The sequence below is a fragment of the Podarcis raffonei genome, chromosome 10 (assembly GCF_027172205.1).
Source record: "Podarcis raffonei isolate rPodRaf1 chromosome 10, rPodRaf1.pri, whole genome shotgun sequence".
Classification (NCBI taxonomy): domain Eukaryota; kingdom Metazoa; phylum Chordata; class Lepidosauria; order Squamata; family Lacertidae; genus Podarcis; species Podarcis raffonei.
This window is the reverse complement of record NC_070611.1, coordinates 29,496,654-29,640,832: the sequence shown is the minus strand read 5'-3', so window position 1 is coordinate 29,640,832 and position 144,179 is coordinate 29,496,654. Positions and strand designations below refer to the sequence as shown.

The 144,179-nt window shown below is 42.5% G+C and overlaps 1 protein-coding gene across 4 annotated transcripts; it reads right to left on the bottom strand.

Moving 5' to 3' along the window:
* Nucleotides 1–44,124: 44,124 nt before the first annotated feature.
* On the bottom strand, nt 44,125–140,134 carry SLC16A7 (solute carrier family 16 member 7). 4 transcript variants are annotated; one of them, XM_053404559.1, is made up of 5 exons: nt 139,695–140,134; nt 76,095–76,326; nt 50,177–50,320; nt 46,637–47,449; nt 44,125–44,562 (listed from the first exon to the last, which is right to left on the bottom strand). In XM_053404559.1, exons 2-5 carry the CDS (start codon nt 76,303–76,305, stop codon nt 44,291–44,293), a joined length of 1,440 nt encoding a protein of 479 aa, XP_053260534.1. In that variant the 5' UTR covers nt 76,306–76,326; nt 139,695–140,134; the 3' UTR covers nt 44,125–44,290. The 4 variants fall into 4 exon arrangements, with proteins under 4 accessions (XP_053260534.1, XP_053260536.1, XP_053260535.1 ...); XM_053404561.1 differs by lacking the exon at nt 139,695–140,134 and adding an exon at nt 135,308–135,378; XM_053404560.1 differs by lacking the exon at nt 139,695–140,134 and adding an exon at nt 117,927–118,006.
* Nucleotides 140,135–144,179: the final 4,045 nt, after the last annotated feature.

Sequence of the window (144,179 nt, the reverse complement as noted above, 5' to 3'; positions counted from 1 at the left end):
GCAAAGTGAGCTACACACACACACACACACACACACACACACACACACCATTCATTTCTTGCCATTATTCAAGACCCAATACTATTTTCTACACGGCAGGCCAATTTCAAAACTTTGTTAAAATCTGCCCTTCTGTAGTAAGTGCTTTCCTTGTTTTTCCGACCCTCGGGCCTAATAGGCAATTGGGAAATGCATGAAATAAAATGCACTTTGCGTGGTTTGAGGGCTTTATTAGTAATGTGAAAGATCTGTCCTTTTATTTCCACTCGCACATACTTCCAATTTGAGATTTATTTATTTATTTTTACCAATTTCCACAATTTAAACTGGAATTCAAGAAAAATGAAATGACAGAGCAGAGCAAAGCCCTGGAATAATTATGAAATGGAACAACAGGCATAAGAAGTTCCTTATACTGAGTCAGACCATTGGTCCAGCTAGCTCTGTATGGTCTGTAGTTACTGCTAGCAGCTCTTCAAGGTAGTAATTTTATGCAGGGTGGCCACTAATATTGGCCAGTATCAGAACAATGTTTTGCGTCTCCACAAAGGCCTCAATTAGGGCTGTGCACAGGGATCAAGATCCAGTGCTTTGTAGCAGCCCTGCTCAAACTTGGGCCAATCTGGGGCTGAGTGGTCCCAACCTGGATCTGGGCCCTGAACCCATTTGGGGGGCCTTGCACAGTCATGTGACCAGGAGGGGGGGGAAGGGAGAAGGAGAAATGCCTTTCCTTCTTCCCACTTCCAGCTGTATGTTGAATCAGGGTTTTAAACCCAAATTAAACATGTGGGTGGAAGAAGGAAAAACCACATAACTGTGCAAGGCTCCCCATATTAGTTCAAGATTTGAGCTGGGTCAGCCCCACATCAATCTGGGTTGAATCAGTGCTTGTTCATGATAATGGACTAGATGAACGCCATTAAATTTAAACTTGTGATGCTGTTAGTGGGTAGGTAGCATGCAACCAGCTTTGGTGAGGTTACACTCCGTCTAAAAGAGTGTATTCATAGTTTGGGTGTTTTCTTAAATGCATTGCTGTCACTTGAGGTAAATGTAGTAAAGCTGGATAGCTCAGTTGGTTGGAGAGTGATGCTGATAACGCCAAGGTTGCAGGTTCAGTCCCCGTGTCACCCAATTCACTGGGGTCTAGGGCCTATGAATGCATGAGCTCTTATGCTGCCTGGAACCTTGACGCTGAAAGCTATGCATACCAGCTGGGGCTGCAAGATTTGGTAAAAGCATTAAAAAAGGGTTTTACAGGTATGTTCAAAGGGAGAGGAAGGACACGGTAGTTCTTCCGTTCAGTAACGATATTATTGGAATGGCATTATGTCATGGGTAGGCAAACTAAGGCCCAGGGGCCAGATCCGACCCAATCACCTTCTAAATCCAGCCCATGGACAGTCGGGAATCAGCGTGTTTTTACATGAGTAGAATGTGTCCTTTTATTTAAAATGCAACTCTGGGTTATTTGTGGGGGATAGTAATTTGTTCATTATTTTTTTAAAAAATATAGTCTGGCCCCCCACAAGGTCTGAGGGACAGTGGATCGACCCCCTGCTGAAAAAGTTTGCTGACCCCTGCATTACAGTGGTACCTCAGGTTACAGATGCTTCAGGTTACAGACTCCACTAACCCAGAAATAGTACCTCGGGTTAAGAACTTTACCTCAGGATGAGAACAGAAATCATGTGGCGGCAGCGGGAGGCCCCATTAGCTAAAGTGGTACCTCAGGTGACCTTGGCAGCACAGAGTGCCTTCCACCAGCTTAGGTTCATGGCCCAACTACTGCCCTATCTGGACAGATAAGGTGGCTGCAGTAATCTATACAGTGGTACCTCGGGTTACATACCCTTCAGGTTACATATGCTTCAGGTTACAGACTCCACTAATCCAGAAATATTACCTTGGGTGAAGAACTTTGCTTCAGGATGAGAACAGAAATCGTGCTCCGGCGGCATGGCGGCAGCAGAAGGCCCCATTAGCTAAAGTGGTGCTTCAGGTTAAGAACAGTTTCAGGTTAAGAATGGACCTCCGGAAGTAATTAAGTACTTAACCCGAGGTACCACTGTATTCTAGTGACATCTTGATTGCACTATTGCAATGTGCTTTAATTGGCACTGCCCTTGGGATTGGGGAAATACCCCAACTGGTATGTGTTTTATTTGCCAATTTTAGCAAAAAAAAATTAAACTCAGTTTGTTTTGAAATGCCTCTTTTTCGAAATCAAAGTTTCGTAGAATTTGATTGATCTTTCAGAATGGGAAGCCCAATACTATTCACCTCATGTAGCAGTTGCCACGAGGGAAGAGACATGTACTGCAACAGTTACCACAACATGCCAAATCTTATAGTCATTTCTCGCTTTTCAGCAAATTAGCAGTTATAGCACAGTGCCTGCAGCTATCACACTCTGAGCTGTGATCTCATTAGCTCTCACAAGCTAAGTGGCATCTAGTTTGCTCAGTATTTAAATGGATGAACTGCAAAGAAAATGCAGGGTTTGGCAAAAGCTATCACTGATTATGTAGCTGTCATTGTTGCCCATGAGTTAGAAGTGTAAGTCATAAGCTGTGGAGCAATGGCCATTTCCTCCTTCTATTAAAAATTCCTTCTGTTGTAATTTACAGTATGGAAGCCACGAAATGCAATGAGCTTCAAAGGAGAATTCAAGACTCATCTGTCCTGGTGTACTTCCCCTGACTCTTTAATATGTTTTTAAAGCTGCTATGTTTTTTGCCTTTCTGGGATTTTAGTGTATTATGTGCTATTGTAAGTATTGTTTCATTTTAGAGTCATAGTTTGAGGTATATTATATTATATTTTATTATATTATCTTAGTTTTCTTTTGTAACCCGCTTGGAGACTGTTTTTGTATTAAGTGGTGCATAAATATATGAATGGGACATGGGTGGCGCTGTGGTCTAAACCATTGAGCCTCTTGGGCTTGCTGATCAGAAGGTCGGCGGTTCAAATCCCCGTGACGGGGTGAGCTCCCGTTGCTTGGTCCCTGCTCCTGCCAACCTAGCAGTTCGAAAGCACATCAAAGTGCAAGTAGATAAATAGGTACCGCTTTGGTGGGAAGGTAAACGGCATTTCCGTGTGCTGCTCTGGTTCACTAGAAGGGGCTTAGTCATGCTGGCCACATGACCCAGAAGCTGTATGCTGGCTCCCTCAGCCAATAAAGCGAGATGAGCACCGCAACCCCAGAGTCGGTCATGACTGGACCTAATGGTCAGGGGCCCCTTTACCTTTAAATATATGAATGTAATCAATATAAATATATAAATATAATTTATAGACTACTGTAATTGTACAATGTGCCCCTGAAGAATAGAAGAAATAAAAGCAAATTGCTTTCCCAAAGGGTTTTGAACCTAAATTTCAAGTACTGGATACAACAAAAGTCTTGTCTTGGGAACCAGGCAAGAAGGCCAGCAAGGCAAGGCACGGCAAGAGTCATCAGCTTTGCAAGAGATGAATGTGTGGATTCAGGACCATGGATAGTGCTCCTGTAGCTGGGGCCAAATATTCAAGTTGTTATAGCAAGGTCCTGGAGCAACTATAGCAGAGCAAGATAGTCACTGACTGGTGACTCCATCCTATTGAGTGCTACATCTGGGCTAATTAGAGGCTTTCTGCTGCTGCAGCCATTGACCCCTTTGCAGCTGGAGTTTCCAGCTGTGGAGCTCTCTAAGTAGGGTTTTCTTGATCCTCCAAGGAATCTGTGGACCAGCCATCATAATCTGGTGGGAGATGTAATTCTTTGAGGCTTGGGGAATGGAAAGTGGGTTCTGCTGCCTATGGACCCACACAAGATGAACCAGAGAATTGATCTGTTGCCTCCTTCAAGCTTCTACTGCTGAAGGATTCTTGGTTGTTCTAAAAACATCTTCCAAAGAAATGCTACGTTGAAAAATTGAAAGTTATGTTGCATCTATGGCTGCTTCCGCTCTGTTCCACCTTGAGTCCATTCTCTCTCCCTCTCCTCTGCTTCCTCCTTCCTGACAAAACAAACAAGGACTTCACTAGCTTCTTCCAGTGTGACAGAGCTTGCTCTGACCCTTTCTAGGATCAGCCAATTCAAAGACTTCCTATGCATCTCATTGAAATCAGGACACTTGAGACAATCACTGAGTGCCACTGCCCTCAGGTCCTGCTTTGGGGCTTGGTTGGCCACTGTGAGAACATAATGCTGGAATAGATGGGCCATTGGCCTGATCTAGTAGGTTCTTCTTGCGTTCTTAAGGTCACTGCTAGAGCGTTTACCACTGCCACCACCATCGCCATTGCCAAATCCTGTAGCACAGTATAGCATGCAGTATATTGGGTGAGTTCACACATTCAGTTGCCAATCAGCAAATATTAAGTAGAGCAATCAATGTGTTCTCCTACATTTATGACACGGTGATGAGCCTTATGTCCTTGTACTTCGCATATATGACTTCTTAGCAGTTCCATGGTCAAGGAAAATGACTTCTCCCTTTGCCACCAGAAAATTATATTCAGAACTACAAGCCTTTCATGTCCTGAGTCTAATGAAAAGACATCAAACCACATTCAATCATCTGTGGAAAAGAAATGTAATGTGTCTGATTCATTGCCAAATATTAACTGTCCTAAGTAAAGGCCATTGGGAAAAGAAAGATACTTTTATCTTGTTATTGCAGCATATGGTTTTATTTTTTTATTACTTATTAGTTTCACAGTGAATTTAGCATTTATGGAAATGAAGAATGAAACAATCCTGAAAGGGGCAAAACATTGTGCAGAGCATTCCAAATAGTTTGCTTTGGATAAGTCAGCTGAAGAACCTCCTTGTTGGGTATATCAGACGTGTTCCTAGAGACTTAAACTCATAATGGAAGTCTTGATTCTACAATGAGTCACAGTACTACAGATGTCAATATGAAATTCAGAGATGGATAATTCCTCTTGCTACACACTGCAGCAGAGGAGGGCCTGAGGCTGCATTCACGTGGCAGTTTGTTCCATTTTCCCAACATCTCCCTAGGTGTTAAATTCTGCATTATGTCTGTGCTTTCCCACAAAGTAGAAGCCGCTTTCAGAAATCTAGCAAAATATAGTTAAAGTTCAGTGCTCATTTCTGTGTTAATTGCTTCCAGGGGAAAAACCATTTGCATCCCACTAAATCCAGAAAATCACAAGAGTAAAGTGGCAAACTCTAGGGCAGTATACCAGCACACAGTTCTTTCCTGGTTTTTTTTTTATGGGGGAATCATGGGGAAACAGAAGCACACTTGTGTGGAAAGAGTGGGGGAGCACTGATGCTGTCCAATGACATTTGTTATTGTGGGGTTGATGAAATTTAGCACGGCATGCCAATATTATCTGTCAAAAGGCCACAGGTCCATAATGCAACAGGTACTGCAGTGTGAAAGGAATGTAAGAAAACAGGACAGAAGCACTAGCATTATAAACAGGAAAACAAAAGCAATATTCACCACTTCTGAATGCACTCTGAGATTCTTTGTTTGCAAACACACACACACACACACACACACACACACACACACAGAGAGAGAGAGAGAGAGAGTATATATACATAGACAGAGAGAGAGAGAGAGTAAATAGTATAATAGTATAATAGTGTATATATATGTCTCTCTCTCTCTCTCTCTGTGTGTGTATATATATATATATACACACACACACACACACACTATTAACATTTTCTACCTAATATTTTATATATTTTGTCGTAAATGAAACAATTCATCTTGAAATAACATTGAAGTTGCTCTTATTTCTGAATGCCAATGGGTTATGAACATACCCTGTATCAGTTTGGCTGTTGTATCTGTCCATTGCTTCTTCTAAGCGGGACTAGGGAGAGAATAAGCTCTTAGTGCTCATATTTGTAGTCTCAATAGCTCAGGCAAGGAGAGATTAGTCTAAGAATCTGAGATGGAGAGAAAGAGGGAGGAGGGATTTCTCCCCATGGTGTATCATCTGTCAAAAAGTACATGTCAATACTGTCTTGATTGTTGTATTGATCTGCTAATAATGTGGGTGTAGATTGAAATTAACGACACAGAGAATTCTTCAATATGCAATTACAATAATTTCCCCTGAGCTGTTTTCATTTCCCTATATCTATCGTTTTCTTTTAATAAATCCTCCCCTGATGTCTCTCCAACAACATCTCAATTTGTATGACTGAACACTTCACATGGAGCGTTCGGCTAGCACAGATGTCCCGCAACCTCTGGAAAAAAAATCTTGAAAAGGTAGGGAGATTTTCAAAATGAGGACGGCTGTTGTCTGGTCTTTTGTGAGATTGTCCCTAGTAAGGGTGGATGAAGCCTATGTGCAACTGAGTCTCTACTTGTATGTGGTTGAGTCTGCCTATAATTTCCTATTGACAGAATGGGGTAAAATTTGTAGCCATGCCACACACCCCAGACGATACAAAGCCACACACCCCAGACGATACAAAATTAATTACCCCAAGCTTTTTGGGGCACTTGGTCTGAGAATTCCATACATGTGAAAGGATTCCTTGAGTAAGAAAACTGGAGACAAATGTGTACACAGGCATTCATGCTAGGCTATTTGAGGGTAGGAAGAACTAACTGGGATTTGTTTTCCACATCATTCCCTCTGAATACAATGATTGTCTGTCACAAGAGAGCTCTCCCTCCAACCTCTCCCCACTCTGGTATTTGTTCTCCCTTCTCCCATCATGCCACACTGGTGTTGTGGTGGCATTAATTTGTCTGCAGCATTTTTTTTCATTATTATTATTTTTTTGGTAGCTAGATCACTGAGGCACCATTTAGCACTTCAGTTGCCCACACTTCTATTCATGCTTCTTTGTATTTATCAACTTCACCTCTTACAAGCTGAAAATCACTCTGAGGCACCCTACCTCATATTGGGAATTTGGATTCCTCTGAATTTGACCAACACCTTTACTTCCTTCCCCCTCTGTCTCCACTGTCTTGATGCAATTCCAGTGGACTCCACCCAGCAATGGCTTGAAATCACCAATCAAGTCTTCCCTTTTTGCATTCTTTTTCAATTTGACCTGACACTAAGGATCCCCACTCTCCTTCCTTGTGTTTCATACAGAGCATAAGGAATGAAAGATATAACTCACCCTCCCTCCCTCCCTCCCTCCAATTTTCCCTGCATCACTTTTCACCTTTTCTACTCACTATGAGAGTGCATATATTTAATGATTAAATTGCTATTTTGTTTACCTTCTGAATAAAGCTCCATTTCTGGAAAAGCTAGTATCTCATCTCTGTTGTTTTCACAAGTGTCTTGCAAAGGTAGCAGACATGAACCCAAAATTATTCACTCTATACTCCTGTGTAGGTTGGTAAATGCAATAATTACTGAACTTAATTATTTTGATAGACAGCAGCACACCCTCTTTTATTCAATTTTGTGTTTCATTTTATCTGTTGGTAGCACTCAATGGTTTCAGCTTGTGCTGTTTGTTTTGTTCTGGTGTATTTGTTCTTCTGTTGTGTCATTTGATTACTTTTGCAAGAAAGTCAGGTGAAAGAAATAAGCTTATCTCATGCCAAGATGAGAAATCACAGTCCTTCCGGCATTTGAAAGATGAAGAAGTAAAGTCGGTTATGATACACTGGGCCAAGGATTTTGGGTATAACATACAGTTAAAAGATTGGGGGGAAATGTGGAAAGAAGGAATAAAATTTACAGCATGCAATGCTTTGAAAGAAAATGTGATGAAAATGATGTACAGATCGTATATTACACCAGTGAAATTAGCTAAAATGTCTAAAACAAGTAATAAACGTTGGAAATGTAAAGAAAAAGAAGGATCTTCTTATCACATGTGGTGGGAATGTATGAAAGTGAAAAGCTTCTGGGAAATGATATATAATGAGATGAAAAAGATGTTGAGATATATATATTTATATATAAAAAAACCAGAAGCATTTCTACATGGCATTGTAGGGGAGGATATTAAGAGACAGGATAGTAAACTGTTTTTATATGCAACAACAGTAGCAAGAGTACTAATGGCACAGAAATGGGAACAAGAAGAATTACTGATGAAAGAAGAATGGCAGACGAAATTAATGGACTATGCAGAATTAGATAAGAAGACAGGAAGGATTCAAAACCTGTGGGATCAGAGATTCTCAGAGGACTGGAATAAATATGTGAATTATTTGAAAAGCAATTGTAATTAACAGATTACGCTAGTAGGAATGCAAGAAGTTTTTGTAAGGAGGACTGTGCGAAATATTGCAGAGAAAAGTATGAAGAGAATTATTAGTGAAGGACTATTAGAAGTAATAGGGACACGGGTGGCGCTGTGGGTTAAACCACAGAGCCTAGGACTTGCCAATCAGAAAGTCGGTGCTTTGAATCCCCGCGACGGGGTGAGCTCCCGTTGCTCGGTCCCTGCTCCTGCTAACCTAGCAGTTCGAAAGCACACCAAAAAGTGCAAGTAGATAAATAGGTACCACTCCAGTGGGAAGGTAAACGGCATTTCCGTGCGCTGCTCTGGTTTGCCAGAAGCGGCTCAGTCATGCTGGCCACATGACCCGGAAGCTGTATACTGGCTCCCTCGGCCAATAAAACGAGATGAGCGCCGCAACCCCAGAGTTGGTCATGACTGGACCTAATGGTCAGGGGTCCCTTTACCTTTTATTAAAAGTAATAGTGAAACTAATGAAATGCAGATTAAGTGATAAAGACTGAAAAATCTTCAGATGTGGTTGATGGAAGTCCAAAACATTGTATAAGATGAGAAAATAGGTTGTATGTTTTTTGGAAACTTTATGTAAAAATCAACAAAAATATATATATTTTTTTAAAAAAATAGAAATCACAGTCCTTCATAAAATCCACCAAGCAATGATCAGTAGAGCTCGTGCAGGAATCCCAAACCACTAAGCCCCACTTCAGTGAAAGGAGTTTGCTGAGCTTGGTAGATTGCCCTCTTTATTTGCTGTTAGTTAAAAACGGTGATGAAATTGTTGACCATGTCGGCTTTGTTTCTCCCACAGAGTAAAAGCTTTCTGAAACACGGTCAGGAACAGTCACAGCGAAGGCTTGACAGTTCACAGACAAAGGGCACGCTGATTACAATGCCTTCAAAAACAACCCTTGAGTAGTGAGCTGAAAGGCCACACAGTATGTCTTTAAAAAAAAACATGAAACAGAGGCGATGAGGCAAATGAGTACACAGCTATCAAAATAATTCTTTTGAGAATATGCCTCATTCACCTGGCTCACCTTCACGCTGCTAGCATTACGAATGTCGCATTCCTATGTTTCAAGTACCCTCCTATGTAAGGTTCTTGTTTCAATAGAAGTGATTTAAATGGATAGGGATACATCAAGGCTTATTCTCAGTGGAAATGCTCTGGGAACGAGGTTCCATTCATTTTAACTCGGGGAGCTTATATGTGGCAAATTCTCCACTCATAGCAAGAGTGAGAGATAAGGCCCAGGAGAACAATTGTTACAATTCTCTTCATAAAAAAGGAAAGCTTATTATCTCCCAGCTTCTCTTCTTTTGATCCTCTTATGCTTCGTCAGATCAGGTATGGCATACCGCTATGTCTGTCTGCAGATCCTCATCCTCAGTTGCCTCTGAAATCCTTCTGACATGCCCAAAGACTCAGCTGCCCCTGATAACCCCAGCTGACCTGCAGTGAACCAGTAGCAGGAAGGAAATTCAGAAGAAACCCAAGTGTGTAAGAGTCATGGCAGTTCACAGCTATCACTATGAAAGGGTAGGAGTGCATTTTGAGATAACCCCTTAGGCAACAGGTGATGGTCTTGAAAAGGACTCCTTTTAGCCTGCATTAGGTCAATACTGGAATCTATATTGAGGTCATAGAGATCATAGATTTGTAGAGCTGGAAGGGACCATAAGGGTCATCTAGTCCAACCCCCTGCAATGCAGAAATCCATCGGCCAACGTGGGGCTCGAACCCATGACCGTGAAGAGTCTCATGCTGTACAGACTGACCTATCTCCATGCAGCTACTATGGCGTCACATGCTTTATGGCCTGAACCTTCATTCTGCCTCTTCCTGATCCACACGGAAATTTGAATGTATATCCATTTATTCTAATGTATATTTTTGTGTGCACAATTTTGCCTACCATATGCATTTTTGCAAGAATTCCCCCCAGCAGAATGCATTTTTTTTACATTATGTTCACATAATGTGAACATTATGTTCACATTTATTCACAATATACAATTTTTCCTGTGTCCTCATATGCACATTGTTCTTCACAGTATTTCGTTGACGAATTGCACCAAAAAATTCACAGATGTGTAAATTTCAAATGACAGCTGTTTCAGTTCGCAAAGTACAGGAATTATGAATTTGGTTTAAGGAGTGTGAGTTTGGTAGGATAACATTAAAACTGCACCTTTTTTTGTAGTTTAACCCTAAATCTCTCTAAGGTGGAGGATTTCGGATCTCTTAGGGCATCACTAAGACCGGTTTGTCCACAACTCTCCATTGGAAATTCTACTGGAAATCCTTAAGCAGCGAGAGAGATAATTGGTTAAATCAAATTAGAATGTAATATACTCATTCTCCCTGTCACATGAATATAGCTGTACTAGTTCATAATTCTTAGATTAAGAATTTTCATCACAACACAAGCAAGAAGGCTCAGTATAAATAGATTGTGTGGCATGTGCAGCCATGTACTCATGCTAGATTTGTCAAGTGTACACAGAAGGTGGAAGTAAATATCTTTGGTATTAATAGCCCTGTTGCTAGGCTGGTGAGTCCAAACATGTCAGGCCTATGTTATTTATACTGTTCAAATGCTTGCCACAATATGCGCCTGAAAGCCTCTGAATAAATTTCAAACACAATCGTTCCAAGAACAGAACCTTTTGTAAAAGAAATGTGGTTTGTGGAAACCAATTTATTGCCCTTTCAGCAGTAAAGGCATTCCAATAGAGTGTTTTCAAGCAGCTTCTGAATGCGAGAACAGTGATACTCCGGAAATGGGACCAAACCATCACTTCGTCTGAGAAACGGTATTGTATGATTAAATTTATGTAATGTGTGGCATTGAGCTCAGGAACGTGCAACACTGACCACAATTCTGGGATTAATATGCTGACTCCAGTTCTTTCATTATTAGGGCTGAAAAACGTATCATGTTAAGCATGCGGTTTCAAAACATAATGAGGGCACCTCGCTTTACAAAAAGCAGGCACATGAGGTCTCAATCCAGATTGGCACTGCATCACAGAGAGAGAGGTGTTTAACCTTTGTCCTTGCACATTTCCCCCTGGACAATTTCCCCTGAAGTTTCAATTTGCACTCAAAGATGCTATTTGCTACAAATGCCACCTTCAGAAGGATGGCAGAATGAACACAGTGGGTGGGGAATTAAACTTCCCTCCCTCTCAGAGGTCTGGATTTTACTAACAGCAGTCAGATTTCCGGTACAATTTCCTTCATGGGGTTGTCTTAGGGCCTGGATGTATATTCAGTTATTAAAAAAATCTGCCAGTTTAAGATCAGAGTTAAAGCCATCTCATAGCGACTCAAGCTCCACAAAGATGAGAAAGTGGAAGTGAAAGCTGTGATCAGCAATGATGTTGTCCAGTGTCACAAATTGTGCTTGCTTACAGCTTTGCCTCAGTGCCGGATTTACTCCCAAGCTATGTAAATGCAAGTTTACAACTTCAGATTACAAGAGGCCTCTAAATACAAAGGCATTACTTTATTTATTTATTTACATAAATGGGTCTACATAAATGTTACATAAAGAGTCGCATAAATGGTTAAAAAAAATAAAGGAAACAGGGTAAACAGACATCACTGTTATGATATAATAATAATAATAATAATAATAATAATAATAATAATAATAATAATAATAATTTATACCCCACCCATCTGGCTGGGTTTCCCCAGCCACTTTGGGCAACTTCCAACAAAAGATGAAAAATACATTAAAATATCAGTCATTAAAAAGTTCCCTGAACTTCAGATATCTTCTAAATGGGAGGGCGTTCCAAAGGGTAGGCGCCACGGCCGAGAAGGCCCTCTGCCTGGTTCCCTGTAAATTCGCTTCTCGCAGGGAGGGAACTGCCAGAAGGCCCTCAGTGCTAGACCTCAGTGTCCGGGCTGAACGATGGGAGTGGATATGCTCCTTCAGGTATACTGGGCTGAGGCCATTTGGGGGCTTTTAAGGTCAGTACCAACACTTTGAATTGTGCTCGGAAATGTACTGGGAGCCAATGGCAAAATATATTGATTGTTTACACAATTATTTGTCATGTTTGTGAATCTGCGCAGAAATAACTAGAATTTATAATGCAGTTATATAATGTATGAGAGACAGCAGCCCTTCCTGCTCTGCTTACCAAACTCTTGTCATGCTCTCCACATTAACCAACTAGAACTTTCCATTCCCACCCCAGGCAGCTAACAAGCTCATTTTCATCATCACAACCCCATTATGAAGCCTGTTCTCTCTAGTCTATTCTGCAGCCCCACTTTGACCTCTGTTTCCACCTTCACTCCCATGTTTATGTCTCATCCCTCTCCTTTTGGGCAGCCTCTCTGTGAGACTTGTGCACCTCCAAACTACAATTTCAGCCTTGAAGTGCACAAAGGGACTGTTCATTTTCCCCCTATTCAGAGATACAAAAAAATAAATAAGCAAACAGTATTAAAATTGGACCCACATTTGCACCCGAAAGTAATGGATGGCTAATTTAAGGAGGTGATTTTGCTGAATATTCACCAGGGGATAACTGGCATTGTCCAATAATTCAGAAGAAGCTGAAAGTTGAAAGACCACCCCCATCCCCACAAAAAAGTTGACAGAAATCTATTTCCTGAGATGTTTTTGCACGGTCCTGGTCTGTAGTTGTTTGCTAACTCACAATTATTTATTCAGCAACAATAATTCAGAGGAGCAAATAATCTTTTTTTAGAAGACCGTAGTTGTGCGCTACATGAATACAAACCTGTAAAAGAATATTTATGTCCATCAACCAAGGCGACAGGGCAATCATCAGAGGTACCATGCCCCCTGACTGATGGGCATAAATATTTTTTTATAGAGCTGGGGTGCACAGCATGGTTTCATTTTCCAATCATGCTGCCTTTTCTCAGAGTTCTGTCCTTTCCCTGACTCACATACAGCTCTGCCACTGACAAAAAATGACACATTTGCTCTGAAGCATAGGCTTGTCATATTTCGGACTGAGACAAGGTTGCTGTGATTTTGTTAACAGGGAAAGCAAATATGTATTTGTGTGTAGGGATCCCAGATCCTGAAATGAATTGGGTTGATTTGAGATTCAGGTAGGTAGCCATGTTGGTCTGATGCAGTCAAAATAAAGAAATAACATTGTCCAGTAGCACCTTAGAAACCAACTAAGTTTGTTCTGGGTATAAGCTTCCATGTGCATGCACACTTCTTCAGGTACACGAAAGCTTATACCCAGAACAAACTTAGTTGGTCTCTAAGGTAAAGGTAAAGGTAAAGGTAAAGGACCCCTGACAGTTAAGTCCAGTCGCAGGCGACTCTGGGGTTGCAGCACTCATCTTGCTTTATAGGCCTAGGGAGCTGGCATTTGTCTGCAGACAGTTTTTCTGGGTCATGTGGCCAGCATGACTAAGCCGTTTCTGGCGAAACCAGAGCAGTGCACAGAAACACTGTTTATCTTCCCGCCAAAGCGGTACCTATTTATCTACTTGCACTTTGATGTGCTTTCAAACTGCTAGGTTGGCAGGAGCCAGGACCGAGTAACGGGAGCTCACCTCGTCACAGGGATTCGAACCGCTGACCTTCTGATTGGCAAGCCCAAGAGGCTCAGTGGTTTAGACCACAGCGCCACCCATGTCCCTCTTGTAGCACCTTAGAGACCAACTAAGTTTGTTCTAGGTATAAGCTTTTGTGTGCAGATATCTGAAGAAGTGTGCATGCAGACGAAAGCTTATACCCAGAACAAACTTAGGTCTTTAAGGTGGTACTGGACAATTTTTGGTTGATTTGAATTGATCCAGCATATGGCTGGAACAGGTTGTGACAGCCCTGAATTCCCTTGGCTTGGGTCCATCTGAAGTGATGAGGAGCAAACAGACAAGAGGTGTACAAGTTGGTGTACACAGGTAGCCTGTGCGTTGCTTCTCCTTCTCCTCCCAACCATTAGGGTTTTAATTAGGGTTTCATTAGTATATAAGGGGATGGAGCACAGTTTGGGTGAGCTGTAAGGTGAAGGGGTTTGGTTTGGTCACATTTCAAGGGGAGCTGGGACAGTTGAGGGGAATGAGGGATTGGGGTTGGTGACATGTTAAGGAAGAGGAAGACAGGGTTTGGTGAGGGGGTGTGGGGCTTGAGTGAAGCAACCAGGAAGAGTAGCTCCTAGTAAGGAAATAAGTGTCTAAGACTACAAACTTAGACCTCAGTGTCAAATCAGCACCAGTCAACCCAGTCCCAATACACAATAATGATGGGAGTTGTTGACTAGAAAGTGGATAGCTTAGCTATTCCTGCTACACATCATTTCCTCAGAGAAAACCCTAAGGAACCCAGTGGGACCTATTTCTGACTATACACAGATGGGATTGCACATATTTAAATAACTCATATTAAAAATCTCTTTTAAAATTCAGCCAGCAAAAGAAAGAAGGGGAAATATAGCTAAAATATAAGAATGCATCAAAAGCTTTCAGGTCAGGGGAAGAAAAGTTTCTTTCAAGCAATTATTCATTTTGTATAAACAAGTTCATTAAAATAAAATAAGCAAACTTATCTCCTCTGAGTCCAAGATTCGCAAGTGATGGCTGATCCCTTATTCATCAGTTGACTAATAATAAAAGCATTTTAAAAAATATTAAAACAGAGGGGGGAAACATCTGAATTTGTAAGTGCTAGAGGAACAGCTTCCACAATTTGTTAACAACCCAAGTGAAAACAATGTTAAATTATTCATTTAAAGTTAAAACCCAAATCATGTAGAGCTAGTTGGGCGGAGGACGGTTTCAAGGCATCATCTTCATGAGTGTCTGAAGATCACAGCTACAATTCTGATTATAGTTTTAGCCAGGGGATTATATCAGCTTTTATATTACAGAGGGAAACATTACATTTTATCTGTGGTACTGCTTTTACTGTTAGATGTAAAAAAAAGAATGGGAAAGGGGGCATTTTGTCACACAGGCACCATTCAGGCAGATTTTAGTATAGTTAAAAACAATTTAATTAAGCAGGAATGATGCTTTACATTTTCAAGTTCACAAAAACAGAAAGCATTGCCATATTAGCATCCATCCAACCAAGTTTTATTCATGGTAAATCCATTGAAATTAATGTAGCTAAATTAGGCACATCCATTAATTTCTATGGGTCTAATCTGAGTATAACTATCTTCAATGCAACCTATTGCTATCCGTCATACACCTTCCCGGATTACATGCCTGTGCAAACTGAGGCTATCCACTGTTCAATAGATTTCTTTTTGTTTAACTTGAGACATAACCTCATCCTCAAGGCTTCAGGAGGAGGAGAATAGATTAAATAGCAAATATATAGGATCCCAACAGCATTACATTTAAAAGGATAATAAATCCCTCAGCTGGTAGGTTGACTCTGCAGTTCTAACAGGGCAAATATAGCATATATATGAAACTGTATAAGAAACATGGGCACAGTGTTTCTTTTGATGTTCCTTTAGGCCACTGAAGAAGGCTTTTGTGTTATCTGGATTATGTTGAAATATACTGCATAGGGTTTGGCCTATTAAAGATTTATAACTGGCATTTTTGAATCTATGATCATTATTTTATTTTAATAAAGAATTCTGTATCTTAAAAAAAACAAACCTCCTCTTAACTCTGGTTTTGGTTTTAAATTTAGCCTCACAATTCAAGTTTCCACCCATTTATAGATAACTTCCTGGACTAGTTTTAGGCAGTTTCATTCCATGAGTTCTGATTAATTCCAGGTATCCTTTTTCTGTCAATTTTAAAGAAGGATCAATGATTGCCTCTTTTCAACATAACTGAGAGTTTTATGGTTTCTCATATATCTTACTGTTGTGCCAAAACGAAGGGTGAAAAATGGAATTCTGGAGAATTGTTTGGAAAATGGAGAAGAAAATATTTGCAGCTTGAGACAGCATTCAGCCTAATAAAGTAGCAAAAGTAAACAGGCCTTATTTTGTTCACTAAGCCCGACCTTGGTGCTATGCCTCCTAATGATATATTCTTTATATCAGAAAGTAGTTTTTTGAACTACGCCTCTGTGAGCCAATTAGAAAAACTACTTTAAAACACATATGATGCTGCGTTCCTCATTTACCTGACCTTTTGGACAGCTTAGCTAATAGGCTTGTCTCTAGACTATCAATGGATTAGCTCCATCACAACAAGTTTATGAACTTTTTGAAAATGCTAATTTAAATTCAGCATTGAGGCAGAGTAGGTAGGCGGGTATGCCAACATTAGCTCATGACACTGAGCATAAATGATACCATTCAAAGCCAAATGAGGCAAAGTGGGAGAATCGCCATTGACTGCTGGCTCATGCTTTGAAATGCCTTACCTATGGGTGCAGAGAAAACTTTCAAGGGATAGATTCAGACAATGAGGACATGAGATAGCTCAGATGGTTAGAGCATTGTGCTGATACTGCCAAGATTGCAGGTTTGATCCCTGTATGAGACAGGGATTCCTGCATTACAGGGGGCTGGATTAGATGACTGGATGATCTTCAAGTTCCCTTCCAACTCTACAATTCTATGATCCATCAATGTGATGCTCTTCTTCTTTGGCAATCACTCGTAGCCAAGTAAGATTGTCTTCCATAAACACGGTTTTAACAATGAGTCCGTAAGTGACTGTGGAGGCCAATTCTGGATACACGCATCCTTCCACAGTGGGGACATTGGTTTCTGGGCGGAAGTTGATCACAGTATGGATTTGCCAAGCGTGCCTTCCTCTTAGCACGTTTCTCCCTTGCGTCCTGAGTTCGAGTGTCTTCAAAGCCCATGACACCTTTGGTAAAGTCCGTTCTCCAGTTGGAGCGCTAGCAGACAAGTGTTTCCCAGTTGTCGGTGCTTATACTACATTTTTAAAGATTTGCCTTGTCTTTAAACATCTTTTGCTGACCACCACCATTACACTTTCCATTTTTAAGCTCAGAATAGAGTAGTTGCTTTGCATGACGATAATAAGGCATCCAAACACCATGACCAGTCCAATGAAGTTGATGTTGAAAAATCATCGCTTCAACACTGGTGATCTTTGCTTCTTCTAGTACACTGGTATTAGTTCTATAGAACCTAGCCAAGTGATATTAATATTTTCAGGAAGAAGATCAGCTCAGGGCACCTCTCAACTTGATACTGTCCTAACACAATGGGAATGTGTTCTTTTCAGAGGCGTAGCGGGGGGGGGAGAGACTGGGCTGCGGGGGGCAGCATTTACCACAAGGTCTGCAGCACGCCCGAGCCATGCTGGGAGTGATGCGGTGGCTCGGGTGGCTACAGGCTCTGCACTGCCCGAAACGGCAGCATGGGACTTGAATCTGCCCACCGCCTCCCCCCAGCTGCCCTACAGCTGAGGGGGAGGCAGAATCGAGGCTCTGTGCAGTACGCCTTGCCCCAGCTGCTCCTGCCCAGTGGGCGGCTTGTCCTGCCTCCATGGGCCGTTTGCCGATGGGCTGGCTACGCTGCTGGTTCCTCTGTATGGCAGCCTGCCCATAGGTGCATTTTTTAAAATAATATTTTTATTGACTTTTTACAAAAAACAAAAATGTTTCACTGAAAGAGAAAGAAAACCCAGAAAAACTAAATAATAATAATAATAATAATAATAATAATAATAATAATAATAATAGCACACATACACTACTAGGTATTTTTTAAAAAACCAATTCATAATAAATCCTTAGTTTGGGATTACTTGAATCCCTTGACTTCCCTCCATCCCCTCCCCTTGTTCCATTTTATTATTTTAATTTATGCACATCCAAAAAAATCTTAACTTCTATTTTCTTCCATTTTTAATACATTGTCTAACGCGTTACAAGTGTTTTTCGAAATCCTCCTAATGTATTTACTTATGTGCATTGCTTTTGTGTATATACAATAAACATGTCCCATTCTTCTTTATATTGTCATCTTAATTTCTAGATTTCCCAATTATTTTAACCACTTCAGCATATTCCATTAACTTAATTTACCAGTCTTCTTTAGCTGGGACTGGGCTGAGCTAGGATTATCCAAACGGCCTTTTCCTTTTCTTTTCTTTTAACATTTCCAACATTTAAATGAAGTACAAGCCATGACTTTTAAGTCATTGTTCCAGAATTTTTCCCAATCTGTCCATAGGTGCATCTTAAGTGTCACTTGAAGATGGGGGGCTATTTTTCAGTTGTATTTACAAAATAAAAAGCTTTCCTCCTGAAGAGTTGTTGTTATTTTTTTAAAAAAAGTGTTGCTAGTTCTTTTCTCAGCAGTGGAGCCTTGAATCAAGAGAGGGTCAGGAGCACCTGATTCCTTTTGTGAAACTAAGTCTCCAGGAAGAGAAATCCAAGCGTATCTTGAGCATGCATTGACTTTGATCAAGTCACATTTCGGGGCCATTTTTTAAATCTGTGGAACAGAAGCTGTTGATGGCTAAGAAGATAAAGTTTCCATTTCCAGATATTTGCAGCCAGACTGTACCCCTGACACATTCATTTGTGGCCATATTGTCTCTCTCTTTCTCTCTTTCTCTCCCTCCCTCCCTCCCTCCCTCTCTATCTCTGTCTCCCTACAAGAAAGGCTTCAGGAGATGAAACATAAAATACACAGTTAATTATGTATATCAAGAAATAGCTTGAATTAAATGAGAATTGTTCCCAGTGTGCAGAGGATGAAAATAAGATGGAAATATGAAAGTGTTTCAATAAAGATTTTTAATGGAAATAAGCGAGATGAGAATTTAACTGACAGTTACCTGGGGAGACCCATAGGAAATGAACGCCCTAGCAAGCGATGCCTCTGGAACCCTTTTTATTACCGAGCTGTGGGACATAAAAGCTCAGGTAAAGAATATCTTTAGAAAAAGCTAAATGAATAGGTTTTCAGAACTATTGTTTGATCTAAATGCAAACCATTTGTTGGACACAGATATGAAACCTGCTTGACTCTTTAAAGACATCCTTGTTCTCCCTAAATGTCAGAGGCCTTGAGTAAATAGCCATTACAAGGAGCCGCTTTCTACTTCAAATTACCTTTTCCCGGCGATACTTTAGAGAAGACGTGGAAGGGGAAAATGAAAGAATATATAAATCAGATAATATGACCTGCGCGTGCACACACGTTGTATAATGCTAGGTCTCTTTCTTCTCTCAGATTTAAGCAGTTCACCAAGGTCCACTTCTCAGTGGAGTCTTCTGAAGGCCTCACACCATCACAAACACTGGCACTGCTCATTTAATAGACCCTAATAGAGTTCAATACACTGGATGGAATTTGATTGTGTGAATCAAACTTCTCCAAAGTTTCTTCTTTATAGATACCCATTGGCTTGGGATTTCTGTGGGAAACTGAGAGCTGCACCTGAGCCAAAATGGCTCCTCACTTCCTCCCCAGAAGCAAATTTAGTCCACATTGATTAAGTATTATTATTTTTATCTAGCAGACCCAATTTGAGTCCCACGACTCAAATGGAATATTTTGTTGTTGTATGCATTTCAACCATCCCAAAGTTTAAGAGTCAGTAGCACAGATGTTGTAAAGCTGTTCGTGGAACAACCCTATTGAAGAAGACAACAGTGGTTACCGAGCTTTCGTTGCTGGTTGCAAAGGGGGGAACAATACAAGTTAAAGCTTCAGGGCCTCGACAATGTAGGTCTGCCACTGGACTGTGCACCCAGTATACAGCATGTTGACAAGTGGCTCATTGTCCCTTGTATAGATCACCTCTTATACTGACACTATTCCAAAGCTAGCACTCAAATTCACTCAATAGTTAGTGAGCTTCTCCTTAGGCTGTTATTCTGGCTTGTTACCTCCTCTGCTCCTGTGGCCCTGGAGGAACGGAGGGATCTGAGAGCCAGATAGGAATCCAGGCAGCTGAAGAATGTATTTAATATTTAACTTAATTTCTTCTTATAATAGTGTTCCGTCACTGATCAGAAGGAATGTAATTCGATACCTGTGTATAATCAAACTAATTTTGGAGGAAGGGGGCCAAATGTATTTCACGCAAGGGCCCACTACAAAATTTGGCTGCCACAGTAATGATAGGATTGCAGGCACATGCCTGCTTGGTCATACAATATAAACGAGTAAATTGAAAAACCCACACAAAGTCCTCGAATACTCTTGCTCTGGTAGCTTGCCAGCCCCCTAAACAAAACAAAGTGACAGTGAACCATATTAATGACTTGAACATGCTTAGCTCCTGTCGTCGGTTGCTGATGTATGCTAACCTACCTATCACCAATTATTATTTACATCCCATTTCCATCTCATAAAATTCCTAGCACATACTCTATTAGCACCATTGCAAGAGTGCATATTTATTATCGCCGACTGCTTATACATCTCCATTGGAAATCAGCGACTGTAATAGACCTTTTTGCTTTTAATTTAGCATCTGACTGACTTCCATTGGTATATTGACTGAAGTCTGCAGCTCCAAAGTGCGAGAGCAGGTGTAGAACTGCTTTGCAACAATCACATTTGGGGGCGGAGGACCTAGCACCTTGGCTTTGAAAATTTATTTTGCACACATTTTTCTGGGCTGGAAGTGGTTCTTCAAAAGTGCTGAGAAAAATGGGAGAACAAAGTCATTTTAATAATTACCGAGAGAGCCCATTTCAACCATAGATTCTATCAAGAGATAGCAAGGTTTCTGAGCATACATCAGGAGAGATTTAAGTCAGGGGAGTTAAGGATATTTTGGGATGCAAATACTCTGACTGCCATTGCCCAATTAGCCGATAGAGCATTCAGTGCCCAGTATCCTGTTTCAAATATTATTCTCTTCTTCTTCACAGTGAACTGTCTATCAAAAAAGAAAATTATTCAAAATAAGCTGTATTTTTTCAAACACAAAAGTCTCTCTAGGAGATTTGTGTTGCATGTGAAGAGCCTGTCAGATGGACTTGAGCAACCAAAGATCAAATCGTTAATAGGCCTGGTTTGCATATCATGCTAAGCCAAATCACGGTTTAGTGTGAATGCTTGGGAGTCTGGGCTTCCAGCCAGGAGCATGCAGCCACTTTGCTTCTCTCCCAGTTGCTTTGTTGCCACAGTGCACTGAGCTAAGCCAGGCTTATTATTTAGCTCTCTCCAGCTAATCAGAAGCTGTACCCAAGGTTCGTCCTTTGGTTTACAACCTGTGGTTAGTCTGGAGAGAGCTGAACCACAACCTCAGGTTCCAATGACATGCTAAGTGTGGTGCAACAGCAGGGGAAAGGCAGAGAGGAGAAAACTGGCTGTGGTCTCCTCTCCCAGAGACTATACATTTGCATGTTCATGCTAAACCATTGTTTGGCTTTGGGTAAGTTTAGGACCATGGGACCCTGGTGGCACTGTGGTCTAAACCAATGAGCCTCTTGGGCTTGCTGATCAGAAGGTCAGCGGTTCAAATCCCTATGATGGGGTGAGCTTCCGTTGCTCTGTCCCAGCTTCTGCCACCCCAGCAGTTTGAAAGCATGCCAGTGCAAGTAGATAAATAGGTACCACTGCAGCAGGAAGGTAAACGGCGTTCCCGTGTGCTCTGGTTTCCATCACGGTGTCCCATTGTGCCAGAAGCAGTTTAGTCATGCTGGCCACATGACTGGAAAAGCTGTCTGCAGACAAATGGCGGCTCCCTTGGCCTAAAAGCAAGATGAGCGCCACACCCCATAGTCATCTTTGACTGGACTTAACTGTCCATGGGTCCTTTACCTTTACCTTTTAAGGGGAGGACCAAGCCATAGTATTGCCTCAGGCAAATCACTCCTACATTTGAGCACCAGTCAAGTACTTCTAAACAGAGAATAATGCTGACTCAAGATGGGCTCGGACAGGACTGCTGTTAGCACCCTTTCCATTTAAGTGCTATTTAAACAATAGAGCCAAAAAAGTTCACAATTGATTCCATGTGCCAGATGGGACTTGGTTATATAGAACATAGGACTCTACCTCATCCTGAGTCAGACCATTGGTCTAGCTGGCTCTGGTTTCTGCTGGCATGTACTGATAGTGGCTCTCCAGAATTTCAGGCAGAGGACATTTCTAGCCATGCCTGGAGATACCAGGGATTGAAACTGCATGTCTGTAAATCACCTTGAAACATACGTGAAGGTGATTCTTGTCTTCATGCAAAGCAGGAAGCTAATTCTTCTAGCAGGAAGGGAAGGTGGACACAGTCCCAAGTTTACACCTCTCATCGTGCAATCATATGCATGTCTACTCAAATGTAAGTTTCACTGAGATCATAAGCATGTAAAGGATTGCAAGCCTGCAAATTACTTCCATGAGTGAAAACAAGTTGCAAGACAGTCATTTATGGGACTTGATCCTAACTGGTTGGATACTTCTCTCCCTGCCCACAGCCCCGCCAAACATGACCTATCTGGAAGAGCATAAAATGCAGTGATTTAGTATTGTTTCATGAAGATCCCTCTGTGTCAGTTTCACCCTACAGAAGAGTCTCAGGTAACCCTAACAACATACAAAATAGATGCAGTTCTTTATTTGCTTGTGCTGAACTGGCTTAGGAAGAAAATTACTGTTTGTTTTTTATTATAAAAACAACTTTCTATTTCTCTTACTTGATTTATCTTGCCTTAAAGAACATGACCACAATCTGCACACTTATTTTTACTGCTTAACATTTTTCCTTATTAAGGAAAGCCTATAGACCTCTGTGTCAACAGCCGATGTGGGTAACAGATATTCAAACACACAAGGAAATCATCACGCTTGGCAGAGAATTGTTGAGGACACTGTTCACTTTATGCTAAATTTCCCACTGGATGAATCTCAGGGGGGGGGGAATTACCATAGATTTGTTTAATGGGTTTATAAGGCATGTCTGATACAGTAAGATTTGCTATTTCCTTTCTGATCAGAGTAAGTCCATCACTCTCACCCTGCACCCAGTAGCCCAGACAATGATGAGAAAAGTTATACAATCAATTTCTGTTGCTTGCTGGGGTGGGGTTCATATGTTACAGAGACAGCTTGGGGAATGAGCCATTTTGTATATGGAATTATAGCTTGTTTATTCCATGCCGATTCTGTATCTCTCAAAGCATGTTTTTGTGCCCCCTGAATTGCCCTGTAGGTGCTCTGTTGAGATTCCATCACAGCAATGTTGTAAATTTAGGGACTTTCTTTGTGATGACCTATGGTTTCAACAAAGAACACTGACCTGAGCTATCACACAGAGTTATGGCAGGGCAGAGCTGTGAAATTACTGTGAAATCTTTGTCATGTAAACACCTGGATACCTTTGCTGGAGCAGAGCAAATAGTGTCTGATGTCTCTGAAACTGAAACACCTAAAATGGAGAAAAACTTTCCTTTCCTGTAACAATAATATGGTTAACAGCAGTGTTAGGGAGATGATTTAAGTTGGAGAGATGGTAGGGGCAAAGGGTAACTTTAAACCTCAGTTACAGTAGGGAAAACTATGTATCAGCCTCCACTGCTCCTGTGTTTTCAAGGAGGTTATAGAAAGAGAAAGAAAGTTCTATGTAAAAAAGACTGTGAGCTCAGCTTAGTTCATTCTGGTGCTGAAATAAATTTCCTGGGCTCAGAGTACACTGAGAGTAGGAATGGGCTAATCTGCCCATTTTGATTTTGCTTGGTTTCTCTTTTTTTCCAATTTTTTGTTCAGCTTTCTGCATTTTCATGTCAGCTTGTGATTTTTTTTTTTTTTTAGATCCCCATGAAAACTCAGCCGCATTTTAGAGTGAATTTTTCCAGACTGACACAATTTTTTCGCCTCAGAGACACATTTGGCAAAGCATATTTTCCCATATAATAATGATCTTTTGGTATGTTATTTTCACTAATATGTGAATTATTGTGCATACTTTAGCGCTGGCTGGAGAACCGTACTGTGGAAGATGGAGAAGTGCAAATTGTGAAGGGTGGCTGTGTCTCTGTTCTCATGTTGTTTTCAGAAAGGTGAACTGGGTAGAATTGAATTAATGGATGGGTCACTGGCCTGATCCTGCAGGGCTAGTCTTACGGAATAAGTAAACCACAGCTGTGGGCAGTGATACCAAAAGTTTTAGGGTTATTCCTTATTTCCCCATCTTCCCCAGCCTGGGAAAAAAAAAAGAATCTATTCAACATATATGTGCTTCTGTCAAGGCCTCAGGATTTGGGTCAATAATTTTCCAAACAAAAGTAAAACCCAAGCTGAAAACAAATCTTTGGCCTCTGCCTTTAGACCCTCCACTTAGTTTATAAGATAATGTGTTTTGTCAGGTGGAAAAGTGATATATTTGGGGCAATTCTTTCATCATCCATATAACCACCTTTTTTCCTGTTTCTGTTGTTTTTTCCACTCATGAGTCAATACTATATCTGCCTGTTGCCCTTTCTCTGGAGGTGGACTTTTGAGAGGAAATCTATTGCCACAGTAGGCAATAACGCAGGAGGGACTCACGGGGCATTGCTAATCCAACAAATTCCATGTACATGTAAATAAGCAAGAGCAAACAGCCTGGGGCTTTTATTAATATCTAGCGAAAGACCTGGGATCTGTTTTGTTTGCTATAAACACGAGCTTGTTCAAAGGAAACTGAAAAGGAGGGTTATTAGTGTCAATCTCATTGCTCTTTAAGTAGTTCTTTCCCCCCCCTTTTAAACAAAAAAGGTATGGATAAAATAGCACAGTGTTTTGAAATAACTGAAATTACTAATCAGAAAAGGGGGAAACGGGAAAAAAATCAGGGCAGGGTCGGAATGTGCAGGAGCAATTAATGGGCTGGGATTTTTTTTTTTGGAAGTGTATTTAATTTCAGATTAGCTACAGGGGTCATTTGAAAGTTCTCTGAGGACTTTTGAAAGAATGGCAAGATAAAAGGCAGAGCTATCAGTATAATTTGGGGTACAATTCTGGTCCATTGGAAACAAATGTGTGTGTGTGTGTGTGTGTGTGTGTGTGTGTGTGTGTAGGGAACATGTCAAACATGTACTGTGATGGAATGTGGATTGCATCCTGTTTTGTTTCTGAAAAGAAACGAGTTTGATTTGTGCCATACCTTGAGATGAGAAAGTTGCTGCGTGTTCTCCACTTCCCTAAGCTATGTCGGCAGTGCCACAGTTTCCTTTAGAGGAGGGTGAACTGGAGACCTATCTTTTTGTGATATTTACAATTATACAGGTGGTGCATAGGTGGAGACAAGCAGCATGAGCACTCTGCTCCTAGACTAAATGAACTAGACTAGATGGACATTTGGTCTGATTCAGCTTCTTATGTCTTTATTGACAGAGAGAGACACCAGTACTTCCCAGTGCCTTTAACTCTCTCTCTCTCTCTCTCTCTCTCTCTCTCTCTCTCTCTCTCCCTGTCAGTTTCCTCCTGATTCTGTTTCAAAAATCTACTTCACACACAAACGCAACTACCTTGTTTTAGCTGGATAGGGCAGGATATTTCATAGAATCATAGAATCATAGAATCATAGAGTTGGAAGAGACCACAAGGGCCATCGAGTCCAACCCCCTGCCAAGCAGGAAACACCATCAGAGCACTCCTGACATATGGTTGTCAAGCCTCTGCTTAAAGACCTCCAAAGAAGGAGACTCCACCACACTCCTTGGCAGCAAATTCCACTGTCGAACAGCTCTTACTGTCAGGAAGTTCTTCCTAATGTTTAGGTGGAATCTTCTTTCTTGTAGTTTGGATCCATTGCTCCGTGTCCGCTTCTCTGGAGCAGCAGAAAACAACCTTTCTCCCTCCTCTATGTGACATCCTTTTATATATTTGAACATGGCTATTATATCACCCCTTAACCTCCTCTTCTCCAGGCTAAACATGCCCAGCTCCCTTAGCCGTTCCTCATAAGGCATCGTTTCCAGGCCTTTGACCATTTTGGTTGCCCTCCTCTGGACACGTTCCAGTTTGTCAGTGTCCTTCTTGAACTGTGGTGCCCAGAACTGGACACAGTACTCCAGGTGAGGTCTGACCAGAGCAGAATACAGTGGCACTATTACTTCCCTTGATCTAGATGCTATACTCCTATCGATGCAGCCCAGAATTGCATTGGCTTTTTTAGCTGCCGCGTCACACTGTTGGCTCATGTCTAGTTTGTGGTCAACCAAGACTCCTAGATCCTTTTCACATGTAGTGCTCTCAAGCCAGGTGTCACCCATCTTGTATTTGTGCCTCTCATTTTTTTTGCCCAAGTGCAATACTTTACATTTCTCCCTGTTAAAATTCATCTTGTTTGTTTTGGCCCAGTTCTCTAATCTGTCAAGGTCATTTTGAAGTGTGATCCTGTCCTCTGGGGTGTTAGCCACCCCTCCCAGTTTGGTGTCATCTGCAAATTTGATCAGGATGCCCTTGAGTCCTTCATCCAAGTCGTTGATAAAGATGTTGAATAAGACCGGGCCCAAGACAGAACCCTGTGGCACCCCACTAGTCACTCTTCTCCAGGATGAAGAGGAACCATTGATGAGCACCCTTTGGGTTCGGTCAGTCAGCCAGTTACAAATCCACTGAGTGGTAGCATAGTCAAGACCGCATTTTACCAGCTTCTTTACAAGAATATCATGGGGCACCTTGTCAAATGCCTTGCTGAAATCAAGGTAGGCTACATCCACTGCGTTCCCTTCATCTACCAGGCTTGTAATTCTGTCAAAAAACGAGATCAGGTTAGTCTGACATGACTTATTTTTCAGAAATCCATGCTGACTATTGGTGATCACAGCATTCCTTTCTAGGTGCTCACAGACTATTTGCTTAATGATCTGCTCCAGAATCTTCCCTGGTATTGATGTCAGACTGACTGGGCGGTAATTATTTGGGTCCTCTCTTTCCCCCTTTTTGAAAATAGGGACAACATTTGCCCTCCTCCAGTCTGCCGGGACTTCGCCTGTTCTCCAGGAATTCTCAAAGATGACTGCCAGTGGTTCTGAGATCACATCTGCCAGTTCTTTTAATACTCTTGGATGCAGTTCATCTGGCCCTGGAGACTTGAATACATCTAGACTAGCCAAGTATTCTTGTACTATCTCCTTAGTTATTCTGGGCTGTGTTTCCTCTGCTGAATCCTTTGCTCCAAATTCTTCAGGTCGGGCATTGTTTTCTTTATTGGAGAAGACTGAGGCATGTGAGGCATTGAGGAGTTCAGCCCTTTCTGTGTCCCCTGTTTGCATTTCACCATCTTCTCCTCTGAGTGACCCCACTGTTTCTTTGTTCTTCCTTTTGCTACGAACAAACCCATAAAAGCCTTTTTTGTTGCTTTTAACCTCTCTAGCAAGCCTGAGTTCATTCTGTGCTTTAGCTTTTCTGACTTTGTGTCTACACGTGCTGGCTATTTGTTTGAATTCCTCTTTGGTGGTTTCCCCCCCTTTTCCATTTTTTGTACACATCCTTTTTTAATCTTAACTCAGTTAAAAGTTCTTTAGATAGCCACCCTGGCTTCTTTAGGCACCTTCCATGTTTCCGTCTCATTGGTATTGCCTGAAGTTGTGCTTTTACTATCTCCCTCTTAACAAACTCCCAGCCATCATGAACTCCCTTTCCTTTTAGTATTACTGTCCATGGGATCTCACCCAGCACTTCCCTAAGTTTTATGAAGTCGGCTTTCTTAAAGTCGAGAAATTGAGTCCTAGTATGCTTGGCTGCTCCTTTCTGCTGTATAGTAAACTTCAGAAGAGCATGATCACTCGCGCCTAATGATCCTTCCACTTCTACCCCACTAACCAGGTCATCAACATTGGTTAGGACCAGATCTAAAATGGCTGTTCCTCTTGTTGCTTCTCCCACTTTCTGGACAATGAAATTGTCTGCAAGGCCAGTGAGGAATCTGTTTGACCTTATGCTCTTGGCTGAGTTTGACATCCAACAAATATCCGGGTAATTGAAGTCCCCCATTACTACTATCTCCCTTCCTTTTGCATGCTTGGCCATCTGTTCCAGGAAGGCATCATCTATGTCCTCCGTTTGGCTTGGGGATCTATAGTAAACTCCCACAATAAGGTCACTGTTATTCTTCTCTCCCTTAATTTTGACCCAAATGCTCTCACTTTGGCTTTGAGGTTCTAAATCTTGGATCTCTTCACAGGTATACACATCCCTGACATATAACGCCACTCCTCCTCCTTTCTTGTCTGGTCTGTTTCTCTGAAATAGATTGTATCCCTCCATTATTACATTCCAATCGTGGGACTTATCCCACCAGGTTTCAGTGATGCCTATTATGTCATATTTAGTTTGCTGTACCAAGAGCTCAAGTTCATCTTGTTTATTTCCCATGCTTTGTGCATTAGTGTACAGACATTGAAGTCCATTAATCATTCCCCCGTGTCTCTTATTTAAGGATTTTTTCCTCCCACCACTAGGTCTGCGTGCTGTTTGCTCCATTCGGTCTATGACATTTGGATGATCATCTTCATCAATTGATAGACTCCTACCTTCAGGAGCACTGTCTCCCTCCCCCACATTAGTCAGTTTAAAGCCCTCCTGATGAGGTTTCTGAGATTTTTTGCAAAAACATTCCTCCCAACCGTTGTGAGGTGCAGCCCATCGCTTGCCAGAAGTCCATCTTCAAGAAACTGCATTCCGTGATCTAAGAATCCAAACCGTTCCTGTTTACACCATTTGCGAAGCCAGTTGTTCACTTCCACTATTTTCCCCTCTCTCCCTGGGCCACGTCGTTCAACTGGGAGGACAGATGAGATGACAATTTGTGCATTTAATTGCTTCAATTTCCTGCCCAGAGCCTCGTAATCTCTTTTGATCTTCTGGAGGCTATTGTTTGCAGTGTCATTGGTTCCCACATGAACCAAGAGGAAGGGGTATTTGTCAGTGGGTTTTATGATTCCTTGCAGTCGTTCAGTTACATCTTGGCACTTAGCCCCGGGGAGGCAGCACACTTCCCGAGACATCTTGTCAGGCCCACAGATCACTGCTTCTGTTCCCCTCAGTAGGGAATCCCCTATCACCACTACACGCCTCCTCTTAGGTCTGGTCGGGGTTCTTCCGTGAGCTGTCCATTCCAAGGTCGCCTGGACATTCCCTGAGGACTGCCTTTGCTGCTCGTCTTCATATACCTGATCGACTGTAATGAGGGAGAGATCCTCAAATGGAGTCTGCTCTTCGTCTTCCATGCTAGGGGAAAGGACCTCAAAGCGATTGCGTATTTCTAAACAATCAGAGCGAACCCTGGGCCTCCTACTTCTTTGAGTCACGTTTCTCCATATATCTGGCTCCTGTGTTGGTGAACTAGCCTCCTTCTCAGGGGAGTACCCTGTCTCCTCCTTGGTGGAGACGGTGTGCTCTGTTGCTTCCAAGAAGAGCTCCAGTTCTCTAATTCTTTGGAGCGTAGCTACACGTTCCTCCAGTTGCTGGACTTTGTCTTTTAAGAGGGCAATCAACATACAATTGCTTCACCTTTCCCAAATTGGTTTCCACATGTCAAACATTCCAGAGAGATTTCTGTATCAAGAAACTGCATTCTCACCATCAAGGGTCATCAAGACAACAAAACATTAGCAATTTGGTCAAATCTCAGGCCCTGATCAGCCATCCTTGCAAGGCAAAATCCTAATGCAAGACAACTATCACACACCAAGCCCACAATGATCTTATGTATAAGTTAGCATTATCAGAAGTGGCATGGTTGTCTTTTCATGCTTTCTCTTTCAACGATGAAGCCTGTGTACCTCAGCTTTCCAGTCCCATGAAAAGTAGCCCAACTCCTTAACTCTGCTGCAGAAGACTGAAGGCACCTTCAGCCCAAGTGGCAAGCCATGTGTGAATGAGCAACTGCAAGCTTCACAATCACAACACTTCATTTCAAAGAAACGTTTTTTGATGGTATCTATTCAAACGTTCACCTGTACATAATCAAGGATTAGTTTGATTAGTGATCTGATGACAATGCAAGTGATGTTCATGCATATGAGTACAGTATTCTGTGAACCAATGTCTTCCACCTCTGTAATTAATATGATATCCTACATTTGTTAGTAAGAGTGTGTCAATACCATGCAAACTCACATAGCCGTTAATTTACCACACTGTATAAGATGTGTGAGATGTGTGTGTCACTTTGATCCCCTCTAGTGGTGGATTTATAACCGAGCACATGGGGAAATGATGAGAATTGGATAGATGCCTTATAAATCAGCATGAGCTTCCAGTAACTGAGGCAAATGACCACAGCTCTCAGCAGGAGCACAACACACCAAGCTGTGCTTGATTTAGCCACTACAATAAAGGAGCACAAAACACTGCATATTCTGCACTCAACTGTCTTGAAGCAACACCACTTTGTGGGATTCTTAGGGACATGCTTTGAAGGTCCCCTGCCCTCAGAAGAACATTGACTTCTCATTTCAGACCCCAATCCAGAGCTTTGTTTGAACTCCCATAAGCACACACACACACACAATTTTACACAAGTAAAATTTTACACAGTTTTACACAAGTACAATTTTACACAGGCAGAGGGCCTTCTCGGTGGTGGCACCCACCCTGTGGAACACCCTCCCACCAGATGTCAAGGAAATAAACAACTACCTGACTTTTAGAAGACATCTGGAGGCAGCCCTGTTTAGGGAAGTTTTTAATGCTTGAAGTTTTATTCTGTTTAATATTCTGTTGGGAGCTGCCCAGAGTGGCTGGGGAAACCCAGCCAGATGGATGGGCTATAAATAAATTATTATTATTATTATTATTATTATTATTATTATTATTATTATTATTTGCTTTCTTCAGCAGAGGAGTAACTTTTGCACGCACATTCATTGTGTTGCAACAACATCATGTGCATCAGGGAAGTTTCCATATACACAATAAACAATTTGACCTGTTTCTCAGAGCATGCATATCTTTCTAAAACCAGGGAATGTTATGCAAACTCCCCCCCCCCCAAGCAGGTATTGCAATTACTTGATCATATGACCTTGATTGTGTGATGATTGTACTTGAGATTTAATTTTCCTTTGCTTGTTGTTCTGATTGCATTTTTAAATTCTTATGTACAACATGGCCTTAAGGGGATTGTCCTATCCTAATTTAAAAGCGATGTTTCTTAAACAGCCTACATGGGGGAGGGGGAATATGGATGGCAATGTGCTATTTCCCCCCCCCCCCATTTAAATTGCTGGAAAAAGCCTAGATCTCCATGGATCTGTGAGGAGCACAATTAATGGTCAATACTAAATGAGCATGTGGATCCAAATTGAGCATCTGGCCTGGCTCATTGGGTAACAGGAAAATAATTTCCATGATCAAGCGAGCATACACTGTTGCGAGTAGCTAGGGAACCAGTCTGCTGCAGATGTTATGAAGTAAGCCAGAGGAGATGAGAGGCAAATGGCAAGAAAGGATAGAGCCAAGGTGGATGTAGCTTAAAGGGGCTTGACTGCCCCATCTTTCTTGCAATTCATCACTGGGAGGAGATCCCATGGAAGTGTCCAGGGCTGGATTTAGGTTTGATGGGGCCCTAAGCTACTGAAGGTAATGGGGCCCTGTATATGTCCAGCTGTCCTTTGTCAACAACAAATTGTCACTTTTTTGTGTTGAATATATGCTATATGATGATTTATGGATTTAATAGATATCTAAAACCATTTGCACATAGCAAAATATGTATTTTATCCATGCAGAATGTAGGCACCCTATATATAGAAATGAGCAAACCAGTGATATTTCAGAGAGCAGGCAAGCAGGCAGGGCCCATTACTTACATCATAGGAGCCTACACAACACAAAACACTGTTGCTGTATGTAGGTTTTATTTTAAAATACAGCTGTATTTTAAGCTGTACTTTAAATAACTGTTTTTTCCTATTACATTTTATTGTAATGTATATTTGGTGTTGTAATTTATATTTGGTGTTAGCCACCCTGAGCCTGGCCCTGGCCGGGGAGGGCGGGGTATTATTATTATTATTATTATTATTATTATTATTTAGTTTTTTATCTTATATTTTGGATAAATGTACATCCAGTTGTTGTTTTCCTTTAAATTTTTTTGGGGGCCCCAAGAGAGTGGGGCCCTAAGCTATAGCTTGTTTAGCTTATACGTAAATCTGGCACTAGAAATGTCTGATTGACTCATAAGAGGGCTGGTTGACAACAAACCATAGCCGTTTTATAAGGAACAGTGATGCAACATTGCATTGCTTCACAAGCCTTCTAAGCTGGATGTAAATAACAAAACATGTGAAATCATTTAGGTTCCTTTTATTAGGCACTAATACCTAATATATAAATCCATACTGAAAATGTTGCAGGCAGGGCTTCACTATGAATGACTCTTCCTCGGCCTGGACATTCAAGATGGGAAGCTGTAAAGAGGGGGTAAATGTTGCTGAGTGCCATCATGTTCAGTTCAGCATAGGCTTGTCTGTGGCTTCTTTTTCAGCCTTACAGCACAATCTTATGCATAGCCTCTCTAAAATAGATTCCCCTTGGTTCAACAGGTCTTACTCCCAAGTAAGTGTGTACAGAATAGTAGACTTAATTAGGTAGGCACGTTGCTAAGTATTGCAGCTTATGCAAAGGCAGCTTCATGTCCATTTCAATAACTTTCGACCAATTGGTTGACTAGAGTTTTGTCTCCAAATCCCAAAGATCACAGCTGTTTTGTAAAGCTGTGGATGGCACATAAATAAATGTGTGTGTTTGGAGAGCGGGGATGGTCTCTCTGAACTTTCCCCAGAAGCGGAAGAAACCAAGTGCTGCAGCAAATTGCATATTGTTATATTCTAAAATTCAGGCGAAGCAAAACACAGGGTAGAATGAATGCATAGAATTCTGAAGGAATGGCAGAGGGAACTGACTTACACCAAATCGAAAGCATTGGCTTATCTAACTCAGTGTTTTCATTTAAATATATTTTATTAAATCTCCACCATTTCCACATAAAATTGCAACACATTATAATGTTTTTCTTTTTCTGACTTCCCATCCCATTTTCTGCAGGTTTTTTTTTTTACTACCCCTTTGCTGTACCCCTATCTTCCCTCTTCTATATCATAACCATAGTACAAGAATCTCCAGGGCTTTTTTCAGCCGGAACTTGCCGGAACTCAGTTCCGGCACCTCTCAAGTGGCTTCTGGCATCTCTGAATTGCCGTTCTAAGAGAACAAGGGAGGGGCTTGTGGTGAGTTCTGACACCTCTTTTTCTAGTAAAATAACACTGATAATCTCTAATTCTATCTGTTGCTCATAGTTGTAATCCTGCTGGCAAATTCATTGTATTATAATATTTATTTAAATAGTCTGAAAAAAAGCTTCCATTCTTCCATAAAGCAGTCATTGTTAAGTTCTCTTATTTTAGCTGTTAACTTTGCTAATTAACTCCATAGTATGTATACCAGGGGAACCAATGTGATTCCTTCTGATTGCTGCTAGACTCTAAATCCCATCAGCCCCAGCCTCTAGCCAGCAGGGATAAAAGGAGTTATAATCCCACAACATCTGGGTGGCAACTCATTGGCTCCCTCCGGTTCATATTGCCTAGAGATGGCTCTCCGAGATTTCATGCAGGAGTCTTAAACAGCCCTACCTGGCAAAGATGGAAATGGGGACTTTTTGCATGCAGAATGTAACTTGGTGGGCACCCTCGACCACTGAGTTACACAGTCTTTGCACCCATGACAATCTGCTCATCTGCTGTGTGTAAGTAATGCATGAAACAAAGGCACCCTCTCCAGTGAACCACAGCCCAGGTAACAGAAATATGCACAAAGAACAGTCAGAGCTGACAAATCCATTCAGAAACTTTACACGGGAAATTTATTTTCACTTGCTTAATCTGTTTCTTGTGGGTATTCGTCTCAAAATTCTATAGAGAGATTCTAGACATATTAGATGCTAATACAGGCCTGGAATTAACAGGAAAGAAAGAATAAATATGCATTTAAATAGAACATAATACAGTGTGTATGCTTTTATACAACATTAATAAACAGTATAAACAGCAAAAGTTTGTCATGTCGAAACAGCGTACTGAGGCAAGAAAGAGAGAAGTTTGTTGTTGGTCTGAACATCTTTGGAATGTGAATAGCACCTCTAGTGAAAGAAAAAAAACCCCATGGTTGTCAAAAGGTATCTAGCCAATATGTTGAAATAAACAACTTCATCAACAACAGAACAACAATGTGCTGGCATTCAAATTAAAAATAAAACAGTAAATATAGCTACCATGTGTCTTCATATTGCTTTGAAAATATCAAATAGGAATGAGACTATGTTTACCAAGTGGAGTGTGAAAGGAGAGGTGATAAAGATGATTAATTCAGATGAATATCAGGGGCCATAATCCAGAGAATTGCACAACTTAATCTGTGCAAATAGATTTTCATTTTCTTTCTTGAAGAAAAAAAACATGTTCTCAAGTAACAGCACCCTGCCACTCCCGCACGCACCACATACCCAAAGGTTTTGGGGATCCAGGGTGTTTTCAAGGGGAAGTATTTCTATAAAATAAAAATAAAAATGGCAGAAGTTCTGGTCTGCACGTGAAAGCCCTAGACAATCTTAAAGCACCTGTCTCTGGATTGTGATAATGGACTTTCTTTGCATCCAAGAAGCAAGCAGTCATTCATCCATGCCAAATACCTGCATACAGATTTGGAAATGTATGGCAGTAACATGAAATATATGGGGGTGGGACAAACTGCAATCCTGCCATTTTAGCTTGGGCATTCATGAATATTAAACACTGGAAGCCACATAACTAACCCAGACCAGAGCCAGCCAAGCCATGATAACTCAGACAAATCCAGTTGCACTATATTGAACAAGATTAAATTGAATCCAATAGTAACTTCTCTCTCATTTCCTTCCTTCCTTCTCAAAGGGGTTACTAAAAGACACTTATTTATTAAAGCCCTGCATGAAAAGGGGCATTTCTCTGCACCCAGCCTGGGTCATCAAGTTATCTAGAGCAGGTGTTGATTCACAGAACCATATCTGAGGGTCTATCCCCTTTACTCCTTGCTTTCCAGGACAGTGAAACATGTGTGACATTTATCTAAATGCTCTCTACCTTATGCCCAGATTCCTAAATTAGCACATCATCACAAAGATCTTTGCGAAGTTAGGTATGGAAGCCTATGAAAGTGGCAGGATTCAAGCCCACTGGATGAAAGTTTGGATTGTAGCTTCATCATCTCCACAGTAAGTCTTCACTGCCAAGAATCCAGCCCCGAAACTCTAACGTAGTTCATTTCATCTTTTCAGGAAAGTTAAAGTTAGTTCTTCAGTGTATTCCATGCCCAGCGGCTGCTAATTTCCTATCTCTGAGTCTTTGATTAGAACAGAGGCAGGACAACTTTCTGGCTACAGAACATCACATATCCTTGCCTTTTCTGTCCTCATTCTTTTTAGAGGTTGCTTTGTTCAGTGAAGGTAGAATGGAATTGCTATGAAGGAAGTCCTGAAGCGCTGGATTGTGTTTACTGCAAGTCAGTTTGTCTGTGGACAGCTCCTCTGTGATATGCTGAGATTATTGACATAATGTAGTATTAAAGGAACTCTTTTCGAAAGTTTTTCATCATTACTCTATATGCAATCTTATAGTGCTTGTTGAGCTGAGTGGTATGACGACACAGAATGCTCACAAGCACTCCAAGTGCTCAGAGGACAGGCAGAATATCTGCAGTCTTAGCATTTTTAAGAAAAAACATTGGCTTGACTGGGGTTAATATTTCTCATAGGACCTAGGGACAGGGCTAGCTTTGTGGGGTAGGATGAAGACTGGGAACCCCAAGTATCTAAAGAAAAGCTTCAGAATAGGCAACAAACTGAGAAACAGTTAAGAGAAGGATAAAAGGGCTTGAAGGAAAAAGCAGAAGAGACAGCCAACATGGTGCTCTGCAGTTAAGTGTTGCACCCCCAACTTCCATCAGTCCCAGCTGGCAATGCCAATAATGAGGGATGATGGGGGTTGTTGTCCAACCACTTCACTCATCCCTGTATTTTGGAGAACCACAGGTGTCTCCTCACCATCCCAGTCACCAGGCCTTATTGCTCCTTCTCCTTGCTGTTACTACCTGTTCACATCCCTTCATTTAGCAAGCAAACAATATGAATGAAATGAAGGAGCAGCAACCGGAGTACACTTTGTCCTTTCTTCTGAGAGGTGGTGTGGATTGGACCCAGAGGGACAGGGAAGTGAATGGGCACCAGTGATGATGTTAAAATGTATGAGATGGGCCCGCTTCAGGGGTCAAACTGTGAGTATATTTTCATATCCCCCCAAAAAACAAAGTTGAGTACATGACTGCAAACTTCTAGTCTAAATGCTTTACAGTGCGCCGTTCATTTTTTATTTGCCTGCACATTAGATGCAGAACCACATACAAAATCAGGCTTGTTATTTTGTGTTCAACGAAAACTGCCTTCTCCTAGCGAGACTTCCTGGTGTGCTACCAAACTGGAAGGGCCTGCAAAAAATAACAGAATCACCTAGGTGCTTTTGAAGCCAAGCAACTACTGAGTAAACACCTGAGTAAGATGCAGGGCTGTTGCAAGGGGACAGACTCCAGACAAATGTGAGCATTTTAAAATCAATTTCAGTGGAATCAACAAGACCTGAAAATGCTTCATGTAGGTTTGTCTTGACAATGATATTACTCATTCATCACTGTCATATCGCAACCATAAAGAAGGCTATGGGTGAGATCTAATTAGTATCATTACACTCATGGAATGATTTTGATCTAGTGTGTGCCTTCATTAATGGAAGGAAAGAGGACATTTTTTTTTCCTGGCTTGCCCTAATTTCCTACAGCAACTTCCACATCTCCAGCCTTTAGTGGAAGCATTGACTGGATCCCAAGTTCTTCTGTGATTCCATCCTGTGACATCAGGCTTAAATGGTTTGTGGATTTGGTTTTCATGCTTTCAAAATCCTAATATGAGTATTTTTTTATTTTTTTAAAAAGCAATGCTCATGCATATGTTTTCATGGCTAAGGCATCCTTCCTTACCCTGAACTTCCAAGAAGCAAGATGGAAAACTCTTTGCCCCAGCACAGGCTTATGGTTTGTGGCTGTATAATGCCCTAGATCAGGGGTCACCAAGCTTTTTGAGCCAGTGGGCACATTTGGAACATACTGTTGGTGGCAGTCACAAAATGGCTGCCGCAGGAGCATCACGCAAAATGCCTACCACATTCAAAAGAACAAACCAGAGAGAGGAGACCACAAAATGGTATGGCCTGCCACCTCATCCACTGGGGAAAAGGCACCTTTGTCAGTCACCATCACACACATACACACAGAGGTCTTTATACTCCTCCTCTGTTCAGAACAGAAAGGAGAGTGAGTGTCCACTCCTGGCATCCAATGAAATGTGGGCAAGTTTAAGGATGTATGCTCAATGTGAGGCTGAAACAGCGAAACAGGAAATGAGCAGACAAAACAAGCAGTCTCATGTGAGTTGTGTTTTTTGGAGGAGATATTTAATGTTTTTTAAAGGAAATATTTTGTGGGTGCCGTAGGAGGTGCTGGAGAGCACACTAGCGCCCATGGGTGCCATATTGGCAAACCGATGCAAAACCTCAGGGGTTTGTTTGTTTTTAAAGACAACCCAGAGTACAATTTGTTCAGAGATCATCTATACAACATATACACACGCATTTTAAAAAAGGCAATTCCTTACACTGTGACAGCAGTGAAAATATGCAGCAGTATTTCAGGCCACATTAAATTGTTGAGGCTGGGTAGTACAGCGATGTTATAAAATATTGCAATTCTCTCTTTTAATAAATACTTGAAGTTAAGACTGAAGATGAGAATAATCAAGTACTGCGTTGCAGAAAAATAATAATTTGTTGAAGTATTTTTCATCTGTTACAAATAAATTTTATTTACCAAACACAATTAAAAAAAGAAAAACATTCCCAGCAGATATGAATGATGAAGATTACATTCTGATAAAGGAAGGCTTGCAAAGAACCAGGCAACTTTGATTCTTTTGGACTAAGGATTTGTTCTGGTATATATATATATATATATATATATATATATATATATATATATATACCTTTTCAATACGTTCATGTACATTCATGTTAATGTCATTATTTACACATTCCAGAAAAATTAGACATATTGGCTGGGATCCATAGCAGGAAGATATGTGCATGGAAGAGAACTGTGCGCAGTGAGGATTTTGCTTACTGTTTTGGCCATAACATATTCCACTGCAGAAGAGGTAAGCTATTTTTTATATGGACCAATGGATTGTCTCTTTAGCAGTGGGAAATGCAGTGGTTAATTTTTTAAAAAGCAAGCACCACCAGGGCTGCACATGGAGTTTACTTTTGGATCCCAGCCACTGTGTGTAAATTTAGGGGTTGATTCATTCAGAAAATTATGCAGGCATTGTGCTGGTTGCCACAAGGTATTCAGACTTGGTCTGTATATGTAGAACCCTGCTTCCATTCCAACTATCTCCTAACAAGGCTGATGTTAGGACAACAGAGAAACATCTCTTTCTCTGACGATGTAAAGTTGGATATGTGGTATCACTTACAGCTAAAAAAATCAGGCTGGGTGGGCTACTGTTCGTATTTACACAGTTACAGTACACAAAATGGCTGCATATTGTGGACGGAGGTTCGTTGATGACTTCATTGGAAATATATGTTATAGGTGCTCTTTTGAGGTTTTGTACTCATCTTCAGACTTAGAAATAGCAAGAAAGGAGACTCTAGCAGGAAAGAACAGTCACTAAGACATAAAAAGAAGGGGATTATGGAAGAAAACGCTTCCAATAGTTCATGACAAAGACAATCCAAGCACCAGAGAGTATGCCATTATTATCCTACAATGGAGCTCAAGAGAAATACTCAGCTGAGCTCTTTGGGTATTACTTGCATGAAACTCTCAAAGTTGTGTGGCTCCTTCTGCCCTCAGCATCAGTACTGAGACTGAAGCAGATGAGGCTCCCAGGCTCCGTGCGTGATTTAGATCTGTGGTTACCCAGGGTTACAAGTCATATGGGTTCACCTCCACCTATAGAGAAGGCCCTTTGCTTCAGAGGTTTTCTGTCTCAGCTCTGTGATAGAAAGAAGAATGGCACAAGGATGGGAATTGGTCCAAATATGTGGTCCTTTCACCAAGATTGATCAACTAGCATAAGATTTAGGAACCACAAAAAGTTCAGAGCACCCTGCAAGAAGGAAATGTCCATAAAATAATTTGACAGGAACCAAATATGGAATTTCCCAGCGCTCAAGAATATTCAGAACTTGAATTTGGCTCAGGCATGTCTCTAGTTTACAGGAAAAGAAGAGGAGGAGGAGATGTATTGCATTCTAAGAGAACCAGGGAGGTGTTCATGGCTATTTTTTCTAGAAAAATAGCACTGATAGGGACCGCTTAATCTTAAGATGCTACTTTAATAGGATTGAATTGCACAATGGTCAACTTCAGGGCTAGCCCAAATATTAGGAAAAGTGAGGCAAGTGCCTCAGGCAGCAAATACTGGGGGCAGTTGCCGCTCATGGCTGTTCCTGCTGAGCTCTCCCAGCTTCTCTGATGTCACGTGACCTTTCCTGAGCCCCCTAACCTGGCCTGCTTTCTCAGGTGTGGTTGAGGATGCTATCCCATCGCCAGTGTTGCAATACAATTGCCAGCCAGTACATGGTATGGAGTGGAGGCACAATCTTTCCTTAACCTCAGGTGGAAAAAACTATTGGGCCAGCCCTGGCTAACTTTCATAAATTAATTTCTTTTTAAAGGACTTTTAAGGATCTAGGAGAGCCACATGGTTATCCAGATCCTGGACTACGAGTTCAGCTCTGAGCAGACTGAGTTACATGTGCTTTAAGTGCCTTAGGTCTCAAAAAAGGCAGTGATGCTTTGGATCAGCTTTGCATTCTCTCTTTACATTACGTAGAATACCCATCTAAATAAAGACAAGCAAAACAAACATAATGAAATTATCCCAAAACAACAAATAAGATATGCAAAGAAGAGAGCGGGGGCAAATGTGTCACCTTCTTCTCCCCTCTTTTTTAAAACAAAAAAACAACCCTTGAGGTGTTAGCATATTTAATATGCTTGAGAATCTGCCAAATAGTCAAATTTTTAGAGGTTAAAAAAATAAGAGCTTCAATGAATTTGAAAACGTTCCTACTTTTCTGAAAGGAGTGCTGCATAAACAGTGCATACATATTTTATGAATCAAACCCTGAATTTTCACTTCTAAAACATTTGTTCTAAAATATCCACCCGAGAGCTTTGCACCTTCTCTTCCTCATATATTAAACAAACATTGTCTTGAACTACATTCATTGTGAGATTTGTGTGTGGTTTGCTTTTTTTAAAAAAACAAATTACCATTTTCCTTGCAGGCAGGTAATGTTAAACAGCAATGCACTTAATTTATACCATGTGTGCTTAACTATGAATAACGGCTTAATATGGAGAAAAAAAGTGGCAACCATCTGTATATATTTATGTGTCACTTCAAGCAAAGGAACCCAAGGTATATATGTAAATAGGTGAAGGATTGGGCTATGCAGATAAAGTTTGGCTTGGTTTTTACAGGCTGCTAATTGAGTTCTATGGGATAAAAAAAATGGCCTACATCACAGCAGAGTGGAGAGGTGAAACCGGTCCCTCATCCCAGAATCTGGGGTCAACAAGGATCATATTGAACCCTTATCCCAATTATGTCCTTGAAGACACCACTCACTACAATTTTTCTTATGTAAGTGAGTGACTCCTATTCACTCATCCAGGGGGAAAATAAAGCTTTGCATTTTGGGGAAAATATTCCGGTCAAACAAAAACACGACCACCAGCTCTGAGAGTGGTTGGTCTTTTCATGACTGATAGGGAGTCCATGGATGGTGGTACAAGATTCATTGTAATCCCAAATAGGACCCCTGCAATATACAACCGTTCACCCCGGTTCCACCTGTAATAATGAAGAACATTTTCCTGGTATGGGACTGAAATCATCCTTGCTTTAAAAAGAAGTCTCATTGGATGTGTAGGATAGTCTGCTGTTAGCAGATTACAGGTGGAGAGGGGCTATACCATAGGACAACCCAGCACCACCACCTTTGCTCCATCCTGCCTATTCATTCAAAGCCCCCCCCCCCCCCGATTTGTGAACTGATGTTTGGGTGTGATCAGCCCTTTTTTTCTAGAAAAAGAGGCGCCAAAACTCACCATCAACACCTCCCTTGTTCTCTTAGGATGGCAATGGCAACTACCTGAGAGGTGCCATAACTGAGTTCTGGAAAGTTCCGGCTGAAACACACAGGCCCTGAGTGTGATCCATATTAAAAACAGGGTTGGGTGCTGTTGCTTCCACGAAGCTAAAGCGAGTTTCTCTTTGTTCCACCCCTCTCCTGGACAGAAAGATTAAACTCAATGCTAAAGGGGCACAGAATGGAGAGGGCACCCTACTTTTTTGGTTCTTGGTTTAAGCAGCATGTATTGTGTATCTCAAGCACAAGGATTACAGTTCATCTTATCCATCTGTGGAAGAATGGCTGTCTTTTGCAGGCATAATGGGGGGGGGAGCACACTGTAAATTGGTGGCTCGTTTTGGAAAATATAACAGCATATCTATATGCAGATCAAATACTGGGTTTTATAGGACCTTATAGATCAGGCATGCCCAACCAGTTGACTGCTGTCTACCAGTTGATCGTGCGGGCAATACAGGTCGATCGTGATCTCCCCCCAAAAGGTAAACAACTCTGTAGAATCCTCCATCCTCCCCTTAAAAAAAGGTCAGCAACTGTTGGCAACGACAGTGGGTAGATCACTGCCAGTTTTGTTATACTGGGAGTAGACTGCAGTCTCCTGGGGGTTGGTCATGCCTGTTAAAGATGAAAGACTGAAATACAGTTAAAGTGGTGTTCTGCAGGACATAACGCCTGACCCCACTATAGTGCATAACACACGTTTCACCTCATACTCTGCATGAATGCAACATTGACAGTCTTGCTTTGCATTGCCATCATGGTCTTAGAAATGGCCGTAGGATCTGGCCACATGCACTGTTGACCTGAAAGGGGCTTATGGAAGGGGATGCATTGGCCAGAAATGCATCTGGGATGAGGCTGAGGACTTCCTTTGCAAAGACTGACAAACACACCAGCTGCAATACATACTACTTTGACCTGATCTGGTGCTACTTCAATTTCATCAGTGTTGGGAAATGTTCTGCATGACCAACAGGTAAATTTCTGTGGACACTGGGCTGAAACAACTGACTTGCTTTGAATCTCCAGATTATTATTATTATGATAACCGCCAGAATATTTCTTTTGCCTTCAAATAATTTGATCTACCTACAGAGACGAAAAAGCTTACTGTCTCTGCTATTGACAGCGGGGAGAAATCCAGGATGGCCAACTAGGCTGTATGCAGCTCCCACATTTATTTTATCTGGTCCCTGTTAGCCCTATGAATGCCTGAGCACACATGGTCTACAGTAGTAAAGGACTAAGGCTGGAGTCTACACTGATCTGGAAAAACGCTATTAAACGCTATAAAAAAGTTACATAGCTCTCAATGCAATTTCCCATTGCCAATGGATCGCTGCTCTGCAGCACCCTCTGGTGTCACATTTTTATAACGTATTTTTAACATTATAACCAACTAGTGTAGATTCGCCCTAACTCCTACTTGGCAGGAATTTTGTTAGCGGGGGTCAGTTTTGTGTATCTAAATACACTTTTGAGTCCAAGGTCTCAAGAACAGAGGTAACTGGGTAAAGTGGCAGTGACAACTACAAATGTAAAACAGATTTCAAATGTGTCTGGAATACAGTGATGAGCACAAGGCAACGTGTTGTTCAGAAGTTATACCCTGATCCTAAACGTCTGTGCCAGCATATCTACATATTTGTGATATTGCAACAATGCAGCAGTTGGACACAACCCATCCTAAGTATTATTTTGCAAGTCTTAGGATCAGGCTGTAAATATTTCATTGTCAAATCTATTACAGCATAGGGAAATGACCCTTTATTTGCCACAATTAAAACACCTATTGCGCTTAGCAATAAAACCCACCAGTTCTTGTATCTGATTTCGTTTGCCCTTGAAAATCCACATAGTAAAATTTGATCAGAAGGAAAACGGCTTTTGATCCACTGAAAGTTCCCTATGAAAGAGTAATTTGCTTTGTGCGCTTTTTGCTCAGGTAGCTGTTAACAGTAACCTTTCATTTTTAAAATCATGTTTTCACACTCTTTCCACCTTCTGGCCCAAAACATACCATGTGAAGAGGTCAATAGGCATTGATCAATATCTGAAGGTTTAAGACCTTTGTTTTCCATTCCTAGACAACCTCCTATTTTTGCATTAGACACATGTTTGTAGCAGGAATCGTTTGGTTTTTTTTGGAAGACCTTGCAGTCCAAGTTCTACCTGATTCGAGTCAGCATTTGAACGGACTCACTCACACCAAGTTAAAAACAGGAGACCTAATACTTTTGACACCAAAACAAAACACAATATAATGCCTCAATCCTATTCCGTCCCTGCACGGAGAACAGAATGGGGTCTGGATCCACAGAGGACTACAGCATAACCTATGCCTTTGCTGCACCGTGCTACTTCTGCACTGCTGGTGGATACAGATTTTGCATCTGAGGAGCTTCAAGGTGCTAGATGCTTGAGGCAAGGTGCAGAAAGGCTTCATTTAGCTGTGAGTGGTTGGCCATGTTACAGCCATGGAAACTGTGAGGGCCAGGCTTGAATACCAATGAGCAGGAGGGGTCCCAAATGCAGCAGATCTAGCTTACCACTTTTTGAAGCATTCCCTTCTAAAGAGCCCCCCCAACCCCCCTAAATACAAGAGTTTCAGATAATCTAAATGCACCATGGTTACCTTTTTCTGGGGCAGCACAGTGGGAGAGAGAGAAATTATGACGTTCTACGGCGAATCCTTTTGCACCTTCTCTCTCTCTCTCTCTCTCCATGGAAGGGGCAGGATTGGGATCTAAGCGACGGGTTTTATTTTATGTTCTGCAAACTCCTCCCCCCCTTCAGAATTGCAACTGATTATTATTTCTATAAAACCTGGCCTGTACTTTGAAGAAATACTTCTAATGGAAGTTATAAATATGAGTATTTGAACCACATCTCTTTTGTGTGTGTGTGTGCATTAAATATTAGTTTCTCTTTCCGACGGGTTTTCTGGCAGTTTGCTCGATCTGCTGACCGTCTCTTCGCTCTCTTTGTGGGTCAAGGGCTCCACTTCCTTGGAATCTGCATGCTTGAGGGCTCTCTGCCTCTCCTCTTCCGCTCTCTTCTCCTTTGCCAAAAGTCTGTAGTTGATTGCGTTCCCAATAAATAGCCAGATGCTTGCAACGATGACAATGACACCGCAGACAAAATACATGTATTTGTAATCTTTCGTTATGTCCACGAGCAAACCTGGAAGATAAAAAGAGAATCCCTGCAAATAATACTGAAGATGAAACAAATCATTCTCTCGTGGCAGGCAGAAAGGAAGGTCCGAATGCAACTTCTGCAAGTAGAAATAGTGTTACAGTGGTACCTCGGGTTAAATACACTTCGGGTTACATACGCTTCAGGTTACAGACTCCACTAACCCAGAAATAGTACCTCGGGTTAAGAACTCTGCTTCAGGATGAGAACAGAAATTGTGCTCTGGCGGCGCGGCAGCAGCGGGATGCCCCATTAGCTAAAGTGGTGCTTCAGGTTAAGAACAGTTTCAGGTTAAGAACGGACCTCCGGAACAAATTAAGTATTTAACCTGTGGTACCACTGTACTTAGCTCAACAGTGCCAGGATTTCTGTGCTATTGTTGACTGTTTCTTGCAAATGGTTCAAGAGTTAAGGCAATCATCATCGATCTGCTGCTCTTATATGTTAAATTTAACATATATTTAAACTCTGATCATCACTGACTGTAATTTTGCATTGCATTGCCATTTGACTCTTACCTCAACTGTTCTCCTTTGCATACTTGTTAACTAGGATTTCACTTTAGGCATTTAATGAAGTGAGCCTGAGTACACAATAGCTTATACTAGAATAAATTTTGACAGGTTTTTAGGTGTCCCAAGACTCTTTTGTTCCAAGAGGCTAACATAACTACCTCTCTGGAAATGCTTCACTGGTGTAAGGCCCCTTACTTCAAGAACTGCAAGGTTGGAGGTGTGTGTGTGCATGTGGTGAAAGAGGAAGAGAACTCACATTAGGAAAGGTGCTGTCTGTTTGCTGAAAAATGACCAATCCAGAACAACACAGATGCAGCTGATCGATTATGAGCTGCTATGAATTGTTCTTTTGACTGTGCATTGGTGTAAAAAGTTCAGAATAAGTAAAGTATATAATGGGAGATGGGATCCTTCCCATCTATGGACTGTCAAGTGATTCAACAGAAAGTAATGCTATGTTTGCCACCATTAAATAAAAGTAAATGGCAAGACGGGTGTAAGAGAAGAAGGGCAGAAACTCTGAAAGCGTATATGCCAAAATAAGTTCGGGAATCTTCCATGAGAAACTAGCAGTCTAAGCAGGACTGATCATTACTAACCCAGGAGGTAAATACACCACTAGGTGGCATACTGAGAGCTAGAGTAGCCAGTTTCTAATTGAAGAAAGCTCTTTTCGCATGGCAATTAAAGGTCATGATTCAGTTCAGTCGCGATAATTCAGTGTTCTGTTCAATGGTTTTTTATATTTAGACCAGGGCAAATTAAAATAATATCAATGTCTACACACCTAACTTTGAATGAAAATAAAAGCCATAAGAATATCTGGTGATCCATTGCTCTTCCCTCCTTATACCCATTGAAGGCAATTCAGACAGGACTATCATTGCATTAAAGGACAACAGCATCTTGTGGGATTGCCCACAACAGCATCCCCCGCACTTGTGATTCTCAGGAACCAGGCATGTACACTGCCTTGGTCTTCATGGTGGAAATGCAGGATAGACCTGTAATACCAACAATAATATTGTAGGGTACAATAGGAAATGGTAGACGGAAGGATCTTTGCATATGCTGTGTGGAAGAGAAAGGTGGAGAAAGGGGAGCCTGTGGAAAAAGCTCACCATGTCCGATAAAACTGTGTGCTGTCTGAAGAAAGCCAGTGGAGAATAGAGGGAGGGGAGAAATCTGATTGGGATGACAGGTGACCAGAAGATATGGATTGCTTGATTGAGAGGTGGGAACTTATGGAAACATGGAAGGAAGCGGGAGGGTGGGTGCAGGGAACCAAAGGGCAAAGGAGAAAGGAAATTAAAAAAAAACGTTTTCACACAGGATTCAAGGACAGAAGGAAATCTGTGGACAAGGAAACATTAGATTCCAGAAGGGTGGGGCCAGGAAAGCAAATAAATCTGAATGAGGTGGGCATGGAGTTAAATTTCATATATTGACTTGCACCAACCAGCCAAGCTGTTGGTGGCAGGTCTCTTAACAGCTCAAATGCATACTTGCCATTTTCTTAACATGACCATCATCAATATACTCACCTCCCAACGGAGGGCCTAAAAGAACAGGGCAGCACTCCACAATGGTGACGAGTCCTACAGCGCTGGAAAACCTGCTAGCACCAACCAAATCCATGAGGGTCTCAAAAAGGACACTGCTCACCATGCCAAAGGCAAGTCCAAAAAGTACTGCGTACACAACCAAGCCTGTGTAGTCTTCGGCCAGCGGGCACATGATGTGGCAGATGCCATTGTACAAAACGGCAAAGCTAAAGAAGTATTGGATTTTGGGCCGTATGTATTTGGAGTTTGCGAGCAAGCCCATGGACGGCCTGGCAAACATATCAACAAAAGCCAGGATGGAGAGGAGGAATGCAGCGGAATATTCATCGATCCCCTTGTGCTTGGCATAAGGAGCTAAGAATACAATGGGGGCAAAAAAGCCAAGGAACATGATGACGTTTCCAGATAGATAGATCAGAAACCCTCTGTGTTTGAAGAGGGAGAGATCTAAGTATGTGTTGATGGTTTGCCAAACGGACTTCTTGTCATTCTTGTGCAAGGCAGAATCTCCTTTCCCCTTTTCTACGTCTTTTTTGACCGCAGGGGCTGGTGTGGGTCCGACGGGCCTCATGAGAGACCCGGCCACGCAACAGTTCAAAAGAAGCCCTCCCAAAATGAGGAAGCTTCCCTTCCAGCCAAAAGCATTGAAGAGGAACTGATTGAGAGGTGCCAGAGTACTTAGAAAGACTGGACTCCCAGCCATGGCCAGTCCGTTAGCAATGGGGCGTTTTTTGTAAAAATACTTGCCAATCATTGTCAAAGCTGGCTGCAAGTTGAATGCCAAGCCCAAACCTAAAAGAAAGGAAGAAAGAAAACACACACACACACAAACACACATGAAAAATAGAGCATTCCCCTAGAATAGTACCAAATTGTCACCTTCCAAGCACCCCATATAAACAACAAACAGCCAAAATGCCAGCTAGTAATTCTCCAGAAATATTAAAAAGCTGTTGGCGCTGGCAAATAAACGTGAGCGTTCATTGCTTCCCATGTGCTTTAATGTCACTGATATGCCACACAAAATTTCTCTCGTTTCCCTCAAATTGCAGTGCAATAAAAGCGAGAGCTCTGCAACGCACGATTCATGTTGCAGACAACGGAGTGACAGAGGAACAATGATATCAAGACCTTGAGCACACTGTTTCTGTATTTTACTAAGCTATAATCCAATTTGCTCCTGGTTCATTTCACAGAAGTTATTAAATGTCACCTTCTCGACGAAAACGGCAAGAGTTTAGAAGGATAAATCCTCTGCCTTTAGCTTTATCCTTTACTTAGGTTTGAATAGGTACACATAAAAATAAGGCTTAAAATGCTTAATGGACATGGGCCGTTACACAGAAAATGACGCCCTCCCACATCATTGCGGGGTCCCGAGGTTTCCCATGGAGGAGAGACTCGCAAAACATTTCAGATTCCTTCTTTGGTGCTGTGACTGGGAACCTTATAGGAAGAATATAGTGGAATAGGCCTGGCATCGCCGGCAGCCAGTCTGCCTCTAGCAATCTTACAGCTGGGTTACATTAGTTACCAGAAGGAAGAGTATCCCTGAATGCATTCATGTCATATTCTGTGAGCAAAGATGTCTTTCCTCTATGGATGTTACTCATCCTATGTGGATAACACTCTTTCTCAGTCTACAGCCTAATTCTAAGTCCTCACATACAAGCAGCACAGTGGCAAGCAGGTTTGATTTGAGCCAGAGAGACCTGGCTTCAAATCTCTATATAGTCATGAAACTTGCTGGAGTGGCTTGGAGTGACCTGCTTTCTCTTTGGCTGACCTACCTCACAAAGCTATTGGGAGAATAAGGTGAATGAATTTACCATATTTTTACGTGTATTAGACGAGGTTTTTTGACTCAAAAATCATGTCAAAAAGCTGGATAGTGGCATGAAGGGGAAGCTGTGCGCACCAGCCAGCTGGCTGGTGGGCGCGCAACTCCCCCACATGCCACTGTGGGAGGCGCGTGCTCTAGGGATGAGTAGTTTTGGATTTGATATCCCGCTTTATCACTACCCGAAGGAGTCTCAAAGCGGCTAACATTCTCCTTTCCCTTCCTCCCCCACAACAAACACTCTGTGAAGTGAGTGGGGCTGAGAGACTTCAGAGAAGTGTGACTAACCCAAGGTCACCCAGCAGCTGCATGTGGAGGAGTGGGGAAGCAAACCTGGTTCACCAGATTACGAGACTACCGCTCTTAACCACTACACCACACTGGCTTCCAGTGTCTCCCGCAGCAGCATGGAGGGAAAGCTGTGCACACCAGCCAGCTGGTTGGCGGGAGTGCAATTCCCTCCCATGCCACTGCGGGAGGTGCACGCTCTTGGGAGTGTTTCCTGCAGTGGTGTGGAGGGGAAGCCGTGCGTGCCAGCCAGCTGGTTGGTGGCCCATGCTCTAGGAAGCTTCCCACCAGGGCGTGGGGGGAGCGGCTGCCCACTTTGGCAACCCCCAGCAATGCCCCCCCCCAAAGCTCAACAACTTTGGGCCATCTCCCCTCATTTTCTTTAAATTTAGTCCCACAAAATAGGGTGCGTCTTATACATGGGTGCGTCTTACACACGAAAAAATACGGTAAGTCTGGTGGCTGGAATGGTGAAGCTACTCCAAGATGCTCAAGCACAGGTCAGTATCATCATGGCCTGCCAGCTCCTGAATCAGTCTCTGTCTTCAGAAGTCCACTTGTCATGTCTACTCAGTGCATGGCTACTGCTACAGATTTTTTTGATTTTTTTTAAAGTATACAGGATTGCCTGTCATAACTTGATCCATGCATCTTTCAGTTAACTTTGCACAGCCAGGTCAGCATGCTGCATCTTTGCGACTCAAGGCTGAAAGAATTGACAGGACATGACAAACTGGAGCCTCAACTTCAGCCTGTAGGTTGGTAACAGCATCGTGTTGTGAAAAGCATCGTGTTTGAGAGACAACAATCCTGTGTGCCGTTTTTGATCTGTGTGTGGTTTCTCATTCACAAATGCAGACCATCGCTTGAGCGTGCAGTCACCGTGTGTGCACCAGCCTTAGGCAGTATAACTAAGCCTAGAAAACAAGTCATCTAGAGACTCTGTTAGGGTGGATAGAATGGGCATTCTATCAATAGGGCCTTCGCTGATGTTACATCATACAAACCCCATCCTCAGGCTCTTGTAACTGAAGCCCATTTTTTGGAAACATTGCATTTAGAGCTTGCTCCTACATTACAGAATTTCCACATAAAACTCTACTACACTGTAAATAAACTCATAACATGACAAACAGCAACTGGGGCATTTTGGGTACACTTGGATTTGTATTCCTTGCTGTGTATGGCGACATGATTAAAGGCTAAAAGAATCTGTAGAAAAATGGAGTACTGATGACTATAATAAGTGCTGCCACAAGCTAATCAATGCCTGGGCTGTAATTGCGCGTGACCCAGTAAGAATGGTGCAAAGAACATGCACCACAAGTTGAGTTATCATTTAAAAAATTGAAACCCAAGGGCTTTGTCTGGGATAGCGGGTTAATACTTACCTCCAATGACACCTATGCAGATATAAAGCTCTAGCACACTGTTGCAGAATGAAGAGCTAACCATTCCAAATGAAGCCAGGACACCGCCCGCAATCATGACTGGCCGGCTGCCATATTTGTTCACCAAGACGCTGCTTATGGGGCCTAAATACAGGGGGAGGGGGGAGAGAGAAATTACTTTCTGAAAGCATAAATGCAATGGAAATAAGGAGCACTTTCCGCGAGGGACAGAAGACTTCACACTCAGCTCGGAAAATATGAAGAAACTTGGTTATTCACATCAGTGCATTTGCAGCAGCCTTCCACTGAATCAGACCAGTTTTAATCCTTACAGAGGTGAACATGAGAGGTCCAACTGCCCATGTATAACCTATTCAGGGCTGGGCCTGCTGTGCAGTGGAGTGAAGCCACCTACTTCAGCTGCTGTCATAACATGGGCTGGCGGGGAGTGGATAGATGAAGGCAGCAACTGGTATCCGAAGAGCAGGGATTGGGGCAGGTGGATTTTGGAATCAGTTCCCTGTTTAAGGGTGGACCTGTCTGATCGGCATTTCCAAAACAGTATGTTAAAAACTTTTCTGTCCTGTCTTTCCATAATAGTTAGCAGATTATGGATTTTTAATTTTTATTGTATGGTTTTTTGGTTTTTTAAAAAGTGTGGTTTCAAATACAAAATTGTTGTAAACCACTCTGGTATTTTTGTATGACTAGAACAGCGGTGTATGAATATTTTAATAAACAAACAAATTTTCAAACCAGAACACAGCCACTTTGAAATCCGCACTTCTCTGAATTTTGCTGAGTGACATGCGTAAAAATGCATAGGCTAGGGTAAAGTGTGTGCCCAAACACCTCTGTTAGTGAAAATAATAGAGCAAATGCATGGTATTGGTGAATATCACCAATATCATGGGGGCCAGAGACAAAAGGCGGCAAGGCAAGAAAAAGGGTTTTTACTTTTGTGTAGTATGCAGGTTTCTACACCCATCCAAGGACACATTCCAGCCAGGCAAAATTACCCAAGGAAGGTGCAAAGCATGTGCTGTAGGCCTTGGGTGAGTCTTGGCCCCTGAGGCTGAAGTTTCCCACTTGAAATATAGGCTGGCAAATGACTCAGCCAATAATACTGCATTCCACCCACATTTTAAACAGATGAAACCCCTTTTTTTAGGCTGGATGTGATATTCCCATGCACTGGCAATCACACATGGACACTGGAGTCTTTTTAGATCAGTGTCCCCACTGGCAGTTCTGCCTAACAATTGTTTTTGTTTTAATTTGAAATGCGGGTTCCACAGAGAAAGTGGCTTTGCAGAAAAAGTGACAGATAACAGGAATTATGTACAGCTGGTACATGCACATATTATATATCATGGATATGACTACATTTAGAAATCAACCAGATTTTTAATTTGCATAGACATTGACTATTTCTCTTTCTAGGAGAGATGGAATAAAATTTTGTTTTTTCAACATTTGCCACCAAACTGACCTCTTTTGCACCTCCCTAATTAATTCAAAGACAAAAATGTCATTATTCTTTGCATTTCATACTTCTCTGAATTGCAGAAGTTCATTTCTCCCAAATATACCAATGTGCAAAAAAATGCATATTTTAGGATAAAATGTGTTTATAACTGTAACATTCAGATAACGTACATGTTGCGATAAAATGGTGAGAACCAACCAAGTCCAATTACTCATTGATTTCAGTGGGTCAACTCTGAGTATGGCTAGTATGCATTTTAATATGCTTGGGGTGGAAATGCACAGATTAAACTGGAAACCAGATGGAAGGGATTTATGAATGAACACGTGTGAAAATGACACAGACTGGAAATAGACTGCTCTGTCCAGCATCTCTTTATATGCTGCTTCAATAAGGTATAAATCATAAATGAAATAATTCTATTTTCATTTATGAACTCTGAAGCTACATAGGCCAGTGTAGTACTATTCTGTTGAGATAAGGCTTTTTATGCAGTGGTGTAGACCCACAAATTGTGAAAATCTATAGTCATAAATCATATTTCTAAGGAAGTTAAGTTGCTAGACTTATTTCAGTCTGTTATGCATTGTGATTTTGCTATGTTAAACCATTGTTTCTCACATGGGCAATATACTGTATAGTTTTGAAGGGTTTAAAAATGGAATGTATGTATTAAAGATCAAGACTGAAGGGATGTCAGACACATTTGGGGAATTTTCCCCACCCCCAAATATGTTCCTTCAGGATCTCACCTGTCTTAGTTTTGTAAGTACTAAATTACCATCCTTAAAGGAAAAAGAAATAAAAAGGAAGCCAAAGCAGACTAACATTTAAAGCCAGTGCTAAAAACGACTCTGCAATAAAGTGAAATGTCAAGCACTGCATTTGGTTTTTACTGAAAATCTATCTGTATGTTGTCCAAGGTATAAGCTTTCCATTAAAAAAACCCCAATAAAAGAACAAACTTTGCATTTGCAGTGTGAGAAGTTAAGTAAAATATGCTGTAACCTAGTGTTTGTGGAGGTCTCAGTTTGACAATCTTTAACTTGCAAGCCTATCCTGTATGGCAATAAAGATATGTTTTAGTCAAATATTCTCTCCTTGTTACTGGAATACTGTGCTAATAAGGAATCAGTGGCATCTCAAACCCCAGGACTTCTTTTTCAGAGTATATGTCAAAAGATTTCAAGCACGAGAATATTGGCTGCTTGAAATGAATGGTGCAGCTGCAACCTGACTAAGGAAGATGTTCTGACTAGATCTTGTCAGGTTCTGTAACAGGGGTGGGCGGCCTGTCAAATTTCATGGAGGGATGGTGGAGAAATTGGGGACAGGGGAGGTCAAGAGTGAAAAAAGTACCAAAAGGTTATTTCCACCCTTGAATAATATTGGGTTGTGTCCAATGTTAGTTATACTCAAAGGAGACCCATTGAAATTAATGGACATGTCTAACTTGGGTCCATTGACTTCGGTGGGTCTATTAACATGGCTGGATCCAGCTCATTTCTTGCTCAACGAGAGGCCAACATCTCAAAAGCTAGGTTGCCTTCCAATATTCTCGTGCTTGAAATCTTTTGACATATACTCTGAAAAAGAAGTCCTGGGGTTTGAGATGCCACTGATTCCTTATTAGCACAGTCATGGCTTCCAGCAAAGAATCCTGGGAACTGTAGTTTGTGAAAGCTGCTGGGAGCTGTTAAGAGAACCCTATTCCCTCACAGAAATATAATTCCCAGAGCTCCCTAGGAAGAGGGAACGATTGTTAAGCTACTCTGGGAATTGTAACTCCCTGAGGGGAAACGGGGTTCCAACTCTCCACACCCTTAACAAACTATGATGCCTAGGATTCTTTGAGGGAAACCATGACTATTAAAGTGCTATAATTGAGCTTGAAGTGTATAATGTAGATATGGTCTTGGTCAACATATTAATCTTCCATTGGGAAAACCATCACACGGGCCTCCGAGACAGCACCTTCAAAAGGCTAAAAGAGTCTCCCCACACTTTTAAACACTATAATAAAATATAGTTTTGGTGGTAGGATACACAAAGGGTTACAGACGCAGTAATATTTCACTAAATAAGAAATATGGAAAATGTTACCTGCCATATCAAGCCTAATGCTAAAGTTAGCCAGTGAATAAATTACTTAAATGCACTCAGTTTCCATATGTCCTGCTAAGTGGACTCCCTACCCACCCACCCCGAAGGAATCTGTCCCTACTTTTTACTTTAAGAGTCTAATATAATGCTACAGCCTCTTGCCTAGATGCCAAGGATATAAATCCAAATACATTGTAGCTACGAGCATGTAATCAAGCCTTTAATGGCCATGCACAAATGCAATTGCACATTTAACAATTTTTATTATTTGTTAAGTGGTGTCTGCTACATAGCAGCCTGTCTCTTTAATCAACCCCGTTTTTCTTTTTTTGCAGACACTGGCAAGATGTTCATGCTATTCTCCAAGATATGTCTTTGAGGGACCAAGTGAAAAAAGCAACACTGAAACAAGGTGAAGGCTTCAGCTAGGGAAATCTGTTTTAACAGAAGCTAAAGAGAAAATCCTATACATATGTCTTTATATATATATATATATATATATATATATATATATATATATATATAGCCTGACTGAACTGCATGGGGTTTATTCCCTGACAGGTAGGTGTAAGACTGCAGGCTAAATCAATTTCATGCATATCCTTCATTAGAGTCCTCTTCAGGCACTGGAAGTGAATGTGTGACAAGGGCAGTAGGATCATGTGCACAAGACCCACTCCCACCGCTCTCATTCCCACATGGTGCACACTGAACACAAAGGTCTGAAGCGGGCTTCTAACCACATTCCTCTCAACATGGTTATATGCCTCCACATGATTGGAATGCTGCACTACAGGGTTATTGGTCATGCAGAGGCATCTAACTTCATTCATCCAAACATGCTTGGAAGCCTCCTTCCCACTCAATGCATGGTTGAGGCTGGCATGCATGGCTCATACCTCTTATGCCAGATACGGGGAACTTGTGGCCCTCCAGATATCATTGGACTTCAGCTCCCATCAAGCCCAGCCAGCATGGCTAATGATCAAGCATGACAGGAGTTGTAAGCCATCATCTGAGGCCCTTTTTTGTGCCTCCTCCATGAGAAGTCCAGAGAACACGAGAACAGGCCCTTCCTGTGGTGGCTCCCCACTTGTAGAATGCTCTCCTCTGGTAGGCTCACCTGGTGCCTTCATTATATACGTTTAGGTGCCAGACGAAAACATTCCCCTTCTCCCAGCCTTTGCCTAACTAAACAATCTATGGTCTTTCAATCTGTGGGAGGGGGCTATTGTTTGTTACTATGGTATGCATTTTTGTGTTGTTATATTGTAAACTGCTCTGTGGTCCTCAAATGAAAGGCCCTATAAAAATTTGATTCTTATTAACAATAATTGTAGTTCAACAAGATATGGTGGCCACAAGTTCCCCATTCTTGTCCTATTCCCTCTCTCTTCTGTTTCATTATTCACCCAAGGAGGACTTAGATTTTCATGTTTTGTATTTGCAGAGGAAAGACTTTAGGCTCTCAAATTTCAGTGGCGACCTGTGTGATACTAAAATTTGGTGCCCTCCACCTCTTTCACTCTGTTCTACAGCACTGTTGTGGTGTCCCCTGCAGCATGGCACCCACTGCAGCTGAACCAGTCGCACAACCCTAAAACCATCTTTTTGGGTTGATAGAGATCATCACCTTTGATGTAGAAAAGAGGGTAGTTAATGGTCCATGTGTAGGAAAGCATTTGGAAGAAGAAAAAAGAGAGAGGGGGAAAGCTGCAACATTTCAATATGATGAGTAGTGCTCACATCTGTTGTGTGTATCTAGTGAATTGAAGGTTTGGGCATGATATGATGCATTTTAAGTCAAGCACAGACAGATTTAGGATCAGCAATACAGATTTCTTAAACAATATAAATAAGAATACAGGAAAAAGCAGTACAATTTTTATGTTTTCAGAAACACAGATGATATAGAGCATTTCCTTTTCTCCTTGTTCCCCCAAACTACGTAAGATTATGGTAGTGGCAGATAAGTTTAAAGAACCCAGAAAGGAATGAAGATTTGTTTGGCATAAAATCCATATCCTGCTGTGCTCTCAGGCAGAAGAACATTTATCAGTACAAAGGTATTAGGTAATAGGTATACTCCATTCATTTGTGAGTCAAAGGGAAGCCAGGATACAAGAACAATTACATACCTACATTTGTCCCATGCCTCTCAAAGGCTAAAATCAAAGATGTTCAAAGTAAGTAAAATGTATCTGTACTTCTCCCAAATAAGCAACACTTTTGAGGGCTGACAGAAAAACTGACACATGCTGAGATGCAGGGCTAGCAATGTAACAGGCAATATAGGAACAAGTTAGATAATTTGGTCCACATTGGCCAAGGTGGTCTATATGGAATGGCAGCAACGCTGCAAGTACTCAAGTAACACCTGGTGGAGATCCCAGGGATGGAACCTGAGACCTGTCACTGAGTGTCAACAACAGCAGCTTGATGGTAGATGATCCCACCTGCAAAATCCTCTGCCATGTCAAAGCAGCACAACATCAATAAAGCCGTAAAATGGAACATAATGTTAAAATAACAGTTACAATAAAAAATATAAAAAGCCAGCAGGCACGAATATCCGCAGAACCACATGCAGGAAATCAATGTGCTTTGTGATCTGAAAGCCTGCCTAAATAAAAATGTAATCAGTTGTTGCCTGGAAGTTTTGACTGTGCGGGCCAATCAGATGTTCCATAACTGGGGGCAGGGGGTGGCACTGAGATTGCCCTGTCTTTTGTCATTACTTTCCTAGTCTCTTCCACAGATGTGGCAAGGATCAGGGCATTGCCTGCAGGTTGTAACTCAAGTACTAGGATCCCAAGTCACTGATGGCTTTTTATGTTATTCGTAAGACCTAGAGTTAGACTTGGCAGCTCTCTGGCAGCCAGGGCAGTACTTTCAGGATTGGAGCGATATGATCCTTGCTTGCTACTCCCGGACTAAAGCATTCTACACCACCAGCAGCTTCCAAACTATCTTCAGGGGTAGCTCAACACAGAGTGAATTGCACCACTCTATCTGGGATGCTATGGGACGCGGGTGGCACTGTGGGGTGAACCACAGAGCCTAGGACTTGCCGATCAGAAGGTCAGAGGTTTGAATCCCCGCCATGGGGTGAGCTCCTGTTGCTCGGTCCCTGCTCCTGCCAACCTAGCAGTTCGAAAGCACATCAAAGTGCAAGTAGATAAATAGGTACCGCTCCGGCAGGAAGGTAAACAGCGTTTCCGTGCGCTGCTCTGGTTCGCCAGAAGCAGCTTCATCATGCTGGCCACATGACCCAGAAGCTGTACGCCAGCTCCCTCGGCCAATAAAGCGAGATGAGCACCGCAACCCCAGAGTCACGACTGGACCTAATGGTCAGGGGTCCCTTTACCTTTTTATCTGGGATGCTGCAAGAGCACTGGTTACTGAAGCTGAGCTAAATTGAGGCAAGCAGTAGAAGTTAGCTCCTTTCTGGCACCATCTTCTTTGCCTTGGTGTTGATTTAATTCTGAGGTGTGCTATAAAGGTGCCACGCGACACACTTACAATTCCAAACAGACTGATAAGTCCTTTTGATGCAGGTATAGCTGTATCTCTGCTTAATTCAGACAACTGCTTTATCTCTCCAATAGCTTCAGTTATAAATGTTCTGATTAAGATTATTGAGTGCTTCTGTGTATTCTGGATCACTTCCAGCACCACTGCCTGCTCAGAGAGGCCCTGATCACCTCTGCTCATTGTTTCCACTGTTTATACAATGGCACTGGAAACACCGAGTGACTACGGATGTTGAAAACACTCACCTGTGCAGTGCCTCCCAGGGGTGGCAACAGGCACCTTTTGTGACATCAAATAGGGGTGGTGTAAATCAGAAACTTAGATGCAAAGAAGGCTGTTCAACTTTTTGATGCAAGCTCCACTTTGGACAGATAAGGACCAGTGGCTGACTACAGGAATGTCAATGCAATCAAGGTGTTGCCCTGGTTTGCAATGTTCAAATTGTTCACAGGGTACAGGATGGGAGGCTGCATAGATTTTGGATACACCGTGGAAAAAATAATTCCTCTTGCCAATGCACACAGCACTCTCACTTCTCATTTCTCCAGGAAGAACTGGAAGAGACCCCTGCCAGAAACCCCAAAAAGCCAGTGCTAGTCAGTGCAGTCAGTAATTACTAGATAGACCAGTGGTCTAACTCAGTATTCAGAACCTTCCTGTGTTCCTAAGAGTTAGGTTTGAGGCTTCCACTACCAACCCTCCATTCAAACTGGCTCCATCAACATTCTTGAAATCCCAAGGGGAGAACTTCTAATTCCACATTATGTGACTCTTTCCTCCATATTCTTTTTAATCCAAAACCCAAAGCAGGCTGCAAATATGAGTTAAGGCAGGGAGTGGAGAAAAGCGACTGTAGCTTTTTCCATGTCACCATCACCCTCCCCAAATCACTTTCTCCCACACTCAAGGATGGATGTGGAGTCTGAATGGAAAACACATGGCAATCCAGATTTTGTGAATTCTAACTTCCAACCCAGTAGAGGGCTATCTCACTAGTGGTGCCCTCCCTGTGGAACACCCTCCCTTCAGATGTCAAGGAGAAAGAAAGAAAGAAATACATAACTTGTTGAAGACATTTGAAGACAGCCCTGTATCAGGAGGTTTTTAATGCTTTAATGTTTTATGTTTTTAGATATGCTGTAAGCCGCCCGGAGTGGCTAGGGAAATCCAGCTAGATGGGCGGGATAATAATAATAATAATAATAATAATAATAATAATAATAATAATATTACTATTCCCAGCCAGCATGGCCAGTGCTCAGGGATTATGGAAGATGTCAGTCCAACATCTGAAGGCACCAGGTGTTGGACTGACACCTGTAGCTTGTCTTTCATAGATGGGCAGACAGCTTAGAGAAAGATTTATCCAAAAGTCTTCTCTGCCAGTCTCCCTTAACCCTCATCAGCTTCTTTGCTGATTACAGATATAAACTCAGGTTGTCTGTGCTCCACTCCAACTCTGTCTACCCATGGACCTCTTTTTCTAACTGAAATATTCTTCCTGAGAAGCAGAAATAGAATCTTCATGCAATATGCAACTTTCAAATGGCCTCCTCTACGATGTTTTGGGAAGTGCTGGTTTGTTATTTAAGTGTTAAAATGTGTTGGGGTGAGCATTAAGAAACTCAGTGGCAAATGTAAGGTGCCTGGTGGAATTAATAAATGTTTCCTGTTCAGGAATAGACAGGCTGATTCCCGCCCTCGCCGTGCTTAGCATTTAACAGTGATTAATTCAATCCCCCAAGGGCTTCTGTGCTTCTGTGAATCTAAGCGCCATGCAGTCATTCCTGCACTCAAAACGTTCCAGAGGTTTCACCTAAACATTATTGCAGGTGACCCACACAGTGCAATGCTGCCACAAAAGATTACTCCTTCTGCAAATGAGATGCCAAACCAAGAACGGCTAAGCCCAATCCTTCTTCCCAGTGAAGTGAGAAATGATATAAATTTTTTAACAATGGAGCCGATAAAAATTTATGCACTTTTCCCGCACTTAATGAGAGATTCGAGGGGGGCCTTGTCGCTTGCTATACAAATGCCCTTAGTGAAACATTTAAAACTTCCTGCTGAGACCAAGCTTTTGGAAATATTACCCATTAATCTCAGTGGGTGCTCCTTTCCTCTCTGCCATGGATGGTTACTCGTGAAAACCTGAGCTACAATCTGGAAGCATCTTTGGCCGGGTAGTTATGCTGAAGGAAGCAATTTTTTACATTTTTTTTAAAAAAATAGATTAACATAGAATTTGTAGGCTTCTAGAGTATGAAGGGGGGGAAGAGACCCTAACAGTCTTCTCATTCTAAAGAAAGCCTATACCTAATCCCAAGGGAGGATGGTCCATCATTGCGAATGGGACACTGCCCCACCTACCTCAGTCTGCCCTTAGCCAGTTCCCCACGGCTTGCCACTTTGCTTCCACCTGTCATTCGCTCAGCCTCCTCTTCCTCCTGACCTTCCCGCCATATGCTCCACTAACCCCAACTGGTACCAACCACCACTGTGGTTTTTAATGCACCCCGATTAAAAATGTATACACTGCTTGATTGTAGAAAAACACACACCCTCGGAGTGGTTTACAAAAAGAATATGGGACATGCATGAATCCTTAAATGCAAAGGGACCCCTGACCATTAAGTCCAGTCGCAGACGACTCTGGGATTGCGGGACTCATCTCGCTTTATTGGCCAAGGGAGCCGGCGTACAGCTTCCAGGTCATGCGGCCAACATGACTAAGCCACTTCTGGAGAACCAGAGCAGCGCATGCAAATGCCATTTACCTTCCCGCCGGAGCGGTACCTATTTATCTACTTGCACTTTGACGTGCTTTCGAACTGCTAGGTTGGCAGGGACCGAGCAATGGGAGCTCACCCCGTCGCGGGGATTCGAACCGCCGACCATCTGATCGGCAAGTCCTAGGCTCTGTGGTTTAACCCACAGCGCCACCTGTGTCCCAATGCCTGAATCCTTAACTAAATATTAAAATGCAGTTGGCCCACACACCCATGCATGCATACACTTGCACCCCCCCCCCCGTGTGTCAATGCAGAGAACTGAGCTTAATACTGGGAAAATGAGAAACTGACGGAAACATATATTGACAAGATTCATCCATGCTTACTGGTCCTGAAAGACCTACATTGGTTCCCAGTACGTTTCTGGGCACAATTCAAAGTGTTGGTGCTGACCTTTAAAGCCCGAAATGGCCTCGGCCCAGTATACCTGAAGGAGCGTCTCCATCCCCCATCGTTCTGCCTGGACACTGAGGTCCAGCTCTGAGGGCCTTCTGGCGGTTCCCTCATTGCGAAAAGCAAAGTTACAGGGAACCAGGCAGAGGGCCTTCTTGGTAGTGGTGCCCGCCCTGTGGAACGCCCTCCCAAAGAAATAAACAACTACCTGACTTTTAGAAGACATCTGATGGCAGCCCTAATATTTGATGAATTATTGTATTTTAATATTTTGCTGGAAGCCGCCCAGAGTGGCTGGGGAAACCCAGCCAGATGCGTGGGGTATAAATAATATTATTTTAAAATAAATAAGATAAATGAGTACTTCATGGTATGCCTTGAGGGTGAGGCTATTGCTAAAATGCTACTAAAGCTGGAGCGAAGCTTTCCTGGCTTGGCTATTCCACAGTAGGCCTCCTCAGACATTGGTATTCATATCAGGCCCAGAGGCTAGATGAGGACCTCCAAGTTTCTCTCTCAGGTCCTCAGGATACTGTCTCCCAAGACACAAGTCTTGCTTTACACTCTTCCTGTGCCCCAGCTGGAATGTGAGTCTCCAAGTGAATATTTTTCAGAAATGTGCAAACATTATATAGCAATATAGGTGATCCAAGGAGAAGAAAAGAAGCACAGAACAATGTTGTTCTCGTGCCAGCCTAACAATCTTTGTTTTCGAATAGGTTAGAAACGAGACAACAGGGACTGCTGCAGTTCCTTTCATAACTCTATGACATCTAAAGGTTAGCCTTTATTTTTCCCCCTATTGATAAAAATGACTGGAGGCAAAGCAATAGATAAATGCTTAGGAACACTTGAGAGCTAAAATGGGGGGGGGATTAAGTCCACATGGGCCCAGCCTTCCTGTTTAGAAAGCGGTAACAATAATACGGTGACAGCATTCTTTGCATCCACTCGAAAAACAGAACAAAACAATATTCTGGCATAAAGCAGTTTGAAATTAACGTGCATTTACCAGTTCCTATTTTCATTTTGAAAACCTACAGAAATGGCAGATATGCTTAAGGTATTTGGTGGTGGTGCATTGTTGCAGCACAACAAGCTTTTATAAGGCCACATCTGTACAGCAGCCTCAGATGCTATCGGTTGCACACATGAACGCAGTACCCCAGCGTTTCACAGTTCTGGACAACTGGAATCTGCCCTAAAAATGTTACAATCTGGAGTGCTCCTTTTCATTGTTCCAGTCAGTCATCCCCTCCATTCCATTCCCAACTCTGACATCTAAAAGAATATAAGAAACAAGATGCACTTCAGTGATGTGGGACCAGGGGCAGGGGAAGGGGGGTGGCAGTAGGTGCGGGCCGCCCCAGGTGTCACCACTGAGGGGGGTGACAAAATGTCGGGCACCACTTATCACGGGGCCTGCAGCGCGCCCAAGCCACACATCTCTCCTGGGAGAGACACAGTGGCTTGGGTGTGCGCAGGCTCTGTGCTGCCCAAATGGTCCGCCCGCTGCCTCCCCCCCCCCAGCTGTAGGGCGGCTAAGTGCGAGGAGGCAGGAGGACTCTGGTGGCCCTGTGGTGTGCCCTGCCCTTATGGGCGGCTTGCCCCGCTCCTATGGGCAGCGTGCCCTGCCCCAGGCACTCAAGTGGCTTCCTCTGCCGCTGTGTGGAACCACCAAAGTTGTGGAGCCAGCACTGAAAAGGCACTTCCACTACCCTCCACACTTCATTTCTGCATACCCTTTTTGGTGGGCGGTGTTGTGGCCGGACATTGGGTCCTGCAGTGATCTGGCTGGGGGCGGAGACTGACACCCTTCTAGTAGCTAGCCAGCTGGTTCGCCAGCACTAGGGGCTCCGCCCATGGGCGGCCCCGCTGTCCAATCAGCGCCAGTAGGAGGCACGGCTGCGGCAACCTTAAACTGTGGCACAGCCTGGGGACCATCCTCTCATGTCCTTCTGCTGCCCTCCATACTTCATTTAACAAGTGAAACACCAGGAAAACATCCTCTGCTGATCTTAATGCAGAGACACCCAGAAGAAGGTGTTTTTCCAGATATTTGGGCCCCAGATAACTCATGGTTCATGTCAACATAAACATCTCGAATTGCTGCGCAGAAGTAAGTGGAAACCAGAGCATCTCTTTGAGAATAGAAGTTATATGCAACCGACCCACTACTCCTGCCAACACCTTGGCTATTTTTCTGCTTACAAATAGGATGGATAATTTTTGAGAGTTGATAGGCACACAGCTCTAGTTTATACAATGTACAAGATTATCAAACGAGGACAATGGTTTGGCAACCAGATCAGTCGTTGTTCCTTTGTTTCTAATATATTCTTTGCTACTACTACATTCAGGAGTGGGAGAACTATAACTATGGGCAAGGACCTTTTGTATTTTTTATTATTAAGGTCAAGTAATTTATTAGTTTCCCATTATCACCAGGCCGTAGCTCCCCATACTATGCGGTTGCTTCAGTGCCTGAATTCAGTTCAGCTAAGGGAAGACATGAGATTGCTGGCACCTGTACCCTTGTTTTGCAGCTGCATAATTCTCTCAACTACAGAGGAGTTGCTTTCAGGTGACACCTGCAAAACAGAGAAAGCTCTCAAGTTTTAGTCCCAATCAGCCCAGTGTCCTGAGGTTGCTGTTTTAAATCTCCAGGATGCTTTATTACATGACCCCTGACTCCAAGGTTAGGGATAATACGGATTCCCTGCAACTGTTAATCAGGTGAGCAGCATTTCTTTATTTAACTATCACCATAAGAAGGAAGCCTGCACTGCATCCTGCAAATGTAAAGATGGTTTTGCTTTTGACAAAAGGTTCTTGCAAGCTGTGCTTTCATTTTCCATCCCAGATTTTATGAGATGATAATATTCTGCCTGGGTCCCCCCCTCCCTTTTTTCAATGGGATAATCTATGTTGCAATAGAACCACAGGAAGGTGAAAGGAAAAAGCAATGTGGAACACTCCCAGGAGATAATGAGAAGATTTTGGTTTTCTGAAAATACATTTTACATGCAAAAGATAACAGCCATTCCTAGCTTAAGTCTCTCATAAGTGAGCAGGAACTAAGAAGCAGAGATAAGTTTAGCAGCAAATAAGTATTAAAGTGGAGAGCTTAAGCAAGTAGTTATCTAAATAAAGCATTCAGCTCTATCATTGTTCCCTTATTTCTGGTTCCTCGCGCTTCCTATTTGGTTTATTTATATTTTCACCAAGAAGGACAAGATAAAACAATTCAATGTTGCTTCATTCCATTTTTTTGTTTGTTTGTTTGTTTGTTTAAAAAGAGGGATAAATAAAGATTGAGAAGGGGTCCATCAACATTGTTTGAAAGGATTTTAAGCATATGGCTGACAGTGGTATTACTAACTCAGCCAATCAGGTTCTGACAGCCTGAGGTACTCAGGCTGTGCAATTGCCGATAATGACAGTAGGCCCAGGAGTCCTGTTAACTTACAATATTTCCTTACTAGAAAAACCTGGCATTGTAGCCTAGGCTTTTCTAGTAAGGAAATACATTTTTGGGAAAAGCTTCACCATGCCTGTAACTCTCTCTAATTATGCTCTATGCCATGCCACCCATTTTGTAACTGGCACCCACAGCGCACTCTCAAAACCCAAAATGTGCCCACTCATCTGGAAAGGTGGGCAACTCCAGCCTTGAAATTTAACAGCAAACAAGTGGCAGCAGAAGTACTCTTTGGAGCTACCTCCCCAAGGATGCCTCAAAGCAAGGGAACTCCAAGGCAGGGGTGTCCCTGAACTTCTGGTCTCTGAAGAGCAGAGAGGGCGATTTTGCTTGCCATCTTATGCAATGAGGAGGAAGAGCCCCTTTGCTGTTCTGCTGATTGGTGCAAATTGGCAGAGGAGCTGATGGGGCTGTGTGTATTCCTCCTCTTCTTCTCTCTCTGTGTGGTGCATTACTGTGTGTGTGTGTTTTTGTATGAAGAGAGGTATGTGAGGTATTCTGTATATGAGTGTATGGTCTCTATCAGCATTGTGGCTTCAGTTGTATACATTGTCTGCCAGTGATTTACATTTGTAGGAAAAATGTAAGCTAGGATCCAGAAAGCCATGTGATTCACCTGCCCTACAGTGCCACTCCCCAAAACAAGCAAGACATTCAGCGGATGGTGCTCATGATTGCTGGCACTCCTATTACATCCAGCGCGTCTTCATTGCAATCAATCCATTCCATTAGAAATGTAAATTCCCATCTGCTTTTAATCAGTGGGCCCCTATAAATGGGTTCTTGTTTATGGCTTGCCTACCAAAATAGCACAATCTGCACATATATTTGTGGAGGATGATTCTCCCCCCCCAAAAAAACAATAAATGTCACTTAGCTGACAGATGAAATGTCCTCAACGACAACCAAAGAAACCCACCCTTATTATGGTACTGTAGTTTCCATTTAATTTACAATTTAATTAATCAATGTGCTGCTTGAAAACAAGGCAATTAGTTAACCTACAAACAAACCTTTAATTAACTGACAGCTTTAGAAGCAGCAATATATATGGCAGTGCAAATACCTTTAACTGCAATTCTGTGCAACCAAAGCAAATGCAAGTCATGCTCTTTGCTGTGTCTGGTTCCAGTGATTATTGGCGCAAGTACTAAACACATGCATGTGGAATTGGCCCTATCACAACCACCTCCCTCTCCCAAGGCCATGCCTCTAAATAATCATGCTTCAGATCCTCCCGGAGTCTTTATACCTCCCTGGGATGTGTGAATGCATGTATGATGATGCCTCTCGCTCACCTGGAAGATGGTGTGGGTGTATAGAAGCTAACCTAGGGCACAGAAGTAAACTTTACATTTGTCCCACCCACTTCTGCTTCTGGACTGAATTGCCTGCTATGGGGCCACTGGAAAGCTGCCCAGAAGGGAATTGACCCATCAACATTTTGCCACCCTTGGCTCCTTTGGGAGGAGAAGCAGGATATGAATCTAATCAAATAAAAAAGATACATTTTTTAAAATGTTCCCAATTCAATGTCTCTCTGGAATGTACATGGGGTATGATTTTCTTGGCTTTTCCCAAACCATGTAATGTCAGAAGTGTGACCTAGAATGAGTAATAGCCAGCCTTCAACATCATGTTACTTTAATTATTTTATGAAGTTTGTTTCAGTATAAAGTATCGAAGAAGAAGAAGAGGAGTAGTTTGGATTTGATATTCCGCTTTATCACTACCCGAAAGGAGTCTCAAAGCAGCTAACATTCTCTTTCCCTTCCTCCCCCACAACAAACACTCTGTGAGGTGAGTGAGGCTGAGAGACTTCAGAGAAGTGTGACTAGCACAAGATCACCCAGCAGCTGCATGTGGAGGAGCAGAGACGCGAACCCGGTTCACCAGATTACGAGGCTACTGCTCTTAACCACTACACCACACTGGCCACAGACAGAATGCAGCCACATGCCTACGCCCTTCTTCAGACACTTGCTTTCGGTGACAGTGGTGGGAGTCAAGTGTTTTGCACCAAGCAAACTTCTCATGGCCAGTTGCTTCTTTCAGCCCTTTCATGTTTGTCATGATTACCTGGTAGTTTTATTTTATTTTTTAACAACTTCTGAATATTTGTGGTAAAGCATCTTTGGGTTCCAATTAAAAGTCCCAATCAGATTCCTGGGTAAATGTGGGATGATTTCAAGGCACATAAAAAGCAAAGGTAGCAGTGTTGGTCTGTAGAAAAACTCCAAAAGGCACAGTGGAACAATGCCTTTATTAGGCTTAAGCAAAATGTCACAAAAGCATGGCAGGTTTTTGAGTTCTCCAGAAGTCTTCATTAGGCAAGCTGTTATGCACCAGCACAGAGATCTCTGTTTTGCATGTGTCTTGATGAATACCAAACCTAGCAGTTCAAGGCATAGTCAGCTGAAGATCGACTTCAGATTTTGCGGGCTGTATCCCCTCCAGCCATTAGATAACACTACACAATTTGGTTTCAATTGATTCTTTCTACCTGGTACACTATTCAAAATTAATTCCTGGTTTCACTAAATTAAAGACTGCCATGTTTACTTCTCTTAACTCTTGTTCTCTGTGTACCATGGGATGAAATGGAGAAGAGGGGAACCATGTACACCACCTTAAGCTCCCTGGAAGATAAAGGTGGTCTATGGATGTGATAGATAGATGATAGATAGATAGAGTAGATACATTCATACACACATACATACATTCATACATAAAGGTAAAGGACCCCTGGATGGTTAAGTCCAGTCAAAGGTGACTTTGGGGTTGCAGCGCTCTTCTCATTTTCAGGCCGAAGGAGCCAGCATTTGTCCACAGACAGCTTTCCAGGTCATGTGGCCAGCATGACTAAACCGCTTCTGGCACAATGGAACACCATGACAGAAGCCAGAGCGTACAGAAACGCGGTTTACCTTCTGACCACAGCAGTCCCTAGTGTGTTTTCGAACTGCTAGGTTGGCAGGAGCTGGGACAGAGCCAACCTTCTGATCAGCAAGCCCAAGAGGCTCCATGGTTTAGACTACAGCACCACATACATACATAAATACATTATACATAAATTTTAATAATAAATTATAAATTAATATTACATGGTGTGGAGAAGGCGAATAGAGATAAACATTTCTCTCCTTTAATTATATGGGAATCTGGGGCCCTCCAATTAAGCTGAATGGTAGGATATTCAGAACAGACAAACGTACAGCACATAGGAGTATGGGATTAACTCACACAAAATGTAGTGATGGTCATCAAATTTGATGGTTTTAAAAGAATATTAGACAAGTACATAGGAAATTATGCTCTCACTGGCTTCAAGTCATGGTCACTGTGCTATCTTCAGAATTTGAGGCAGCATGCCTTGAAAGGCCAGTTGCTTTGAAACAGGAGGAGGAGAGGAGAGAGCTAGTGTGCTTATGTCCTGCTTGTCCCTACTGGAGAGGGATGTGGAAGCTGTGACTCTCCAGATGTTGCTGGACTCCACTCCCATCATCCATAACTACTGGCCATGCTGGATGAGACTGATGGCAGTTGGAGTCCAACAACATCTGGAGGATGACAGGTTCTTCATCCCTGCTATAGTCATCTCATTGGCCATTGTGGAAAAATAGTCCGTTGGTTTGATCCAGCAGAAATCCTCTTATGCTCTTTGGCAGCTACATGAGTGCCTTGTGCATCCCAAACTACAGAAGAAGTCTGTGAATCAGGGTTTAAATTTTTTATTATATAAGGAAACGGGATCAGAGTTAATAACACTTGCGGTTGTTTTTATACTTGGAAGCTAACAGATGCAAGGACAGCTGAAATTAGATGAATAAAACATGTTTTCTCACCATAAAAATAATTCCAAGCTTATTACATCTTGTGAGTGCAAGATCTGGCTGCCAACGGTAGGCTAGCTTAGAGCACTATTCCCTTATCTAAATTAACAATCCAATCACTTAGAACAAATGCTTTAGTAATTTGGATGCACACACACAAAAGTCAGAAAAGAAGACATGACAGGGAGCAGGCAGCACAGCTTGCCAAGCTGTGCTAGAGAGAGAAAAACTGAGAGGCAGATTTCCTTCTAAAAATATGTGCATGAAAAATGAACATTGGGTCCAACAACTTGTGAACTGCTAATGCCCTGCAAATGACAAAGGATTATGCTTTCCCCCATAAATATATTTATTGCACATGTTGATCACCAAAGGGAACTTGGAAAAGATTAAAAGCCCGATTCTAGCTTCTGTTGAACATTGAGAAGATAAGGAGAGCCTGCTGGATCCAGCATCTAGCCCACATTCTCTCCTCACAGTACCAAATAGATGCCTATCGGAAGATCACAAGGAGCAGCTGAATGCCACTGTACTGTCACCAGCTGTGGTTACCAGAAACTGGTATTCAGAGACATACTGACAGTGGCGGTAGAACACAGCTGTTATGTACTGAGTTTAATAGGATCCAAAATGCAGCAGTCTGATTGGTCCTAGAACAATAGGATTCAGAATGCAGCAGTCTGATTGGTCCACAGGAGCCACCCAATCCAGCTCTGAGTGGAAGTGAATCTGCAACCTGATTGGCCTATAGGAGAATCCCGGAATTAGCCAATCACGTGGGGCCCATTGTGTAAATAATGTATATAAAGCAGACATTCTGGGGGAACTTCCATTCCTCCTCACCACTATGAGCTGAATAAAGAGCATGAAATCGACTCTTGACTCCGAGTATATTTCAACAGCCATCATGGCTAGTAGCCATTGATCACCTTATCCTCCATGAATTGGTCTACCCCCCCTTTAAAGATATTCTGCTGAAAACCTATGCTAAGCACCAGGGCTTCTGCACAAAGACGCCACAAGAAGGCCTTTGTATCAAAATAGGATCAGTGCCACCAGTGGAAGAACATTTCAAAAAGGGCATATTTGGCCCACACAGGGTGAAAAGAAGCCAGGGCTAATACAACAGAGGTATAACACTCTAGATTGACAGCTCCCAGAAGCAAATAGTGCAGCCTTGTAATTGTTGAGGGATACATCAAGGAGGTTTTGAAGGGAGAGTGGAAAGAGCTACCAATACTTCACTGTTGTACAAAACGCAACACTAGCAGTTGCCATAAGAACATAAGTAAAGGCCAGCCAAAGGCCTATCTAGTCTGGCATCCACCAGTTTCTCCTAAATGTTCCACCAGATGCCTACGGAGACATGAGGGCAATATCTCTTTCGCCCTATGCTCTGGTGTTCAGGATCATGCTGTCTCTGATCCTGGAGGTAGCATGCAGTCGTTCTGGCTAAGAGCCACTGGCAGTCTTGTCTTCCATGGATTTCTCTATAAATGAAGTTTCTGCTTGCATCACCACAGCCACATCCCACAAAAGGATCAGGCTGTTAAGAGAGCAACTTTTCCTTCAGTATTATGTCTGAAGGTTCACTGAAGATCTACTGTTTGCTCATAAGACCAGGATTCTAGCTACACCAACAGTTCTGCCCTGCTTATCTATGCTCAGTGCTGGCAAAACATTGGTGCAATGGTAATACAGTTTCATTCTCTGGACATCATTTGGTACAACTGTCAAAGCGCTCTGTTCTTATGAGCCAAACAGTAGCTCATACTGTGACTCAGCAGTATCATGTTTCCCCAATAGAAGCCATTGAACCTTGGCCTGAAAACAGCTAGCCTATGATTGCCTCAATACACTATTAAAAACAAACAAGTGGATATTTCATAACTGAGAAACAGTGGCAGATTTCAGCTTCCCAGCACAGCATTTTTGGCACACACTACACAGGCTGTTTCAGTTGAAGATACGTACAACAACATATTTTACAGAGAGTATTGTCAATTTGGAGGAGGGTAACCAGAATGGTGTGGGGTTCTGGAAACCAAGTCCTAAGAGGAATGGCTGGAGAAGCTTGATCTGGAGAAGAGAGCCTAGAGAGGGGAAATTTAAGGCGAGACATGGCAGCTGCCTTCAAGTAGCTGATGAGCTGCTACATAAATGATGTTGTACCTAAATTCCTGCACTGAGCAGGGGGGTTGGACCAAATGACATTGAAGATGCCTTCAAAACCCTAAAATGCTATGATTTTATAATGTGTGTATCTCCCAAGATGGTTGCATATATACCTTATGCTGACAAATGATGTCTCACACTCCCTAGCAGTAATTCAACCCTTTCATAAGTACTGTAGGCTCCATTTTTTGTGTGTCACATTTTATGGGAACACATCCCAAGTTAGTTTGCACACTCTCAAAATGCCCTTAAAACTAATGCAAATGTCAAAGAACAGAGCTTAAACAAATTAAAGGTATTAATACTTTATACGGTGTTTAAAGAAGCTCCTACTTATTTACGACTGCCTTTCACAACCTGGTTTACTCAGCAATTCTTGGAGGAGGAATAAAGACTCCTCAACACTTGTACACTGAAGTGTCATTTGTTCAATAAACCCTAGTGCTAGGCAACTGTGCTTAGAATTAACTATCTGGCTATGGGACTCTTGGAACTAAAGTAGACTGTTAGGCTTGGTGTGATGTGAGATGATAGAATATTCAGACCACTGAAGTCACCAGGAATGAAAAAGCAGAGAAAGACAGTACATGCCTGGAGAGGTAATTTATTAGATCCTCTCTAGGAGAAGTCATGTCTCCTGGAGTAGAAGGGAAACTTGTCCATGCAAATGAATGGAGAAATCCAAGATGCTAATGCAGCACTGACTGGGTACCAGGGCATCCCACCTGAAACAGGGAGTTTCTGCTCTTTCTAGCAAATATTATATATCCCATTGTTTTAACTGGATTTACAGCACAAGCTTATGCATACTTAGAGACAAGTCCCACTGATTTTGGTGGTACTTACTCCTGGAGAAGAGTGTATGCAATGACTGCAGCTGGCTGAGGGCTGCTTATTACACTGCAAAACAACAGCAAAAAGAAAAAGTAGAAGGTCTGTCACAGCCAACACCTTAACCTATAGGTACATAAAGATATGCCTTTTGACATTTATAATAAACTCTCCTTTTCCTGCTTATCATCTTTTTTTCTTTGAAAACGATATTTATTTATTGAGAAAGTTTTTGATACAATATTGACAATTGAACTTATCTACATTTGTCCAGCAACCTCAGTATATTAGATTCTTAAAAATGCAGAAGCATCACTTTAATAATATTGGAAGGATGATTTAGCTGTCAGCTTCAATTCTTCCATTCTTCTTCTTTTCCTGAACAATTCTGATCACACACACACACACACACACACTGCATTAAACTAGTTCTGGTGCTTTTGTCTAGGTTTGCTAGCAAAAGTCGCAATTCCAACTTCTTTGTCACCTCTACCAGCAAATATCAAATTAATTCAGCATGATGTAAAAATGTCTGTCTCTCTGTGTGTAAAAAAACACACCCAAATGTGAAGTATTCCCTCACGCCCAGGAGGCATTTGGAAATTGGGAAGTTGTGTTTTCAAGGGCACACTAAATGAGGTTCTTAAAATTCAAGGCTGTACCTATCCTAATAGAGGGTAAAAGTTTGTCCCACACAGCAAAGGACACAAAGGTCACATCAAGCAATTTCCCAGTCATTGCCCGTTCTGTTTTCTCAAAACCAATGTCTTAACTGAGAAGATACTATTGATGGTTTAGGGAAATAATTTCTGGAGTCTTAGTTAGCCATATGAAAAACTTTTTGTTTTGTTTGTCTTTGTCTTTTCTTTTTTTAAAGGCAGCCATCTGGTGTTTGTGTTACATGAATTTTGCAACTGTCATTTTTGCAGTGCATACCATTTTATCTTCACAGTAATGTTGCTAAAAATGTCTGAATTGCCTTGTTGGATTTGGACCACATAGTTCAGCACTCGGTGTCCAACAATGGCTGCCCCTTGCAGCTTACAATAAAGGCAGAACAGAGGATGGAAATAATTCTCTTCTGCTGTTTGTTCCCAGCATACGTTAACAAAACGTGCACTGACCTTGAATATGGAAGTTCTGCCACTTCAGTTTGATAAGCCTAGCCTTCTAGAATTGTCTAAAAACATTTTAAAGAACCACTCACGCTAGTGATATCACAATATCCTTTGACAATATGTTCCATAAACTGATAATGTGTTGCTTGTTCTGAACTTGCTGCCAATCACTAGTCTGAGTGCTCGTGTTTTGAAGGGCAGGCAATTCCCCTTTATTCATTTTCGCTGCACCATTACTTGCTTTATTATATGTTATTTCCCCTCTCTCTTCTTTTGCTAACTAAACTTTCAACACAGCCTCCCCGCATTATGTACAGAGAGCCTACTGAGTAACATTAGCAAAAACACACCAAATGAAATGTTCTTTTTCCAATTAACCTTCAAAATAAAGCCCAAGAGCTTATCACTGAACTATTTTTTAGTTGTCCTATGAACAAAAACAACAGGAGCTTGCTGCAGTTAAAGGTAACCTTAAAAGGCAGATATTTGTGACAAAGCTGTAACGGTTTCCACTGTAAAATGCAATATGGTATCCAAAGAACATATCAAAGAAGGAAAACTGAATTCTGCAGAAAAGCAGATCACGTAAATCTGCAGATACTTCCTCTTTGTTTGCAATGTATCCTGCTTCAAAAAAAGATACCATTTGGAATTTTTGGGCTGTGAGATGGCTAATAGAAAGAGAGACGGAAGGGCATGAATTGAAAGGAAGTCCAGAGGTTGGGGGAGAATGAAGATGAAATTCTATCTCTGTCTTCCTTTGGTTCTTGGAACTATCACACACAATCCAGGTGTTCTGGTCATGAGAACCAGAGGCATGTTACTTTCTTTCAAAGTGTAGATAAGCTGCAATTGCACAATGGCAATTTGTACTCACATTACAGATAGTACATCTGTGCAACGAATGTATGAATATGGGCAAACAGCTGTGGGATTTATTTATTTCCCAGTGTTCATAACAAATTGAAAAGCAATTCATTCCTGTGAAATAATGGGAGATTTAAGTATAAAATTAAAAGCAATATATATATAAGTGTGTACTGATTGTCCTGTGCTATCCCACTGTATGTCCAAATCCTGATGATAGTATGCTATTTATTTATTTTTTTGCAGGGGAAAGGCACTATTTAGCCCACCATATGAATGAAGGTTTGGAAAGTGTCTTAACTTAATGAGGGAGAAAAAGGCAGCAAAATAGCCTTACTTCCTACTTGTCGTTAAACAAACATAGCAGTCAGGCATGCCTGAGATGACCGAGCTGCCATACTATACCTTTAGTTTAGGGCAACACCCAACAGATAGTAATTGAGGATCTTTGTACTGACTTTACTGAGAAAGTCTTGGGGCTGAAAAAAAGAAGCAGCAGCCCTGGAAACACATATAAAAATAAAGAAGCCTCCTACTGACAAATGTGCTCCACAGAGGAGCAGATCCACAGCGTGCCTAAGGGGCAAAGTGAAATTTTTATACAGAACTTGATTCATTCAACTTTGCACATCTTTCCTCTGCATTCTTGAAGGAGGTGGGGTGGAGATGAACACTGTGCTTGACCTATCTGTTGGAATTAACCACGAATCCAGGAGACCATATGGATTTGCCAGATGGCCTGCTATAATTTCATGACATTTATTCGAAGTATGAAGTTAAGTGATAAACATAATTAACATTCCTTTAGCTCCTTCCTGGATGTCTTTTATTAGTTTCATTTTTTCCCAGATATTGAAAGGTAAGTTAATACCTTGTTACCGAAACACAGATGCCTGCTAATTACCTCAGGAGGCTGAAGGCTCCGAAGCAGAGATCCTCAGTCTTAGACTCTCACTTACCCAACGACCCCGCTGTGAAGATTAATAGGCAGAGCGCTAAATCATAATGAGTGTGTCAGATCTCAAATGTTTTTCAGGTTCTTCCTAATTAGCATTAAGAGATACACAGTGTGCCCACAACATTTTCAAGATATCTGCCAGGCTTCGCCATAAACAAGGTACCTGACACGCTATGTTTTTCCTGCTTTCATTCAAGCAATTGTACAACAAATGTTAAAAATCAAACAATCAAATTAGATAGGAAAAGCAACAACCCAAAGGAATAACTCCCTCCCAAACATTATTATAATTGTTTGCTTTTTTTCATCCTCTGCCAGTGATTGTTTGATGCTTTATTTATTGGGAAGCTATTTTGTGGTGGCTGTGGCTTCAAAGAATGTTTAGCTTTGGCAAAGCTACCTGCTGCTTTCACATTAAAGCCATACAGCAAGATAAGAAAATAACCGCTTCACTGTTTAACTTGTTACTTTTGCTATAGAATGTGGAGCTTGCTCAAAATCCTTTATTTTTTATTTTTATGCTTGATATTTATTCTGGACAAGCAGATAACATTTCTGGGTTTCTATGTATAAGGTGGAACGAAGTGCTACAAAAAAGATGAATTGTTCTGAAGTTCTCAAGATGTTCTCCTATCCTCAATATGTTCTCCTATCCTACCCAGTGACACCAATGGCAAACTGGTCGACACCAGTGTTAAACCGAGAGGCAGCACAAAATTTATCCATTAGCATCGGGGTGGTTGCAAGCAAAGTGATCAAGAAGACAGACAGGAAATCAAGAGGGTGAAGAGTCAGGGTTCTAACATTCTCCGTCAACCAGAAAAGATGATGCTGATGAAAAATGGAATCAAATTACAGTATTACTTGAGTTGTTTGATAATGCTATATTTTCCAATAAGGGGTAAGTTAAGGTACCCCATGAACCTTAGCAAAGTAGCAAATTGCTAAGTAGCAAATTAATTGGTCATATTTTAAACCAGCCTTCCACAACCTGGTGCACCTCATAAGTTTTGAACTACAACTCCCATCATCCCCAACCAGCATGCCAAAACATCTTGAGGACTTCAGGCAGAGTAAGGCTGTTTCAAATCCTAATCATATTTCATTTTGTTCATTAAAAAAGCAAAACAAACAGTTACTTCTATTTTTTGCTACTATTTTAACAGCTGAGGGTCAAAGTCAGTTGCCGGCTCTGTTACTTTATTAAATGACTTCTACTATCCATTACTTTCTGTTTCAGTGTGACGTGTCTATCAGCAGTAAACTTTCCAGGAACACTATTCCTATCGTTTTTATCAATCCATAAAACTTGATACCCTGTTCCATCTATTGGTTCATGATTGTGCTTTGCTTGATTTATTGATCTCAGCATCTGCTTACAGAAAGCTCTTTGGTAGTCCACCTAGCTCCCCTTTCTTAACTTCTCGATCTCTCATATCAGGGATGGACGGACTTAAGACTTGAATCTATTTTGGGGTTGTTGTTTCCCTAAAACCCTAGGATCTGCCAGGCAGAGTACAAAAGACACTTAGAATTTTAAAAAAAACCTATGACACCAGAAATTATATTAAAGTACTAGAGCTAAACTGAATTCCACAGCCGCTCCAAACAAAAATCCATACCTTATCCTGGCCATTTCCCCTTATTTCCTTGATGTCATTTTGTTCTTACCTCTGTTACACACTAGGGAATCAGAAATCCTTGCTGATCTACTTTAAATCACACAGCCAACCACTAGTGGGCCTTCTGCCCTCACTTCTGCACTATAGGTAAAGTAAGGTAAAGGGACCTCTGGCCATTAGGTCTAGTCGTGACCAATGCTGGGGTTGCAGCGCTCATCTCGCTTTATTGGCCAAGGGAGCCAGCGTACAGCTTCCGGGTCATGTGGCCAGCATGACTAAACCGCTTCTGGTGAACCAGAGCAGCGCATGGAAATGCCATTTACCTTCCCGCCGGAGCGGTACCTATTTATCTACTTGCACTTTTTGGTGTGCTTTCGAACTGCTAGGTTGCAGGAGCTGGGACCGAGCAACGGGAGCTCACCCCATCACGGGGATTCGAACTGCTGACCTTCTGTTTGACAAGCCCTAGGCTCTGTGGTTTAACCCACAGCGCCACCCACCAAACAGCAAAACCAATTGCATCATTGTTTGAAATGAACGCTCATGCATTCAGAGAGTTATTGGAAGGGTTTAGGAGAGGAAGCAGAAGAAAACAATATGTGGTTCTTTATGAAAACACATCTAGAGAAGCCATGAACTGCAAAATCATGGAGCAGAACTTTGCTTAATATTGTAAGACCATCTGACAGGCAAAAAAGAAGAAAAGTTAGGTTCTCATATACCTCCTGCATACATGACAGCCAACATGATTGATGATATCCAAGCTATCTGGCTATATGATGTGCCGAAGATCTCCTGTATCTCCTTGAAGAAGACTGTGATGGCTTTAGGGAATGCATAAGAAAATCCAATGGAGATGAAACTGCCAAAGACCACGACCCAACCCCATCCACCGTCCGGGGGAGCGTACTGCGTCGTCGTTGCGGGCGGCATTTTTTAATCTTTACAAGTAGGCTGCAGCGGGGAATAAAAAAAAAGAAAGTTGGAAAGGTTATTGAAATAGCTTCCTCTTTCTTCAGCATACTGTCCATATATAGTAGCCAATTCAATACAATAATACAAAACTATTATCCAATGCTTTAGCCAGCAGCAGATTCTCAAGTAAGACTGTCAGTGGATGATGTAGTGCAATTACTCATCTATAAAAGCCAAGGTAGCCTTCAGGGAGGGTGAAAACCTTGGCAAGGGTTACTGGAAGAACCTTATTAGGTATACTGTAGTTTTTCCAGGTCACTGATCCAAGCCACTGCGGTTGTATTTAGCAATTAATCACAGATGGTAAAGTGACATTTTGGGTCTTCTAGTATCAATCTACCCAGCTTCACCATCTCCAGTGAAGTGTGGTTGATTTGCACCATATGTGGGCCTGGCCAATATCTAGTACTTCTATTAAAATGTAAAATAATGCTTGATCTCAGCCTTAAGGGAGCATCACATTTTAATAGTTATTTTTAGGTAACATTTTCATGAAGAATAATCCTCAAAGTGACTTGCAAAGGTAGTAAAACCCCAAGATTAAAACCATTTAAAAGACATACTGTATATACATACATGCATGCAAAATTGTAAAAGCATTTCCAATATAAACCAAAGTCCAAACTTCATTCAGAACATGGCTTGAATTAGACTATATGAAACAACATTTTTGGAAACCTGAAGGGCTTGATGGAAACATTGTTATTTCATTATGTGAATGTGAAAAGTGACCTTTAGTGCTATTAAATCTGAAAATAAAGATTGGTTATATAATGAGTAACAAAACTGGGATAAAATAAAGAACTGAATTACACAGCGCCCAATTCCCTGTTTGAGTTGCCCACCTCCCTCCCAGCTGCCCTTCCCCCAGAAAACAGTCACCCTTCCCACTTTCCTCCCTCCACATTCCGGCTGCAGCTGATACCTGTCCCCTAAAGAAGCGATAATCCCAACAAGGGAAGAATGGCAAGCCAAGATGTTGGACTACGCTGAAATGGCAAAACTAACGGGAAGACTCAGGAATCAAGAAGACAAGGGGGAATTTTATCACTTAGGAGAATACTGTAAGCAAATTAAAACCATAGCTGGACTACAAGAAACACTTGTAAAGTAATGAAGATTATAGATAATTTGGAAAAATGAAAATTGTGGAGAATGTACTGATATGCAGCTTTAAATTTTGTTTCAAGGACCCATGCAGGGGAAGGGGGGAAGTCATGAGATTCAGAGAATCTCATAAAATTATTGTATAAATTGTTTGAATGTAAACTTCTAATGATATTATATATATGTATATGTATATGTATATGTATACACACACACACAAAGAGAGATATCTGTCCCCTGCCCTTCCTGCGTGCCCATGTCCTTAGGCCTCTTCCTGAGTCTTCCTTAGTGTGGCGGCTCCTCCACCATCCCTCTCACAGCTGCTATCACCGTCCAGCTAACTCGCATGCCTGCCTATCTGCCACCATCACTGCACACTTTAACTCCCCACCCACAGACCTCCACAGGAAACATAGAGAAGGAAAATGGAAGGTAGAGTGGTGAGCCAGCTTCAGTGTCTGGACACTGCCATGTTGACCAGAGGTAAGGAGGGGAAGGCTTTGTTGCTACTGGCAATGTCTGGGGTATTCCGGGAGTGGCTTGTGTAAATCCGGAATGTACCGGTCAAAAAGGGGCAGTTGTGGGATATGTATTTGTACAGTGAATGCTTCCTGTTTTAGATATAAGAGATCAAGGAGGTTAGGACTGGCTCACCGACGTGAGGTGACCGCATTGGCTGGCAGGATCCACAGAGGCAGCAGATCTGGCCTCCAAGGAATGTATTTCATGCTGTTGTTTCTGAGGTGGCAATGATGGCTGCAATGCACTCCTTGGAGGCTGAACCTGCCTCCTCCTCACAGCCCCACCCCCATTGTTTCTTAGAGATTAGGGGACACTGTTGGTCTCCTCCCACCACTGAGGAGGAATATTTTTAAAATATAGTTTTATTGATTTCTAATATATAACAATTACAAAAAGAGAGAGAAAGGGACACAAAAACAAAATCCCAACTTGCCCCCTTCCAGGGCGGATCAATCTAGTCAAGTTTGCTAAAGTCCAATCTGTGATTTTGGTAGTTGCCATTCTTCAGATTAGCCAGTAAAGTGTTTTATAAAAGGATGCCATATTACAACAAAATTGAAATTGTGGTGGCTGCCCTCTAGGGTCTTCTAGGGTCTGCATCCACCTGGAGTGATTCAGAGCTGGCCCCTTCCTCCCCACCCCCCAGCATGGCCTTTGATTCCCCCACTTTGACTGTCGGGTAAGAGTGATTTGATTCCCTCCCCCCCCCCCCCACATTCCCAATGTTGATTTTCAGTCCTCACTTGTCCTAGAGGAGGTAATGTAAGTGTAGGTCCTTATTTCAGAATGTGCCCCACTTGAATGCTCCTCAAAAAGAAAACTAAATGTCAGAAATGGGGGCTCAGTCCTAACCTTCTCCCCACTAAGTTAGTTTTCTATGTTCAGGAGTAGCTCACATGAGCACCTGTCTGTAGTCTAAAATGGGACCAATTGGGAAAACTAGTCCTTACACACAGGAGAGCTATGACAGAGATTCCTAAAAGCATCGGGCTATTTCTCTCCCCATTGTTAGTGTCCAGATGACTATTAATTTAATCTTGATTAATCTGTGCTGACAGATACTGTCCATACCTGTCCACACACACACACACAAAAGTGTAATGTGGAGTATCATCATGGGTTGAACATGTCCGAAGACGATTGACACGATAATTGCAATTGTTGCAAAAATAACACCATGTAAATCAGTGCACTGGAGCATTCATAGGAACAGAGCCTTCCATCACTGGAGCCTTCTGCAGACTAATGAAGAGATTCTTTTCCCAGTGTTTCTACTAGAAAACATGATGAGTCCTGTTTAATGATATATCAGAGACACCTTGCCTAATGAGAAAATCACTACCCCACTAACAAACAACAAACAAAAAAGTAAAGCTGCTAAATTTCAATATGCCTCAAATGAATTATTCTATTTGCAATGGGACTGGAAAGCTCTGATACAACAGAACTCATACAGACAAATCAAGGCTGGATGTAATAATAATAATATAATAATTTATTATTTATACCCTGCCCATTTCGCCAGCCACTCTGGGCGGCTTCCAATCAAGTGTTAAAAACAATACAGCATTAAATATTAAAAACTTCCCTGAACAGGGCTGCCTTCAGATGTCTTTTAAAGAGAATATAGCTGCTTATTTCCTTCACATCTAATGGGAGGGCATTCCACAGGGCAGGTGCCACTACTGAGAAGGCCCTCTGTCTGGTTCCCTGTAACCTCACTTCTCGCAATGAGGTAACTGCCAGAAGGCCTTCGGTGCTGGATCTCAGTGTCCGGGTAGAACGATGGGGGTGGAGATGCTCCTTCAGGTATACAGGACCGAAGCCATTTAGGGCTTTAAAGGTCAGCAGCAACACAGTACAATTCCCTTTATTTATTTTTTATTTTTAAGTTGAAAGTCCCTACAGAACCTGTTTGATTGACAGGGAAAAGACAATGGTTGGGACTGATTCCATCTCCTACTTCCTCTCCTGAACAGCCAGGTAGTATCATTTTGCTTTTGGAAGGCGTTGCATGCATAGATCAGGAAGAGGAAGGGTGCACACAGCACCCTTGGGTATGCGTTGTACCTGGTAGCTGCCAGTGAGGTGATGCTCTGTTACTCTTCTGGCTTCCCAACACAGCAGGTTGCTGTTTGATGCTCCTGATGCTTCATCTATGCTGTGCCTGCACCACACCAAGTTCCACCGACTTGACCCTCTCCCTTGCACACTTGGGAAGCACCAGTGACCTGCTGTGTCAACAGAGCTCCTTCCACATCAACTCACTGGCCACTACAGGTGGTACCCCATCCAGCTGTAAATAGTCATTCTGATTTCTGCATACATCATATTGCCCCCTAGCTTGGATTGGCATGAATGGGTAGATGCAATGGAGACCAGCTGGATCGGGGCCGATAGGTATAATTGAGATCCATATTGAAAATGAGCAAATATGTCTGAACCGCAGCAATAGGTTGACAAAGACAGGCAGCAATGAATACCATACCAAACATTTTAAAAGGATGAAAACTGAAATAACAAGGTCAGAGAAACAGCCATGACAAATAATTCATCTTGATATCATGCACTGTAGATTCTAGTCAATCATGATCAACCTGTTTAGACTGCTTGTCTGCAAATGCTTCATTAATATTCCTCTGCTTGCCAGCTGACAAAATCAACTCTCAATACAATAAATAGCTTGTCAGGAGAAGCTCTGAAAATGCTCGACTCTCTCCCATTTTTTTTTATTTTTTTTTACAAATTCTCCGTATTTCTTGTAGGATAGGCTACAATTCTGATAATATCAAGGGCCCTTTATGTTTAGCAGTGTGCAACTTCTGCAGTTCCTCACTGGCTGATAGAGCTGCAAGGATCACAGTGACTTAAGAATCTATGGAATAAACTTGTTCAACGTTTCCAAAGACACGGCAACAATGTACAGTGGAGAAAACTGCTCACCAAATTGACTTGAACCCCACTTATACAAAGTACAGGCTTTGTCTTGGTTTGTATTTCAAACTGCACACATTCCTAGAACCAGGAACCTTTGGTTTTGCATGCAGCTGTCCTATGGGGTGAGCTAAACAAACTGCATCTAGGAACATTTTCCTGGCAAGGAAGTAATCTCGGGCTCTGAACTGGCTCTGTACTCAGGTGTATTCCTCAGCTCCCTTTCCCAGACTCGGATCACCTCCAACAGCTGCCCATGGCTCAGTCTTGACAACCTCAAGCAAGGGAAACAACCACAAGGGGGTGCACTGAAATGAATGGGACTTGAAAGAGCAGATCTCCCATTCATTTAGCTGGCTGAAGGATCAGTGATTAAGGAAGCTAAAATAAGCTGAGAAGATGATATGGACACCAATAGCATGGGGACTACTCCTTAAGTTGGCAGAAATGGTTAATATAGGAATAAAGCTGATCAAATGCCATTTTGCTGTTTGACAATTCCCTCGTCCTGCCTACCCGCAAATAAAATAATATAAACCCAAACCTGTTCAGAGTCTTTCCGCCACACTTGCTTTAATAGGGTCAGCTAACCTTTCTCTTCACAGTTCAAACTGCTGGCTTGTCACTGCAGCAGAAATCCTGATCCACTTATCAGTCTATTTTAATCATTCTTACTATTCCTTAAATCCCTGTACCTCACAAGCATTAAGTACACCAAGTTGTATTACAGCAGCTAAGGGCAGTTTAAAAGGACTGCCATCAACATTTAAAGAAAGAAGGGTGTTTAACAAATATTAGCTTGGAATCCCCTTGGGATTTAACAACACTTTTAAGGCACCAGGAAGTCCTCCTTAAGTCCTCCAACAGAACTGAATGGGATTTGTGCGATAGACCAAACCATGTAGTTAGCCTGGAAAGGCACAAGAAATCACTAAGCATGTACTGAGTGGTGGGATGTTTTACCTCAGCATGGCAAACTAAACAAAGTGGCACTTACGTAGTCAAAAATGTGTGTTTATCCACCTGAAAGTCGGACAATATAAAGAATTCATTTGAAGTATGCAGGGGGGGGGGAAACACCCCTAAAATTACTGGGGCAAAGGAAAATATAAATGCACGGAAGGAAAAACGTCAGTCTGTACTTTATTTCTGGGGAGGGTGGGGGAAAGGATGTTGAATTGCAAACTTACTATGTGTTTGGTCTGAGAACTAAAGAACTACCTACTAATATATACACACAAATTGCTTTCAACTCCCAAGATGCCTTAATCTTTCACTATAAAGCCATTGTATAAAACTTTTTTAAAAGGCCCCCTTCCTTCTCTTTAACCAAAGAGATTTTTGCTTACGTAGGCCATATGCAGTCAGACCAACCACAATGGGAGAAGGCGGAAGATAAACATTAATCTGGTATTGGGGCACGTGGGAATGTGAGAAGGGCTCTTCTTATGTTCTTATCCATGGGTAGGCAACCCAAGTCCCGGGGGCCGGGTGCGGCCCAATCACCTTCTCAATCCGGCCTGCAGACGGTCCGGGAATCAGCGTGTTTTTACATAAGTAGAATGTGTGCTTTTACTTAAAATGCATCTCTAGGTTATTTGTGGGGTCTGCCTGGTGTTTTTACATGAGTAGAATGTGTGTTTTTATTTAAAATGCATCTCTGGGTTATTTGTGGGGCATAGGAATTCATTTCCCCCCTCCCAAAATATAGTCTGGCCCACCACAAGGTCTGAGGGACAGTGGACCGGCCCCCTGCTGAAAAAGTTTGCTGACCCCTGTATTCTCTAACCCATAGGGTTGCCCTTCCAGTCTAGCATCCCTAGAAATTATTAGCATCTTTCTGTGTATGCAGAACATACTTAGCCCATTTTTATTTCAACAAGTATGTCTCCCTCTCTGCTTCCTATGCCTTAATACACACACCAGTGGGTCTCTCAGGCCAACTTCACACAAAGAATGGGAGGTATGGCTGATGTTTCATACATGGTCACCTTGTGAATGCCCCCACATGGCCTAATAATAATAACAATTTGGCTTCTTGGGACAGCACTGGGAGGAAAATGTAGGAGAGGCTGCTCACTGGTCCATCTAGTCCTATATTCTGTTCTCACAATGTCCAACCAGATACCTGTAGGAAGGAGACATGAGGGCAATAGTCCTCTCCCTCCAAACACTGAAAATTCAAAAGCCTTTGCCCACAACTCATTGTTTGCATGCAATAGGGCTCACACACTTCTCAAAGAACTCTGACAATAAGCGTGGGAAATAAACTGTTTCTCAGAAGGCACGAGATGCCGGGGCTTAGCTTACTAAATCTAGACCTATTGAAATCTATGGGAGATTTGTCATTGGCAAAAATGGGGCCACCATACACTGGCATCGTCTGAGTTGTAGAGAGGAAGAGGAGTGTAGTGCTTAGCTTTCAGACTAGGGCAGTGGGTCCACTGCCATTTTATTCTGCATCCAATGCGCTGCCGCTGCTGGAGAACTGTGTAAACACAAGGTTATCATAATCTGTAACTGTATCTACTATGTCATTCCTTAGGAAATACTGCATTTTGATACATTTCCCCCCAAACCGCCTTTGATTCAAATTAATGTGAGCACAGTCTGGACCAGGAAGATCCAATTTCAAATCCCCACTCGAGTAAAACTGTGGGCGACGGCAGATCCGTCACTGTGAGGATAATATTGGGTGCGTGCGTGCTGCTTTGAGCTCCTTAAAGTAAAAACTGTAATAAAAAAATAATATTTAATAAAATACCTATTGTCACCAAATCACATATGAAATGGTAAGAACAGCTCGATGTACATGTCTTTAAGAAATTTTCTTCTGTGATTTTTTTGAATTTTGTATCATGTCATTAATTGATGCAGTGTTGGTACGAAAAAAAATTGCCCTAGATACATTTTCTGAGACCATACAGAAAGAATATGTTACCAGTATCAAAACAGGCTCCTTTCTAAGGATATACCCAGTGAGAAAATCACATTCCAGAAAACTGCTGGATGGATGTTGCTAATCTACTTCTGGCAGTAACAGTGTTATTGCCTAAATTGTTGAATTTCAAATTAACACTGTGCAGAGCTGGTAACTTTGTCAATCCCACTCATCACTTGCCGTGTTTCTGTTTCGGAAGGTGTAAGTTATTTGGCACATAATAGCATAAACGAGAGCAAATGCTTTTAGATAGTATCACTGCAAGTAATACATTCTGCGCATCCCTTACTGAAGATCCATTCTCCCCCCCCCCCCCCCCGAAGAGGTAACTTTCATTTTATTAGCTCAAACCACAGCCAACTTGTGCCTGGATTTAATGGGATTTAGTCCCATCAAATGGGAATATACTCTGACGTTTTCTTTAAAAACCAATCCGTTAGCAGTTTCACATTCCCCCACCATCATAAACATGTTGTTGTATAAACCAGCATTTGTGGCCAGGTAAAACAAATGGAGATTGAAAGACTGAAATATCTTAGCATCAATACAGGCTGTTCTACAACACATCTATAAATAAAAACTCCCCAGCATTAAGGGCACAACCCAGCCAAAGTTAAGCACCACTGGTTTCGGAGTGAGTGCCAAGGATAAATACTTAACTGAATTATGGCCAACTTTTTTAACTTCAACATTATCAAAGGAGCAGGGGCTAGTTGTAAACAGAAGTAAGTGAAGTCTCCCAAACTCCTCCTCACAGCAAGGGGATGACAAATCTGTCAATGTTGGTTTCCTTCTGTTTCCCAGCCTTCAGTTCTCTACATTTCCACATCAGCTTGCAGTTGTTTTTAAAAAGACCTCCTAAAAATTCAACAGCATTTTGCGCAAGCTCCTCCTAACATGCATGCGTTTGTATGCAATTTTGCATAATATGTGTGCAATTTCCCTTAAACCTGCCCATTTTTGCAAAGCCAATTATCTTAATATAATGCATGCTTGCATGTTATTTACACAAACAGATGCATTTTATGCACAGTTCGTCCCAGTGCATGTGTTTATGTTCAGGTTGCGCACCTGGAGGGAGAACTGCATTGCAAAATTTGGAGAAGTGTGAATTTGGAAGGAAGGTGTGTTTCAATTCATGTATTGTTTTGCAGAATAAAATCAGAGAATTGTAAGGGACCCAGCAGGTCACCACGTCCAACCCCCTGCAATGTTAATTGCCATGCTAATTTAATAGATTCTGCTTTAAATGCACACTGAACCGAATTTCAGCCCCAACCTTACTCGCAGCCACACTGAAGGATGAGACAGAAGGGGTCCAAGTCATGAGTCCAAGTCACACGGTTTGTGTCATGTGTGAATGTAAGTTTGGTCATGCTCTGGACACTGATGTCAGAAAAAATGAATGTGAAAAGTGAAACTCTGGCCTTAACCAGTTAGCTTTCAAATTAGCAGAGGAGCAGCAAGGAAAGCAGTTGCAGGACAAACCAGGTGAGTTGTATGTTGCAGAAGCATAATAAATTGAAAAGCAAATTCTTTTGGAAAGCGGGACACAGTGAACATCAATCTGTGGAATGACTTTGGTGTCAGTTTCAGGAGAGAAATTTAATCAGATCTGTAAGGGAAAGGCATGAGTCATGTTTTTCTCTAGTGACACTCAGATACCTGTTTATCTAACCAGACTACAGCTATCATAGATTTCTTTTAAAATTTCCACTAGAGGTCAATCTATACAGAATATAAAAAATGCCTGCATGTTCTTTCCACCTTATCCCTGGGATTCATGGCATGCTGTAGCTTCCCAACAACTCTGTGAAGCTGAATGGAGGGTTAATGATGATTTACACAAGGCTTTCCAGTGAATTTCATGGCTGAGCAAATATTTGATTGAGGTCCTTTCATACCCAAATCTAGCACTGTAACAGTGTCCTACATTGACTCTCTTAGGCTGAATTCATTTCAGATGTGCATGTACATCATCTGATTTTGCTACACTTGATTATTGTACTCCATTATAGCCTTATGCAGATTACTGCAATAGGAATAATCAGTGCACATAAAATATTGCAAGATCGTGTCTGCTGACCCTACTCCTGATGCGCACAAACTGATTGGGTCTTCTGGACAGAGCTTAAAGATGGATAAAACATAGGCTATCCCCACAGAAACTCCCCTGCATCCATGCACAAAAATTCATTGGTATGTCTTCCATATGGGTAGGTTCTATGCAAAGGACCTGACCAATCTTTGGAGGTCAGGCAGAGCCACCAAGAATTATTATCCCACTCTCCACAGTGATAATCCCCAGACTGTCTGCACTGGAGTGTGCTTGCACTGGGATGAGAACTGAAAGATGGGTTCACAAACTGCTCCTACTGAAAAAATGTGTTCGTTATGATGTAAGGCAGAAGGAAAGTTCTGCAAGGGATGGTTTTGTTATTCCTAGAATCTTCAAAGGTGATGAACATGATTTTTTACAAGGATGCTTACTCACACTTTTTCTGTGTGCACAGGGGGGGGGGCACAAATATCATGGATGTTTTTGTCTCCATTCCCCCCCCCATAATGATTCAAAAGCAATAAATAATTTGTCCAGATTTTTAAAATCCAGGTATTTATGTGCACCACACACAATAGCATGTGCATTATTGGATAATGGCAGGGGTTAACAAAAGGGTCTTTTAATACATAATCCTCTACCCCCTTACTTACTTGGGAGCAAGCTCCTTTGAAATCAATTGAATTTTTTCTGAGTAGACCTATATAGGATTGAACTGTTAATTCTGCAGTTGTTTTTTTCGACAGTGGGGATTATAGCTATGAACAGATGGAAGATATGTGGTTTTTACTTTCACATATAGTTGTACCCTTCAAAACTGCAGTTTTTAATCAAAAGTCTAATGCCTTGAAAATTCAGGGCTAGGCTATGCATAATTGTATAAGCATGAACTGTGTAAACACTGTAGTCTGCAACTCCTGCAGCCAACGTGGTGCCAAACATATTCTCTGTTTTCCTTTGGACCACATCAGCGAGGCCAGGGAGGGGTCTGGTTGCCTGGGCAGCCCACGACTTCCATATTCACTGTCCAGGCTTGCACCCTGGGAAGGTCACTACAAACACAGCAGTTTGACTTCACCCCTGGAGGTGCACTCCATTGTCTTTCAAGACAGATGGATGCCAACAACAATTGTACTGTATAGGATGTGTAAGGGCAAAAACAACAAAAGACATTTCTAACAAAAAGCTATTCTCTTAGGAAAGGTGTATCAGTGTACCATGTATGCAAAGATATTTGTAGTTAGTTGTATATATACTTGTGTGCATGTGCATTCATTTTCTTGGTTTAATTGCTCTGTGGGATTAAACCATAAACTTAGATATAGGAAACCTACATCATCAACAAAAAAACTTATTTTCCCCCACAATTAGCTAAAGGTTTATGCTGACCCATTTATTTTATGCAACTGTCAGTAGGAGGCTGAAAAGGAAAGAGGATGCAGAAAGTACTTCCATTACAATCCAATTCCAGGGAGGAAAGATGGGCTACGTGAATAAACACATTCATTTCATTTCTTTGCTGATGATCACAAAAATGTCTTTAAATAATCCAGGATCGAACCATGGTTTATGATCCTGTCTTATTAATAAGCCATAGATAATAGTAACTATGGTTTCTCTGAGTTTGGACTTAACTAAAAAAAACCCAGCAGTTCGTTGAACACCAATGGAAAAGCTTCCAATCTCCTCTATGCCTTTACACCTGGAAAGGGGATAGGAGGAACACACGGCACTGAATTTACACAGGGCACGACATCGAATGAATGATTTCCTCAGGTGTTCTTAAAGTGCAAAACAACTGCCAGAGAATGCAATTTAAATAAACTTGGAAATGTTTTTATGTTTATTTTTTGAGAGTCACCTTTCTTTTCAAAACCACTCCCCCAAGCTGCATTTTTGCTGCATGCAGGAAATGTGATGGGTGCCTGCAATGCCACGATTGTCCTACAAAAATTCATTTAGTCTGTGCTTTGTCCATAATACTTTCCTATTGTTGCACAAATTACCTAGAGTGCCACCTGAAAAGCCTGACATTGTTTTGAAAATGCACGTGGCAATTATGCTCCCTATAATTAACCAGAGAACTAATAACTAGAGACAATCATCATCATTTGCTATAAATAACTCCTCTGTTAAGCAAAGATAGACACTGACTCCCGCAGTGGTATCAATATCTAACTGCCTCTGCCACTGAGGAAGATGCCAGGCTGGACAGATGGTTTCACTGATTATTTTTCAGATTGGCCAGAATATCTGACGACTTGCATAAATGTTTGATCACATGACCCCAGTCAAACGTTGCGTGTCCATCTGTGTTAATTTCCCCAATACAAACATTAGCATTTTCTTAATGATAAGCATTTGGATGTGGTTGAATTTAGATTTCCAAAGCAATTGATTTTAAATTGTTCGCTGGGCCCAAGACCATTCCTTGAAATTGGAAATGCACTGGCAGGGTACTTTAGGGTTTTGAATATTAGTACACGTAAGAGCAGAAGAAGGTGTAACAACATCAGAAGTGGCTCAACAAGGGTGAGCCATGATGCTCACTTCTCATTAGGTATGCTACTATTGCTTATCAGGAAGGAGCAAGGCAGGGTGGTGAGGATGCCAGTGTGGTGCAAACACAGCAGCAGAGCCAATCCAGCACTTCTTGCAGTGCATTCACCCAGCACCCTGCTGCCTCTCCCCTTCACCTCTTGGTCAACAATGACCCATCTTCCAAGAGCACAGTATAGCAGCTCCTCCTTGATAAATAGCATAGGGTTGTGTCCCATGATGAGTCCCATGGATGAAACAGACTGCCACTTGAACATCAAAATTTCCTCTCCTCTTCCTTGCAGCAGCACCCCTCCACACACACACACACACACACCATACACCCTCATAATCTGCTCCAGAGTTGGTGGTGGCTTCCCTCAGGCTTATGGTCTAAAATAGGACTGGCCAATGTGTTGTTGGACACCCAATTTCCATCAGCTCCAGCCAGCACAGACAATGAGTTATGGGAATTGTAATCTAGCATCATCTAGAGGGCTACCCCAATTCCAAAAGACATGGGGGGAGAAACTGATTGGGAGGGAGGAGTAAGTAAGCAAAGTAAGGTTCTATGGTTATGTACCATTCTGAGCAACTTGGATGAAGGATCAGTAAAAGTGAAATATGTGGTTTAACTGGTTAATAAAACCGCCTCATAGTGCTTCGTTATGTAATAAGAAACCATCTGCGGCTCATGAAGTGGTTATGACAACAACTAGTCATATAACTCATTGCTTTGACCTGCTTTGTGGACGAGGGCCAAGATGAAAAACCTCAGAGTCATCCAAAGGCTGTCCAGTCCCTAAAAGCCTTTTGGCAAGTGTGAAGCATTCATTCACACTGAACTGTATTATAGCAAGCAATATAAAACCCCTGACCCATCAAAATTCCCCACTAGTCTGTGGATACTTTCTAAGAGCTCTTGAATTTCACTCTTGGCACTCAAATGAACCTCCAAGTGTCAGAGTCAAGGGCACAAAAGGAATTTACTTGAATGCCCTCCATGTGTTTCACAGAAGGGGCAGCAAGCCCTCGCCACCTATCCTGTCCTCCTAACTTTTCCCCTTCCCCTGATGTGTGCACTGACCATGTTCTTTCTGGCTAAGTATTCTGTGTCAGGGTGAAGGGGCCTACCATGAGTACAATGATGTTTGTAGGGGCTGTTTCTGGCTGGTAGGAGCCCTGATCTGCTAGCATGCAGGAACTCCTAGGCACATGCTTCCACATACATACCATATTTTTCTATTTACAACATGCCCCCATGTATAAGATGACCACTATTTTTTGGGACCACAAAAAAATAATAATTGGGGTGAGATTGCCCAGAGTTATTAAGATTTTTTGGGGGGTCACCACTGCCAATAGCTCTACAGTCTGCCCGTCACTGCAAATTGCACGCATCGCCGCAGCCACCAAACATCTGCACGCTGGCCACCAAAAGCCCACCTGCCCACTCAACGCAACCACAGCTGATTGCACGCATGCCTCACCACTGCTGTAAATCAACGTCCAATTGCCACAGTAGCAGCCAATCATCAGCAGGCGTCTGATCACATGCCCAATCGCCGCTGCCAATCTCCTGCTGGCTGCCACCACCAATCACCTGTCCCCCCTCTGCTATCCGTGTATAAGATGACCCACAATTTTTGCCTATTATTTCTAAGGAAAAAGTATTGTCTTGTACACGAAAAAATACGGAAATCTGTGAAGATCTCTTCACTTAATTGCTGGATTGGTGGTGATTCCTGCATTGCAGGGGGCTAGAATGGATGACCTGTTAGGTCCTTTCCAACTCCGCAATCCCATGATTCCATGACTGTGCAGCCACTGGAGATGTGTGTGTGTCATGTCTGGTTCCCATGTTGGAGTGCAGAGACTATCAAGTGTCATCCCAGTCACTCTCAATGGCATTCAGTGAAAGTGTATGAGTGTGGGCCTTGTGGACATCCCTGCAGGGTTGCAAAAAGATGTGTTCAGATATGTTCAGGGGTATATGGGTAGGAAAGACAGGACCAGTTTCAGGGCACATGTGAAGAAAGGGAAAAATGAAGGCTGAATATCCACTCATATACTTACTCTACTTCAATTTCTATTCCACCCACCCCTAGGGCTCTTCAAGCTCATAACGGCAGTTTAAAGACACCACACAATCAAGACAACACAATGAAATACCAAATAAAAAGAGATGCAACGCTATATTAAAATGGATTGCCCTTACTCCACACCTGCTTAAGCCTGGCTGTGAAAAAATAAAATAAAACTTGCCTAAGCAAGAAAAGCCTTTTTGACATTGGCTTTGGTGTGTGGCAATGGATGAAGACGAGGCAAGGCTTTACAGCTTGCTCAAACACGACAGTTTTGAACAATCCCAAATTGCACATCTCTGCTTGTATGCCTTTGTCCAAACATTCACTTCTTTGAAGGAAGAGAATGGATATACAGGGTTTCTGGCATTAGAAAGGAAGATCTGTTTATATGTTGCACCCACTTCAGGCAGGGTGATCTAAAATTCTGCTACTGGTGTTAGCAAAGCTGCTTCAATAAAGGAGACCAGAGAGTCCAGAGGGAAGAGAAATTCTGGGAGCACTTCACTAAGGAAACTGAACAAAGCACAGTGTATAGCTTGAGGAGAAAGGCACAGAGGGGTTTTGTATTTCTTAACTCTGGCCTTGTACATACACAGCAGGAAGACATTCAACTAAACATACAAAGGAAAACACCCTCTGGATGACCCAGCTAATCAGGGCACATGCTCCCTCATCAAATATTAGGCCTCACTGCCTGGTTGCTAAGCAACACCTCCAACACCCCTCTTGTCCAGCTAAATTACTGATAACAGACTTAACCTTTAGGTTACAAACTGAATGATCTCTGCTGTTGCACTTCCAACCATTTCTTCCCGTCCTGAGTTTCATAGTAAGCATCTCTGGGGTTTCTTTTAATTGCCCTCTCTGCAGCAAAGTTTTAAGACCTACATATTTTAAAGGCTTTTCTTCTTCTTCTTCATGCAGCTAAACACAGATCTATCAACTTTTCCTTGCCTCAGTACCTAAATGGAATTTCCGTGTTTAGAGAGAGAGATTGAGCTGGCTACCAGTTGCTGGGGGGCAAAAACAGCAGGGAAGGGTGCTTGCAGGCTTCCCGGAAGCATCTGGCTGGTCGCTGTGAGAAACAGGATATTGGACTAGATGGACCTTTGGTCTGACTCAGCAGGGCTCTTTTTATGTACTTCATAGACGTGCTTTAATGTGAACAAATTTATTAAGTCTCCCCAGGCCAAGAGAAACATTGGCTTGAGGTGAAAACGGAGCAGCATGCAGCCATTTGCTCATTTGCTAAGCTAATGTGTACTAAAACATTTCTGAGAATGTCAGCCACTTACGGATACGTAAGGATAATTCTAGCCCTTTAAAATTCTAACACTCATAACGGGGATGTATTTATCTGAATTCTGCCCAGCTATATAGCGAAGGACACCTCTATAATTCCCGTTCTAATGATAACGACATAAATATGAGTGGCTTATCAAAAGCCAGTGGGTTGCTTGACGAAGCTGGCATTTGAATCCAGCCAAAGCAAAGTGCTTCTAAGTCACTTTTATGTCATCGACACATTTTAAAACATGTCTTTAACTCTTCCATTTACTTTACTTTCGACAGACCTGCACTCATGGTTCATGAATTCAATTCCCCCCAAAATGTACTGGAATATAGAAATGCCCATTAGACAAGGATTTAGCTAGGAAGGGGTTCCCACATGCCACCACAGTATGAAAACAGAAGCAATGTCTATTATAGTATTTCAAAGCAATGCTAATTCAATAAGGAGAAGGAGCAAAAGAGTGGCACCCTGGCCTCAAAGGAAGTCCTGCAGCTGGTCAGTCCCAAATGGCTCAACAAAGCAGTGGTGTGCAGTGATTTTTTTTGTAGGGGAACAGTCAGGGCCAGAGGCTGCAGCTTGCAAGGGTGATTTGGGGCTATATAGATGTGACGTTGCAATGTTGTGCATGTGAGCATCGTGCCTCCCTTCCTAAGCCAGGCAGAAGCTTCCCAAGCTTTGGGAATGAGGCTCCAGGGGAACATTTAAGGGACTAGTCTAGTCCCCCTAGTCCATTGACCGCACGCCACTGCCAGCAAACTACCAGCGTTGAAAGGCTACAAAACAGTAGCTGATCTATTTCCAAACTAATTGAAGGTTCAGTGTTCTCAGCTGTGTGGCTCCTTCCGAGGTGGCCCAAATATACCTGAGGATGGCATCTTTGCCTCTGTCTCATGCTGCATCCTAAGTGAATGCCCAGTCTTCTGATTACTAAAGCTTCTCCTGGTGACTATCCCTGAGCCAGACCTTTTGCCAGGGAAACTGAGCTTAATTTGGGACATCAATAGCATCCCTAGGCCATTGTGGAGTTACATGGAGCCCAGAGGATGGTGTAAGGCAGAACTTTCCAAACTGTGTGTCGCGACACATTAGTGTGTCGGCTGCAGTGTGTAGGGATGCTGTGTGAATGTTCCCCACACTCCTACCAAAGATGGAAAGGGGTTAGTTTAACCTCCAGTTTGCTAGTAAAACTGAATTATGATGCATGTCTAAAAGTGTCTCACCGACATGAAAAGTTTGGAATGCTCTGGATTTTATATTTCCTAAAGGCCTGAAGTTTTAGCCTGCTAATTGAAGCATTTTTTTATAAAGTACTTCATAATGGAAAGATGCATCTGTATTAAATGTAGGAAAGGAAATGAGAATAGAGTCTGTTTTGAATGACAGAATTAATTGTCGCTATTTTTTAAGAAGGAAGAAAACGGCATCACCTATACCGCCAAAAGTGACATATAAGAATGCTTCCTGCATAAATATTTCTCAGGGCCTTTAATTGCATCTCCCATCCACAGAACCCAGTGTTCTCGACATGCTTTCCTTATTTATAAGAGGTTCTTTATATTTAATATCTGTGCTACCAACTCAGGTATACAGCTAGGGAACTCATCGGAAGATACAGATAAAATATCTGACGCCACAGCTGAAAAAGGTCACCTTCATATCCTTGTGACTAAGCGTCGCTCGGCCTCATCGACCCTGCAGCCACTTGAGTTCAGTGTGTTAAGTCAGGCAAGGTTCAGGGTTGTATTTAAACAAGATTGGCTAAGCTATGCTATGATAAGAAATAGTAATTGTTGCTTACCAGGGGGCAAGGGGGGAATAATACTTTAACCAAAAAATCTGTGGTCTGGATATGCAGTTGTTCTGTTCTGCTCTGCTCTGCTCTGCTCTGTTTTAACTCACAGAAAGATTGCTTTTTTAATGTAACCAAGAAGATGCATGAACATTTCAAAACCTCTGCTGCAAAACTATATACTGTACATTAACAAAAGAAGCTATGTGATTTGGGTGAACTTTCAAGGAAATGAGCAATCTTTATGGCAGACAGTCCTCAAGTCTCAGTGTTGAAAAGGAAGAATGATATCAGATGCTCAAGGAATAATAGGGTTTTCCCTTTATAAAGAAGGAGAAAGAAAACATCAAATAGAAGAGTTAAGAGAGAGAGAGAGAAAATATTTTGTTTATGTCAAAGAATAGCAAGTCCTGAGTTGAACATGTCCAGTTCTGTTAAATCCATGGAAATATTAAAATCAAATCCATCCTTATTGCATAGTAACCAACTGTATCATTTAATATATTTGATGAACCAGATTCACAAGGATATAATGTGATATGATACGTGGATGTCACATTTGAATCTGTCATAGGGAAATATTCCATTTAAGATTATCAGATGATGCATTTATATGACATTAATTCTGTCTGATTCAAGCTGTTTGAAATTCTGGAATTGGATAGCAGTCTACAAGGACCTACAGAAATCAAACAATTACCTCAACTTCAGAACTCTGGTGAAAGAGTTTGCTCCTGCTTCAGAGCTAACATGCCTAGAGCCATGTCATGGTGGAAGGGCTTTACTACAGCCTGTGTTACAGATGTTGTGTATGCAGTATTTGTGCATATAGAGTTCTCCCATCACACCCCATCTTCCTATATGAACCTACCCGGTCCCTGAGATCATTTTCTGAGGTCCTCCTTCATGTGCCTCCTCCTCGAGAGGTCTGGAGGGTGGCAACATGAGAACTGGCCTTCTCTGCAGTGGCTCCCTGTCTATGGAATGTTCTCCCCAGGGAAGTTCACCTGGTGCCTTCATTATACACCTTTAGGCGCCAGGCAAAAACATTCCTTTTAACCAGGCCTTTGGTTGATCTGATTGATATCCAGCACCCTTTTAGAATGTGGCCTATTTTGGGGGGGGGAGGGGGGTTATTGGGTTACTGTTTTTGGTTTGATTTTATATGTTGTGGTCTTGTTGTGAACCGCCCTGAGACCTCCTTGCACAGGGTGGTGTATAAGCTGAATAAAGAATAATAAATAATACTTCCACAAGAGTGGGCATGATGTCGAAATGGAATCCCCTAGTCCTGAAGCTGCAGTTGCCTACAAGGCATGGAGATGGGACAGGGTGTTGGAGGTTATAAGACAAGAAGGAACATTACATCTGCAATTGATGGATCTGATGCTGTTGTTCTGTTCTGTTGCAGTCTACTATTCTGACCCTCTCACGTAGTCAGCTGTGAAGCAGAACTGGCCCTCAATCCCCAAAAGGCTCAAAAGCTCATCACTACTAGTTACTTTCCAGGTGCTTTTCAAAATCTTTTGGCTTTAAGCCATTCCATTGTTTACTGCAACTCTAAAACCTTGAACATCCATCAATAATCTCTGTCTGTGAAGGCTTGTTAAACTTGATGCTGTTGTTAAAGCTGACAGCATTTTTAAAAAATGAGGTTAAGGCCTGATATCGTAAACCAGTATCCAAGGCGTCTAATGACTAGCACCAAAGTCCCGCTACTTGCCCAAAGAAAGAACCCGCCCCTTTGTGCAAGTGTCACGGCACAACACTGGTCCGACCCCCATGCATGATGCTTCCCCTGCCTGGCAAAATTAAATGCACAACAGCCTGCTGCACACAAGCAGTTGTGTTAGTTGTTTGTGTGTATAATCAAGAATCTTATCTGTTTCACTGCTATGATGACAGACTTCTTAAGTATCCCAAAATGCAGACAAAATAAACTCAGTAGGCAGAGTATGAAACTCTTAATCACAAGGTCACGGTCACCACATTGAGTGAAATATTCCTGCATTGCAGGGGTTGGACTAGATGGTCCTCATGGTCCCTTCCAATTCTACAATTCTATGCTTCTATAATTCTGTCAAAAAATAAACAACAGTGTGTTGCTCCATCAGGCAACTGGGCTGTGATGGAATTGCAGCAGCAGGTAAACTAGCTTCTTTCATATTTAAACCTGAAGCTGATAAACAGCTACAAGATAAAAATTACTCATAAGAAAATGGTCTACAGTGTGTGTGTGTACACACACACACACACACACACACACACACTATTCAAATTACATGAGGACTATATTACACTCATTTCCCCGCTTTCCATCTTTCCCTTTCCTCTACTAATCAGTGTGAAAGTGGAACAGATAACTTCAGCTGATTTTGCAAAGGGCTGGGGCTGAATCTGTGCCAAACAGATGCCCTTTATTTCACAGAAATTCCAACAAAAAATTATAAACAACAACAACATGTGTGTTCTAGATGGGCTGTTATTCTTAAGGGACTGTACTGTTTTTAAACCTCACTATTTCTTTCATGCATGAGATGCAATTTCACAGGCTTTTCCATAAAAAAGATGTTTTCTTGTTCGTTTATTCCTACATAACCCTCCTTTAAACAAAATGTGTGCCTTCAACACTCTTATCAGTACCGAAGAAGAAGAGAAAGAAGCAGCAGCAATGGAGATAGGTTCAATTTATCTACTTGGAGGGAACATCATAAAGGGCAAATAGCACAAAACTACTTCTCAGAAGGTTGCAAGATGTCTCCCAAACTTGTCACGACACATCAGCACATCACTCAGCGTGTGCACATGATGTCAGCATGCCCCGTGGCCTGCACACATGGCACCCACACATTGCGTGGCCCAGACCCCCTCAATCAGTGGGGCAAGACAGTGTGTGCTTGGGGTTGAGTATCCTTCTATATGCGTCCTCAACAATGTAAGAGAAAGAGAAGGTGATTGCCAGGAAATCTGTGCCCTGGAACTGCTGGCATGAGGGCCAAACTACCCTATGAGAAACAGAATTGTTTATTTAAAATAGACTATTTAGGCATGCTTTTTATGTGGGGAAAAAGGAAGTCACACAACTCAGATCTAGATTGGGACTCAGCCCTTGTCTCCTACCTAAAATTTCACCCTTCTTCTACTTGGTCAGGATAGGCCCCTGGTCTGGATAAGAGAGAGCACATTCCAGATCAGGGCCCCACAAGTCCCCCCCCCCCCGTTTAGAATAAAAGTGGCTAGTTTCAGTATACTTTTTTAAAAGCATCCTAATTATAAAATTTAGTTTTGTATTGAGACTAGATGATCTGTGAAATTGAGCAGAAAGCAGAAGTATAGCTTTTGAAACATTATTAATGTTGTGTGCTTTTTTTTAAAAAAAAATATTGTTGGAAAATTCACTTTTGCATGGGAAGATTACAAAGAGGTTGTTTTTGATTCCAAAGCTCACCAACGCACACTAGACACATGGGAATGAGACCAAGGAGGCAAGAGAGAAAAGATTCAGAACTTGAGAAAGTACAGTTTCTCTTGTGCCTCGGCACATATATTTGATGCAACTCAGTAAAAAGAACCGAGACCACCAAAATTCCGCGTTAACAAACCGAAACAACTTAAGGGAGGGAATTCTTCCAAGTATGACGTGGGAATGGCATTTCACTTTGAAATTAATGTCATAGGGCAATATTAAGAGGAAAAATGCCTGCAAGGCCAAGGCACAATTGGATTTAAATGGCAAAACTGCAGGAGCAGCTCAAACTTATTATTGCAAGATACCTGCAGTATAACTGGATTCTTCTTTCTTTATTTCTTTTTTTCTTCCTTGGAAACTATCACATGCCTCTCTGTTAGTTCCTGTTATCAAATCCAAAACACTTGGGTAACTGCTTGTAATAAGTAAGCTAATGGCCCCATTTAAATAATAATTAAAAAACAAAACAAGGAAGAAAAGTATGTTAGTTGAATACCTGGCTGAACCACTCTCAGCCAGTTACGTCCAGATAAAGGATGGGTGTCATGTGATACTATGCGAAAGCAGAGGAACATTTTCTTTCCTACTTGAAAGCATGTGACAAACACAGCTTCGGGTTTCCAGCACACACACACGTTTTTATAGCAACTGTAAAGGACACTGAAAGATTCCCTGTGAAAGTCACAGATGACAAAAGGTGCATACATTTAAGGGCTTGGCTTGCCCTTCTCTTTTTTGGGTGAGGGAGGTCACATGAATCAGAAAATGCGTCAGACAAGCAGAGGCATGTGATATGGGACAAAATTCACCTGCCTCTCAAATCCTTTGAATGTAACAGTCCAGTGTAAATGAGCACCCATGCTGTAAACGAAGCTGATTTCACAGCCCTTCCTACAGCCTCTCCACACATCCAGAGTCTCTTTTCACCAGTCTGGGCTCAGCAAACCCAGTAAAGGCTACTTCCATGGAACACAGGAATCTACCTTATATAGAGTCAGACCCATGTCAACCAGTACCATCTGCACCAGGAGTGGGGGAACCTATGAACCTCCAGGAGTTGTTGATTATAACTTCCAGCAACCCTGCTCACTGGGCCAAGATAGGCGGGGCTGATGGAAGTTGGAGTCAAATCAAATCAAATACCTTTATTGGCATCGCGATATAAAATGCTTCAAATCACTGGGATGATTAAAAGGACAAGGGTGAACCTGTCTAGGGTTATAGGGTCACACTGTAGTCATGTGCACTTAGATATTCTGCTACGCCCAGTCTATTTCCTGAAGGGATGGTTCGTTGGGAACCCTTTCGGGCAAAATTGTGGCTAAAAAGGAAGCTACTAAAGCAGTGGTATCTTTGTCCCGATCTGCCAGGAGAAACCTCATTTGATTTCTTCTCGGAGTTGTGGGCCTGAGATCCAACATTTTACTCAGCATCAGTTGGCGAGGTTTGCTATGTAAAGGGCAATCTAAGAGAATGTGGTCCATTGAATCTGGTACGTCTTGGTTGCAGCCACGCAAACGGGCTCGATATGGAGTGTGTGAGAATCTGCCTTTAGTCACTGCAGAAGGGAAAGCATTTAATCTTGTGAGCATAAAGGCTCTTCGATGGGAAGGGAGTAGTAAATCCTTTAGGTATTTGACACAGGTTCCACAGGGTGTTGTAATACCTAAGGCCTCTGGACAACAAGATCTCGGAGTATGAGGTAACAAGCGCTGTCTTTTGTGGTCACCTGATTAATTGGAATATGTGATTTTCGTCACATGCTTCAAGGCTCTCGAGAGCAATGTCCAAACTATGGATTTTGTCTTGAATTGCTCTATACCATCTGGGTGAGATGTGCTCTCCAAGCATAGAGGTTAAGAAGGAGTTAGATGTTGTTCTAAAGTGGACTTTCAGCCAGGCCTTGACTGTAGAGAGCCATGCTTTGGTTTCCATCAGATGTGGGCAAGTTTCAACACATAAGATTAAATAGTTTATGCATTTAGGGGCACCAAGGATCTTACGGAGAAAAGTCGCTTGGATGGAAGTTGTAGTCCATCCAACAACTGGAAGGCCACAAGCTGCCCACCCCATTGGGCATTGACTAGCGGCTCTTCTTCAGGGTTTCAAGCATCCTACCTGGAGTTTGGGGGGAAATTAACCTTCTGCATTAAAAGTAGATGCTTTGCCACTAAGCTGCAGGCTGCCCTCTGGTGAGGTGCCACTTTACACTGGCACCAGGAGTTCTGTGTTGCATTCCATGTTCTGCTGTCACTCTTTCAGAGGCACCAATGTAGCTAAAAACACAAAGCTCACTCCATTCTCCAAAGATATGCAAACACATAATGCTTCCATTCTAATACATGGACCCACCTCAGCACAAACTCTTTAGCTTACCCCAAAGGTGGTGTTGTTCTGGGGTTTTTTGCCTTGCACATTTCCTCACCCCACCTCTGCAGAACAAATGCAGTCCTTGTTTTATTGTATCATTCTTCTTCAGTCACAGCAGCGACTTACAGTACAAGGCTGCAGCTTTTCAAAATAACAGAGGAAGCAACTCAAGAGATTCTTTCTAAAATGCACTTGAGTGACGGTATTAACTTCTGAGGAGGAAACACCACAGGAAGTCTGTCTGGTTTTATTTTGTTGATTTGTAATGAGGTCCATGTGTGTGTTAAATTTATATTTATTTTTCTCTTTTTACAGTGGCCCTATTCCTCCTGGGAGTGCAGGGAAGGATTCCTCCCTTCTTCATAGCAATCCTGTGATAGAGGATAGGACAGACACTGACTATCCCACGGCTGAAGACAATCAGAGCTGGAGTTCAACAATATCTGGAATACCTTCTCTGCTCCTGCTCTAACCAGTATCCCAAACTGCCTATCTTACAAAGCAGATGTTTGGGCAGAACAAAGTCTGAGCAATGGCACCGGGCCACAATTTACACATGCAACCAGACATTGATTCTCTTTGCCTGGAAGTCACGGTGGTAAGTCTGAACCACTGGGCATAGACTTAACACCCCACAGTCCCTTCCTTTCCCCCCAAAAAGATGGTACCACAATGGACAACAGTGCTTGTGGAGGGGGGAGAGGGGAAAAAAGGAAAGTATTTTAAAGAGTGGGCATGGGTCTCCCTCAAATGTCTCTGAGCTCTCTGTGAGACCAGAGGCACTCTGAAAACTGAAGAGGGCTAGATGAAACGTTTGGAGCTTTGCTCTGTCTGACCAAAGTACACCCATTGTAAAAAAGTTATATAAAAAGATATTGTGGTGAGGACTGACACTGCCTAGTAAGGGAGGAGGGGGGAAGGGAGGGAATGGCTGACCAGAATGAGCAGGGGAAAGACTTTACAGTGGTACCTCGGGTTAAGTACTTAATTCGTTCTGGAGGTCCGTACTTAATCTGAAACTGTTCTTAACCTGAAGCAGCACTTTAGCTAATGGGGCCTCCTGCTGCTGCTGCGCCGTCGGAGCACAATTTTTGTTCTCATCCTGAAGTAAAGTTCTTAACCCGCAGTAATATTTCTGGGTTAGCGGAGTCTCTAACCTGAAGCGTATGTAACCCAAGGTACCACTGTACTTTTGATATCCTTTGTTCAAAACCCCTGTCAGGTATGATGCAGGCAGCCTGCCAACAATCCTCATAAGAGGTTTGAGAAGAAAGATTAGAGACAGGAAAAAGTCGCTTCCCTCAGCCTGGTACAGAAGCATGACATCAAAGGCCAAATTGGGAGGCCTAGCTGACCTTATGAGGCCCCTAGGCCAGGTGTTCCCAATGCTGCCTTACTATGTATTGTGGGGAAAGGTGAATCCCTATTCCCATCATTTAAAAGAGACTCAACAGCAGGTGGCTGTGTAAATCAGCACATAGTGCTGACTATACCCATGAATGAATCTATGCTATGGAAAGGAAGACATCAGAAGATAAATGACAACCTGCCTGGACTGAGGAGGAGAAAGCCATGTGTATTGTAAGATGCTGGATGCAGAGGAAGGAAATAGTGCTTTCTGCATTATTATTTTACTACTGTTGAAAGCATAACGTTTGTTAACTTGATATCCTAAAAATGGAACAGAGCTGCCTTCCCTTGATGGCATACTAAGATATCCTTCTGAGATTGTTTGCTCTTATTTTTAAGCCTAATCTTTCATATGTGAAGTTTCTTTCACTGTGAAGAGTTACCTGCTCTCCTCACTCTACAAGAGAGGCCTTTCAGAATTACTTTTCGAAAGCCGAGATGGCTCAGTAGTGTGCCTCTCTTACCTCCTGGCATCTACTGCCTGTGCCATAAGTGAAGCTCCTGAATTGCCTTTAAAGCTTAGGTGTACCACTGGGCAACGCTGTCATTGCTCTAGTAAAGTACTGTTCGAGTCTATAGTTTGATTAAATGGGAAATGACTCTGCTGTCTTCCAACTGCATCTGCCCATTGTTTGAATTAGTCTAACTTAAAATTGGGAGCTGATTATATTTGCCCACATTAACTTGTCTCAAGCTGGCACTATTTTTTTGTCAGATCTGCCTAGCCAGATTTGCTCAGGAAAAAAACTGGGCCCTTGAGCCCCAAATTATGTACACTAGCTTGCCATTTTCATTTCATGCCTCTACTGCACAAAGTTATTCAGCTATCCTTCCCAACCAGATGTTACGTACATGCTGCTCATGTAAATCATCCCCTGCCAAGTTTGAAGGGGGATAACGTGGGATTGTTTGGGCCAAATGCAATGCTTAAATGGGAATGGCATTTGATGCTTCAGGAAGGAGAGAGAAGAACCAGCAGGCAAGCTTTTGTTTTGCTCTGCAAGCCATTCATCTTAGTAACTTTCGCAGAGAAACAGAAGAGATGGAAAGATGCATCAAGCACATTGCTTGACTGGGAGCAAGCCTTTTGGACTTAATTCAGAGTCAACATATATAGGATTGCACTGTACAACTGCAGTCCTATACACATGGGAGTAAGTCCCATGGAACAAAACGGGGCTTGTTTATATAATGTTTAGGATTGCATTGTGAATAATAGTATCTCCATTGCTGAATCCAGGCTTCCTCAACCTCAACCCTCCAGATGTTTTAAGAGTACAGTTCCCATCATCCCTGAAAACTGGTCCTGCTAGCTAGGGATCATGGGAGTTGTAGGCCAAAAACATCTGGAGGACCGAGGTTGAGGAAGCCTGGCTTAATCTATAGAATATAAATAAACGATGGAACTTGGCTCCTGCAGGAGGTAGCAATGGCCACTAACTTGGATAGCTTTTAAAGAGACTTAGCCAAATTCACTGAGGATAGCCATTATGGCTATGCTCTGCCTTAGTGGACAGAGGCAGCAAATGCTTCTGAAAACCAGTTGCCGGGCTTCACAAACAGAGAAAGTACTGCACCTCTGTGATCAGGTACTGCTTGTGTTTCCCACGGGCATCTGGTTGGCTACTGTGACAACAGGATGCTGCACCAGGTGAGCCATTAGCATGACCCAGCAGGCTCTTCTCAGGTTCTTAATTGAATGCAATATTTTATCTGATGCAATAAAATGTTAATCCTTGTCGTTTCTCAATTTAAAGCTGAGTATGTAATCTATCTTGCATAATATGCAATTAAAGACACCATGACTCACAAAACGGTGTGTTTTCCCACTTGTTTGAGGTATACTTGTTTGAGTCACCCGTGCTGGTTATCCATGGACAACCCAGTCTTCTAAATGCATTTACGATGCATTCGGATCAATGGACTTGCCATACAACCAATTTGGGGTTTGCCCAAATTCTGTGTATGCCATTTAGTAAGCATGTGGACCACTATTTGGTCAGGACTCCCAGCCTTTTTAAAAAGTCAACTGTTGCCCATGTAGATGCAAAAATACCAAGCAGTACGTTCAGGCAGTATTCTGTTTAGTCACTTAGCAAGGAACAAGCTCAATCCTACCTTCCATTATTCTAATGAAGGATGCCACATGTAAGGGAAGCAGAGATGCCAGTGAAGTTTTCCTAAGCCAAGCTGGGAAATAAATATTGTGTCTTGTCAAAAGTCCACTTCCAAACTTGCACTTCACAAGCTCTAAAATTCTACCCTGACTCATGTTTTCAAAATCCCCAGACACATCTCTCGTCACTGTTCCCTACTCCCCAAAGCTGTTATCAAGCACAACGGAGTAACAGAGAGGGGAGGAAGAGGAGATTCTCCCCTCCAGTACTCCCATCACTGCTGTGTTAAGCAAAGGGTGGAGTAATATTAGGGTCTAGCAGGGAGTTATGTAAATGAGCAAGGTACTGTATATCTGACATCCTTAGATTGGCTCTGCAATATTTTTACAGGTTGTCCTGATTTCTTGGAAGTCCAGAATAATCTTAAATCAAAACAGAAGTCCTGGAAGTTTCCAAGAGCTTGATAATACCACTAGGAAATTTGTGGTGTTAACCTGCATTGTTTTCCTCTTTCATGTGACACCGAGAAGAAGAACTTCCTTCAGCTCACCTGAGTTTTTGGTGCTAGGTGTGGATAACTGCTTAGTGACAATATTCTATAGGTCAGGGATTTATAGACAAGGTCAGGGATAGGCCCTTCAGATGTTGTTGGACTCAACTTCCATCAGCCCCAGTCAGCAAAATAATGGGAATTGTAGTTCTAGGTGGTTAAAGTTGAGACAGTATATACACTGACTTAGAGATAAGAGCCATTGTAACAGTGCTTAACTCTGTGTGTTACAACTGAACTCTAAGGCTGCAACCCTATACTACTTAACTGAGTGTAAGGCTACACTTCTATGCATGCCTACCTGAGAGTAAAATCCTTAAAATTCAGTGGGATTCATGCTTACTTCTGAAAGGAAAAAGAACATGCTTAAGATTGTGCTGTAAGCCTTATGGAAATCAAAGAAAAACATGGAAATCAACAGATACATGTATGTATGCACAGGACAGCAACTGAATTCAGGTGGTGAAGGTGACTTTCCATTTCCTTTGGACAATGCCTACATGCTAAGGGTAGGCGTTTTGCCTTAGTATTCAACTGGCTGTTATTCAAGACTTGGGGGAAAACAAAGACTTCACACACTTGGAAACTCTACTTGCTTGTTAACTGAGCCAAGAGAAGCTTGTTACATTTCCACTGGACATGTTTTGCTACTGTAGAAATAGATCCTGGTATAGGCAAGTGGTCAACTTCCTCCGATTGTTTTTGGTGGTTGTCAGGAGCAGATGACAATGCAACAGTGAATGCACTTCATTTGAACAATTAACAAACAACATGCATAATACATCTTCTCAAATTGAGAAAATTGGCCGGAAGATATAAGGGTGATCAGGTACATAGTATGGCATGGCAGAGGTCAGGCAGCTAGGGGTCAGGACCATGGAGAGCTCTCTGTAGAACAAGAGTCAGGATTGAGCTGGGTGCTAGACTCAGAAGGAAACGAGGAGTGTTGCTCCAGCACTGGTCTACAGCCTTCTGAAGTTTTAGATATTCCTGCAGAGAGAGATGTGGCTGTGCCTTTGCCATCATGGGGGCAGTCTACTAGGTAGTTAAAAGGACTGCATTCTAATATGCAGGCGTGTACCCTGGTGAAAATGAAATGCCTCCTGTGGCCACTAGTCACAGTTGGAGGAAGACGCTTCTTTGGACCTGCAGGGTCTGTTCCACTGCCAAACATGGCAGCATCAGGTAATCCTAAGGCTTAGTCTAAATCCTTTTGAAACAAAACACTCAAGTTACCCTACATGGCATTTGCCACATCTCCTATGGCAGGCATAACAAACTTGGCCCTCCAGATGTTTTGGGACTACAACTCCCATCATACCTAGCTAACAGGACCAGTGGTCAGGGATGATGGGAGTTGTAGTCCCAAAACATCTGGAGTGCTAAGTTTGCCTATGCCTGCCTATGGTAAGAAAAACTTGATTCCAGGTGAACAGGAAGGAAAGATTTTGTAAACTGGAAGGGAGTTGGTTTCTTTTGATTAGACTATTGTTGCACCACAGAGGACTAAGGAGGCAATCCTATTACCTGGGAGTAAGCGCCATTTAACTCAGTGACTAAATATATAGAGATTGGGTTATAAGACAAGTATACATGCGCAACAGGCTTTTATTTCAGTAATAACTGCTTTTTGAAAAAGTTTTGGTGCACTAGTAAACTGTGTAGATTTGTTTGCATGATTGCATTGGCTGTATTTGAGACCTGCCTCTGGTAAACTCCCTCTTTGCAAATATTTGCTCTAAGGTTCTAGCTGCTGTTCTTGAAAAAATAAAATAAACTTTTATTGTTTATTTCATACCTACAACATAAAGCTCCCTCCCATACCACCAAATCCAGAACAAATAATTTCATTCCAAGCTACTAAAGGTTTGAACTATATTGAGGTTAAGTCAATCATGTGAAGAGCAATAAAAAGGGTGGGGTAGAAGATGAGGGGGATGGAACTTGTTCTTTGGTGATCTGCTATCATACCATATACTAATAGACACTTGGGTTTCCCATCTCTACTCAGAAGTAAATCATATGGAATTCAATGGGGCTTGCTCCCAGGTAAGGTGGGTTAGAATTGCTCCCTTTGGGTATCTATTAAACATTGTCCATTTCTCTTTGTTTAAAAAAACAAACCATAGTTTCAAATGGATCTTAGTGTTCTTCCACACTACTTTTATTATAATATTTGTAATATAAATAATATTTTGATCATCATTCTTCCTTAAGCAATCAAGTAAAAGCCAGGGTCGGGGGTGGCTGGAGGTTCTCCAACATGACAGTCTAGTCCCAAGCAATTGTGTTTATTATGAACACACACACACACACACCGAACCTTGTTTTCTTGGATCTGGTCAGTTCTGTGCTCATTGCTGACTTCTCTGCCAAGCAAGCATTAAAATATCAGCTGTACTGAACAAGGTGTCTGGTGAAAACATTTTCTCCGCCTCCCCTATCACGGCATGCACCCTTCCTCATGATCTGCGCAGTCTGCTATTATCTGACCCTTCACCCTAGACATTCCCGTCAGCCAGACACTCTGCCTCTCTCCTTCAAGCAGGAGGACACAGGCACTCACAAGGACACAGGCAGCCACTGCCAAAGTTCCTTCCACACTCCTCTGGGTTATTGTCAGGTCACAGCTTGACATTGTGGCATGAGGAAACTGCATTGCAACATCCTATGCTTGTGTTAAAAGTGCTTGTTCTCGCTGCTTCTCTAATTAAACTCCTCCTAAGTTATCATTCTAAATAACTCTGTTCTCTCTCTTTCCGTTGTTCTTTTAAGCTCTTCCATCTGGCCTCTTTGTTGTAACTTGCTACCTCATTTCCCCTGTCATTGTACAATGAACAAAAGCTATATAACTTTGGGGACACGGGTGGCGCTGTGGGTTAAACCACAGAGCCTAGGACTTGTCGATCAGAAGGTCAGCGGTTCGAATCCCCGCGACGGGGTGAGCTCCCGTTGCTGGGTCCCTGCTCCTGCCAACCTAGCAGTTCGAAAGCACGTCAAAATGCAAGTAAATAAATAGGTACCACTCCGGCGGGAAGGTAAACGGCATTTCCGTGTGCTGCTCTGGTTCGCCAGAAGCGGCTTAGTCATGCTGGCCACATGACCTGGAAGCTGTACGCCGGCTCCCTCGGCCAATAAAGCGAGATGAGCGCCGCAACCCCAGAGTCGGCCACGACTGGATCTAATGGTCAGGGGTCCCTTTACCTTTTATATAACTTTGCTCAGAGCTGTTAACTTCTCAGTTATCTGTAGCATCACAGAAAGCATTCTAATATTTGTTTGCCATTGTACTAGTCAACCCCTGAAGGGAATGGCATGCTGTATTTTGTTGTTGGTTTTCCTACTTGTTACCCCTTTAACTGCATCTACAGCTACTTCTGCTATGGGTTAACTGCTATGGGTTAACATAAGCTTGTAGAGATGTAACACAGGATAAGTCACTGTTGACATCTCTTCTGACACTTCAGATGCTAATCGCTCCAAGTATCGCCTATCTGCAGTGACAATCAAATTGTTGGGTTGTGCATGCATTCTGCACCAAACTGGTACACCGCAAATTGTGTGGGTCAGTTATACATCAGGGTATGTCTGGTGTGTACCCAGTTTAGCTTGAACTGCAACAATAGTGCGCTCTCTCTCTCTCTCATATTTCTTCTAATGTTTTCCGTATTCATTTTGACTTTTTTTCCTAGCTGTGAAATCAAATATGAGCCCCTGATTGTTGGTCTGAATGTTAGGCCAAGAACTAGAAAGTGTTGAATGGATAGCCAATCCCAAAGAGAATCTTAGCTCCAAAACCCTATGCTATTTGATCCCTTTGACACCCTTCCGATTCCATCATTTCAGCTCTAATGGAAACTGCCACTTGGATGCACATTAATGTGCACCCAGGGAACCTCGGTGAGACTTAGGGCAAAACTAAAAGTGACAATGAATGTGAGGTTACTGCCAATAATGTGAACTCCATGAGGAGTTCCACATCATTAGCTTTCTTGCATCTCCCCACAAAAGCCAATGATATGGAGGAAGGATGGAGAAATGCAGATCATGATGGCATTCCATATTTCCATAACTTGAGGAGAAAGAATGGGGAACTTGACAAAGGTTTGCCATTTTCTGCAGCAACCCCCTGCCCCAGCACACATACATGATCAAACTTCACATAGTCTTAGTATACACTTGAAGTATTCGTATTATTTGGTATTTGGTATTATACTATTCTTATATGACTGGGACAACTCCAAACAAATTGACTGTGGACTGCAGATCCCAGTCCAGATGTGGATGCACCTCTCAGGTGGCATGTGCATTCCTATCAAAACGGTTGATCTGCTCACATTAAAAATATGTACATATGGGTCTTCATCACCCACTGGAATCAATGGGGAAGCCCACCTTAGTCTGGGAAACTGGGTCCAGATCAGAGCTCAGTGGCCTATACAAATTCACTGAATTAGGGAGCAACATGTTGCAGAAAGAGAAATAACTTACAGAGGAAACATTGTTAACTTCACAGGCGTTACTTAGACTTTTGTATTATTAAAATAAGTGTCTCACAGACAAATGAAAGTCACAGTGCCCGCCTTGGAGAATTTACAATCTAATGAGTCTTGAATTTCCAGTCAGATGACCTAACACCAAAAACTGAGGGAGACGTAAAATTTACACAAAATAATACAATCAAGTGGTCTGTTGTGATTCTACTTAGTATGTGTGTCATGTTTGGTATACATATTCATAGACCCTGCTGAATTTATCTTTGCCATTCTCCTGGCTTTAGATAATATGCAGCACAACGCACCCTAATAACTTTATTAACACTTTCGGAATGTTACTTTACTCTTTTCCAGCTTTCCCCCACATCAATCAGTCTCAGCTTCCTATAAACTCTAAAGTTTTGCCTGTCAGCTCTCAGGCATTTCCATTCCCATGACCCTGTCTAGGACTATGCATGATGGCAGAAGGCTTGCTTCTTCAAACTCAGAGCCAAACTGCACACTACACGGAATGGTTTGGCCTTGTGCGTTTCTTTTATTTTGCTTTAAAACGACGTTAAATAGCAACTGTCAGGATTGAGAGGGTTAAACAGGATCGGGCCTGTGATAGAAAGTTTAAAAACCCTTCCTTCATCGTCCCCCCATCCAAAAAACCCCCCTCCAAATCTGCTACTGAACCCAGAAGTCAAGCTGCCATAGAAGCAAGTGTAGCTTTGCCGTGGGTGCAAATAACAGCTTCAGAAATAGACCGTGGTGTGTGAAGGTAAAAGGATGAACCTGTCACCACCACCAAAATCACACTGCAATGGGTCCCCCCAGTTACCATTTATCAATTGAAAAAAAACTGGGACAAACTATGAGTTTTAGTGTTATCTGTAGTTTGGTCCTCAGGTCACCATCAAACACTTGAAAAAACAGGGTGTGGATTCTAGTGATAGGCAGCATGTTGAACCTTCATCTGCTCATCACTTCTCACTGTGACATCCTTCCCTCCCGACCTGACCCCAACATTCAAAGACCAGGAGAAAAGCAGTTTGGGACTGGGGTTGCTAGAAGAAAGTCAAAGGGTCTAGGCCTTCTAGGGCCTCCATTTGAAACCACCCCATCTTACTAGCTTGGAAGACAGTGGTTGGCTGCCATCTTGTACATTTCCACTCACAACCATCATCTTAAAGGCCTGGGAGATATTTTGATGGGCTTGTTGATCACCGTCATTATCCAAAGTTAGACCCATGGCTACTGTCAACTCATGTGTCGTGTCTCCAAGGAGGAGTGCAAACATACACAGCTCCCCAAAGCTGCTCGTTTGGGATGCCTCGTGAGAGTAGACTAAGTATGTCACACAAAACAATGGGCTGTATTGTGAGCCATACTCAAAGTAGGCCCATTGAAATTCATAGACATTACTGACATTACTCCATTAATTTCAATGAGTCTACTTGGAGTAGACTCCATACCCCCCCAAAAAAGCCTTTTATTCTTCATATCAACAAGCAACAAACAGTTCAACAGCAAGATAACATTGTTTCTTTTCTTGTTACAAAGACAACAGAAGATTCTTTTTCATTCCCTTATTTCTGACACCAAGAACTGCAAATTGCAATGCTGACCCCATTAAGTACCAACCTTTACCTTAGCCCCAATCTTCATAATTCCTGCACACCATTGTTTTTTCCTACTGTGAAATGTACTTTTTAGGGGAAGTCTCATATTAATGGCACGTACCTGTTGGATAAGCTTCTCTGCTAACATCTATTTTCCAGGGCTTACTGTACCCACAATCTATGAACAGCGTTATGGGACTTTTCCAATTTAGTGTAATAGCAAGTCAACATAAAGCGTTCAGAAATACACCACCAGTTTCTGACTGGGTACAATTTATTTAGCTCTCCTTTATTCAGTGAGAGCGAACAGTGTGCTAGAATGTTTCCAAGGTTTATAAATAGAAATTAATAAACCTGCTGAAAGCTCCTCTTAAACTCGTTGGCAGGGAAGGAGTTCTACTAACATGTTAGGAAAGACTTCCATTGCAATCTCATTGAATGCATTGCTCTTAGTCATCTGGCATTCCAGCCATCACAAGCTTTGACCATCAGTTGACCTGGAGAATGTCGAGCTGATATAAGTGAGAAGGGTTGCTATGAGACAGTCATATGTACTACTGAAATATTATTTGAAAACTCTGAGCTTCCGCTTCTAATTAAGGAGGAACAACTAAGTTTTTGCTCAAATGCTACTTGCAGGCTGAATCCAGACTTATACTTAGTGGGCACCCATTGAAATCAGTTGGACATTTCCTAATTATACATTTTCTAATTATTTTATTTCCAATTATGGTATTAAGAGGCACAAATGCTCTTCACAATGTGTTCACAAGCCTCTAGTAAACCAAATTTCATATTTCAGTGGTTGGACTGTGTTGTCTTGAACCCTATTGTTCTTTTTTAGAGTGTCCCTGACTTGGAGGCACAAGATGACATTAAAAAATGTCCCAGGGAGTCATTGTAACCTCTCCTAGTCAGCCGCAGAACACTTCCAGTTGTCCTAGAAGCAGACAAGACGCTGTTAATCTCTCCCCGGAAATTTTATAATGGCAACAAAAATCCATTACTAAGGAACCTTGGGCATCAATTTCAATTTGTACATATCTCCTTCTCTTCCATTCCCTCCCAGTACTTTCCTTCATGTTCACAGTTTGAGTTACCATGTGTGCATCATTCTGACCAATCCCATAAATGCCCTGTCTCAAAGTGAACTGAGAAAACTCTTAAACTGAAATGGCACCTAAAACTGATCTCCCCGCCTTTCTTTATCACTATCAGGTATTCCCTCCCCACTTGACCCATAAAATTCTACAAATGTGGTTTTATAACTACAAAGGAGGAAAAGAAAGATTCATTGTTGCTAGATTTTGTGGGTTTTTTGGACAATTGTTTGGGGGAAATGTGACTTTAGAAACTCTTACAGCAAGTGTATGCAAGAAGAAAATAGCAGAAAGAAAACACCATTTTTGTTTCCTGGTTTTCTGGGGCAAGATTTCTACTATTGTCATTTGGGGTTAACAAAACTTACATTCTTTTGAAACACTTTCTTTTTTGTTACCCCCTTTCTTATTCTGGATACATTTTGGCAAAATATAAATGTAATAAATGAAGTCTGAAGAAACCAGTACCAAGAGCGGGAAAATTATAATGCAATTCCCTCAAGTGAAAATGTAGAACAATGCACACTAAAATTAAAATTGCAACAAGCCCATAAAAATCTCTCAGTAACATTTGTCATCTGAGAGCTGGAGGAGCGTTTGTGTCAGAATGAAGGTGTAATGAACTTTAAAAAGCCAGTTATGAGGGCTCTCTCAGTTCTCTCGCTATTCTCCCCCCCCCCCCAAGAATAAAATGCCCAGCTACAAGTTGGGAATTATTTGCAGACTAGGTAATAGCAAAGTCCCATGCAGCAACTTTTAATGACTATGACCCAAATTTTGAAAGGAAAACGGGGGACTGCAGCTGTGCGAACAGCTCTTTGGTCGATCTGCTCAATGCATAATGGCATTTGAGAATAAAGTGTTTTCTGTATACAAGGTGTTTAAATTTTCCTCATTTTGCATTGACCTTTCCCAGTAGATTTTAACACAGGGGCAACAGTGCTTTGACCAGAAATAACTGAGCAAAGCATGTCTTTTACCTCTTTCTCAAGCCTTTTTTTGTCTGCATCTGTTTATGTGCTTTGTGTATGCTTCAGAACCTCATGGCTGGTGTTCAGTCAACCTGGTTGTTGTTGTTATTAAATACTCCTATTTTCAGCCAATAAACAGGAAGATGATTTACGTACATTTATGTACCACTTAATAGCCAAATTCCTAAGCATACAAAACGCATACATAAAAACACAGTAAGGTTATTTTAAAAAGTCTACATGCAACATGATAAGCAAAAATACATTAGAAATAACACATAAGGCATCAATTAAATATCAATGCAAAATAAAGCAGAGAAGTGAGGGATCTTATGAGCAAGGGAAAGTTTGCTTAGATAGATGGATCTTCAGAAGGTATTTTAAGCCTGCCCCAATTTCTGCCTCACAAAAGAGAAGTTGAAGGGCGTTCCAATAGTAATATGAAGAGAGCCTGTTGTCATAGCAAACCTCTGACCCCTGACTTGACAGAACATGGGCCTTCCAGCCTGTGAAATCAATGGGTTGGGGCCTCCTGACACGACTAAGCTATTGACCATGGAAATGTTGACATTCCCTCTCCTTATCATTTGACCTCTCCCTTCCATACCTGTCTGAAATGGCTCCACTTCCTAAAGTGCCATGAGTTGAGTTGTATCTCTGAAAGCTTCTGGGTCAAAAATCGATTTGTGCTGTGGACAAGTGGGTGCATGCTTCCTTCCATCATGGTTCTCCATGTATTGGAATTTAACCATGTTCTGGTTTATTGACTTACAGACCCGATTGCCACCTTTTTGGATGCTCTTTGTAAGTGCTGCCTAGTTCATAACGTGCAGGGCATGCAGTCTGGAAGGTTGCCTTGAGATACATAGGGGCTCTATCTCCTGTTCTCTCTGATACTTCATATACTGTCCTTTCTCCCTTCAGTCGTTGCCTGCAGTGACATTAGCAGCACCAGAGCTAACAAAGAGGGGGCATATCCCTGGCAGATTTGTGGCAGGTAATACCTTCAGTGATAGTGTTGATCTGCTATTGCAACCATTTCCCTCTTGCCTTAATCCTCCATGTATGAATGGACATACCATAGATTTTCAACAAAGTTCATTATAACTGCAAGAGAGACACACTTATTCAAAACTACATAAAAGACTGAGGTAAAAATTGCCTGCTCACAACGAACGGTATATTTTCATGCGCATGTCAGTGAAATCTATGATTTAGGGCACACATGGAGAGAGAAGAATCTGAAGACCATTAACTATTCTTTGAAGTGGGGAGCCGACTTCTTGCTCAAATGCATCCTCTAAAAGCAATAGTTATTTAGAAAATTCAAATTATTTTTATTGGTTCGACCCTGAAGCATTTTCAGCAGGCGAGAGTTACTGCATTTTGAGAACAAGTAAAGAAGTAAGAACCATTGCCTCACATAATAGCGTAGCACAAATGGAACCTACAAAGTTGACAGTTTAAATCCTATCTTTCTCAGCAAAGCCCATTTGATCTCTCTGTCCTCCCTTCCTCTTTCCCAACTGCAATGTTGTCATCTAAAGTAAAAATAATATAATTAACTCAGAAACAACTTGGGTGATTTCTACTTTGGGCTACACAAATAAAAGGCAAGTCAGAACAATGGTATTTTCTTTTAAAGCTTTTCAGTGAGTTTACTTTGTTCTTTTGAAAGCATTCATAATATTATTCCAAATGCTGTTTCCATACTAGATGTTCTCTGCATGCGTAGGAAGACAGACTTAATTGTCCAGAATTCCTTTCAAGAAATAAGAAAATGAAGTGCACATATAGTAAGTGAATTCATGGAAGATTTATTTCCAAGATAGTGTGTTTAGGATTATAAGCTTAAATGCAAAATGGAGGCATAAGATTTGGGTAGTTTCAATTTTAAAAAGAACAAACAAGGGAAAGCAGCATTATGGCTTTAATTCTCTCCTACGATATAGGTTGTTTGTCACTAAATTTATGTCTGATAAAGATCACCCACACTAAACTTAAGCATTGTCACGTTGTATATATCATGGCATTGAAAGATTCTGGGACATATCCAGCCATGCCCTTTTGTGAATGGAAGGGCTCCTTCCATTATGCAAGGGATTCCCAGCCAGCAGAGGTTGCTGCTGGAGGAAAGGAAAGGCGACCTTCATAGGTCTGTCCATACACCCCCCGCCCCAGGAACAACCTTGGGGATAAAACAGGGGGCTGTGAGAAATCAGCGGAAAATTAGTAAGGTAAAGGGACCCCTGACCGTTAGGTCCAGTCATGGACGACTCTGGGGTTGCGGCACTCATCTCGCTTTATTGGCCGAGGGAGCCAGCGTACAGCTTCCAGGTCATGTGGCCAGCATGACTAAGCTGCTTTGGCGAACCAGAGCAGCGCACAGAAATGCCATTTACCTTCCCGCCAGAGTGGTACCTATTTATCTACTTGCACTTTGACATGCTTTCGAACTGCTAGGTTGGCAGGAGCAGGGACCGAGCAACGGGAGCTCACCCTGTCGCGGGGATTCGAACCGCTGACCTTCTGATCGGCAACCCCTAGGCTCTGTGGTTTAGACCACAGTGCCACCCGCATCCCAGTCCTATTAGTAGAGTTCCACTATTGGATCCATATGCCATTTTAAACTTTTTGTTCTCTCTCACATCATTGTGTTGCCCCATTCACTGGGAGCCTGAGCATTCAAAGCATATGCTCCACTGTACCTGCAACTTAACACTAATTCTTTCTTGCAAAACATGTTATGACATTAACCTACTTATGTTTTTCCCTGGGGGTGCCCTGTGAGCACATAGACAACCTCAGTTTCAAATAGGAATATTTTTTTCTGCATAAGAATCCCATGCTTTCTCCAGTTCATCCCATCTTGCTTTCCTGTTTGTGTTTCTGCAGTTTCTGGATACTCTTGGTTTCCTGATAATTTTTATCTCCTTACTTCCTTGCATTGTAATAGGAGATCAAAAATGGATTGTCAGACACAATGTCAGTACCATAAAACCAACCACATTCTTATTATTCTAGTGTGGTTTTATGGCACAGTGTTGCTCTTGCTTATCCCGCCCACCTTACATCCCAATGTGTCTGATACTAAGTGGGTCAGGCAAGATGTTTCCTTCCTCTGAGGCTACCCAGGAGGAACTGAAAAATGCTACAAAACTAAGTCTCTTGTTCTCTCCCTCTGGCTGTTTGACAAAACGGGAAGGTATCCTGGCAAGTCAATTTGTGTGCTACTTTTAAAGCAACTTTTCAGGAACCACTAAGAGCATAAGGAATACTAAACAGAGACACAGGCTTTGGGGATCTTAAAGTTCTACTTAAAGGTGAAGGAATATCAATGGCTACTAGCCACAATAGATCTGTTCCACCTTCGTTGTGAGACTTAGTATGCCTTTGAATACCAATTGCTGGGAATCACAGATGCAGAGAGTGCAGTTGCACTCAAATTCTTCTTACTGACTACCTTGGTGGACTTTTGGCTTGATCTAGCAGGCTCATCTTACCCTAATATATTCAGGATCACTTAAGAATGTAAGAGGTGCCTGGCTGGATCTGACCAAGATCCTGCAAGAATGCCAGTGTCTTAACTGTATCCTTCTCTGAATGATCAACAATTTGTAATCACTAGAACTCAACATTCACCTGGAGCTGTGGTATCTTTTATAGCTGCTTTGCATCGGAAGAGGACATCTGTTCAAATGGCATGCTCAGTTCTAATATTTTGAAGTTTACCCAATAAGGACAGCAGGTCCAACTGTGGTACAAACATTACTATGTTAGGATTCTCATATACATTCCCAGCCTGTATATGGCCAGGCTTCAAGAGAGGCTTCTTGGTGGTTGCACCCCAGTTATGGAATATCTCCCCCCCAAAAAAAGGTTTTACTAGCACCTATATTATTTTCAAGGCCAAGTGAATTTAACTTTTTTTTATTCAACAGGGTCTTTTAGTTTCAGTTATATGTTTTGATTTTTTTAAAAAAATGTCAAGGCATGAAATGCTTTCTCTTGCTGGTTTTTCCTGTTAATTTTATGTTAGTCTGTTTTTATGCTGCTTCTTGGTAACATTTTATAGTGGACGTTGAGTTTTTGCATTGATGTGGCTTTATGGATGATATTATATTGCTTATATTTCTGTAAACTGCCCAGAGGACTTGGCTCAATGGGTGGTCTAGAAATGAAATAAAGATGATGCCTTGAAGCGCAGTGGATTTCTGGCCAATCTCTTTTGCAGCACCCTCAGAGGCTGTTAGTAAGCATGCTATAATGAAAGTGTATAGTTTGGGCACCAAAGTGATGTGAAATTGTGTGCTACCAAAACAAATGCACCCACCCCTTTTTTAAAAAGACCTAAGATAAATGTTTTCGAATAATTTTGCTTGTCTCAGAAGCACACGTGGATCTCTGGATTGGGAAAATAACAGTGGTCTTGGCAGAAATCATATCAGGTGTCTCACCTTGAGATGTATCTATTTAACAAGGCAATGCATGCTTATAAAAGTTGTACTATTTCATAAAAGATTATTCATTTTTGATGTCCTGCATTATGAGTCTCTTTTTTCCCCTTCTTATTCTGCGAAACCATTCAACATCTTTCTTGGATGCTGTTTCAAGCACATCCAGCTCTTTAGTCGGGTCTCTTTTATTGCCACTCCTCCCTTTCACTTTATATTTCCACTTTTTGTCCTCACCTTGAAATCCAGCATAAATTTTGCTTTACAGTCCTCATTTTTCTTTTTTCACTTGCTGAGTCTATCCATTTCCCCCTTTCCATCCAGCATGCATTAATTAAATCCTCCACCCACTCGGTTTTACTTAATGTACAAATACGTTGACTAAATCTAGTCTGGAAGTAGTCTCAATATGCATAACAATGGATAATTTCCCAGATTATTGCCATCTACAGATGTATACATGCTGGCAGTGCAATCCTACACGCCTACTCATTTAATTCAATGGAGTTTACTCCCAGGTAAGAGAGAATTGGATTACACCCTAAGGCTCCATTCCTATATGATCTGGGTTTAAACATCATGAAGATCAATGGAACTTACTTCTAAGTATGCATGTTCGGGATTGCACTGTGAAAAGTATACTGTCAATTGCTATATTTGTAAAATAGTAATAATAAATGGTTTTACGTTTAAAATCAAAATACTGCTTTAAGTCATGAAAAGTTGTTCCATGTGTAACTGGTAACATCATACAGCACAACGATTGGCACTAAATAAATGTTTAATAGTGGTAATTTGAGCAGTTTTCAGCAGTATATAAATTGCTGAAATGAAGAAGCTCCTCTGCTTGAAACATAAAATTCTGACTACTTCTGCCTGACTCTCACAGTTTAAATGAAGTCCCTGACTAATTCGGGGAAACCAGTCTTAATAGGTCATGAAATAAACTAAAGTTCAGCCTAATCTCAGGAATCAACAAATAAGGAATAAAGCAAATCCCCTGCCTAACTGGTGAATTTTCAAGCTCATTTGTCAAATCTGCAAAATAACCACAGCCCTTTGTGAATTATGCAGACATTTCATCATTGTAGCAGGTAGCGTTTCATTAATTACTCAAAGGTATTGCCAATTTGATGAAACAGGTAGAGGTTGATTAATTTTTAGAGCATTTTTTTTAAGCTGCATAAGTGATTAGCTTTCATGAAAATTGCTAGGCTCTCTAATTTAGGCAAAGGCTTTGGTGAACTGATAAATCAGGCAAACACTGTCAGTTAAAAGAAGGAATAAATATATAGATTCCCAAATGAAACTATATCACAAGAATATCTAAAAAATATTTTTTCTTAATAAAAATAAGAACTTGGAAAGATTCATAACCAGGCCTTTCACATACTCTTCAAATTATTCATGAAAAGGTTTCCATCATCACCTGTAACACAGTAAAATTGTCGCATTTGTTATGTTGAAATGACTAGGAATACATCTGATTTTGAAAAGGCTAGGGCTAGAGGTATGTAAACACATTTGCTCAGGAGTAAGCCCCACTAAATTCAATGGAACTTGAATTCACATAAGTTTCTACAGAGCTGCAGCCTAAAAGACCTAATATACATGCAATACATGCAGTTAAACAAATACACCAACATGCTAGAACAATTCAAAGCAACCCATAATCATTTCATTACTGCTAATTATTAATATCCATTATTATGGTCCAACATTGTCTGCTATCTTTAAGTAAAACTGGAAGAGAAAGTGGTGAATTACCTGGTAGAAGACCTCTGTCCAAAGACAATAATTAACTCTCCTGGCTATAGAAACTTTAGTATGAGCATTTAAAGCCCTTTTGTAATCCTGATTGGTCAGTGATAAAGCATGCTGTTTGTTTATTTTAGGCAACCAATTGAAAACTGAAAAGACATCTCAGACTACTTGGTGCAGAAGGTTACGAGGACTTCTTTTTAAACCCTTTAGTGCTACTTCACAGAAATAATGATCATTTATTAAAAGCACTGAAGTATTATATTTTTAATGAATGAAACACTACCCTTGTTTAGAAGAGTCATAGTCACAATTCTACAATATATATTTGCAATGATGCTGCATGTGGAAGTGACACAGAAAACCATTTCTATAACCTCAGAAATGCAGCAGTAAAATAAAAATTATGTTTCCTTATATAAGCGACACGACATCCTCCAGCGTTGCAAAGTCTCAAGCAGGGTAGCATGTATTTGGGGGAATTTAGCAGCTCCTTGGGTCAGACTTTATTAGAAAACTAGACCATCTTTTTTCAGACCAGACTTTGTGCATTAAGAGGATAAGAAGCAAGTCTTATTAAGAGGGCGTGTGTGAACCATTATGTGTGATGGATTTTGATATAATGGAAAGGTGTGCTAGTGTGAGAGAAGCAGAGGTGATTTTCTACAGATTCTTCCTTCCCGCTACAGCCTCCCTGTGCCCCTCTCATACAATTGTCCATGTTGTTCTCCCTGAACTCTCTGAACAGATGTAGGGGACAGGGACTGCAGTTAGGAGTTAACATTTCCCTGCTCCCCCCCCCATTGTCACAGTTTCTATCAAGCCCCACACAATTTGCATAGGATAGGAAGCCAATATGCTAGCAGACCAAATTTACCATTAGTATACAAAGCCCCTACACAACTTGGCACTAACATAGCTGAAGACCTGCCTTAGCTTCTCTATACCTGCCCATTCACTACAGTCATCTACATCCTTGTGGTGCCACAATGAAAGGTTTGTTTTGAGGCAGCTTGGATCGGGTCCTTCAGCACTGGGGCATCAACCAGCCTTGTGGAAGACAAGTTAGAAAAGACCCAGCATGGTATACATGCCATAAAATATGAATGCAAATGTTTACTTTTACAGGCTTTCCCAGAAAGACAAGTTTTCGTTTATAATGATTTTGAGTGCACAGATTGATACTAAATGTCTTGTTAGCTGCTTTGGTTTTAACACAGCAACCTTCATATTTCAGAACACTAGATAATCCCCTAATATGATGGTGGTTATTTTACTACCATATCCTTCTTAGCTGTTCATCTTCTAACTTGTTAATTGTCCCTTTTCTACTAATAAACTGTCCTGCAGGTGAAAAGGGAATATAGGATACATGCTACATTGAACCTTCCAAACACATATGATGAATATGATACCACATACTTCATGGGCATCTGTTGCCATTACATGTTCCCCACCCCTTTATCATATAGCAGTAAAAAGGGTATTCTGCTTTTATAACACCCACAGTTTGGTCTTTAAACTGTAATGCTACTTTACTACTGTGAGCATACATTCAAATGGAATCTTACCACCAGGGCAAATTGATTAACAGGACAGGACTAGTTTTTAAGGGGAATTCCTGACAGGCTCGATCTTGTAGCCTGGCACAAACTGGCACAAACTTGGGCTTAGAAGCGCAGTGCAGAATGAAGCTTCCTTGCTAACCAGTCTGAGTCATCTGGGGACAGGGAAAGAAGGGAAGACTCCAACCAAGGCTGTACCAAGGCTGTACCAAGGCTGTAGTCTTGGCTGGTACCCTGCCTGTTTCTGTGCATCCAGGATCATGCAGTATCGCTGTTCAGAAGCAACAGAAGAAGAAGAGTTTGGATTTGATATCCCGCTTTATCACTACCCGAAGGAGTCTCAAAGCGGCTAACATTCTCCTTTCCCTTCCTCCCCCACAACAAACACTCTGTGAGGTGAGTGGGGCTGAGAGACTTCAGAGAAGTGTGACTAGCCCAAGGTCACCCAGCAGCTGCATGTGGAGGAGCGGGGATGTGAACCCGGTTCCCCAGATTACGAGTCCACTGCTCCTAACCACTACACCACACTGGCTCTCACAATAGTCATTTACACTACCTAACATGTACATGCAAAGTTATGCTGGGCAAAGGCAACAGCAGTTTTTTGCGACAGGATCTGTGTGTGCAAAAGCATAGCTTCTGAAATGATTGCAGCCTGCTTGGTGTGGCTCTGGCTCTCCTTGGGATCTCTGTATCAGAAGAGAGAAGAGATCCATCCATGGCATGTATGCTGCAGTTGAGAGATCAGGGTCTCTTGGAGACTTCAAGACCTCACTTATTTGGGGCCCAGCTGAAAGCTTTTAAGACATCCAGTAGTGACCGAATCCATTTCTGAGCATGGAAATGTCATGGAAAATCTTTCCTCTGAACTTGGGTGGTGAGTGCAACAGAGGCTTGCAAACCTGGGTGAAGAAAACAACAACCTTGCAATAGAAACTAAAGGAGTGTCTTGATTGAGAAAGAATACCTTTCTCAGTCTCTCATTATTTTTTCAAAAAAGAGGAAAAAAGGATGCAACTGTCATTGAACAAAGAACTTTTTAATGATTTATTTGCATAGCTCCAACACATACAGCTGAAGATTTATTAGCTTAGATAACAGCAGCATGCCAGGATTAAGTAATAATAAGACAGGGGTATCAGAATTATTTAATAGCTGCATGCTTGACTGTGTTAAGTAGGACAAAGGTTAAAGCTTAAAAGGTAGAGAACATTTTATTTTTCCAGTGTTATGTGATCACAAGATAAATTTCTTTAGGGCATCCAGTATAATTATTATGATTATAAAAGCACAGAATTTTCAGGGTGGAGAGAACTATATAAGGAAATCATGTCAGAAATAACACAAAATCACAGCATAGAGCTCAGCGGGCTCCTCTGTTTACAACAATGGACGCATTCCTTAACAGTGTTCATTCGTGGATGTCATTCCCAAGCCCTATTTATGCAAAGTCCTGCTTACACCTACTAGATACTTAACCTTTGCTCCATATTAAACAAGTGATACCAGGGATGTTATTCCAGCACAATGACCCTGCATTTAACAGGAATCCAGACAGCAAGCCACCACATATTATCAAAACGACACGCCATGGGTCTCTGCAACAGACCTTTAACCCACCCACCCCCTACCCTGAAAGTACTGCAAACTAGTGACCTGCAAGCTGGACAATATCCCCAGATACTGCCCATAAGTTTGCAACACAGAGGGCCAAGGTATTTTGAGAGGTAAGGCAAAAGGTGTCAGAATCTGCTGTTTAGGCTACAGTTCGAGTCAAAACCAATTCAAAACAATATGCAGCATCTCTTGTCAACCAAAAAGCTCATCATGTTACCCAGACATTGGCTGTGTCATGGCTGAAGTTTTAGATGACAGGCGATAGGAGTCAATAAGAAGGGAGTTTTGATCAATCAATCAGAAAGAATTCAATGCAGGCTAGGGTGTAAGTCATGGACTGAACTCATAGGTGGGTGAGAAATAAAACAGAAAGACAGACAGACAGAGACAGTCATGAAAGAGAAATCCTGGAATATATGTATCTTGTTCAGAGTGTCTTCTATATACAGTGGTACCTCGGGTTACATACGCTTCAGGTTACATACGCTTCAGGTTACAGACTCCGCTAACCCAGAAATAGTACTTCGGGTTAAGAACTTTGCTTCAGGAGGAGAACAGAAATCGTGCTCCAGTGGCGCGGCGGCAGCAGGAGGCCCCATAGGCTAAAGTGGTGCTTCAGGTTAAGAACAGTTTCAGGTTAAGAACGGACCTCTGGGACGAATTAAGTACTTAACCTGAGGTACCACTGTATTGATATCTCTTTTTAGTGGTGTCTCCAATGACCTGCTGCTTAGTGGAATCAGCTACTGTGTGTGACCTACTGCAGCTCAGCACTACAAGACTTCTGAATGCTAGACTTTGAAAATTCAATCAATGAACTGTTTCCGTTCATTCATTTTTTTAAAAAAAAAAAATTGATAAAACAAAAAGGTCCCACAGATGAACACAGCAGCAGATCTTAAATTTTGTTTTTGTTTTTTAGAAGACAAAAAACTTGTAAATTGTTTTTGCGCAATTACTTTCAAAAACCATAAGCAGCAGGCACCATTTTAAAAGAAGCTTTCCCCTTCTATGACATACATCAGGGGAAATTTCTTCAAAGCTAGTGCCTGATATGATGTGCCCCTACATCATCTAAAAACAAAGAAAGCCTTTTTCTTCGTCAGACTTATTGTTTTATTCAGATGAAAAATTGGGCAGATAAAACAGATCAAGCAACTGACTGAATCAAATTTATGGAATTAATCCAACTAAGGAACAATGGAAAAACCAACAATAACCGAGAGAGAGAGAGAGAGAGAGAGAGAGAGCGCAAAAAATGAAATTCCTGCACAGAGGCAGCATAATGAACATTTTAAACCCCAAAACCTGGATGCATAAAAAGTTATTTGCCTTGACCTATGGCTGAAAAGGGACGCGGTTGGCACTGTGGGTAAAACCTCAGCGCCTAGGGCTTGCCGATCGCATGGTCAGCGGTTCGAATCCCGGCGGCGGGGTGAGCGCCCGTCTTGCGGTCCCAGCTCCTGCCCACCTAGCAGTTCAAAAGCACCCCTAAGTGCAAGTAGATAAATAGGTACCGCTTTATAGCGGGAAGGTAAACGGCGTTTCCGTGTGCTGCGCTGGTGCTGGCTCGCCAGAGCAGCTTCGTCACGCTGGCCACGTGACCCAGAAGTGTCTCCGGACAGTGCTGGCTCCCGGCCTCTTAAGTGAGATGAGCGCACAACCCTAGAGTCGGACACGACTGGCCCGCACGGGCAGGGGTACCTTTACCTTTACCTTTATGGCTGAAAAGATCATAAAGAAGGGATAGATATGTTTATCATGGAAGGCTCTTTTTGATGCTAGGGGTTTGTTTGTTTGTTTGTTTGTATTATAATGTGGATCTGATTTGAGATTTATGGGAGTTTCCATTGCAATGTCTCAGACTATTTGCAGATGTCATGCTTCCTATTAATCACCAAAGTAATTTATCTAACTGATAAACCACAGTTTGGCAATCAAACACAAAAGCACAATCACTTATCTAGCCCTTATCCACTATGCTACTACACTAGCCAGGCATTTGCCGGAATTGACTCCAAGAGAGAACCATATGAAGTAAGCTATTGGAAAATTTTCTCTTCTCAGGTCGTAGGTTTGAGCCCCAAGCTGGGCAAAAACATTCCTGCATTGCAGGGGGTTGGACTAGATGACCCTTGTGGTCCCTTCCAACTCTACAATTCTATTCTACTACCAAGGGGCATTTCTTTTGTCTCCTTGCCTCCACTTTTGTCCCTTTATGCTTCTAAGAAAAATCACGCCAGCAGACATGTTCCCTGACACAAAGGCTCACTCATCCTTAGGCTGCAGGGAGAGACAAAGACATTTGAAATAAGCCCATTTCTCTTCTGGGTAGTGAACAGTTTCTGGGGGCTTCCTTCCAGCCAAGGAAGTAGACAGTCCATTTCTCCCCACAGCAGGATCAAAATAAACACTGTTGCAGGTGAGGAAACAAATAGATGGATTCTCTCCTGGCAGAGTCAAAAGAGCAAAACTGTGTCACCCTTGGTGGTAAGAGTTCAAGCAAACACAAGAAGTTCCGTCCTCAGCGGGGCTCATCTCAAGAATTCAAGTCCACCCTTTTAGCAAAACAAATACAAACAGTTCCTTTCTCTGGAAGTTGTTAGAGGCGAGAGGAAGGGGAAGCCACAAAAGGTTAATGAACTTGGCAGGAGTCAACTAACACAATTGAAATTACCCGCTGAAGCAGTTAAGAATTGTGAAACCAAGAATCCCAGCTGGCTAGTTCCAGAAAACAGAGTTCTCTTACATCTGAAGAACTACTTGTGGGAAATCCACCCATCCCATCATTTGATCTCGCACAAGGCTTTGTATAGTCTTAACCCTGGAAATAAGGCAGGGTCCCTTCTCCTATTTCTGTGTTAACTGTCGCAGAAATGATAAGTATGGATATGGTTCAGCATTCCTCCTCCTGTTCTTTTTCTGTTTACTTAATATAGGTCTCCCTACAACAAGCCCCTTCAGAAGACTGAAAAGGAGAGTTTGGGGCCATGCTTGTTTTGTGCAATTTAAATCATGTGAGCATAATCCAAGAGGAAGCTCGATTCCTGTTCATAGGACAACCCACAAAGTGTCATCGAAAACAGGCGGTATGTTCCAAGGGATGCATCACATTTAAGCCCTAACACTATTGAACTAGTTCTCCCATGTCTACACCAGAAGTAAGAAGACTTTACGCTTACTGTTCCTACTTTGCTGTTATTATTACTAGGACTGGGCAATATCTGGTTTTCAACACTATAATAGATCACCAGCTAAATATCGTGATATACTGACATATCATGATGTCTCAAATAAGGATGAAGCTATGTAGAGGTATTGGTTGGCTGCATGGTTTTTCCCACATTGTGATTTTTGCCAGCGGCTGCTCTTTGTGATTCATTGCCGCCTGCAATGAGACAGGTGAGAACTGAATTGGCAGAGTTAACAGGGGCTGCAGGAATTGAGAGAAGCATTGGCTGGCTTCATGGTTTTCCCCATGTTGTGATTTTTGCATAGCACACAAACACACACATACACAAACACACACACACACACACACACACACATCACGATTCATAATATATTGCCAGGTCAAAAATTATGAAACTGATATCACAATATAGTCTTCAAACTGGTTTTGGATAATATATCAATTGCACAAAACCTTTGCCCTAATTATTACTAATATCGTTTTTATTTATTATTGTTACTCCATGCTTGGCACAACAGTAAGACATTAAAAACTAAATTATTCTGAACCTAGGAACTGGAGGACCAGTACCAAATGATGTCCAACAGCCTTGAACCCAAAACACCACTCCTGGTCTTTCCAAGCTCTCTATCAGCTGTATAATTTGGGGCAGGGCAGTCATTTTGTTGCTGCTATTGTTAAAAAGCTGGGAGACAGAAACCCTTACCAATCCACAGCAAGTCACCCAGGGATATATCAATAATGTTACCCTCTGTTCAACCCTGTTTTATGTACAACTGTGTTCTTCTATGTGTGCACACACCGATAAATTCTCCTTTTTTTACCGCTAAGTACAGACAGGGCAAAAACCTCCATCTCCTCACACAAACATTTACTTAGCTGATTTCCCCCTGTAAAACATTCAGTGTGTAAACTTTTAAAGGGGTAAAAGGATTAAAAAGAAAATCGCTGAATATTTGGCCAGTGGTTCTTCCAGTGGTGTTGCTGAAATGTTGCTAGAGTATTAAGCAAGGCTTTGGAGCTGCAATAGATCCTGGGTTCACCTTCTGCCGATAACTTGTCTCCTGTTAGTCAACTTAAGAGCTCCAGACTGTGCTTTAAGGATTCCCACATGAATCAGCTGATGATATTTCCCAACACTGCAAATATTTCCAATAAGCCTCCTTTACCAGAAATGTACAAAGAACATTTCTTTATTACTTAATAGAAAACTAGGAGTAATATTCCCCTTCAGTACCACAATCCATACCCAGAAGCAATTCCCACTGAGTTCAATTACACCCAGGTAAATGTGCACAGGATACTAGCCCTCAGGTGCGATCTGAGTCAGGCTTAATTTGAAAGAAAGTTCCTTGGAAACCAGCCATGATGGCAAGGTTCCACCTACATTGTCACAGGCTCTGAATAGTTGCTGCAAATTACAGGTTGTCAGAATGCTGTTTCCCACAGAGTGCATGTTTCCCACAGCAATCTAGTTGGCCACTGTGAGAACATGGTGCAAAACTAGGAGGGCCTTTGGCCTGCTACAGCAGCCTCATCTTATTATGTCCAACCCTTTATGGGGCTGTGGGTGAAATACATACCCTCCAACATTTCTCTGATGAAAATAGGGATGTCTCATTCCACAATGATAATTTTACTATTTATACCCAGCTTACTGGGTTGCCCAACCACTCTGGGCAGCTTTCAACATACAGTGGTACCTTGGGTTACAGACGCTTCAGGTTACAAATGCTTCAGGTTACAGACTCCGCTAACCCAGAAACAGTACCTCGGGTTAAGAGCTTTGCTTCAGGATGAGAACAGAAATCATGTAGCAGCGCTGCAGCGGGAGGCCCCATTAGCTAAAGTGGTGCTTCAGGTTAAGAACAGTTTCAGGTTAAGAACAGACCTCCAGAACGAATTAAGTTCTTAACCTGAGGTACCACTGTATATAAAAACATAATAAAACATTATTATTTTTTTTAAAAAACCTCCCCTATACAGGATTGCCTTCGGACAGCTTGGGGGTTGGATAACTCCATACCCTCCAACATTTCCCAATGAAAATAGGGACGTCCTAAGGAAAAGTGAGACATTCCAGGATCAAATCATAAACTGAGATGGCTTCTCTAAATCAGGGACGTCCCTGGGAAATAGGGACACTTGGGGAGTTTGGAAATATCTCTGCTCTCATAGTAGTGGAGACTCTAAAATACAGCAATGAGTAGTTTAGGTGGCCTTCTTCTTTAGCATGTTAACTATTTTATTTAGGTTTGACATAAATGCTCCTTTTAATTAGCAGAAGTGAAGGAACAACTTGCATTTCACCTCGCAAATCTGAGGCTAACTAAAAGATGCCAACCAAACTGGCTATTCTCTGCAGTGTGACAGTTATTTCTGGGTTCTTATAAGAGCGCCAGGTGTGGGGCAGGTACAGTTGTGGCTGCAAAGGAACCATCGGGAGCTTACAGTGAACGATGCTGGGAGCCTTGCTGGGCTTGACTGCATTAAGGTGTTAGTTCCTCATAAAGGACGCAAGCGCAGCTGAGAAGCGGTTTGGTTTTAAACCACTTCCTCAAATCGCAGATGTCTGCAGAGGGGGGAAATGTAACACACAGAGGAGATGGTTTCAGTGCAAACTGCTTCCTCCAAACAGACCTGACAAGGAATCCCTGTAAACAGCTGATTGGCAGTTACAAAAAGCCCCTCTGAAGGCATGCCCCATAAAGCTGTGCCATCAAGAGGTTACTGTGACCACTGATCAGGGGTTACATCAACCTCCTTTTGAGCTTTAACAAGTGTCAATCACCGGAAATCATTATGACATCAGGTAGGACTTGCCATTCAGAAGGTCAGCAGTTCGAATCCCCGCAACAGGGTGAGCTCCCGTTGCTCAGTCCCTGCTCCTGCCAACCTAGCAGTTCGAAAGCACATCAAAGTGCAAGTAGATAAATAGGTACCACTCTGGCGGGAAGGTAAACGGCGTTTCCGTGTGCTGCTCTGGTTCGCCAGAAGCAGTTTAGTCATGTTGGCCACATGACCCGGAAGCTGTACACTGGCTCCCTCGGCCAATAAAGCAAGATGAGCGCCGCAACCCCAGAGTCGGCCACGACTGGACCCAGTGGTCGGGGGTCCCTTTACCTTTACCTTTAGCTGACATGGGAGGGTGGAAAAAATAGGGACCCTATTCCCCACCTGTCTTACAGCTTTGGTTCAGTTGCTCTAGAAGAGGGTTTTTGAACGCAATGAATTAGACAACTTATTTTTTTAAAAAAATCTTTTCTGTTTCACTTTCCCTCCCTATTTGTGCTCAGCATTCATCCTCACCTTGTGCAAGGGATGTTCTTGCCATTCCCTATTGTCTTTCTCCTTTCATAAGTTTCTGCTCTCCCCCTCCCCACCTCCTTCATTAATGTGCTCATTCATTCGTTCATTCTTTCATTCAGGTTGACAGTGGAGTGAAATGGCTAGTGCCACCATTTCTAAAGTGCTAAGAGTCAGCTTTTAGCCAACTTCCTAAGGGACTGGCAGAAGGAACAGAGGAAGGGAAACGAGGACAGGAAATCAACTAGGATACAAGCTGTGCTGTGTTCATTTGCATGGAACAGAGTGACACCCGAACTGATTTATGGCAACGATTAGAATAATAATAGATACCTCCTATTTGACCTTTTTTCATAAATGAAGTTCAAAATACTTTATGAGAAGAGATTAATATTATATGGGGGAGAAAACGGCCGTAAGAAACTTGTGATGAGCAGAGCAAAGTACCCAGCCTATTAGAAAGATGGGGTGAATAAGGAATATGTCGCCTGCATTTATCCTCTGGATTCATCTCTAGGACTAACAACAATTTCAAATGCACTCATCAAACAAAACGCAGAATTTGTTTAGTTGTTTAGTGAATAAATTTGCTTTTCAAGGGTGCAGCATTTTAGATAGACACAAAGTGAAAATATATGCACCATATAATGTTACATATATTTCAGTGTCGTTAGCTACAGCAATGCACCCAAGCTTTCTCACATACTCCACTCGTTAGCAGCACACACACAAATTACCCCCAGTAGACATTTAACTTAAATCTGACCAAGAAACTATTGGATATATTTGTATTACATAAATGCACTAAAAGCCTTAAACAATTGCTTCTGGCAAATTATTTTGCAGGCCAATCGCAGTAAGCTGGAGGTTGCTAGGGTAGGGGCATAGGAAGCAATAAACAACATTGAAACCTTTGGGGGAGATCAAACTGGCTACTTTATTGATTACAGGTGTAAGTAGGCTTTCGCTTTGGCACTGGGTATGCCATCTTGGTTGCTGGCTGATTATTTCCATCAGGGTCAGTCCTGGGTTAAGGATCCCCATATGGTGCACATCAAATACGGGTGACCCCTCCAGGATGCCAACTGGGGAGTTACATGGCCCGTTAGCCCCTTTCTGTGCATATGGAGAATCCTCCTCCTTGGACTCCATAACCAGGGTGTTCTGATACTTTGATCCTGAGGAGAGGGGGGCATAGCTCCTTCACACACCCCTAGTTAGACTAAGGATGCAACCCAATGCCTTTTCCCACCAAGACGTTGTGGCAATTGCTGTGAGGCAGGGAAAACCTCTAAACAGGCCCATTTGGTCTGCAGGCAAATTCCTCTCTGGCCACAAATATGGCAACCAATTCTCTCCTCAACAAGGTCATAAACACATACACCACCTGCTTACCTTCAAGTGGAGCCAAATTTATACAGAGTGGGAGGATGGGATGTCTAATGGGGATTGTTGGAAGGTGGCTTTTATAATTTGGAGACGTGGATCTGGGTGGAAACAGACTTTCCCAGGTCCATCTCCAAATTCCCACTCCACTGGTCTCTGATTGGGTCAATTAAATGTCAAAAGAGGTAGGGGAGTCCTGCCACTCCCCACCACCAACCGGGGCTGATGACATTGGCCAGCCAATAGCATGGGAAGCTTTTCTCACCCTCGCCCATAAGTTGCCCACAGCTGTACAAGGCGGCAACTGCTGCCGCTGTCGAAAAGGATCATTCTGTTTCTGTTTTCTTTTAGTATTCCAAAACATACAAATAAATCAGTAACTCTCAAAACCTATGGATATCTTCTTCTTCTCCTCCTCCTCTTCCTCCCAGACTATTAGAACTTACAATATGAAGATAAATTTGTACCTAGAAATTACGCTTGTAAGCAACAGTTCAAATAGCAGCTTCTAATTTCTCAAACAGGTTCAACGGGCAAACAATTCATTTCTTGTTCACTGTGATTCCTGACATCATTTGAACAACATCGAAAGAACGGCCAAAAGTACATGCTGTTTTACCAGTCATACCAGACTGGAACTCAGCTACAGAGTTCAGCTTGGTGCTGTCAGACTAACTAAACATCCTCATAAATCTTTCAATTAGATAAATACTAAAAAATGGTCAAAACATTGTTTTCAAAAAACAAAAATGGTGGACATAAAGCGCAAAGGGCAAATGAAGTAGGAAAATACAGTGGTACCTCGGGTTACATACGCTTCAGGTTACAGACTTCACTAACCCAGAAATAGTACCTCGGATTAAGAACTTTGCTTCAGGATGAGAACAGAAATCGCATGGCGGCAGCGCAGCGGCAGCAGGAGGCCCCATTAGCTAAAGTGGTGCTTCATGTTAAGAACAGTTTCAGGTTAAGAACAGACCTCCGGAACGAATTAAGTACTTAACCAGAGGTACCACTGTACATGCAAAAGCAGTGCACCGAAAGATAATTAATGGAGGCCAAATTATTGTGAAGTTTAAGATGTTTGATGCAACAAACTTTGTCCTTTCTGCTACCTACATGCTGCACAACAGAGGGTGGGTGATAATGGCTAGCTTCTTGGAAATGCTCAAGTATGCTGAACCACTGACCAAATGAGGTTCAGTCAGATGCATTCAGGTCGGGCAATTCTATTCCTAAAGTGCAGTACCCAGCATGGTGACCTTTCTTGGGTGGCAGTAATAAGAAAAGGTCAGGAATGCATACTTGGTTGGTAACCTGCAGCAGCATTTTTAGCTAGATAAATAAGAAAGAGTTTGCAGGGAAACAGAGCCTTTATGAAGAGTGATTTTTGTCTAAACTGCAAAAACAATTGGCTGGATGTGGTGACCTGTAAGGTTAACAAGGCAGCTCAACAAGAACAACCCAAGGGATCCAATTCACACGACAGGATAGGGGGTGGGAGCGGACAGAGAAGGTCTAATATTCTTCACATTCCTCTTGCCAGTATTAACCTCATTGAAGAAAGAAGGCAATGTCAGACTTAGGACCAATATAAAAAACCAGACCCAGGTTTTAGAACTAAAAGATTTGCTCCCAATTTCAAGCGGGATGCCTACTGATGTACAAAGCATTGTGTGCTTATCAATTTCTTTAGACCTTTCACTGAGCTTGATGCCGTTTGATAATTCCAAATTCCACTAAACATTAGTGTTCAGATTTAGAAGTTGGTGTCTTCCCCTCCTTTGGGCTCCTATGTGGTCTGGCAGAAAATCGTTGGACATAAACATTACTCTTTCTACTTCAAAGATTTTTTGAAACGAGAACACAGCAATAGGTAAGAATAAACTTTTTTTTGGGGGGGGGACTTTTAAAAATAATCACAATAATCTCAGAACAGAAACTTTGGACCACAATGTGCCCTCGCCCCAAAGTTAATGCGAGGCATTTGAGTCTTGCATTGTTGACTGCCTGCCTGCCTGCCAGCACTTGACATTAAAAGAAGTTTCTAAGCAGCCGCTAAGGTCTTATGCAATTCATGTTGCTATAAACAGTCACCTAAAATAAATTTAAAATCTACCATTATGGAAAAGCAGATATTACTCTCTTGATCTGCCTAATGCTTTGTTGTGCATGTTTCTGTCCATCCAATTTGCATGGCACTTTATCACGAGGCAATATTTTCACGAGCAAAACTGTTAAGAGCCCCCTGCTGCAGAAAAGTACCGTATTTTTTGCTCTATAAGACTCACTTTTTCCCTCCTAAAAAGTATGGGGAAATGTGTGTGCATCTTATGGAGCGAATGCAGGCTGCACAGCTATTCCAGAAGCCAGAACAGCAAGAGGGATTGCTGCTTTCACTGTGCAGTGATCCCTCTTGCTGTTCTGGCTTCTGAGATTCAGAATATTTTTTTTCTTGTTTTCCTCCTCCAAAAACTAGGTGTGGTCTGGTGCTTCTTATAGAGCGAAAAATATGGTACTTTGCAGTCAAGCTTGCAATGACAACAGCTGAGGACAATATGCAGTCCTCTAACACTTTTATCTCCCCAGCTCACAATCCTGATCTTCGTCCACTTTCCTGAACAAACCACGAAGACTTACTCTCAAGCAAGCATGCATGGGTTCAAACTGCATGCCTCACCATACAGCTTCATTCCTTTCTAACCAACAAGTTGGCAGAAAAACGGTCTTCAGCAGACTGAGTTCAATGAAATCAAGCACTTTTTTGAGTACTAAAGCAACACTTTCTTCCCTGCATCTCCACTTATGTGCAGAGCTGTTTACAGCCGTGGCACGAAGGTGAACTTCTAACTGTACCTGCAGGGCACGAGATCAGGCTGACGGTTTCGGGAATATTAAGGAGCTTTCTGAGCACACCTGGGCTTTGCACCTGGGTTTGCGCAGGAAGTAGAGCTCGTAGTTATTCCTGACAAGTTCACTGTCATCCCTACCTAATGCGCACATATTACATCTCGTATGTATTTCTCAACCTTATCATCATCAGTGTTCCTTGCTTCTGTACTATATGAGAAATTGCAGTTGCATATTGAATTGTAACTGGAAGTCTGACACATACGGATGAGTGTTGTGTAGAAACTTACTTTGAGATACAAGAAGGCCATCGTGCAGTTTGTCTGCTCTTTGTGGGATGTAGCAGCTGCTCCCAAGAAGACAGCCAAGCAGTAAATCTATTTGACCAACCACCCCGTACACCACTGCACACACCACTGCCTCGCTGCTTGGCCTCATGCTTCTATTGAGAAAACACACTGCACCACTGAGTTTGATGTGTGAGCGCCATCCCCTTTGCTATCCCAGCTGTTCTTGAATGATAGCATGAAAATGCTTTGCCTCCTGAGCATCAACACTCTGATCTTATGTGCTCCAAGTAACATACAGGCTTCTTCAAGTGCCAAACAAGCCTCCTATGCTAAGACTTCCTTTTAGAAGGCTCTGTTGCTTCATTAAGCCACAGCAGTTACCTGCACTTCAGACTGCACCAGAAAATTCAGGGATAGGGACATAGATTTTATTTCTGTAGCATCAGAACCACAGTTTCCTTCGCCAGTCCTCCACTGACTAACCACTAGGGATGGAGAAGTTCAATTTTGTTTGCATTTTAACAAAAAACTACTTATTCCACATCTCTCAAACCGATATGCAAACCAAATCCCAGCTATGCTTTGAAATTCGCACTTCTCTGAAATTTGCGATGTAGTTCTCCAACCAAACACTTGTGCACAAAAATGAATATATTAGAAAGGAAAGCACATGGGAATGCGTGTACAGTGGTACCTCGGGTTAAGAACTTAATTCGTTCTGGAGGTCAGCTCTTAACCCGAAACTGTTCTTAACCTGAGGTACAACTTTAGCTAATGGGGCCTCCTACTGCTGCCGCGCCGCTGCCGCACGATTTCTGTTCTCATCCTGAAGCAAAGTTCTTAATCCGAGGTACTATTTCTGGGTTAGCGGAGTCTGTAACCTGAAGTGTCTGTAACTTGAAGCATCTGTAACCCGAGGTACCACTGTAGTAGTGAAAATAACCATTCGAAATGCATTGCATTAGCAGAAATTGCTTGCAAAAATGGGCATATTAGTCAAAGCTGCACACAAAAAAATGTGTTTATAAGGAGAAATTCACACTGAAATGCAGACAAAAATTCATGATTTTTTTTAAAGCAAATTACCATGGAATTCTGGATAACTGAATAGTTGTGGGGTGGAGACTGAAAAAGTCAGAGAACTGAAATTGACAGATTTATTCATTTCCACTAAGTACACAATACTTTGTATCTCCTTACACTAAAACAAAAGAGAAGATTAAGATTGGGGGAAATCAAAACACAGCTGAACAACAAAGTCAAATGTAGGGCAGTATCCAACAAAGTTGTTCCATTAGCACAAGGACTTTGGGTTGCACAACAGAACTTCCCCTTTCTCTTTCTGCCCCCCCCCTTCTCCAAAATCTGTTGGGGGAGATTCTCTGAACCCTCTGCACCAGATCTGAGGAGGGTAGAAGGGAACACAGGGACGGAAGAGGGGGTGAAGTTCTGCTGTGCAACCCATTGTGCTAGCAGAACTACTTTGTTTGATACCACCCATAGAATTCAGGTCAGAACCATAGCTTCTGATGAGGCAGATGTATTTCTAGAACAAGCCCAGGAACTGCTTTAGTTAGTGTAGTTCCTTTCACTTAACAAAATATATGGGAGGTGGACATAAAGCAGCGTGGGGGGGGGTTCCATATGCCATAGGGCAGTAAACTGTCACTCCCTCTGTACACTGGAGGCCTTCTAGCTGTTGGAATGAAGTCTACAATAGCCCTATCTGTGCTTATCGATTTTGAATTGCTAAAGCCACTCTAGACGACGTAATTAGCCAGCTATATTGCTGCATTCCCCTCTTTGCCTAATCTTGGAATGGAACATTCTGGTTTGTCTTCAAATACGTATACATTTCTTATCTTCTTCTTTCTTATCCCTCGACTAAATATTTAGTAGCCCTCTGTAAGACTCCTCACCGCCAATTCTTACTGGAAAGGAGCAATCTCTGGGAACACTAATGATTTCTTTGTCTTTGACACACATTCCTCTTCCTCTGGAAAATGAGAAGAAAAAGAGGAAAGGGGCAGAGAGGAAAGATGAACGTAATATAAGGAGATGATGGAGGAGATACAAGACAGACAAGAGGATGGGATAAGCAATGGCCCCCTCAATAGCTGCAAATGCTCATTTCAAAGTCTACACTCAGGTATAGTTTGCCTAGCCACTTAACCCAACATAAGCCTGCTATGGCCTACTATAAAATAGGATGAGCTTCACGGGAAAGCCCCTATGATACAAAGCTTATCTTTCAGGAACAGAGATAATAAAGTCAGGAGAAGGAAAAGACAACACCGTACAATTGCCGTTTTTACCAAGTAATGCAGAACAACAAAGCAATGGTGAGAGGACTGGCAAGAGCCTCACAAACAGAAGCACAAATATCTGAAGAAGTGTGCATGCACACGAAAGCTCATACCAAGAACTAACTTAGTTGGTCTTTAAGGTGCTACTGGAAGGGGAAAAAAATTTTGTTTTGACTATGGCACACCAACACGGCTACCTTTCTGTAAACAGAAGCACAAATGTTACTTTTCAAAATGTTGATTCTGAGCTAGAATACTTGCTTTCATGTACACACAATAGTCATTTGTGGCACACTGAGAGTCTAAAGCAAAAAGGGAAAACTGTTTCCCTTCCATATATAAACACTTTTCTATATGATCCCCTGGAAGTGATTCTTACTTGCCTCAATGGTTGGCCAAGTAGCCTTCTATTATAAGCAGTTTATCTCATCTCATTACAATTCCTACAATTCCACTGATATTACATATTTGATCTCTTCCTCCTGGTGTGCCCACCAGTACATGCTTGTGCATGTAAATGGGAGTCTTAAAAAGAGATATTAAAACATAGTCACTCAGAGGTAAATATCACTGACTTCAATGGAATTTACTTTCACATACATGTTGTTAGGACTGAAATCCTAGTGTCCAAAACACACACATGGCTGTGCTTTATCAATATCACACACCAGCTATTCTCTACGATTTACAAAATTTGAAACTGCAAAAACTAAGAGCTAAAATTTGACTGGATCAATGCTGCTCAACACGGCACATACCTTCTCCTTCAGTTCCGGAATGAGAACTTGCAGGAGCACATGCAAACATAATGGAACAGGTAAAATGTGAGAATGTCCACCCCCACCCCATTCTTACTTTAACCTTCCGTTAGTACCTTAGGCAACTGTCAGCATTTGGCTTCTCGCTAAAGCTCCGTTTCTTGTGAGCTTACAACTGTAGCCTGCGAGTTTTCAAACTGTTGGGCAGAGAGCCCAAGTGCACTTGCATAAGAGTTTAGGTGCAGCCTTTGGCGACAACCCAAAAGGTCTTTTGCTTGAGAGAACTATATCATTTTTGACTCCTGGTTATTTCCCTGGGACTGTTGCGTCCCAGGACACAACATGGATTAGAAAAAAAGATTGTACATGAAGCACTGGCACTGAAAGCTCAGATTCTCTCTCTCTTTTTAAGGGCAAAGTAGACAGCATTCACTAACAGAAAAGATTTGTGATTTATGGACATGGTGACTTATGTATGTAGGTGTGGGGGTTTTGTGTCTTTTTAAATTGATTTTTTTTAAAAAAATGTATAAAGAAGTAAAGTTACTGCTTAAGATTCATCTAACACAAATAGCATGCTAAATAACCAATTTGTACAGTGGTACCTCGGGTTAAGTACTTAATTCGTTCCGGAGGTCCATACTTAACCTGAAACTGTTCTTAACCTGAAGCACCACTTTAGCTAATGCGGCCTCCCGCTGCCGCTGCTCCACCACCGCACGATTTCTGTTCTCATTCTGAAGCAAAGTTCTTAACCTGAAGCACTATTTCTGGGTTAGCGGAGTCTGTAACCTGAAGCGTATGTAACCTGAAGCGTATGTAACCCGAGGTACCACTGTATATTAATCACTGTGAAGCAAAAGTCTGCAATGGCACATTCTTCTCCCCACATTTGAGTGCCTCTCTGCAAGTGTTTTGAAATGCGGGGCTCAGAAAACCACAGGAAGCTCCAGGTGTGTGCTGAACCCATGATGCTCTACCTATTGTTGCACTGTAGTAGTAGCAGTAGCAGGGGGCCCAAAATTGCACTGGCTGTGGAGGCCACTGCATACATGGTTGTAGGACTACAGAACTTGACTCCCCACCCCACAACAAGCTTTTCTTGTCATTTTCTCTACTGAAATGCATGACAAATGTAACAAGTCTCATTTTTAAGGGTGTTTTCTATTCATTACCTTTATCATATGAAGCCTTCATGGATCATTGGACCATCTAGCCTAGTATGAGCTACTTTGTCTGGTGACAAGTGTCACAGCCAGAGTTCTTTCACAAGTTTGCCAAATGGAGTTATTTAACAAGAGATGCCCTTGATTGTTAACTTGAGGGCTGCCATTCTTCTGTGTGAAACAAAATAACTGCAACAAATTCAGATTTTTCTTTTAGAAGATCAGCCGACCTTTACCAAACAAAAAGCCTAGATCACCTGTGTGTCTCCAATGTTAATTATATCTTCCTTTTGTATTTTGCTGTGCATGGTTATGGTGCATTGTATGGTTTTATTTCTGATAAAGTTCAATGGATGTCAGGACCATTCAGCCCTTGAGGGCACCATCTTGACCTGTGGTGCCCAAGGAATCAGATGAGATTCATCAGCAGGTTTCACTAGAGGGTCTATTACAGGCAGGGCCAGACCTACTATTAGACAGTGTGAGGAAGCTGCCTCAGGAGGCAAATGTGGCAGCAAAATGTTTAGAGGAAAGAGGTCCATGTGATCTGCCTTGTGCCCCTAAGCTAGCCTGTTGTCTCAGGTTCAGCAAAGCATGCTGAAGATGCAACAGCCAATCTGGTTCAGCAAAGGATGCTGAAGATGCAACAGCCAATCTGGCTCACCTTGGTACTAAGAATAGGAATGACTTCTCATCCTCAGGCAGCAAGATGACTTGGGACTCTTCTGACTACAGGGATGAGGAACCTATGGCCCTGCAGATGGCCCTGTTCTCCAGCTCCCATCAGCCCCAGCCAGGATGACCAAAGGTCAGGAATGATGGAGACTAGAGTCTAATGGCATCTTAAGGGTCACAGGTTCCCCACCATTGATGCACCGCTTATTGGCCATGGGTCCTGATGTAAAACAATGCAATTCAGATGGTTTTGAGAAAACATTTTCTGTTCTAAATACCATTTCTATGTTGCTGTTTCTTTAAAGCCTCAGAAACCACTCTGCTTAAATAAATGATTTCCTTATCAACAGTTCTTATATTAAGGTTGTGTGGTTTAAGTTCGAGGAAAGGAAAAAGTGAAGTTGAAATGGAACTGGCTAAACTGGTTTGGTTAAATATTTCTATATTCAAGGCAAGATTGACCGCTCCCCCACCCACCCAGTTCAGCCCAACTACTATATGATGCAATGCTTGTTTTTCATACTTTTGGAACAAAGCACTTCATGCACCTAGAAGTAGGCTCTAGTCCTGGAAAGCTCAAGTAACAACAAATGTATCACGTTTTTAAGGTGCCCTTAGATTCTTACTGGAGTCGACTCCTAAGGCCACCACTATTCAGAGCCTCACATATTCAGAGCCCAGCAGCAAAGCCACTATGCTGACGGTCCCCTTTAAGCCAATGACCTTTGCAAATGAAATGAATTGAGGATCACACGTCCATGACAAAACCCACCATCCTACATTAGATTCCTCCTTTACTGCCTGATCTATTTACTCAGAAGGAAGCCCCCTCCAGATCCGTGGAGCCGATTCCCCCTCCGCAAGAAAAACGTGCACACGATTTCTTTGGACAGCTCCGGAGCTCCGCAGGCGGCGCGAAACGGAAACTGCCCGGCAAGGTCAAGCTGCCCTGCGGAGGCGCCAGGAATGAATGAGGCGGCTGCATCTGCGAGGAGCCTGGCGTGCCCTTCTCCGGCGTGCGGGCCGACGGCGGTGCCAGCGGCTGCTGCGCCGCGCTCCACGTGGCCTGGCGCCCGCCAGAGCCAACCGGCTGCAGCTTGCCGGCCAAGCCCCCCTCTCTCGTGACGTCGGCATCCCTCCCTTCGCCGACGGATCGAGTTCTCGCTTCCTTCATCCCCTCACAAGCCTTGCTGGCCGCCGCGCGCCTCCCATTGGCCGCCGCCGAGGTGGGGCCTTGGAAACCAGGAGACGCGCTGCGCAAAGGCAGGCCATCCACGCGCGCCTCTGACGCGCCGCCTCCCCGCCCATCGCGAAGAGCATCATCCGGCTCCAGGCGCTTGACCCTTGGAGGATTTGACTACCAAGAAGCAGGAGGGGGGGTAGAGAAAGAAAAGCCAGCCCCACGCAGACCTGCCTGCCCAGAAATACACCGCCAGATCCTAGCCACCCCGAGTCCCCTCGCGGCGCGGAGGCGGAGGCAAGGGCCGCGCTCGGCAAGGAGCTCCAGAAGGAGATCCGAGCGCACACGCGAGCGATGCCTCCGCCCCCGCCTTAGCCACCTCCTTCTGCTGCGGCAGCGCAGACACAAAGGCGCACCAGCGACGTAGCGGCACGCGTTCTGCTACCAACCCACTACTCTTGCAAGCCACGGTGCCCGGCCCAGGCAAGAAGCTCCATCCTTCTCCACCGTGCCACCCACTCTCCCATTCAAAATGGCTCCTTTGCGGGGGGGAGAGACAGAAGAGCCCCTCTCCGAAAAGCAGCAGAGCTGCAGACGTGCGTTAGGGACTGGAACCGGGGAGCAACGTGATTGGGGGGGAGGAGAGGGGGGATCGGTTGTGATCGGGCGCGCACACGCAACGTGGTGCAGGGGTGCCAACTTGAATAAAATGTTGGGGGCGCTCAGGTGAGCCCCAGGCCACATGACGACGCAGCGCGCGCGCACCACGGCAATGCCCATGCACTTTGAGAGCGGCCCCTCCAATAAATTATGGTTTGGGGGGGGCTTACGTGGGAGCGTGGGAGTGGCTCTAAGGGGTGTATGGTGGTTCGGATGGGCATCTGTCACTTGGGTCTACGTGGGTGAGTGCCATTGCTCGCTCTCCACGGGGTAAATCTCTGGAGGTCACTGATCGGACGGGGGCAGGCAGGGAGGCGAGCTCCGACTGCGCTCCCCATCCATCCGTCCCTAAGGCCGGTGGTGGCCAAGCCCTTCTCATCCACGGGGGCGCGGGGGGTGGGACATCGTGTTCTGCTTGCAACTCCGCGCTGCTCCTTTGGCGGCGGACGCCGTTCATAGTGTGGGTCTCCCGCCCACCCCGCACCCCTCGCGCCTGCTCTGCCCGCTTCCCCCGTGTGTGATGCATCATCCACAGTGTGAGCTCGGACTTGGGCGCCTCGCATCCCAAAGCCAACGCGATCGCGGCGGCGGCGGCAGCAGCAGCAGACCAGGCGCTCTTCTCGTTGCTTAAGCGACACCATTCCGACACAGTTAGCAACACACTCGGGCGGCAGAAGCGGGGACATTCAAACACGAAGCGGCGGAGACAATGGGGCTGGAACAGACGGCGGCCCCCTTCTGCCTAGAAACCCGGCCGCCCTGCCCATCTATTTTGTTAATTAAAAAAAAAAAGATGAACTGGATGGGTCCGTTTTACGTTACCTGGCTTGGTCTCCCTCTCTGTGTGTGTCTAGTTTGGGTGGGCTGGTCCTAATCTTCCAGCCGCCGCCGCCGCCGGTTCCTGCTCGCTGCCACTGGCTGAATGGGGCGATATTTATTTATTTCCCCATGACGTGGCCTGCAGAGGCCGCCGCCGCCGCCAAAGAAAAGAGGCGGCACGAAAGACGCGGGGCCTTTTGTGCGCCGCGGCCGCCTCGGGCTGGAGTCGCTGGGAGGCCGCGCGCGGAAGAAAGAGGAGGAGGAGGAGGCGCGCCGCCGTCCCTCTCCGCCACCTGCCCCTGCCTGCTTTTTGTTGCGCTCCGAGGGGGATTGGTGTCAAGGGCAGCCGGGGAGGCTCAACCAGGAGCCGCTGCCACCGCCGCCGCCCTCGCCGAGTGGGGCGGAGGCTGCCGGGCGGCGGGGAGGCGCCTGCTGCCTGAGCCGCAACATCTCCAAGGCTCCCGGCGGCGGGAGAGGAGAAGAGGCGAGGCGAGGACGCGGCGGGGAAGGCAGGGCCCGGCGGCACGCGAGTGGCCGAGTGGGGCCGAGCCATGAGCGCGCCTAAGGACGCTGAACTGCGTCCTGAAGGGTTTGGGGGTGTTGGGGGGGATACAAATTGCCCCATAACTAGATCAGGATCGTAAGGACAGGATGTGGGGGGCAACCATTTGGCCACGCCCTGGATCCTCGGCCACGCATCCAAGCAGGGGTGATAACTTGAATAAAATACAGTGGTACCTCGGGTGGTCTTTGTCCATGGGAGTTTTCTTGGCAGGGATACTGGAGTGGCTTGCCGGTTCCTGCTCCAGGTGGATCACGTTTGGTCAAAACTCTCCACTATGACCTGTCCATCTTGGGTGGCCCTGCACGGCATAGCTCATAGCTTCTCTGAGTAGTTATTCAAGGCCCTTCGCCACGGCAAGGCAGTGATCCATGAAGGGGCCACCTCATGAGAAGAGAAGACTCCCTGGAAAAGACCCTGATGTTGGGAAAGATGGAGGGCACAAGGAGAAGGGGACGACAGAGGACGAGATGGTTGGAGAGTGCTCTCGAAGCTACCAGCATGAGTTGGACCAAACTGCGGAAGGCAGTGGAAGACAGGAGTGCCTGGCGTGCTGTGGTCCATGGGGTCACGAAGAGTCAGACATGACTAAACAACAACAACCTCAGGTTACATACGCTTCAGGTTACAGACTTCATAACCCAGAAATAGTACCTCGAGTTAAGAACTTTGCTTCAGGATGAGAACAAAAATCGTGCAGCGGCAGCGGGAGGCCCCATTAGCTAAAGTGGTGTCTCAGGTTAAGAACAGTTTCAAGTTAAGAACGGACCTCCAGAATGAATTTTTTTTCTTAACCCGAGGTACCACTGTATTAGGGTGGGGCAGGGTTTGCGGGTAAGCCTTTGACTGGACTTAACCGTCCAGGAGACCTTTACCTTTACCTTACCCCACACAGCAGGGCACACCCACCCACCATTTGAATGGCGATGCCCATCAACTTGGGGGAGGGGTGCGTGGGCATAGCCAGGATTTATTCTATTTATTTTATTGAATATACCCAGAGGTTTTAGTGTGGTTCACAGAAAAGATCACAATATATACAATTAAAATAAGAACAATAACACACACAAAAAGAGCCACATTTTAAAAGGATATAGGATGTCAATCAGGTCAACCAAGATAAAAGGTAAAGGGACCCCTGACCGTTAGGTCCAGTCGTGACCGACTTGGGTTGCAGCGCTCATCTCACTTTATTGGCCGAGGGAGCCAGCGTACAGCTTCTGGGTCATGTGGCCAGCATGACTAATCCGCTTCTGGCGAACCAGAGCAGCGCACGGAAACGGCGTTTACCTTCCCACCGGAGCGGTTCCTATTTATCTACTTGCACTTTGACATGCTTTCAAACTGCTAGGTTGGCAGGAGCTGGGACCGAGCAATGGGAGCTCACTCCGTTGCGGGGATTCTAAGTGCCGACCTTCTGATCAGCAAGCCCTAGGCTCTGTGGTTTAACCCACAGCGCCACCTGCGTCCCATTAGGTCAACCAAAGGCCTGGTTAAAAAGGAACATTTTTGCCTGGCGCCTAAAGGTGTATAATGAAGGCGCCAGATGGAGAGCATTCTGCAGATGGGGAGCCACTGCAGAGAAGGCCAGTTTGTGTGTTGCCACCCTCTGCACCTCTTGAGGATGGGGCACACGAAGGAGGGCCTCAGAAGATGATCTCAGGGTCCAGGTAGGTTCATATAGGAAGAGGCAGTCCTTGAGGTATTATGGAAGTACACCTTGAGGTATTGTTAGGAGCAGAACCCAATTATCTGCAATGCAATTGGTCAATTAAGTATTTTTTTTATTTACTTGATTGGGGGTGGCAGCTGCCTCCCCTGCCCATGGGGGTCCAGCACTCAAATATTTTATGGGGGGCTAACTCGGCCCCTAGGAGTTGGCTCCTCTGCCTCCAAGTGGCATTAGGCGCAAATACCCCATTGAATGAATGGGAGTGCCCGCCACCACCAGTACAAATTGTAGCAGCTCAGCAGCACCAACCAGTGATATCTTCTTCTTTCCTCCCTGGAACACCCCCTTTTTCTGGACACCCAAGTCAGGGAGAGTTGGTTCCATGGTGCTCCCTATGGAGAGATCTATGACAGCCACTTTGGCTTCCTTGCTCACTGGCACGGAAAGAGCATCCCACCTCATTCCCTACTACTCCAGCACAACAAATCTGTGTAAACACTCTGCAAGCAAAGCAGGATGAGTGCAGTCGTATAACCACCCCATAAATTAACCAGAACAAAAATCAATAAAGACCAGCAAATCAGGATGAATGCTAAATAAACAGGTGGTCTGGAGGAGCCCTCAGAGTAGTTCTCCCTGTTTTTCCCCTTTATTTTAAACCTATGTGAACTGGAATGTACCTTCTGTTTGAAAATCGTTCTCCTTTGCTTTCCACTCACAGTGACACAGTCCCAGGAACACCTGTTAATAGCTGGGAATGCACATTACATATTGTTGTTGTTGTTTGAGTTGTTACAGGACTCAAAGCAGCTTACAGATAAAAACAAGAATCACTAAAAAAAAAAGAAATAAAGAAACAAACCATTTAAAAAACAATGAAACATTAAGAGAATTGAAACTGTATACATATATAAAATCAGTTTGAAACATACACATAATTACAACCAGCACAGTTCCAGACCTTTCATTTAAAGCAGTCAATTCCCCTAAGTCTGTAGGAAGAAGATCTTCACCTGCTGGCAGAACTACAGCTCCCAGCACCCTTGAAAACTACAGTTATTCTTTGGTGGGGTGCTATAAGCATATGGTGTGTACACAGCCAGAGACTCAGGCTGCAACCCTAGGCACGCTTTCCTGGGAGTAAGCCCCGCTGAACAGGACAGAATGTGCTTCCGAGTGAATGTGTGTAGGATTGTGCTGCCAATGACATGGATCCTAAGTTTGTTTACTCAGAAGGAATTCTCCCTGAATTCAATGGGACTTTTGAAGAAGCATGCGCATGATGAAAACCTTCTTGCATTCTGGAGATTACATTTCTGAAAGGTAAACCATACTTGCGAGAATCCACCTAGTAAGACCTATCGATTTTTCTTATGGTCTAAAAGAGAGAATTATTTGATGCAGACCTTCAAGCAAGATGGTATTGCAGGTATATCAGTTTGGTGCTGGCACCTGACAACTCCGGGATTTGTTTCATACCTGCTATTCCATGTGGCTGATCAGGGTATTAATAGGTCAGCACAGGTAGCCCAGTCTAAATAGGACTGGCCAGGCAACGTGCAAAACTACAGATCTTTGTGTTTCTTTTTCTGCTGCTACTTTCTGCGCTTGCCCAATGCTAAACAAAACTGAGCTGTTTGGATGTAGCACCTGCGCTGATTTAACCCAGTTTGCTTATATGATGATCAGTTAGATACATAGCGATTATTTGAACCTTGTTTTAAGCACTCTTTTATTTACCATTTCTTACTTTGTTATAATCTATGTTGATACAATAAAAATACATAATCCTAGAACTGTAGAGTTGGAAGGGACCACAAGGATAATCTAGTTTAACCGCCTGCAATGCAAGAATCTTTCGCCCAGCGTAGGGCTTGAACCCACAACCTTGAGATTAAGAGTTTCATGCTCTACCGACTGAGCAATGGTCTGTTTCATAGCTACATTTAGCCTTCTCTCTTTCTGTATGTGTTCTTGCACAGATTTAATGTGCGCATGTCAACCTAACCATGTGAGTTATGTTTGGTCATTGGATTTCCATTATTCTACTGGGATCTGTTCAGAATCAGACCCAATCTGGCCTTTTCCTAGATGCCTGCTGTGCCCTACAGATAGTTATCACCTATTCTCTGTCCCACAGTTAAACTTAATAACCAATATATCTGAGGGAGTGTCTCCACCCCCATTTTTAGCTCCGAGGGCTTTCTGGCAATTCCCTCACTGCGAGGCTACAGGGAACCAGGCAGAAGGCCTT

Excerpts from the sequence above, each read along its gene's own strand:
- SLC16A7 (XM_053404559.1), bottom strand. The coding sequence starts at position 76,305 with ATGCCGCCCGCAACGACGACGCAGTACGCTCCCCCGGACGGTGGATGG. Across the intron at positions 47,450-50,176 it reads CTGCATAGGTGTCATTGGAG|GTTTGGGCTTGGCATTCAAC; the intron begins GTAAGTATTAAC and ends CCTTTCTTTTAG. Across the intron at positions 44,563-46,636 it reads TTTAGGCCCTCCGTTGGGAG|GTTTGCTCGTGGACATAACG; the intron begins GTGAGTATATTG and ends TTTATCTTCCAG.